Source organism: Coturnix japonica, chromosome 29 (genome assembly GCF_054131305.1).
Source record: "Coturnix japonica strain WE chromosome 29, WE-NBRP24, whole genome shotgun sequence".
In the NCBI taxonomy this organism is placed as follows: domain Eukaryota; kingdom Metazoa; phylum Chordata; class Aves; order Galliformes; family Phasianidae; genus Coturnix; species Coturnix japonica.
The window spans coordinates 1-136,419 of record NC_140691.1 but is presented as its reverse complement, the minus strand read 5'-3'; the positions used below and the strand labels follow the sequence as shown (position 1 = coordinate 136,419).

The window sequence follows — 136,419 nt, the reverse complement described above, 5'->3', positions numbered from 1 at the left end:
ATGTTCTTTGAAACTTAATTTATTGATTTCTTGTTATAGAATATATGCATTATACAACCAAGTAAGGGCCTGGTACTTCTACGCAATGTGGTATGATGTGAATTTTGACACTTGCATCCCAGATGAAATAGTTAATTTTACAATGACTAATTTCACAATTGCTAATTTCACAGCAGCTAGTTTTACAAACACCACGATGTTCAATCCGGTTTCCAGGCTGCCTTATCAGATTGCCGCACAGTTTTTGAAAACCGAGTTAGTGTTCATCCTTGTGTTCATACTCATGTTCATGTTATCAGTATCAATATATATGAATGTACTCCTCTCCATTCGTTCTATGCGGAAGTCCCCTCCAAAACCAGAAAATGCTGACTGGCAGGGAATATGGAAAGGTTTAGGAAAAATCTTAGAAGCATGGGGACCCGCAGTGTCATGGGATTTCACTCTTGAACACCTGAGGGACCCTGAGAAATTGAGTATTTGAGTCAGAGATCTAAGGAGGTAAACCACACTTGGGGTTTGGCTTATGCTTACCGTGCTCTATATACTACTACCCTGGAGAGGGAGAGTTTCCGATCTGAGGTTCAAGCCTCAAAAAAAAAAAAAAATCCCCAAGTCAACTCTGATCAGTCACAGGAGGCACCAGTAACAATATCAGTTGCCCCTGTGGAAGGAAGAAATGGAAACAGGTGTCCTTGTGTCTAGGATGAGAAGAAGGAGAAGCAGAGGAGGAGGCAGCAGAAGATCCAGGTAGGGGGTCTGGATTGGCACTGAGAAATGCAAAAAAAACAAACAAAAAAAAAACAAAAAAAAAACTAAGAGGCATGAAGAAGAGAGTGATGAGGAGGAAATCTCTATTACCATTCATCAATCTCTGAAGATGGATGAATTCCAAGGCTCAAGAAAGGAGTTTACATGGCATCAAAATGAAGGTCTCTTGCCTGATTGATTTGCTGCTGGGACAACGGGGCCAACAGCCTGTCTCTAGCTGGTAATGAATCTCACCAACTAGGAAGCATTGCCAGAGACCCAGCTATCGACAGAGAGATTAGCAGATGTTTGGATGGAGCTGGCACCCTCTGGACTGTTAACAGCCATGAGGGAAATGTAACCCTTCAAGGATGCTTTGAAGCCTCAGACTATTAAGTGGGATACCATCGAAAAAGGTATCCAGTACCTGAGGGAAATGACCGTGGTGGAAATGTTGTATGACCCTGATCCACAAGACCGTGATCCTGAGAGAGTGAGGACCAAGCCTAGCATGTGGCAGAAACTCACAAGTACAGCACCAGAAAGATATGCACACACACTGGCAACGACATTTGGAAGATCTGAGGAACAAGAGAGAAGACCCCGAGTTTTTGAACTGATTATGACACTTCAAAACTATGAAGAGCAGCTCCCCCCAGTACGCACCGCAGTTTCTGCCATCTCACGAATAGAAGACTGATAGATGAAATGCACAAGAAACTATTTCCATCGACTAATTGTGATGGTCGAGTAGTAGTATCAGAAACGACTGATGAAGGTCAGTCTCCATACGGGTCACCAGGTCTAGTGAAGGACCTGATCAAAATATTCCAATCCTACTCTTCACCTGTATCATGAAAAGTTTCAGCTATTAGACACACGTGCTTTCCAGCTCAAGCAAGGAACAACAGTAAGATTGCACAGCGTGTTTCCATGTGGTGCTACCTACGGGACCACAGAGAAGACATGAGGAAGTGGCACGACCAGCCTACTCCTGTACTGCGAGCACGGGTGAGAGAACTACAAAACAGACCAACCACCAGTGGAGTTGCTCCATTCATCACAGGTAACCCATAGAGGGGCCCTGCCCTCAGTCTTGGCGGGGAGAGGGATAATAAGAGTTTATTGGACTGTGTGGATTAAATGGTCTGGCCCAACAGAACCACAGAACCACTGCTGGATACCGGTGCAAAGTGCACTCTAATGCCCTCGAATCACAAAGGGACAGAATCAATCAAACAGAATCAATGGAGTGACTGGGGGCTCTCAAGAATTGACTGTGTTGGAGGCCGAAATAAGCCTCACTGGTAAAGACTGGCAAAAACATCCTATTGTGACTGGCCCAGTGGCTCCGTGTGTCCACAAGTGCCACCTCCCGCCCCACAAGTGCCAAATTCTGCCCTTCAACTTCCACCTCCTGCTCCACAAGTGCCACCTCCTCCCCACAATGACCACCTCCTGCCCCACATCATCCACCCCCTGCGCCACAAGTGCCAATTCCTGCCCTACAAGTGCCAGCTCATTCCCCTGAAGTGCCAGCTCCTACCCCACAAGTGTCACTGACCGCCCAACTTCCTCCTCCTGACACATAAGTGCAACCTCCTGCCCCACAAGTGCCACCTCCCGCCCTACAACTTCCACCTCCCGCTCCACAACTTCCACCTCCTGCCCCACAAGTGCCACCTCCCGCCCTACAACTTCCATCTCCTGCCCCACAAGTGCCACCACCCTCCCCAAAATGCCAACTCCCGCCCCACAAGTGCCACGTCCAGCCCCACAACTTCCACCTCCTGCCCCAAAAGTGTCAACTCCTGCCCCATAAGTTCCATATCCCACCCCACAAGTGCCACTACCTGCCCCACTAGTGCCATCTCCATTTCCACAAGTGCCACCTCCTGCCTAAAAACTTCCAACTCCCACCACAACAATTTCCACCTCCTGTCTTACAAGTTCCACTTCCGCCCCACAAGTGCCACCTCCAGCCCCATAAGTGCCTAATCATGCCCCACAACATCCACCTGTGCCCTACAAATTTCCGGCTCCACATCATCCAACTCCAGCCCCACAAGCGCCACCTCCTGCACAAAAAGATCCACCTCAAGCCCCACAGGTGCCACCTCCCGCCCCACAACTTCCACCTCCCGCCCCACAATCGTCACCTCCTGCCCCATAAGTGCCACCTCCCGCCCAACAATTGTGGCCACATGACAAACAAGTTCCACTTCCGCCCCACAAGTGCCACCTCCTGCCCAACAAGTGCCATTTCTTACCCCACAGTTTCCAAATCCTACCCCACTGGTGCCATTTCCTGCCCCACAAGTGCCATTTCCCCCCCCACATGTGCCAACTCCTGCCTTACAAGTTTCACCTCCCACCCCACAAATTCCACCTCCCACCCCACAAGTTCCACCTCCTGCCCCAAAAGTGCCGATTCCTGCTTCACAAGTGCCAGCTCATGCTTCACAAATGCCAGCTCATGCCCCACATCATCAACTTCCTGCCCCACAAGTGCCACCTCTAACCCCACAAAGACAGCCTCCTGCCCCACATCATCCACCTCCTGCCCCACAAGTGCCAATTCCTGCCCCACAACTGCCAGCTCATGCCCCACAAGTGCCACCTCTTGCCCCACAAGTGCCACCTCCCACCCAACAAGTGCCACCACCTGCCCAACAAGTGCCAATTCCTGCCCCACATCTGCCAGCTCATGCTTCACAAGTGCCAGCTCCAGCACTACGTCATCCACTTCCTGCTCACAAGTGCCACCTCCTGACCGACAAAGACATCCTCCTGCCCCATAAGTGCCAATTTCTGCCCCACAAGTGCCAGCTCATTCCCCTGAAGTGCCACATTTGTCCACACCACTGCCTCCTCCCCCCCAAATAATCCACCTCCTGCCCCACAAGTGTCACTGACTGACCAACTTCTTCCTCCTGACCCACAAGTGCAACCTCCTGCCCCACAAGTGCCAGCTCCTGCCCCACAAGAGCCACTTCCTGCCCCACAAGTACCTCTTCCCTCCCAACAAGTTCCAATTTCCGCCCAACAAGTACCACCTCCTTCTGCACAAGTTCCACCTCCTGCCCTAAAAGCTCCATTTCCTGCCCCAGAAGTGCCACCTCCTGCCCCACAAGTGCCACCTCCCGCCCTACAACTGCCAAACCCTGCCCCAAAACTTCCACCTCCTGCCCAACAATTTCCAACTCGTGCCCCACAATTGCCACCTCCTACCACACAAATGCCACCTTCTGCCTCAAAATGCCACCTCCTGCCCAACAACTCCAACCTCCCGCCCCACAAGTACCACCTCCTGCTCCAGAAGTTCCACCTCCTGCCCCATAAGTTCCACCTTACGCCCCACAAGTGCCATCTCCTGCCCCAAAAGCTCAATTTCCTGCCCAATGTATTCCTATGGGTACCTATGGGTTTCAATGTGGTCCCTATGTGCCTCTATGGGGTCTCTTATGGGTCTCAGCGAGGTCCCTATGTGTCTCTATGGGTCTCACTGTCCCCCACTGAAATCCATGGGGTCCCTCTGTGTCCCAATGTCCCCCTATTGGTCCCAGTGTCAGCCTATGGGTCACAATGTGTCCCTATGTGTCCCAGTGTCCCTCCTATGTGTTGCTAAGTGTCTCCATGGGGTCTCTTATGAGTATCTCTGGGCCAAAATATCTACCTATTGGTATCCATAGGTTACATTACGTCCCTATGTGCCTCTATGGGGTCTCTTAAGGGTTACAGCGAAGTCCCTATGTGTCTCTATGGGTCTCACTGTCCCCCACTATGTTCCATGGGGTCCCTATGTGTCCCAATATACCCCTATGGGTCCCAGTGTCTCCCTATGGGTCACTATTTGTTCCTAAGTGCCGAATGTCCCCCCTATGTGTCCCAATGGCCCACTTTGGGGTTTCTATGGGGACTCTTATTGGTATCTCTGGGCCCAAATGTCTTCCTATGGGTATCTATGGGTTTCAATGAGGTCCCTATGTGCCTCTATGGGGTCTCTTATGGGTATCAGTGGAGCCCCTATGTGTCTCTACGGGTCTCACTGTTCCCCACTGTAATCCATGGGGTCACTCTGTGTCCCAATGTCCACACTATGGGTTGCTATGTACCTCTATGGGGTCTCTATGTGGTCTCTTATGGGTATTTCTGGGCCCAAATGTCTTCCTATGGGTATCTATGGGTTTCAATGTGGTCCCTATGTGCCTCTATGGGTCTCACTGTCCCCCACCTTAATCCATGGGGTCTCTATGTGTCCCAATGTCCCCCTATGGGTCCCAGTGTCTCCCTATGGGTCACTTTGTGTCCCTATGTGTCCCAATGTCCCCCCTATGGGTTGCTATGTGCCTCTTTGGGTTCTCTATGGGGCTCTATGGGGTGCCTATGGAGCTCTATGGAGTACTATGGGGCGTTCTGAGGTTTCTATGGGGTGTCTATGGAACGCTATGGTGTGTCTATGTGGCAAAATGAGTTTCTATGGGTGGTTATGGGAGATCTATGGGGCACAATGGGTTACCTATGGGGCTCTATGGGATGTCTATGGTGATCTATGGCGCGGCTATATGTCCTTATGTGGTGTCTATGTGGCACTATGTTGTGCTATGGGGTGCTGTGAGGCACTATGGGGTGCTATGGGGCTCTATGGAGCAGTATAGGGTGTCTATGGCTCCCTATGGGGTGCAATGGGGCGCTGTGGGGCACAAGGGAGTGTCTATGAGGCTCCATGGGCTGCTATGGGGCACTGTGGAGTAGCTATGGGATGATTTGGGGTCTCTTTGTGCCCCTATGGGGCGCTATGGGTCACTATGTGGTGTCTATGGGGCACTATGGGGTGGCTATGCGGTGCTGTAGGGTGGCTATGGGTTGCTTTGCGGTATCCTTGGGTTGCTATGGGGCACTATGGGTGACTATGGGGTGCTATGGTTTGCTATGGGGCTCTATGCGGCAGAATGGGGTCTCTATGGGGCGCTATGAGGTCCCTATGGGGCTCTATGCGGAGTCTATGTGGTGTCTTTGGGGATCTATGGGTTGTCTGTGGGGCTCTATGGGGTCTGCATGGGGTCTGTATGTGGTTCAGTGGGTCTCTATGGGTTGCTATGGGGTGTCTACAGGCACTATGGGGCGATATGGGGTGTCTATGTGGTTCAATTGGGCTCTATGGTGTGGCTGTAGGGCCTTATGTGGTGTCTATGGGGCACTGTGGGCTGCTATGGGGTGCTGTGGGGAACTATGGGGTGTCTATGGGGCTCTATGGAGCAGTATGCTGTGTCTATGGGTCCCTATGGGGTGCAATGGGGTGCTGTGGGGCACAATGGAGTGTCTATGAGGCTCCATGGGCTGCTATGGGGCACTATGGAGTAGCTATGGGGTGCTATGGGGTCTCTTTGGGCCCCTATGGGTCACTATGGGGCTCTATGGGGTATCTTTGTGTTCCTATGGGGCGCTATGGGTGACTATGGGGTCGCTATGGGTTTCTTTGAGGCACTATGGGTCTCAATGGGGTCTCTATGGGTCTCAATTTATCCTTATGGCTCCCAATGACTGTCTATGGGTCTCTATGTGTCCCTATGGGTCCCAGTGTCTCTCTATGTGTCCCTATGGGTCCCAGTGTCTCTCTATGGGTCCCAATGTCTTCCTCTGGATCTCTATGTGTCCCTATGGGTCCCAGTGGCTCTCTATGTCCCCCTGTCTAGGTGGTAACTATACAGATGGTAACAAAGATGGTAACAAATGTACAGAGGTTCTAAGCGAGAGAGAAACTCACCAGTGGTGATGCCTTCGCTGAGGAAGCTGGGGCGGTCTTCACTGCAGAGCGATGTTCAAGAGATGCTGCCTCACAGAATCACAGAATTCTCAAGGTTGGAAAAGGGCTGCCAGCTTTTGTAGGAGAATAGCATGGGAGACAGTTGTGAAGGCTTTGCTGAAGTCCAAGTAGAGCACATCAACAGCCTTTCTTTCTTTCCTTCATCCATCAGATGGGTCACAGGATCGTAGAAGGAGATCAGATTGGTCAAGCAGGAGCTGCCCTTCACGAACCCATGCTGGCTAGGTCTGATCTCCTGCTCATCCCACACCTGCCGCATCTGTCATCTCCCTCAAGACAATTCATTCCATTCCCTTCCCTGGCACCGAGGTCAGGCTAACAGGCCTGGAGTTGCCCGGATCCTCCTGACAACCTTGCTTGGAAATGGGAGTCACGTTGGCAAGCCTCCAGTCTTCTGGGACCTCACCCGGTAACAGGGAGCTCGGAAAGATAATGGAAAGCGGCTCGAGTGAGGGTCAGCCCTTAAATGAGGTCTCAGAGGAGGTGGAGTCGAGCTCCAGCCCTCCCGGGAGCACAGCTCCATGACTCTCACCTGTGCTCCCGCAGCTGACCCCACACTTGCCTCAGCTGATTAATCAGAGGTTCAGGCTGTGATTACCAATCTCCCATACAGCCCCTATGCGTCCCAATGTTTCCCTATGGGTCTCTAGCTGTCCCTATAGGTCTCTATGGGGTTATTATGCCTCTAAATGGGTCCCTATGTGTCTCTATGTCTCTCTATGGGGTCCCTATGTGTCCCAATGTCCCCCTATGGATCTCTATGTATCCCTATGGGTCCCAGTGACTCCCTTTGGGTCACTAATGAGTCACTATGTGTCCCAACGTCTCCCCTATGGGTTGCTATGTGTCTCTGTGGGGTCTCTTATGGGTATCTCTGGACCCAAATGTATTCCTATGGGTACCAATGGGTTTCAATGTGGTCCCTATGTGCCTCTATGGGGTCTCTTATGGGACTCAGCAGTGTCCCTATGTGTCTCTATGGGTCTCACTGTCCCCCACTGTAATCCATGGGATCCCTATGTGTCCCAATGTCCCCCTATGGGTCCCAGTGTCTCCCTATGGGTCACTATGTGTCCCTATGTGTCCCAATATCCCCCCTATAGGTAGCTATGTGCCTCTATGGGGTCTCTTATTTGTATCTATGTGCTTAAATGTCCTCCTATGGGTATCTATGGGTTTCAATGTGGTCCCTATGTGCCTCTATGGGGTCTCTTATGGGTCTCAGCAGAGTCTCTATGTGTCTCTACGGGTATCACTGTCCCCCACTGTAATCCATGGTGTCCCTATGTGTCCCAATGTCACCCTATGGGTCCCAGTGTCTCCCTATGGGTCACTATGTGTCCCTATGTGTCCCAATGTCCCCCCTATGGGTTGCTATGTGCTTCTATGGGTTCTCTATGGTGCTCTATGGGGTGCCTATGGAGCTCTATGGGGTTCTATGGGGCGTTCTGAGGTTTCTATGGGGTGTCTATGGAACGCTATGGTGTGTCTATGTGGCAAAATGAGTTTCTATGGGTGGCTATGGGAGCTCTATGGGGCACAATGGGTTGCCTACGGGGCTCTATGGGATGTCTATGGGGCTCTGTGGTGCGGCTATATGTCCTTATGTGGTGTCTATGTGGCACTATGTTGTGCTATGGGGTGCTGTGAGGCACTATGGGGTGCTATGGGGCTCTATGGAGCAGTATAGGGTGTCTATGGGTCCCTATGGGGTGCAATGGGGTGCTGTGGGGCACAAGGGAGTGTCTATGAGGCTCCATGTGCTGCTCTGGGGCACTGTGGAGTAGCTATGGGATGATTTGGGGTCTCTTTGTGCCCCTATGGGGCGCTATGGGTCACTATGTGGTGTCTATGGGGCTCTATGGGGTGGCTATGCGGTGATGTAGGGTGGCTATGGGGTGCTTTGGGGTATCCTTGTGTTCCTATGGGGCGCTATGGGTGACTATGGGGTGCTATGGTTTGCTATGGGGCTCTATGCGGAAGAATGGGGTCTCTATGGGGCGCTATGAGGTCCCTATGGGGCTCTACGAGGAGTCTATGGGGTGTCTTTGGGGATCTATGTGTTGTCTGTGGGGCTCTATGGGGTCTGCATGGGGTCTGTATGGGGTTCAGTGGGTCTCTATGGGGCTCTATGGGGTGTCTACAGGCACTATGGGGCGATATGGGGTGTCTATGTGGTTCAATTGGGCTCTATGGTGTGGCTGTAGGGCCTTATGTGGTGTCTATGGGGCACTGTGGGCTGCTATGGGGTGCTGTGGGGAACTATGGGGTGTCTATGGGGCTCTATGGAGCAGTATGCTGTGTCTATGGGTCCTTATGGGGTGCAAAGGGGTGCTGTGGGGCACAATGGAGTTTCTATGAGGCTCCATGGGCTGCTATGGGGCACTATGGAGTAGCTATGGGGTGCTATGGGGTCTCTTTGGGCCCCTATGGGTCACTATGTGGTGTCTATGGGGCTCTATGGGGTGGCTATGCGGTGCTGTAGGGTGTAGAAACAAGATGCAGCCAGGCTAAATCTGATGTTAGTTCTGGGATGGGGTGCTTTCTGACGTGTCTTTACTATCATATACTGAACAAAATGAATAATAGTGATTAGCTAGAGATCTCTGTGCAGGTAACAGGATCTTGTTTGGATCAAAGAGTCATGGTGGGTTGGCTTCCATGGCTGTAGAACAAGAGGGATACAGATTCTTTCAGATACACTGGCAAGGAAGATGAGCAGTGGATGTCACCATCTATTGGAAAGTGCACTGAGCTCTGACAGTGATGGCAGAGAAGACAGCTGAGAGCTAATGGAAATGGATTAAAGAGGAGGGTGTCAGTGTCTGTTTCAGCCTTCCTGATCGGGAAGAAAAAATGCCCTCTGCAGATAGACACAAGCCTCATGGTTTCAGGCTCTTAATCCCATATGGGATGTCATTCACTCCAATACATGCTAGAAAGAAAATGCAGCAGGACATAAGCCATCCAGAAGATTCCTGCAAAGCACAGGTGACAGCTGTCTGACTTAAACCATAGAGGAACCAGAGAGGAGAGGTGCTTTTCTGGATCTCCTACTCATCAGCAAGAAGGAACTTGTAGAGAATGTGAACATCAGGGAGACCCTGGACTGCAGAGACTGTGAAATTGTGGAGCTGAAGCTCCTGAAAGGAGGGCAGAAGACGTGCTCATGGCCTTGGGCTTCAGAACAGCAGGCCTTGGCTTCTTCAAGTGTCTGCAAGGTGTGGCCCTGCAAAGAACTGGAGATCACTGAGGTGATGCTGAGGGATTCAACAATATGCTGAATACCCAAGGATCACCTCCTCCAAGAAAAAGTAGTCCTTCCCATGGAAGAAAAAGACAGGCAAAACATCACAAGTCCTGCATGAATGGAAAAAATCGACCTGATCAACCCAAAACACAGAAAGAAAGCATGCAACCAGAGGAAAATGGAAGAGCTACATTGGCAGCAATATGGAGGCTTTGTTCGAGTACATGTGCAGAGATGAGTTTAGGAAAGCTAGAGCTCAGCCTCAATTAAACCTTCCCAATAACAGAGCAAAGAAAAGCAAAGCACTGAAGGAAAAATGAAAACATGAAGGATTCAAGGAAATATCTTTTACCACTTCATCCGGAAAACAAAACTGAAAAGCAAGTGAAAAAGTCAATTGGGAAGGATCCATTGTGATGTGATATGGAACCTCCATCAATGGAAAGAAACCCTTGGCAGCAACAGCCTTGGAGGACTCAAAGGCAGCAGCTGCAGAGCTTGGTTCCCATCCCAGAAGGTCTGCACCATGCAGGAGGTGCTAAGGAATAGGTCGGTCCCTGGCTGCCACAGCAGCTCAGCAGAAGGAGAAAAGTCTTGGTGAAAAGGCAAAATGGACTACTTTGGGGGATTTCACAGAATCACAGAATCACAGAATGACCAGGGTTGGAAGGGACCTCAAGGATCATGAAGCACCAACCCCCCTGCCTAGCAGGGCCACCAAACATACACATTTACTAGATCAGGTTGCCCAGGGCCCTGTCCAACCTGGTCTTGAACACCTCCAAGGACGGGGCATCCACAACCTCCCTGGGCATCCTGTTCCAGGACCTAACTGCTCTCCTAGTAAAGAACTTCCCCCTAACATCCAACCTAAATTTCCCTCTTTTAACTTAAAACCATTTCCCCTAGTCCTGCTATTGTCAGCCCTTTCAAAGAGTTTACTCCCCTCCTGGGAGTAAGTTCCCTTCAGATACTGAAAGGCTGCAATGAGGTCACTCCGTAACCTTCTCTTCTCCAGGCTGAGCAAGCCCAGCTCCCTCAGCCTGTCTTCACAGGGGAGGTGCTCCAGCCCCCTGATCATCTTCCTGTCCCTCCTCTGGACCCTTTCCAAAATCTCTCTGTCTTTTTTGTACTGAGGGTTCCACACCTGGACACAGTACAACAGATGGGGCCTCACAAGAGCCGAGTAGAGAAAGACAATCACCTCCCTATCCCTGCTGACCACCCCTCTCCTGATGGAGCCCAGGATCCCATTTGCTTTCCGAGCTGCCAGAGCGAACTGCTGGCTCATGTTGAGTTTTTCGTCCATCAGGACCCCCAGGTCCTTCTCTGCCGAGCTGCTCTCAAGGACAACTCCTCCCAGCCTGTACAGGTGCCTGGGGTTCTTCCGGCCCAAGTGCAAAACCTTGCACTTTGCCGTGTTGAACCTCATTAGGTTCACCCGAGCCCAGCTTTCCAGCCTGTCAAGGTCCCTCTGAATGGCATCCGTTCCCTCCACCGTATCAACTGCACCACTCAGCTTGGTGTCGTCAGCAAACTTGCTGAGGGTGCACTCCATTCCCTCATCGATGTCATTAATAAAGATGTTAAAGAGCACCGGTCCCAAGACAGACCCTTGAGGGACACCACTCGTTACCGGCCTCCACCTGGACATAGAGCCATTGACCACCACCCTCTGTCTGCGGCCTTTCAACCAATTGCTTATCCATCGAGTTGTCCACCCATCAAATCCACTTCCCTCCAATTTGGAGATGAGGATGTGGTGGGGGACCATGTCAAAGGCCTTGCTCAGGTCCAGGTAAATGACATCGGTCGCCTTCCCTTCGTCCACCAACGCCGTCACTCTATCATAGAAGGCCACAAGATTAGTTAAGCATGACCTTCCCCAAATTTCCCCTGATTTCTTCAATTTCAGATCCTCATAGAGAAAACTAAAAGACAACACAACGTGTAGGAATAATGACTAATGGGAAATGCAGTAACAATTCAAGGGGGAAAAAAATCAAATATCATTTGAGCAAATATCAAAAAAGAGAGGGCATACTGCCTCAGTAACATGCTATTGCTCTGCCGTAGCTTCGGACTCATGGGGTTTGAACAGAAGGAACCTGCTCAGCAGCCTTTGCCCTCACAGCTAACATGAAATGCCACTGTCAGAGGCTCTCCCTGGTGTGCTGTACCATGCTGTAGGCTGCCATGCACAAGGACACAGCTCTGTTGTAAAAGCTCTGTTATCTAGCATCCTGATGCAGAAGACATCTAAATGCTAATAAGATGGAAGTGCTGCTGTATGTATGCAGCTGCAGTGACACTTCTGTATACCTGGCAAGAAAGGGAGTGCTAAGAACTTCTTCAAGTATGTGAAAATTGAGAGTTCTGCACCTTGAACCTGGATTCCTGTGCTCTCAGCAGCATCCAGAATCATGTGGGGAAACATCTGGGTTCACATATCCTCAGAGGTGCAAGCACGGGGCAGCTGAGGCCGAGACTGATGGATACACCAGCTGTCCTCTATGCTGTATGCCCCTCCCTTTGTCTCTCAGCACTTTTATTTTGTTTTTTGTTTGTTTGTCTGTTTTGCTTGATGGGCACTACAGATTTCACAGATTTCTGCTTTAAAAACACTTCTCAGTGGTGGTGGAGCAAGTAGAACTACATAAAATCATATCCACAGAGCACTGTTCTTTGGTCAGGTGAATTGGGAGTACCCATACTGAGGAGCATTTTATCGTGAGTGATTTGAGCCTGAGTTCACACTGAAATTTTGTTTACCTGTTGGCATAGTGCAGAAAGACTCCTTCAGAGTCCACACCAGAGTCTCCTGATCCTTACTGCACCCTCAGTTTGCACCAACAAGAGCTCAGGTAAGGGACTTGCAAAGGTCTCCATGAAAATGAGGTAGGTTTTTCTTCAGAGAATTACACTCTTGCATTTTACCATTTTTCCTTCCATTAATAGGTCATTGTGTCCAGAGACAGCAAAGGTCCAACAGCAGCTCCATCACCGAGTTCTCCCTCCTGATACTTGCAGACATGCAAGATCTGCAGCTCCTACACTTCCAGCTCTTCCTGAGTATCTGCCAGGCTTCCCTCCTGGGCTACAGCCTCTTCTTCACAGCCATAGATTGCAGCCACCGCCTGCACACCCCCATGGACCTTTCCTCGACCTGGGCTGCATCTCCTCCACTTTCTGCAAAGCCATGGCCAGTGCTCTTGGGACACCAGGAACATTTCTTATGTTTCTGATGCAGGATGTGTTGCCCAGGTCATTTACAGTTTCTTCTTGGTTACTGTCATGTCATATGAACACTGTGGCCACCTGCAAGCCTCCACACTGTGGGACTTTCCTGGGCAGCAGAGCTTGTGGCAATAAGCACAAACTCCTGCCTTACGGGAGTTTGGGCTATTATGACTGATGTTTGTGTAGCATTTGGGTGCTCTCTTTTTATTCTTTTCTCCTCTGTGCAGATCTTCAGGGATGTGCCAGAGATGCCCTCTGAGTATGGAGGGCACAAAGCCTCCCTCACCAGGCCATGGTCTCCCTCATCATCAGCACTGCTGTGTTTGCCTACCTTAAGCCCCCCACCATCTCCATTCCATCTCTGTACCTGCTGTTGGTAGTTCTGTACTTGGTGGTGCCTCCAGCAATAAAACCCGTCATCAACAGCATGAGGAACCAGAAGCTCGAATGTGCTCTTCAGAATGTGTTTTTATAGATGTTTCTTAATAGAGATAAATTTATCCTCTCTCCACAAATGATTTTGTGCTTATCCCCTGGCAGACCTCATCCTTAATTCATCATCTTTACTACAATCTTTACTGTCTATCTTTATTGCCACTAGCATTTACTATGTTATTAGAGAAATCTTTGCATTCCTCCTGCTTCTATGGAGGAATGAAACAGCTCTGCTAACTCCTGATACTATGACAAACTTCAGGACAGTGCTCTTAGTATCTGTTTTATTAAATTAAATCTCCACAATGTGCTGACTGAAGATTTGGTTCTCTTTTCAGAGCTGGTGCCAAGTACAAGACTGAGCTTTTGTTCCACAGAAAGGTTGCTTGCTCCACATATTTGGAAGAGAAAAAGGTCATCACAGTACTGTGTGCTGTGAGACACTGAAGGTAGGATTTAGAAGTAACCCGTTGTTGTCTGATAATGTCAGAGATGGTGAATGGCCACTGAGGTACGTCCTCATGGCAGTACCACATGTGGCAGAACAGAGGACATCCTCCAGAGAGGGACTATGAAGTTGTCTGGAGCTTTGAGGAGTTATCCACGGGCATCATCTGCCAAGGGTGGGCAGTGACTGGGGGCCCACAAAGTGGAAGATCAGTCCAGGTGGTTTCACTCAAAGGATAGTGCTATATTAAGATATCTACAGGGAAAGAAGAACACTTATTTCTCTGGGATTCAGTGGAACGGAGAGAGATTATCATCATAGTCGCATAGTCTCGTGCGGGTTGGAAGGGACCTTAGAGATCATCGAGTCCAACCCCCAGGATTTGAGGCTCTTATGTAGCAGAGTGGCACTTCTACCACTTGCACCACATAGGGATTCGAACCTGGGCCCTGGTGTTGCAAAGCGGCACTTCTACCACTGCACCACCGGGGCACACAGATTACTGACATTTACAGGGAAAGAGACCTCTGGCTGCAACTAAAAAGATACCTGGAAACTTGCAGTTGCTGTTACTGCGTTCCAACTTTTTCTGCACTCTCACCATCTCCACCACAGGCTTAACTGTGCTGTCCTACACCAGCCCCAGTTTCCTTTCAAGCTGTAGACACACATCTTGCTTATCCACCTTGCTCTCACCTTCACCAATACCTTCACCTTCACGATACCATTACCAATGTCTTTTCAACCTCACCGTTTGTTCCTTGAATCCTGATTCCACAGGCTGATCACAGACTCCTTCTGGGTGACCACTGATAGCACAACACTGCCCTTTGAGTGACATTTCTTTCTTCCCATGCCCAGCCTTAAAGCCATGAGTCCTGGACTGACCTGCCAGCTACTGCTGGAAAAACTGTTCTCACAGTCCCTTTCCCAGCCGTGTTCATACTGCTGCTCTATGAGATCCTGAGACAGAGCCGACTTTGTCACAGCATTCCCACCCATTTCCTCCTTGTGGCCTCTGAGCAGATGTGTTGCCTCACATTCCTTTTTCAACACTCAGTGAGTACTCTGGAATTTCAAGATCATTACCCAGCCCCAAGAAAACAAACAGCATAGTGGATGGCTAGGAGAGACCATGATATTGAGGAGATCAGAGTATGGAAATCACAGAATAATAGAATGGCTTGGATTACAAGGGACTCAAAGGCCACCCCCTGTGCTGTGGGCAGGGTTGCCAACCACTAGTTCGGACTGCCCAGGAGCCCATCAAGCCTGGCCTCGAATGCCTCTTGTGATGGGGCATCCACAACTTCTCTGGACAGCCTGTTGCAGTGTGTCACCACCCTCCAAGTGAAGAATTTCTTCCTAACATCTAACCTAAACCTATCCTCTCTCAGTTTAAATCCATTCCCCCTTATCCTATCACTATCTACTTGCATAAAAATTTGGTCCCTATCTGGCCTGTAAACTGCTTTCAAGGAGTGGAAGATCACAATGATATCTCTGCAGAGCCTTCTCCAAGCTAAACAATCCAACAATCTTTCATTGTAGGATAGGTGCTCTAACCATCTGATCATCTTCGTGGCCCTCCCCTGCACCCACTCCAACAGCTCCACATCCTTCATGTACTGGGGAACCCAGGCTTTGACACAGGATGTGGCCTCACAAGGGCAAAGTAGAGGGGGACTATCACCTCCCTCTCCCTGCTGGCCACCCCTCTTCCAATGGAATCCAGGATACTACTGGCTTTCCAGGTTGCAAGAACACACTGCTGGTTCATATCTAGCTTTTCATCCACCAAGATCCCCAAGTCTTTCTTGGCAGGGCTGCCTTCAAGGAGTTCATCTCCCAGTTTGTAATACCTAGGATTGTCCCAACCCAAGTGTAACACCTTGCACTTGGCCTTGTTAAAATTTTATCAGGTTTATGGGCCCACTTTTTGAGCCTGTCCTGATCCCTCTGGATGGCTTCCTTTACCTCCCTTCTGATCTATCAGCTGCACCACTCAGTTTGGTGTCACCAGCAAACCTGCTGAGGGTACGCTATGTCACTGATAAAGATGTTGGAGAATAGAACAATAGACCCCTGGGGGATGCCACTCATGATTGGCCTCCACAAGGACATGGAGATATAGACGACCACCCTCTGGCTATGACCACCTAACCAATTATTTATCCTCTGAGCAGTCCACCCTTCAAATCCATGTCTCACCAATTTAGATATCGGGATATGATTCAGGACCATGTCAAAAGCCTTGCACAAGTCCAGGAAAATGTCATCAGTTGCCCTTCCTTGTTCCGCTGTCACCACATCATAAAAGGCCACCAGATTGGTGAGGCACAGTCTGCACTTGGTAAATAAAGGATTAAAGGGCTTTGGAGGTGAAATGCTCAGGTCAGGCATTTCAGGATTAGAGGTGGTCTTTCAACGTTAGGAGAAGGCATATTTTTAGGGGTGGGTTTCATGAGCTGTCTTGGGTATCTGGTTAAGGTCACAAACTTGCTTTGTGGGTTGGTTTTGTTGAGGGCTGGGCCATAGGCTAGAGCTGAGGCTAGCATTTCAGTTGTCAGGATGAGGGTGAGCAATAGCTCTGTCACTCTTGCAGTAAATAAGTTTTTCTTCGTTTTGTATGGAACTTATTGTGTTGCAGTTTGTGTCCATTGCCCCTTGTTCTGCTGCTGTACACCACTAAAAAGAGCCTGGTCACATCTATTTCAGTTCCACAGTTCAGATACTTATAAACAGTGATGAGATCCCCTCTCAGCCTTCTCCTCTCCAAGCTGAACAGTACCAGGTCTCCCAACCTTTCCTCATATGGGAGATGTTCCAGACTCATTCCTCTCTGTAAACCTTTGCTGGACTTTCTCCAGCAGACCCATGTCTTTTCTGAACAGAGAAGCCTGAAATTGTAGTAAACCAGATGTAGCCTCACCAGGGCAGAGTAGAGGGGAAGGATCACCTCCCTCAAGCCTGCTGGCTATGATGCCTTGACTGACTCTGTTGAATTCCTTCTCTAAGCAGGGGAGATCCCTCACTGATGCTGGCTGGGTGTCTTGTCTAAAAACGGGACAAGGAAAGGCCAACTCAATAAATTTCAGTTACGGGCAAAATGACATTCCTGGAAAGAAGTGTGTGTGCCCAGCTGAGGGAGAGCACACCAGGGATTGCCTCAGTCTATTTCACAGCAGTTGCCCTGGAGCCCTAGGAGACATGGCCTGCAGCTGGCTCAGACAAAGGAGAGAAAGCAGAGGGAAAATGACATGCTGAGCAGACTGTGTGTTTACTGGAGGAGCAGCGCTCTCAGACCTTCATGCAGTAAGCTTCTGGCTGCATGGCAATGTGCAATAATAACCTGGAGGGATCTCCTGAATGTGAAACTTCTCATACCATATCAGACTGGATGCACTCTGTTTATTGCAGGGGACTGACTGCTGTTGAGGGCTTCCTTGCCCTCAGTGCAAGAGGACAGGGCATGTGACCTATCTTTCCCAGGGAATATTTGTACAAGTTTATTAGGCAGAAATAGGAAGAGGTTCATATAAACACAGTTAAGGAGTTGACTAAAAAATTCATTAGACTTTTGAGAGTTAGGCAAGTTTCTAACTCCCTGAATTACATATAGCAACCAGGTATTTGGGAGGTAGCAGAATGAACAAAGAGTAAATCTGTGAGGAATTCTAGAGAGCAGTGGGAAGGGCACTCGTCCAGATCATTGGCTGAAAAGATATGCTTAGTCATGTTCACTGATGGAGATCAAATATACAGGAGGGTAGAGCACAGGTGGAGGCTGGGAAGGGATTGCAGGGTACCGGTGTCAGTGTCTCTGTACTTTTTTGTCCTCCAAACCTAGTTCTGAAAAATGCTATAATTTGAAAGAGAAAACAATACACACACAAAATAAGAAAGAAATTAGATCCCAAAGTATTTAAGAAGCTGATAAGGGTATTGAAATGTTTTCTTTGACTTAGATCACTGTCATCATTTCTTTGTTCCTGCTTTTAAAAAACATCAATTTCTGTCTTGAATAAAGTTTGGTACCCCTAAAAGTTTCCCTGGCCAGAACTGTCCTCAGCCTTGCAAAGGGTGAGTCACAGTGAAGTGCTGACCTCTCTTCACTGACCTAGATCTTGTTTTAGATGGTGACGTGCAGCACAGAAAGCTTAATGCCTTGTAAACATCCCTTTGCATCAGCAATAGGCCCTCAGGACATAGGATCATGAGGTAACCCAGGAACTTGGCAGGTCTGCAGTCCAATCTGTCATAAATAAGGCCAGACCACATTCTTCAAGTCTTGATCCTGCTGATTTTGAAGACCTCCAAGGGTGAAAACTGCAGAGCATTGATGGGTGACCCATCCCAATTCTTAGCTCATGTTATTTCTTCATAAGAACTAACAAGATAAATATTTTACTAATAGTTCTTTTCGGGAGAGTTTTTACTTCATCAGGGGTCTCTGATAGTCTTTGCATGCTCAGCAGATAGGTGAAGTAATTTATAGTCAAAGAGATTAGGTAGATGGAGTAATTTGTGGGTACAAAGACTGAAGCTCTTGTCTGTCCAGCCATATGGAATACCTCTGAGCCTTGAGTTAAAGACAAATTAGACATCCCACACTTAAACAGTGTGACAAGGATATCAATAGGCTCATAATGTTGAAAGACTACTTATTTTTATTGCTGGACAGACAAGACCTGCATGATAGAAAACTTACAGAGGAGAAATTAAACAATTATCAATATACATGTTTAGATAGCAACGATTTGTGTTTAGCAGGTATCCATATGTTAGGTTAAATGTCGGGAAGATTTGTGAATCTGAAGTACTCAGCCAAAGTGCTGAAGTACTCAGCCAAATGAGGGGACAAAGTGATAAGCGGGCATCAAAGGGCATAAAAGATGTAATGCTGTTTCCTGTGTGTGCTCCTGCTTGTGGGATGCCCACAATTGCAATTGAGAATAAAATCTGCTTTTATTAGAGATACCATCCTGATAAATTATTTGGATATTTCCAACACTTCTGTGTAGGCTGCATCATTCTCTTTTATCTCCCAGCATGCATCATGGTGAAAGGCCTGACTCTGTACTCTCCATCACCTCTTCATAGGTTCTGGCAGGCTGCAATTAGATCCCTTTCAGCTTTCCCTTCTCCAGGCTGGACAAGTCCATCTCCCTCTGCCTCTTCTCAGGAGAGATGAAGAGCTCCAGCCCTGACTATCTTGAGTGATCCTCCTCACACCCACTCTGTCCTGCTGACATCATTCCTGTGCTGGGCATATGAAATCTGGAGGGAGCATTCTAGAAAATGCCTTCCTTTCATCTTCTGGCTATGGTCTTCACTCATGGTTTGAGACAAGGATGTGGAGATCTCCATAATTACTATCACAAGTAAGACAGACACAGTCTGGGGAAGATTCATGTAATTACTGCCGATTAATAACCATGCAGAGCAATGGGGCACACTGCTGGCCTCGCTGGCAGCCTCCTTCCTAGCTTACTGCCCACCAAGACCTTCTCCACAGGGCAGCTCCCAGCTTGGCAGCCCCAGCCTATGCCAAGGTCAGAGATAGAGCCTTGCTGGAGAAAACATTCGCATTTGTCCTCATGGCCTTTCATGAAATGCCTGTCGGTGCATTCTGTCATCTTCCTTAAACCCTCTTCCCAAGCAGTGAGCCCTGGAATCCTTTTCAGTAAAGACTCAGGCAACAAAAACATCTAGTGCTTCAGCTCCATCTGTACCTGCTGTCATTAAACCAGACTCTCCATTCAGCGTCAGCACAGCGTGTCTTTAATTCAGCCCTGGTCTCCACTGCAGCAACCGAAGCTGTTCTTTTTGCTCTTGATTTTCTTGCAAAGACCAGCTGCAGGTAAGATTTGCCTTTGCTAACACCATGCATCCACCACAAAGGCAACTGAAATAAATTTAATTTTTGGAGCCTGTCCTTGCTGACACCTCCTGGCAACTGTTTTGTGAGTCTGTCAGAGCCCTGCCCCTGCAATAGCCCTACTGCTGCCCACATTGCACCACAGCCATGCACATGGCAGCACGTATTCAGTGGCAGGAAATATTCTCCTGTGACAAGACTGATGTGACATCCATAGTGTTGATACCCCATTATCTTTACTGATAATCTGGAAAGGGGGATTGAGTGCTCCCTCCCTAAGTTTACAGATGAAACCAAGTTGGGAGGAAGTGTTGATCTGCTTGAAGGTAGAAAGGCCCTACAGAGAGATCTGGACAGGCTAGATCAGTGGACTGAGACTCGCTGTATGACCTTTATCAAGATCAAGTATTGGGTTCTGCACTGCAGTCACAACAATTCCATGCATCGCTACAGGCCTGGAGCAGAGGAATGCTGCAGGGAGGAAAAGGATCTAGAAATGTTAATTGACAGCTGACTGAACATGAGCCAGCACTGTGCCCAGGTGGCCAAGAAGGCCAGTGGCATCCTGGCTTGTATCAGATAACAGCATAGACAGCAGGACCAAGGAGATGATGGTCCTCCTGTACTCAGCACCAGCACAGCCACACCATGAGTGTGGCAGTTGAATTTTGGGCCCCTCACTACAAGAAAGACATTGAGGCCCTGGATCCTGTCCAGAGAACAGCAACAAAGCTGTAAAGTGTCTGGAACACGAATTTTGCAGGGAATGGATGAGGGAACTGGGGTAGGCGCGGGGGGATGGCGAAGATGCCTTTCCGGCCGCGCTCCGATGTCTTTTGACCCCGCGGAGCCGCCGTGGTCGGTGGCAGTGCGCATGCCCGAGGCCTTCTGGCCTCTGTCCGATACTTTTTGGTCCTGCGGAGTCGCCGTCGTCGGTTGCGGTGCGCGTGCGCGGAGTCGTCATGGAGTCGGAGGGTCCGTCCGAGCCGGGCTTCGTGGGGATCCGCTTCTGCCAGGAGTGGTGAGGGAGGCGGCGCGGTGGGAGCGGGGCCGGGACCCATCCCGAGCCCTGCCACGGCCCGGCCCGGCGCTGATTTTGCGTCTCTTTAGCAACAACATGCTGTACCCCAAGGAGGACAAGGAGAGCCGTGTGCTGCTTTACGCGGTGAGCCCCCGCGGCTCGGGCACTTCCCACGGGCACAGCGCGTTCCCGAGCCGCGTTCCTCAGAGCTGGGCCCGGGCTGTGACCCTTCCCGCTCCCATCTCTGCCCACAGTGCCGCAACTGCGATTACCAGCAGGAGGCCGACAGCAGCTGCATCTACGTCAACAAGATCACGCACGAAGTGGAGTGAGTGCGGCCCCCCGTGGGACCCCCCGACAGCCCTTCCTCGGGATTCCTACCCCCAGAGCCGCCCACCTCCACCCGTGCCGCCCCTCCTCCATCCAGCGGGCCCTCCCCCCAGATAAGACAGCCCCTAATGTCTTCCCCTACCCCGATTCTCCCACCTCGGCATATTGGCCGTCCCTCTTCTGGCAGTGGAAGCTGGTGAATGAGGCGGTGGAGGGGGAAGCTGCGATTTCAAAAAGACTGGTGCTAGTTGTTAGGAGGTAATTAGTGAGGAAAGTGCTTGGCAGGTGGCTCAGTAATGAGAGGTAATAAGGCAGGCTGGCTGGAGGGAAGTTAACAAAGTGGATCGATTCATAGGTAATAAGAATGACAACAGAATGGTTGGGTTAATAACAGTGAGGTGTAAATGAGGAGTGATTAATAGGCAATGAGGGAAGCTGACTGGAGGGCAACTAATGGGGACAATTAATAGGAGGTATATATTCATAGGCAGTTAATAAGAATCATAAAGGGACTGTTGGAATTGTTAATAAGATTGACTGAGGAATAAATAGAGAATAATTGATAAGGAGAAGGCAGTAGGATGGAACAAGTCAAGAGCAGTTAATAAGGATACAATTAATAAGGGAGATGACAGAGTCATTAACTAGCTTGGGGCTTGTTAGAAGGGTTGATTAACAATCTGGGTGTCTTCTCACAGTGAACTCACGCAGATCATTGCTGATGTCTCCCAGGACCCTACGCTGCCACGCACTGAGGACCACCCCTGCCAGAAGTGAGGACTTGGGGAGCCCTGTGTGGACCAGAACCCCCTGCAGGGATGTGAGGGGCTCCTTTGGGGCCAAGGGGTGTCCCCAGCCCTGCTGCTTTCCCTCTGGGCTCCAACCCTACCAGTGTCGAGGGCATGGTATCCCTGCCATGTTCCTGCTGCAGGGCTCTGCTATATCCTGTACATCACCTGTACCCCTGACAGCTCCATTACTTCCCTGTGGGATTATTTAACATCCCCTTTTGTGGTTCCTGTGCTCTATACGTGCTCCAAGTCCTTGCTGTGTCACTGCTTTTCTTTCTCTCCCCCAGGTGTGGGCACAAGGAGGCTGTTTTTTTCCAGTCGCACAGTGCAAGAGCTGAGGTGAGGCACCACCCCAAAATCCCACAGCCTGATCTCTGCTGCTGCCACCCCTTCATGTCCCCCTCCTGTGACTATCACCTCCTTCTACTCTGCAGGATGCCATGAGGCTCTACTATGTCTGCACAGCCCCTCATTGTGGCCACCGCTGGACTGAGTGATAGCTATGTCTCCGAGTCTGGCTGTTAGCACCAAACTGCTGTTGACTCCTGTACAACCTCTTCCACCTGCCAAATTCCTTCTCTGTATCTGCCAGGATGGCATTTTCACACAAAAAATGGTTGACTTTTGGCAGTGGGTCATGTTGATGGATCTGTGGGATAGCATTGGATGGGAGGCAGCTCTGTGGGGCACTGGGCAGTGGGGAGGCTTTGGGATGTGAATGTCTTTCATGTGGCTGGGTCCCTGCAGAAATATTGCACCCATCACTTCCAGTTATGGAGTCTCGGATCCCCTGTGGTGTCCCCACGTGGCATCCCTTGTACCCCCAGTGTCCCAGTGGACCCTGAATTGCAGCCCTAGGATCTCCGAATGGCATCCCAGAGGAGCTTCAGGTGCCCTCAACCAAGCTCTTGTCACCTCACTGGGCCCCAGATTCAGTTCCCAGATGTGTCCTGAGCTTCATGTTTCCCACTGTGGGTCCCATGCTGCAGTCCTGGTGCCTTAAATGGCCCCACAGGTGCCATAACTGTCTTCTGAGTACTCCAACCCCTAGTGTACCACATTATACAGTCGGCATTCCTAGACTGCCTCTTTGGGTGCCAAATCTCCTTTGCTCTATCTCAAATTACAGCATCAAAACATAAATTTCCCCAAGAGGTATCAAATCTCCTTCACTGAATAGCCCATTTGGATCCCAAATTGGCCCCTGGGTACTGCAGATATCTCCAGAGGGCCTCACGTTGCAGCCTGGTGCAGCTGCAGCTGGTGAATGGTGCCAGCACAGGCCCCAGGCCTGTGCACTGGCATCTGGAAGCCTGTGGATGGTATAAGTCTTGGTCCCAGTAATGCTGTTTTGGGCCAAACCCAACAAGCCCAAAGCCAGTGGCTTTGAAACAGACTTTAAAGAATCTTTAGAATTGGCAGAGATGGCAATTGCAATGGTGGGCTTCCTGCAATCAGGAGAGCATACAGAAAACAATGTTACATCGTTTATGCCCTATTGCTCTACGCTTATCTCTTTCTCCCCTGATTCCCCATTGACTAAGTACTTAAGGCTCACAATCTTCCCAATACTCAACTAAACATATGGATACTGGATAAACATAAATTTTTGCTAGCTAAGCATGTATTAGTTAACTTCTCACATTTGCTCATTCAACACTCAGTCATTGTTTCTGGACATCTGCTTGTCCCTGCATAAAGACAAGTTTGGAAGGAGGATAGGGAGGAGTATCTTGATGCCTGCCTGTTGCATCCCAACCTGCCCAAAGAGCAAAGTAATCCAGCCTTGTGCTGAGGCCCTGGCTTCTTTGATGTCTGTTAAGTCTGTTTTACTTTTGCTGAGCGTCTCTTATCCAAACAGAATAACCCTACATTATGCTTTCTAGTCCATAATACTATACCTATACCATTTGGAACATTTAAAAACTATTGCAGTTTTGCAAGCAAGAATCAATCATATACTTCAACAACTAAATTTCTAAAATATGCTAGTAAAATATATGGTATTTCTACTTTTTCACGTCAGCTATTTCTAAGGACAAGTTACAAAATACAAATACATTGTGCTTTACTTCAGATCAATTCCCCCTTTTCAATATCTAATGCAGAAACAACATTCCATTCCTACAATACCAGACAGTGAACAGGGAGCACCACACTGCAATTATGTGGTTCTTTGAGGATGTGATATATACAAAGGTGTTACTCTGAGATACAACAAGGAGCAACCACCTGACACCACTACAGCAGCGCTGGGAAGTAGCATCTGAGGGGTTCCTCCTGCAAGAGCACTGGCATGCAATTGGTGGTGACGGGGTCTCATTCTGAGTGTGACTTTTGCTTCCAGAGGATGTGCTGCAGTTCCAGTGTTTGTGTAGGTAGCACAAGGATGAGCTGATCCTGTCCCCATTCAGGTAAGCACATTGACCTCCACCTTGCAGCTTGAACCTGTGCTCAAGAGGGAGGAGAATGGGAAAGGTGCCCTGATGCGCTGAGAAAAGCTGGGAGTGCCTCTAATGGGGAAGGGCAGAATGACTTGGTGCAGCACCCAGCCTGAGCCCAGCAGCCCATAGAAAACCACAGCTGCAGGCCCAGGAGACGATCCCAGTTATAAACACAGCCTGTGGGAAATCTTGTCCAGGACAGATGGACAGACAGGCTGACCAGTTGGTGAAGGCTGTGCCATTGCTCATGACCACTGGGCACCCTTCCTTGTGTGGCCCAACCCAAGTTTAGGATCATGCTAGATATGATGTTATCTGAAAAAAGGTGCGTGTGTGGAATGCTAGCTACCCATTGCTTTCATCCCCAGAACAGAGCTCCAGATGGCAGAATAACTAAGGCACAGCAAAGGCTTACCACCCTTGCTGATGAATTGACAGAAACTTCAGGAAGATACTTCTATCAATGGATGGTTGGAATTCTGGTTTGGTAAATGGAAAGGGCTGGCTGTAACCATACTTGCTTCTTTGATTATAGTAGCAAGAACCTTGATGGCCATCAGTTGCTGTGCTATCCCCTGTGTGAGGGAACTGGTACAGTGACTGATCAAGACAGCACTGCTGAAGTAAATGCCAACTGAGCCACTACCGTATTCGGGTATAATGATGATATTACAGGAGATGGGGAATTCAGAAAGTCAAGAAGGGGAATATGTCTATAAAATCATACTTAGAAAAGAATTGCAGAAATCAACAATGTATAAAAAGGGGGGGAACTGTAGGAGTGGGGTGCTGTTTCTGCATTAGAACTAACAAGAGAAATATTTTACTAATAGTTATTTTCAGAAGAGCCTTTTCACTTCATCAGGGGTCTCTGATAGTCTTTGCATGCTCAGCAGATAGGTGCGGAACCACGGGAGGAAGAGATCAGCATTGGGTAACGGCATCAAAGACGTAACGCTGTTCTCTGCACGCACTCCGGCTGGCGGGCCCCACGCCCTCCAATCCCCTCCTCCGTCCGCACTCTGCTTCCGCTCCAGGCCGGATGTGGTGTCATCATCACGCGCCGGGGCGGCACCGGGGCCCATCTTGCTTAATATCTTTATTGATGACCTGGATCAGGGCATTGAGTGCACCCGCAGTAAGTTTGCAGATGACACCAAGCTGGGAGGTGGTGTGGGCCTGCCTGAGGGTAGGGAGGCACTTCAGAGGGATCTGGATTAGCTGGATCGCTGGGCTGAGGTGAATAGGGTGAGGTTCAACAAGGCCAAGTGCCGGGTCCTGCATTTTGGTCACAGTAACCCCATGTAGCGCTATAGGCTTGGGGCAAAGTGCCTGGATGACTGAGAAGATGAAAGGGACCTGGGGGTGTTTTTTGATGCTCGGTTGAACACGATCCAACAGTGTGCCCAGGTGGCCAAGGAGGCCAACGGCATCCTGGCCTATGTTCGAAATAGCGTGGCCAGCAAGAGCAAGGAGGTGATCATCCCCCGTACTCAGCATTGGTGAGGCTGCACCTCGAGTGCTGTGTTCAGTTTTGGGCCCCTCACTACAAGAAAGACATTGAGACCCTGGAATGTGCCCAGAGAAGGGCAACAAAGCTGGTGAGGGGTCTGGAGCACAAGTCTTATGAGGAGCAGCTGAGGAAGATGGAATTGTCCAGTCTGGAGAAAAGGAGACTCAGGGGAGACCTCACTGTATTCTACAACTTCCTGAAGGGAGGTTGTGATGAGGTTGGGTTTTGCCTTCTCCCAGGTGTCTCACTCCAATTTATAGGAGGGAGGCAAGGTTCATTGATATATGTATACCCAGCGTGTGATTAAGAAACAACGGTTCAAATGTTGGTCTGACTAGTTTATTATAAGTCCTAGCCGTTTAGGGAGATGGGGAAGGGAAGATGGGCGATGGGAAATATAAGCAAGGAGTATCTGTAGAGAGCAAAAGAGATAGCCACCACCGTGGGTCCAGCCAAGGTATGTAGTAGGTCCGTTGATCTCAGGAACTCGTCTGATCACTGTGGGGGATGGGAGGAGACCATGAAGCTCCACAGCAAGCTGGTCGAGAGGTTCTTCTGAAGAGGTTTTCCCCTCAGAGAATTCTGTGTCAAAAGTGTCTTTGGGAGTTTGTCTCCAAAGTCTCTAGTTTAATGGGGGCCTTTTATCCCCCATTTCTCTGTTCTTTTTTCTTCTTTTCACTCCTGGCCCAACAGATAAACGAGCAGGAAGTGGTGCCTTCTTTGATATCCACAATTATTATCACCTTTTGCAGTGGTCAGCTCCTTCAAACAGCACCCCTGAAAAAGCCTGCTTGTCTTGCTTCTGCTTATCTTTACAATCAAAAGCAGAGAAACCCTCCAGGAGAGATTGTGAGGATCTCCCTGGACTCCAGCACAGGTCAAAAGCAGACTGAAGATGCAGGGAGCAAGGAAATGTGTCAGGAGAAAAGGCAGAACCCAAGTGCTGAGAATGAAAAAATCCTTGAAAGGAATTCCAGCCTTGTTAGCCACCACTGTGTATACTCGGTGAAGAGACTGTACAAGTGTTCAGATTGTACAAAAAGCTTCAAATGGAAATCCCATCTCACCTGCCATCAGCGCATTCACTCAGAGGAGAGACCCTTTAAGTCCCCTGATTGTCCAAAGAGCTTCAAAACCAATTCCCACCTCATGGGCCACCAGCGCATACACAAAGGAGAGAGACCCATTAAGTACTGAGTGTGGGAAGGGCTTCAAATATAGTTCTGTACTGCAGCACCATCAGCGCTTTCAGTACATGACAGCAGTTTACAGAGTGGTTCAGCCTGGTTCCATGACTGATGCAGCAGGAGGACCCACGAACCCACACGCCAGAAAAGGGAAAATGGGGAAAGGAAAAAGGGCAAAGGGGAAAAGGGGAAGAAGAAAAAGGGGTAAAGGGAAAAGGGTAGGGAGACAGGCCTAACATCAAAACAGTGGCAACAGTCTGAGAAGGAAAGCAAAGTTACTAAAAAAATATATCAGAATGCGAGGTAACACAATATAATACAATGTAATTGGAATTGAAGTTAATAAATAAAAATGAGAGAGTGTTTAAAAGCTGAAGGTCTTACTCTAATTCTGAAGGCCAGCACACATGCTGCCAGGATGAGCAGAAAGGGAAAAACAATATAAACTGTATAAAACAGTATAAACAGTATAAAACTGAATACAGGCTGCAGTTGGAAGCCAGTCAGCAGATAGTTCACTGGATTTTCTAGGTAGATCTCATAAGCCCATATATGATCCTGAGCAGACCTTATAATTAGTTCTAGTTAATCATGAGTCCCTTCCCTTTGCACTCATTTGTCAGTGGCAAAAACAAAAAGGGGGAAAAATGGCCCTAGGTTTGGGAAGTGCCACTGACGACAGGATTGGATTTCAAGCAAGGAAGCAGTTTCCTAGTTCTCCAGGTTTCTTTCTAGGGTTTTCAGGTTTTGGCCCTGCGGCAGGTATCGTGGTTGCCCCCAACGCTCCAGCAGAGCACCTTCTGGCTGTTTTGGAATGGGTTTTCCCACAGATTCAGCCTCGTAGTATTGTGCAAACCCAAATGGAGACATCAGGAGAGTTGATATGCAAAGGCATGACCAGAATAGTGGATGTTAGTGGCAGGGAGCCCAACTCCATTAGTATACCGATAGCATAGGAGGACTTTGAGTGGTGCCTTCGAAATTCTACCCCTTTGCAGATGAGCTTATTAGGCTGTACAGGACAAGTGAACTTGCAGCAGGTGAAGGGTACACTGTGGCAGGTTTCCTCACGACTCACGTGGGTGGCCAGGCTGAAGGTCAGGGAGAAACCAGTAAAAGGGAGCACAGTATTCATGGGTGCAGGCAGATGGTCTCATAGGGGCACTTGCCCTTGGCAAGAAGGGGGTTGCTGGTATCATAGTATCATCATAGTCATCATAGTCTCGTGCGGGTTGGAAGGGACCTTAGAGATCATCGAGTCCAGCCCCCGGCATTCGAGCCTCTGTGTAGCAAAGCGGCACTTCTACCACTTGCGCCACAGGGGGGATTCGAACTCCGGGCCCCAGTGTTGCAAGGCGGCATCCTTAACCACTGCGCCACCGGGGCACACACCACAAATGTGGTGTTTGCACATGATTAGGGGGCAGCTGGGGACTCACTGCAGGTACAGGAATTGGCTGCTGTTCATTGGACATTGCTGACTTGGCTTGAATACCCGGTCAACACAGTCACAGATTTGCTATATGTAGCCGGGGTTGTGCAATGAATTGAAAGCGCCTTCCTTAATCAGGAGAAAAGCACGTGGCTTCAAGAGTTATTTTGCGCTTCTCACTCAGCAATTAACTGTCATACAGTGGAGTGTTTCATGATCCATATCCGAAGTCACCAATGGAATAGAGGGTTAGGTGAAGGAAATGCATGAGCTGATGCATTGGTCAGTGCTGTAGTACAGCCCCCTGTTAAAAGGCGTGACATTCCCACGAGATGTTTCACCAGAATGATCGAGCGCTTTGGCGGCAATTCATCCTCACACAGGCAGGGGTTGTGGGGATAATTAAGGCATGTGGTCAATGTAGTCATCACGATCCCAGGATTGGTATCAGGATAAAACCACGGGGGCTAAAGGCTTTAGAAGTATGGCAGACAGATGTCACACCTGTACCATCTTTTGGTTGCCTGAAGTATGTGCATGTCTCTATAGACACATATTCAGGGCTTCTGTGGGCCATTGCTCTTTCTGGAGAAAGAGGGCTGCACGTGTGCAAACATCTCACAGCATGCTTTGCTGTAATGGGGGTGCCACAACAAATAAAGACCGATAACAGTCCTGGGTACACTCCAGTTCCTTATATCATGGGGGGTGGAGCATGTTACAGGGATACCCCACTCTCCACCTGGGAAAGCTATCATAGAAGAGCCCATCAACTCCTGTAGGGGCAGACAGAGAAATATCTGGAAATACAGGACTCACGGGAGAAACTCATTATTATTATTATTATTATTATCATCATCATCATCATCATCATCACCACTCAATTTCCTGAGTATTCAGGACAACAGCGCAGATTCTGGTATCGTTATTATTCATGGGACAGGGTTATGCCTGTGTTTCCATCAATCATGGGCCACAGTGGGTCCCAGCGTGATGGACAAAAGCACATCCCTGGCACCATGCTGGTCCTGTTGGGCCTCCTGATAGGAGTGTCAGCGATTCATAGGATTGACCCTTGGGCCAATCTCTGGGTAATTTGGGCTGATGTGAATAATATGCTGGAATTCTGTTCAGCCATGGCATCAGCCACTGATCTGTTCTGGACATGTTTAATTGGCATACTTTTTCTTAATTCAGATGTGCTTCTAATACGTGGAAGTAGAGTTTGGCAGGGAATTTCGGCTAATGTGGAAGGAGGTCCTTGCTATTTAGGGAAGTTAACCAGTGATCACAGTGAATCAATTTATAAGTCAGTTAGTTACCTTAAGAAGTGCATGAGGAAAATTAAAGGAATATTAGTCCTATAGACCAGTGGTTGACTTCAATGTTTATAGACATTCCGGCTTGAATCAGAGGCATAATCAAGGAGAGTTTGCATATGCTGTTGATTCTGTTATTGATAATTGTTGTTTGTTGTATTGTGATCAATATTGTGGGTTGCTCAAAAAGAAAAAGGGGGACCTGTGGAGATGTTTTTTGATGGAATGGGGCCACATGATTTGATGCAGCTGGAGCTGAGCAACACAGTATACCAAGAGGCTACTTGAACTGACCCATATGATGGTTAATGAGGAAGTCTGGCAACAGCCAGTCTGAACTGGATGCCTAGGGGAGTAATCAGGTCTCAGCTGTGTTTGATTAGCACAGTAAGAATGTACACCTTGTTGTAGGGAATGTGGGTTTTTTATTTTCTTTTATTTTGCATAATAAAGCTGGAAGATGGTTATCGCTATATTAGTGCCAGTCCATTATTCTGTCCACCTAGTTGTAGGCACTTTGAGAGCATCTCCCCATCCATTCACCCTGACTGTCATTGCTGGCAGCAACACAGTCCACTGATGTACAAGGATAAGGAGAACAGTAAAATGTCTCTTGGAGATTTACTAAAAATGACCTGCAAGCAGAAGAGGTCACCCTATCTGCAAGTTTTCACAGGACTGGCTAATCCCTTCATCCTTGTGTTAGACCTCAGAGAAGCCACATGGAAGAGACAAGCCTTGGAAGTTAAGCTTCGTTTGCTTAGCTCCTCATACACCTGATCATTGCATCCCTTGTGTGGCAAATGGCCTTTTTGTGGGGTGGAAAAGGGGAAAAGGGAAGGAGGAGTATAAAGTAGTTGAGTTGTCCTGGAGCTTTTGTTTTCATTGTGCCCTGGCCCTACTTTCTCCAAATAAAAGACAAAGTGTGGTAGAAGGACAGGGAAAGGTGCAAGAAGGTCTGACTCCAGGTCCCTGCATGCTTCCGGGGGAAGGCTGTTTGGCACACAGCCCCATCTCCCTTCCTAACGCAGACTTACACAGGAGGGTATGCAGGGAGGGCTCTGTCACTCAGCCAGTTCAACCAGCAGTTGTATCCACCCAGAAGATATGTTTGCCCTCTGCGTAGTACACAAGATCTTCACAGCCCGGAGCTGGTGCAGCCTCACAGACAGAGCTCAACAGAGAATGAGCAGCTCTCCAGGTCTCCATCTGCATGGTTGTTATGCGTTTTGTTTGTTTGTTTGTTTGTCTTGGTATCAATCAAAAGTTGGAGGCACGGTGTGCTGACAAAGCATTTGGATCTGCTCCACATGGAGTTGGGCGCACTGGAGCACACTGAAAAACATTTCTATAGCAATGCACACAGTATGAGGTGTAAGCAGGAAGAGCTAGAAGCTTCTAGCTTGGTCCTGGAGCTACAACATCATTAGCATAAGCAAGGTGTGGTGGGAAGGTTTCTGTGATATGTGTGCTGTGTGTACAGGATGGCTCTCCAGGACAGATAGGCAAGGCAAGCGAGATAGTATGGTGTTGCTGTTGGTAATGGTGGGCTGAAATGCATGGCACTTGCTGTTCCTAATGATGTGGCTGAGAGCCCTCAAGTAAGGTTTAAGGGGCAAGGCAATAAAGTGAGAGTCTACTGCAGGCCACCCAGCCTGAATTATCCCAATTAATCATTCCTAGGAAGAGTAAGAGAACAGTGAGGTGGATTGTGATCTGGCTGACTGGCAGAGCTCAGAGGGTTGGGATTATTGCTTCAGAGTCTGCTTGAAGGCCTGTAACTAGCAGTGTTTCCCAGGGGGTGATTCTGGGTCCAATCTTGTTCAACATCTTCATCAGTGACCTGAATGAAGGGATAGAGTGCACACTCAGCAAGTACAACACTGGGAGGAGTGGCTGACATACCAGAAGTCTGTGCTGCCATTCAACAAGATATGAACCGACAGTTCATATCTGACAGTTTGGCAGACAAGAACATGATGAATTTCAACAGAAGCAAGTATGAAAAATTGCCTTCATCTATCCATACAGGTTAGCATTGACCTACTGGAAAGGAGCTTCCCAGCATGCTTGGGAGCAAGGGGCAGGGAACAGCAGAGCCAAGTGGCGGCATTTGTCTGCAGACAGCATGGCTTTGCAGGACTCCTTCTGACATTTGGTCCCCACTGTGGCCCCATCCCACTGCCAAGCTCCATGGATTCTTGAGTCACCAAGCAGTATCCGAGCTGGAACCAGGACACTGTGACAGGAACACTTATCATGAGGTGTCACAGCCAAAACATAACGCAACCATGAGGTGACTGTGGGTGAGAATGGGGTGTCAAACAGGTGTCCATAGGATGACCATGGAATATTCTTGGTGAGGCCATGGGTGGACTATGCTGAGAAATGGTGGCACCACTGGATGACCATGAGGTTAGTAGGAAAAACACACGGAAAAATAGCTTGAGAATGAAGTGATCAGAAGGGGAAAGTTTGGCCATCGTAGAGTAACCATTGGAAATAGTGTGGGTCATGTGGGGCAAAGATGGTGTTGTGATGGGGTGACAAAGAGATGACCACTAGGCGATCACAGTGGGAACACGGAGGTATCATTGGGTGATCACAGTAAAGAAGCAGAACTGTGGAGTCAACATCTTCGTGATAGGCTTGGCAGTGGCAGCAGGGAACATGGTAATAACCCAAAGGGAAACTCAAGCTCTGGGTTGGGGAGTGCAGGGCATGCTGGTGGAACAGCAGTGTGGGGCAGCTAGCTCAGTACCCCTGTATGGAAAGGAATTGAAATGAGGACCACAGTGGGCTTGGGGTTCCTCCTAGTACAGTAATGTCACTGGGAGGATGAGACATTACCTGGCGTGGTTGGATCACATTGCCCTGAAACTGAGCCAGACAAGATCAGCATGTTCACAGCTCACTGCCACCATCACCACCACCCCTCTCCCCGCACCACCACCACCACCACTGCTCACCTTTCTTACTGTGCAGGAAGAGGAAGAGACCAAGCACCAGGCAGATGAGCCCCAGCACAATGCCCCCGACACCCATCAGCAGCTTGCTCCTGCCCTCATCCACCAGGGGCTCTGCAGGGACAGGAAGGGGGACTCAGGTTATGAAGGTCAAGCTCCCCCCACATCTGGACAGGGGCTGGGGGCCTTACCCCAGAGCTGGGTGATGGGCAGCCACAGGCTGGCGTGCTCCACCTGGCACACATAGCTGTCCCCATGTCTTGGGCTGGTCTCCAGCACCACCAGCACCTGGTAGGTCCAGTCCCCATTCTGGATCACATCTGTGGACACCACACTCTCTGTCTCCTCCTGCCCGTTCTGGAACCACTTCACCTCAATCTCAGGCGGGTAGAAGCCTGTCACATAGCAAGCCAGCCGGTCGGTTTGGGGAAGGGAGCCCGACTGCAGTGCAGAGATCCTCACTTTGGGCTCTGCCGGGGGAGAGAGAGGAGAGTGTTGGGGACAGGCTGTGAGAGCACTGCATGTGCTCAACAGTGCTGCACCTATAACAAGCTCTGGGGACGCATGAACTCGCCTCTCTTCTTCAACATCAAAGGGGCCACTATCTCGTAGTTGTAGTTGCAGAGCATTTCCACCGCAGCCCTGTTCTTCTCCAGCACGTCCTGCTGGCTGTTGAAGAATTTAGCAGAAGACTCTCCCAGGACTGCATCGGCCACAAAGAGACCAACATCGCTGTCAAAGTGCACGTACTGCTGCCGGTTGTAGACGTGCCTGACCAGAAACCTCACCCGTTCGGTGCCATTGAGGAAGTGGCACTCAATTGTAGCACTCCACTGGAAAAATGCTGCGGGGAGAGGGCACTGTCAGGGAGCCCAGATGCCCCTCGAAAGACCCAAAAGCCCCGTCCCATCCTCTCTCCGTCCCGGCCCCCCCACGCTCACCACAGCAGCGGTGCCGTTGGCGCCGGCGTCCTGAGCGTCGGAGCTCCGAGCGCTGCGCACGGGGCTGACACCGGGAGGGACCACCCCGCAGCATCCCCACACCGTGACTCACCCGAGGGCCGCGTGCTAGCGGCCAGCCGTGCTCTCAGCGCCACCAGTGCCACCAGCACGGCCCCAGCCACCAGGACTCGGCCGCTCCCCATGGCTGCGGTCGGAGGATGAAGGGCGCCGGCAGCCCGCGCCGCTGCTCTGGAGCAGTGAGTGCCTGGGCCGGGCGGCATCAGCCGTTTCCAGGCAGATCTCCATTGAGGGTACTTCGATCAGCCCTGGCACGACAGCGCTATCCTGTGTTGGCATCCGTGTGTCTGTCTTCTCCGAGGAATGCTCAGTGCTGCTGCTCTGCCTGGGAACAGCCGTGTCACTCGCAGGGCTCCACCCACTGGCTGAGCCCCACGGATGGCCCCACGGTCCCTCCATGGCATTGCCGTGGTCATCCAGTGGTCACCCCGTGGTTTCACCATACTCACGCCACAGTCACTTCTTCATCATCCCATTCTCACACTATGTTCTCCTCATATCTCTCCTGTCATCTCCACATGGTCACCTGAAAGAAATGCCACTGTCTGCCCATTGTCTTCTCAGTGTCACCCACTATTTGCTCCAGTGCCCTCTTGCTCACACCACTCTCCCCTGACTGATCCACAGTTCCCACAGTCCATTCATAGTGAACTCATGATCATCCAGTGCTCTCACCATGCTCATCTTTTTTGCCACCCCATGTCTGCTCCAGCACTCAAGGGCAGCTGCCCATTAAGGAGATGTGGAGGGCAGCATTGGGATGCAGACAGCATTTCATTTCATTTCATTTCATTTCATTTCATTTCATTTCATTTCATTTCATTTCATTATTTCATTCAATTTCTCCACCCCCTTCTGTACTTCATGGTGGCCAAGTATAAGAGGGAGCCCTGTGAGGCAGCGCTCTCACTATAGACCAGTGATACCACCCAGCCCTCCTGCTCACTGCTCCCCATCATTTTTCTGTGGGACACTCAGTTGCTTCCTGTACCACTCCCCAGGCTCTTCCCATCCTTTCCAGTCTGTGGTCACTCTATGGTCATACATGTATCATTGCATGGTTAATTCATGGCCACACAGTATTCTGCCCATGGTCTCTTCATGGTCACCCCATAGTTCACAGTATCACAGTCTCGTGCAGGTTGGAAGGGACCTTGGAGATCATCGAGTCCAGCCCCCGGGATTCGAGCCTCTGTGCTGCAGAGCGACGCTTCTACCACTTGCACCACAGGGGGATTCAAACACCCGGGCCCCAGTGTTGCAACGCAGCATTCCTACCACTGCACCACCGGTTCCTTCATTGTAACTTCATGGTCACCCAACAGTCGCACTGGTGTCACTTGGGAGTATCCCAAGATACTCCCATAATCACCTCTTTGTCACCCCATTCTTACCCCATTTTCCCTCATCTTGAGATCCCACTGTAAACACTTCACATTCTCCCATGGTCCCTTTTGGTCATCAGCAGTTGCCCTCATGGACCTCCCAGACCTCCTAGCACCGTTGCACAGGGCCACAAACACTGCAGTGAAACAGGTCAGCAGTGGGGCCAGGCTGTCTCCAAGCACCTTTCCTCTGACCAAGCACCCCAAGGACAGGTCCCACAGAAGGGGATGTGTGGGTCAGGATGGGGATGTGGGGCTATGAGGGCACATGGGATGCTGCCCTCTCATTGCAGCAGGCTCCTCTGGCTATGGGCACCATTCATCTGCGTGACCTTGACACTGAGAACGGTGCCTGTGATGATGCCAACCATGGCCATGGCCAGGCCCAAGGTACACACCAGAGTGTCAGTGCTTTTGGAGGTGAGCAGGAGCAGCTGGGTCTTTGAAGTGCAATAAGGGATCACAAGGTGACCACTGAGTTATAACATGGGGGGAGATGGGGTTTGATTGACTGACAAAGAGGAGATTATGGGATGGGTAGTTGTGGAGAGACCCTTAAGTCCCCCAGTCTTCCCTTCACAGTGACCTCACTAGTGTGGGCAAAGCCAAAAGCGACAGGATTCTTCATCTCTGACACTGTGGTGGTGAGCACTCACATGAGGGCCAGATGCAGTGCCCATACAGGGAAATGCCCGGACATGGCTGCATACACCCAGACATGCCTGCACATAACTTCAGTAAAGACAAGGATGGACTGGCCACTCAAACTTTCCTCCAAGAATGGGGTGTTAAACATATTACAGGCACTGCTCAGTCTCCCACTGGACAAACTATCATTGAGCACACTCATCAAACATTGAAATCCATTCTTACTAAACAAAAAAGGGGGAATATGGGAGGCACACCACAACAAAAATTATGTAAGGCTTTGCTTGTGCTGAATTTTTTGAATTGTGATCGTGCATATACAGCTAATGTGGATTGTCATTTTGAGGCTTCCCTAATGCTAAAGGAACAGCCTATGGTTAATGCTTGGAATATGGCCACAGGACTTTGGGACAGTCCCCTACCACTGATAACTTGGGGTCGTGGATATGCTCGTATTTCCACAGGGACTGGCCCTACGTGGTTTCCAGCATGATATGTTTGGTCTCATTTGAAGGCAGAAAATAGCATCCAGCCTTTATAATAACTGTGATTGTGTGCCTCTTACTTAGTGGTACTGCTTTGTAATTTGTTGTGTTATAGATAATATTAGTAATGGTTTGACATAGTGTGTGATTTTCTGTGTTACCAATGTAGTCTCAAGAATTAGAGTTTTAGGCATTATCCAGGTTGTTGTGAGCTTCTTCTATTTTAGTAATAGATCAAATGTGTATTCAACAGGACTTGATGTAATCAGTGCTAGAATCTATGGGAATAGCTTTTTTAATGTATTAGTACTGCTTGGTTATGATGTTATCAGCCTATTAATTAGCTTTTCTTAATTTGCAAAGACAAAACCTGGAAAGGAATCCCAGGCAAAGGGATGACCCTGTATCATAGAATGAATACCTCTCTTACATCCAACTAATTGGGATTTTTAAAATATGACTATGCATCACTTGAGACAAAAGTGCATGCAAATAGAACTAAATTTGATAGTTTATTTCATTTTCCAAGCGGGTGTTCCACTTGGGCTCTGTATCACGCACTGGCCACACGGATATGGTGCACAACTGGAAGAAATCCTTCAGACCCTGAATGCAGGAGAGAATCTGTGGTGAGTGAGAGAGGAAAGGTGCCCTTTGAAGCAGGGGACGCCCTGTTGGCACTACCTGTCGCATCCACCACCAACACGGTTTGCTGTTTCTCAAGGGTCAGTAAGTAATAATGCCCCTAGTGATACTCTAGTACATTTGTTCCTCTAAAACTGGTTCTATTTGATGTGCTACCTCATAAAATTGTGTGATCATTAATCAATTATTAGCTCAAAAGCATGGTTATGAGCATCCTAAAAGCATTTGCTGCACAAATTTTAGTGGTCATTAAAAATCAATATATCAGAGTATATGAAAGTTGAAGACTTTTCCTAACTAGTTACAGAATAACACAATGGGACCCTCAGGGATTTATTTCCAGGTTGCAGAAACTTAGGTTGCAGAGCAAACATGTCTGTTCTTTTTAGTAGTCTTAACAGTAATGTTGTTATGCTGTGTTTGACTTGTCTCTTTTTTCACTTTTAGAGCATTGTTAATCGAGGTCTTGATTGAGTTATAGTGGTTATGTTATTAATATAAGTAGTGTTGTTATTCTATAGGTACTAGCTTGGTAATTAATAAAAAGGGGGGAAATGTGGTAATACAAGAAGAATTTTACAGAGCAGCAGCCATGGATCAAGATAAGGACTTCACAGAGCAGCAGCTGCGGAGTAGGATAAACAGTATGAGAAACAAGGACACCTCTAGGATAAGAATGAATGGCTCAAGACTTTGAAGGGGGGTTTTAGGGTTGTTATTGCAGTAGCTTTCCTCCAATTAGGGTGTGTGATTTTTTGGACGCCCTCGTCTGTCTGCTATAAAAGTATGGCTTTTCGTGCAATAAATGGACGCAGCTATATTTAACCAGATTGGTGTGTGGCTGTTTGTCCCAGCACGCTGACCTTTTGCCTTCAGGTCCGACAACACTAAATGTATAGCAGAGGCAATTTCACCTACTCAGACTGTATTAAGTGACAAATCCTTTCTACTGGGAAATCCTCTGAGGTGCCAGTCATGCTGTAGCATACAAGCAGCTCATCTGAGCTTTTTAATGATTTATTAATGGAGTCAATTTGGTAGTTTTAGCACTGGTTATCAGAAAGGCACAGTTAGCAGTGTTGATGGTGCAGTATAACATCATAACACATCCTTGCATTGTACAGCATGTTAGACTAGGTCTTCCTTGACTAGACCTAAGTCTTGTTTTAACAAGCAGATGACTGCAGTGAAAGGAGATTCGTCCTCTGCCCAATACAGACGTTATCATAGGATGCCCTTAAGGTTCTTGATCCCATTTAATGCAATGTCATGTCACTATCTTCCTTCAGGTAATGCCATTAATCAGCATGATGTGATTTGTCACTTCTGTTGATGACACGCAGCTCTGTGACTTTCCAAAGCCTAGCGTTGCATACACTGTTACGCTACTTCAAACACAGTGAATTATAATGAAAAACTGCTTCCACTCGAAGTCAGGTCAAAGAGATGGTCTGTTAACAGGTCAAGGCAATTCAGAACAAACTGCTCTTCTCCAAGCTAAATGACTGACTGAGACAGCACTAACAAAGCAAATGCCAATATGGCCATCACCATACTTGGACAAAATGATGGTACTAGAAGAACTGGAGAATGAAGAGAGTGAGGAAGATATGTACATAGGATTGTACCTTAGAAAAGAATTGCAGAAATCAACAGAGTATAAAGAAGAAAAGGGGGGAATTATGACAGCTGTGCCATGGGGAAGATTCCAAAATGGCACCTGTGCTGCTGGGAGTGGCATTCTGCATAGGATGGAGGGGGCTGGAGGACAGGCCCAACACATCCCTTGTCAAACTGGTACCATTTGCATGCTGTTGCACAGCCATCCCAGCTGTGTCTCCTGACCTTCCTGCCAAACCTCCACTTCAAAGTGGGAACAAGCTGCAAAACCATCAAGGATTGGCCCCATTGTCTCTGCATACCACCAAGCAAGGACCTGCAATGCCCAGGCAAGACAATGTGCCTGGCAGTGCAAAGCCAGCCCATATGTGGGCAGATGGCAAAGAGCCTGTGGCACTGTGCACCGACAGCCCTTGCCTGCCCAGGGCTGCGTGTGGAGGGCGTTCCCCACTGCAGCCCTGCCCGACAGTCAGTAGGGGTGTGCGCCCATGATGGCAGTAATGAACAAACTGCTGCTTCACAAAGATCTTGGCCTGATTAGAAATCTTTGAGTAGTGCTGTTACAGCAGACAGAATGTGATAAGTGCAAGTAGTCTCCTACACTTCACATCCTTGCTACTTCATTCTGGGTGTTGTCGCTGAGCAGCATCTAACACAAATTCTGCCCTGGTCAGCTGGCTGCCTGAGCTTGAGCCCTGATGGCAACACCGTGACGTGAGGTTAGTATTGCTGTTTTCTCCTCGTCAGAATACTCTGCCTTTTGAAGGAAGCAGCTTCTTGGTTATTTTGTTTTGTTGTTGAATTTTATTGAATTAATTTACAATATCTATATTCCATATAGTTATAGATGTTTTGAATATGATCATTTGTGGTGCTGAGAATTTTTGTAGAAAAGCTATACTCAGTTCAGAAGGTGTAATAAGGATGTTAAAGAAAGAAGCCCCTGTTGTGTTGACCAGTGATGATGCTCCCACCCCCTGACCAATGGTGGAGAGGGGCATGAAGAGAGAGGTGGTGCTGGGGGGATCTTGGGGCTGCTGGGCCTGTCATACTTCTCATCGGATGATGCCCTCAAACTGACACCCTGCGGGGGCTGCTCCATCCTTCTGAAGGATGGTGAAGGGAAGTGGGAGGTTGGTGACAGTTTCTGGGGGAGGCAGGGGGCTGCTGGGCCAGTTGGCTTCCCCCAGGCAATGGTCGTCTGTCTGTTGGATGATGTTCCCAGGTCTATACTCTGCTGGGGTCACTTCCATCCCCTGATGGATGGTGGAGGGGAGGGTGAGGGCAGAGATGGTACTGGGGGCTGACAGGCCTCTCAAGCTTCCCTGAGGCAGTGGCTGCCCGCGGGTGACGCTCTGAGGGAGCCACTGTCAACCCCTGAAGGATGGTGGTGGGGGACAGGAGGGTGGTGTTGATGCCATGGTGCTGCTGTTTGGGTGCCAGCCGATGACTGCAAGCTTCCAAACCAGCTGGGTCCCTCCTGTCCCCTGAAAGAGGTGTTGATGCCCAGGGTGGATAGGGGCTGCTGGGCCTGATGTACTTCCCGGGGGCCATGGAGCCTGGGCTGGTGGGCTACGGGGGCTGCAGTGGGGGCAGCCGAGCCCTACATCCATCAGGCCTGGCAGGGGCTGCTCTGGTGGTGCTCTGTGGCTGGTGGGCAGATCGTCACTGCACAGGCACCGGTTGTTCGTGCCCCGTCTTTTCTATCTGGCGCCTCGAGGCAAGCATCCTGTTTGTCCAAGCATGAGCAAGACACAGGAATACAGCATCTTCAGCAAGGCGCCTGCAGAGAGAGAAACGTGCTGAGGGCACAGGAGAACCCCCTGCTCTCCTTCCTCACAGTGCATGATAGAGCCACCCTCAGCTCCCGGCCTGTCTCAGGCCCAGCAGTAAGAACATGCAGCAGGAATGGCGAGGCCAGTTAAATGTCTGACAGCATCAATCTCAGACAGTGTTAGGCAACAACTAACTGGCTTCTCTATGCTGCTTTAACTAGAAATGCCTCCTGGCTCACAGGAGCCCTATAGTAAAGAGGGGGGCAGGGTGGGGGTGGGGGTGAACAAGAACTCACTGGTTTATCTGCCTGCGTTGCCGGATAAGACGATAGCACGAAAACATTGCCATCAGCGTGGTAACGAAGATAGCTACACTGAATCCCAGGCAGTACTTCTCGATAAAATTATCTACTGCGGCATTTGCATGTTCCTCACCATCCGCACCTGGAAAAACAATGTGGATCTGTTTCACCAGCTGCTGCTTTGAGTGACATGGACAAGAACAACCACAGGAAGGATCCCGCTCCGGGCTGCTGTTGTGCCTGGTGGCTCAGGGGAAGCACAGCAAGCTCTGGAATGCGGGGACTGTGCACAGGAGGTACTATGGAGGGTCCTGTTTCCTCTCCTTATCTGCTGAATGTGGTTCTGGTGGCCTAGTTCCCAAAAGGACAAAGTTCCTAAGTCCCTGGGAACTGGCTGCAGTGGGAGGGGAGCAACCTCTAACCAGGAAGCCACTATGAGCGGCCCTTACCTGGAGTGACAGTTGCTGTCTGCATGGCCTCTTTTACTCTCAGGGGGACAGTCAGTGTGCGAACTCTGCCGTTCTGAAATGCAAGCCAGCGCATAGGTGCTCCACCTGTCTCTTTAGAAAGGAGGTAAGAGAGTGGGACTGTAAGTAACTGTTTCTCATCAGGAAGATGGTACAGTTTCTCCACATGTATTTCTAGAAATTCAGCTTCACAAGTCTTTCAGGGAACAGATGGAAATACACCTACCACGTGCTTTGTCCTTCATTATTTTCACTAGCAGAGGGGGCAGTGTCTGCAGATGTTTTCCTGTTTCCAGGGCCTCTTTTTGTTTCTCAGGACCTAAACAGAAAGCATTAAGATAACTTTCAGACAAACAAGGTATTAAACTGAATGGTCTTTTCAGTGAAGCCAGGAACGACAACAGCCACCCCTGGGATGCCTGTGGGGGTCCAGCACAACTAAGGATTTAGCACGGCCTTCCCTGGAGGCACTTCTGCAACCAAAGAATGAGAACTTTTCACCACACACCGCAACTTACATAAACGCATAACGGCATCACTGAATGGGACCAGGGCATTGTGCGAGGGCAGGGCACACACACACAGGTGTGCATTCTCACTCACACCTGCAGACATGCCTGGCTGACATTAGGACTGTGAGCTGGCATCTCTCAAAGGAACTAAAATCTCATGACGTACCCATTCGAATCGCTGGGACTTCTGTCCTGGAGCTCAGCTGGGAAACTGGATGCCATTCAACTCCATGAGGAGCTGTCAACAAACACAGACAGAGCAGCTCCTGTCAGACACCTGTTTAGACTGGAATGACAGCACTGCTCCACAGCACTCTCCTCTCCCTGCCACACAGAAGCATCTGGCAAACAGTTGTTGGGTGCCTGCAGTGGCACCGTGACAGTCCAAAAAGAAACCATGTGTAGAACTGCCTGGAGAATGGAAGGGGGTAGAAGAGGAAGGGCAAGATCTAAAGGCCCTTTCCTTTGGGATTGCCCTGAGGCTCACAGGCTGGATTGTGCTGAGGCTTTGGCAAGGCACTGCTTATAGGCACAGCATCGATGAAAAACATCTCCTGGTGTTGATGCCTGGGGGCAGCTGGGCCTGCCACTCATGTGCCAGGGTGCTGCTGTTTGGGTGCCATGGTATGCTGTGATTTCTCTCTTCCTTAGGGACCTGCAGTGACTGGAAGGGGCTCAGGTGATGACATGGCACCCAGACCTGGGTCAAAAGCTGCAAAGCTGCAGAGAGGCCAGGTGGGCAGTTGGCTGGCACTCAGCAGCTTTCCAGATACTCTCTCCAGGCCATGTAAAACAATCTTCAGAGAAGGCATAGAAGAACATTTGGCCCCTCAAGGTTTTCTTAGTGGGGAGATCTCTGATGTACGGAGACAAAGTCAATGGGATGCTGGGAGCATGCAGCACCCAAGAAACAGTGACTACCCAAGCTTCTCATGGAGAAGAAATCACCAGGCAGTGAAAAGATGAACCCCTCCTGAACTTCCACGGCCAAATTTGAGCAAAGATCATGAGATGAAGACTGGTGACTTACCTCTGGCATCCACCCCAGGCTCAGGGACACGACTTTGCTCTGGAAATGCACCAAAGGGGCCTGCAGGCACAAGAGTGATCAGACACAGGTGAGGAGAGCTTCCACTGCGCACTGGGGTCTGCTTTGTTTTTTTTCCTGCAGTGACCTGTGAGGACTGGCTGCAGGTCAGGGAATGACATGGCCCAAACAGCAAAGGTATAGGAGCAAAGATTGGCAAGGGCCGCCTTCCCACTGAAATGTTACAATTCTCCAAGTAAAAAAGTACTAATGACTGATCTGTGTACGACCTTCAAAGCACAAAAAGACTTGAAAGACCTTTGGAGGTCCTTACGTACCCAAATAAGCTATTACAGCACTAATTTTTCGACTTCCAAGGAAACAGACACAACTTACCTTGGAGTTTCCCCTGAGGCACAAAAGCAGTCTCCTTCCAGTCGTCTGGAGGAATACCAATATCATCATCTAGAATAAAGAACAGAAGAGGGATGTTCCCATTGCATGCTCTGATCTTCCTCTCCCTTAGTGACAGGGAAGGGGCCAGGTAACGGGATGGGAGACTCAGGCCTTGATTGCCAAAGCTATGGAGGGGCCAGGGTGACCTGGAGCCTGGCACTCAGCAGCTTTACAAATGCTGCCTCCTGGCCACGTGCAGCACCCCTCCGGGACCGCGTGGAAGAGCATACAAAGAAAAGGTGCCTGAACCCATCTGGGCTACAGCTGGGGGTCTCTGTTGGGAACCGGGATTTTTCTATGGGGAGCATCAGGCAGCTGGAGCATAAATGCTCATGCTTTTCCCAGCACACATCTTCCGAGTTCTCCCCTAGGACACCCCCAGGATGAAGAGCATGCTCCAGAAAGCATTTTAGGCTCCAACAGAAGGCAGCATCTACTCACTGATGATATTAATGAGAGCACAGCAAACCCCTGGTATTTGGAGGAAGAAAAAAATGCAGAGCTGTATTCATCTAATATGTTCCATATTTGTTTCTGTTAATCACGAATCTTTGCTCTGTGGTAAAGAAAAAAAAAACTCCACTCACCATTAAGAAAAGGGAGAAAAGCAGGCAGGAGACCCAAAGAACCTGAACCCAGGGAGAAGCAGATATTATGCTGAATTCAAGCCTAACCTGTCAGGAGAACTGGAATCGAAAGGAGAGAACGCAACACAGGACACAGAGTGTGACAAAAGAACATTGCTTAAGCTGCAATCTGAGCTCTGCCCGGCTTCCTCAAAAGCAGAAGAGAACGGTCTTCTGCAGGTACTCCCTCCTCTCCATCCCAGTGAGTATTTGGCACAACTGCCAATGCCAATACGTTCCTTCTGCAAATGTCACCGTTTCTGTGAAACCTTTCCAGATGACTCGTGACTAAAGCAATTTCTACTCCCTCATTCCTCAAAACCTTCCCACACAAAAGCCTTCACAGATCAGATGGTAAGAAAGAGGGAATTCTACGGCCACAGCAATAAAGCGCGCAGAAAGCCCATCTGTTGCAGACAGAGGAGTGAGCCGTGCTTAACCAACACTGCTTCAGCGCACGCTTACAGTAAGGCACACCTACCTTGCGCTGGCCACGCACGAAGCTCGTGACGCAGCTCCAGGCGGCTCTCCTGGGGCCCAGCTTCATTTCACGGCCACTCACGCTCTGCTGCTGGACATTCTGCAACGGAAAAGCCACCGGATGCAAATCCCATCCCTCGCAGATGGCATCAGACCTCCGCTCTCATGGCAGTCACCACCGCCCTGCCCTGGGCAGCGCTTCCACTGCCCTTGCTCCTGCCACAAGACACCAACGTCTGCTTCTGACGCGGCTCCACCATGGGATCCTGTATGCAATAGAAAAACACACGGAGGCTGCCAGCCACTGCAACACGCGCGCTGTGAAACCCCTGGCACTGCTGAGTCCCAAGAGCAGAGGAGAGAAGCGTTTGCCTGCCATGGACGGGCTGCGGCGGGATTGAATCCTGCCTTCGAATTGGGACACCCCCAGGGAGAGCCTCCCTGCGGACCCAAAGACTTACGGCAGCGTCAACACAGCAGGCAGAAACGAGATGTGCTCCTGACAGCCCGCACTGTTCAAAGCTCCCTCCCTCTCCCTCCCTCCACCCTATGAAGGCAGCCCTTCAAAGCTACCAACACAACCACGCCAAACCGCAGCCCGGACTTGTCCCGCTCACTGCAATCCAGACCCACTCCATCCGTACAAACCTTCATCCACGCCGTTTCTTAACCGGGCCTCGGCACCACCCGGATCTTACAGCCAGTGAGCAGCCGGCAAACGAACGGCCGTCTTCCTCTTTGAAGAGTGAGCAAAGCCCCAAAATGGAGGCAAGGTAACACTTTGCTATAGAAAGGGAAAGGGGAACTTCACAGAAACCAAGACAAAGGGTAACTGTAGATAGTTTACATTTAAAAGTGCAGGGATAGGGGGAATTACAGACACTTAGTCAAAATAAAACCAGAGAAGAGGGCAATAAAGATAAGAAGAAATTGTCCAGAGGCCTCTCACAAGAAGGATTAGATACCCCCGGGCAAGATGATGCTGACATGGGAGAACGATAACAGCAGATAACACCAAGAAGAAAACAGAAGAATTTCACCCCAAAACAACGGCAAGGGTTGCGGGGAATGGGGTCAGGGGAATGAGGGAATGGGGTCATAGGGAATGTAATGAATATGTAATCAAACTGAGGAGGAGACTATTGATTATGTATTAGCTTGACCTATATCTGTAACACACTTTTCTCCTTACGGTGTGCAAGTTTGGTGGAGCTATCCCCCTTGCACCCAGCGCTGCGCAACGCTGGAATAAACATACCTGCTTTATAACCCATCTTTGGATTATAGAGTTTGATTCCGCAAGTCAGTTTGGCACCCCAGATGGGACCCTCTCTGTTCGGCTGCAGGACCAGCTGAGAAGTGGGACGCCTTTGGCGCACCCTGAGATTTCTCGGAAGGACTCCCCTCCCTCATCTGATCACTGCAGGAGGAGACAAGAACCATCTATCGGCGGATAAGGTATGTGAAACTGGGAAACGGGGGACCCATAAGTTGTGAGGAGACGTCCTACGCAGGGCACAGTGGAGTCGACGTGCTCCCCCCAGGGATGTGAGCTCACAGATTTGGTTAGGTTGCCGGCTGGGTTAGGAGGACTCCCTAGGGAGTGCCTACAAAGGGGCCAGTAAGTCGTACGCATGGTAAAAGAGCTATTGCTCACATTCAGGTGATTGCTAATTGGGCAGAGCTTTTCTGCTCTCTTGTACAGGGTGATTTGGGTAATCCTGGGATAATTGGTATCGTACAGCACTGTCTATATAGGTGACCTAAGTCAACAACTAGCACCGGTGTTCTTAACATCTTTGGTTAAGCTTAACAAATGATATATGAAAATGTAATTTTGTTTGAATTTGTTTGTCATGTGAGCGTGGTGTGAGTGAGATGCAGCACAGCTGCGGGGCGAGTGCGGAGTCCTGACCCACGGTTCCCAGGAAAGGACGAAGCGAAAGTTGTCTCCAATACTTGTTTGTCTTTGTTTTAATACGTGTTTATTTTGTATTATTAATTACCGGTTGTTGTAAAGTATGTGGTCATAAGTCATAACAATGCTGTTGTGTCAGAAGTGGTTTTACTTATAAAAGAATACGGTGGTCTATATTAAGTTATGATGGGAAAATCACAGAGCAAAGAGGTCCCTGCGCGCTCACCCCTGGGGTGTATACTGGCACATTGGCGAGATATCGCTGGGGAACCAGGAGGAACCCTGAGCCGAAAAAAATCCTGATTAAATATTGTAATCAGTGGTGGTTGATGTATAAGCTAGAGGATAGGGACAATGAACATATAGAGGGATGGCCGTGTGGAATGAGTATCAACCCATTTATGTGATACTGTGTTCTGCCTGCGAAGAGGTGTAAGGGAGGTGGGTCAGTCAGTGCTGGCTCTGTGGCGAGAGGTTTATAACTGAACGATATGGATTGCTAAGGGAAAGTTATACGGTAGTAAGGGTGTTTATGGAAACTGAAGAACTGTGTTGTTTGATTTGTGGGTTTTGAGGGAATGGGACAAACTGTTTTGCTGGTATAAGAAAGTGTAGTTGTTAATGGCATATGGAAGTATAGTTGAGGGTACGTGGAAGTGTAACTGAGGGTACAAATAGTGGAATAGGGTACAGAGGAAAAAGGGTTAAAGAGAAAGTGAGTTTATCTGTGCTGGCATGAGAACAACCCCCCCGCACCGTTCCCCTGCAATCAGAACTCTCAGAGTGGGAGAGGGAGCCAGGGTCAGAGACTGCTGCTGTAAACAGCAAAGGGGAAGGTGGAGAGGACAGAGCACTGGAAGTGAGAATAGCCTTCATGTGCAGAGATCTGGGAAATCTGAAATCTGGGCAGCACTGGATGGCTCTGGAGAGGAGGTGAAATGTAGTGATTAGAGTTTGGAAAGTGAGAAAGTTTGGGAAGGACACAGGTTGAGGAAGGCAAAAATAAAAACAGGGATGTCAGGTCTGAAGAGAGGTGTACAATAAGAAGAAAACAAACAAACAACAACAACAACAAAAAACAAAACAAACACCTGATTGGGAATCAGAGATGTTCAGGCAATTGAGAATAATAACAGCTGTTACTGCTGTGGTGCTAGAGTAGGGCCATAGGACCCAGGGATCCCCCACGAGGAAGGGGGGGAGGGAGGCTTGAGGAGCCCAGGGAGGGCTCTGCCCCGCTGGAATGAAAGCAGTGTACAAACTGCAATGGGACACTGGTAGAGAAATCCGACCAAGCTGAGTGAGAAGGAATTGTCTCTGATTGCAGAGCTGAACAATGAGAACTTGGGAAGTTTACCCTGGCAGATACACCGATGAAACTGCAGCTAGGGAAGCAGGATAAAGTAGTTCATTTTCTGATGGATATGGGAGCTTCTTACTACCCACAGATGGTTTTGTAACAGTAGTAGGTGCTACTGCCCAACAAGAAAAGGCTTACTTTTGGAATTAATTAAATATAAGCTAAGAAAACAAGTAGGAATACAGGAATCCTTGTACCTGTACCTTACCCTGGCAAGAAAATTAATAAAACTGGAGCTAAGGGTCAAACAATATTGGCTGATTAAGATTTGTAAGTCTGACTATTAACACAAACTGGGAAAAACAATGTTATACCCCCAGGAGCCACAGCAAACTCAAATAAGACACACGTAGGGGTGTGGGCATCAGGGCCAAAAATTAAGCCCTAATACAAGTTAAAAGCAAGAGCTCACCCAGTCAGGGTAAAGTGGTGCCCTTTGAGGATATGTGACTGTAGAAGGATAAAAGAAATAATAGATAATTTTTTTGAGTTTGAATTACTAATTGAATGGGAATCCAAATACAAAACTCCAATTTTGACAATTTGCTAAATTTTCGGATAGCAAGTGCTTTAGTTTGGTAGAAGACATGAGGGCAAGTAATGGAATCGTTGAATGGATACACTCAGTGATGGAAAATCCATGCACTTTATCAACCAAGTTAAGGAATGAATAGGTGGAGTTTACCTTCTGGATTTGAGGGATGTCTCTTCTGCCTGGTTTGGCCAAAGGAAGCCTAAGGTTATTTGCCTTTGAATAGGAAAGCCCTAATAGAGGGAGAAGAGACTCAGTTAACCTGGACAGTGTTACCCAGGGTTGTGAGAACAGCTTAATGATTTTTGAGAACCGGTCAACTCGTGAGCCTGAGACCTGGGATCCTCCATCCTAGGGTGGAACTTCACTGGAGCATGTGGATGCCACAGTGACAAAAGGACTGTGTATAATAGACTGAGAGTTTGCTGAGTCTCTTGGTTTACAGAAAGCACAAATAACTCAGAAATTACAGCTGGACTTAGAACCTTAAGGACTGCCAAGAAAGAAGCCATCTGCTAAGCCCCTGAGCTGCAAACTGTCAAGGAACTCCATACGTTCCCAGGAATGACAGGAGGGTGCTGACCATGGATGGCCAGGGTGCCTGAGGGCAGTGGCTGCACTAGTGCTCAATATTCAAGAAGCCCATAAATCTACACTGGGCCAAAGGATACCAGTTTTAATATCTCATACAGTGTTTACCGTATTGGTGACAAAAGGGGGACACTGGTTCATTGGTTCTCACCCCAAAGACTCCTGAAATACCAGGCCATCCTGGTAAAGCAGGGTGATGTAGAAATAATTGTGACTAATATTGTCAATCCAGTATCTTTCCTTAGTGGAACTCCCGGAGAACCAGTATTACATGACTGCTTTGAAACAACTGAAGCTGCACATTCCAGCCGGTCAGTCGAACTTGAAGGACAAACCCTTAGAAGATGCAGAAGACACCTGGTTTACCAGCAGCCGCAGTTTTATGAGACAAGGAGACTGTAAGGCAGGACATGCAGTAACTGCTACTGACCAGGTAATCGAAGCACAACCACCAGCTGTGGGGACTTCCCCTCAGAAGACTGAAATAACTACCTTGACAAGAGCTTTCATCATATGGACAAATATGTGTTTGGGTGCCACACGCTCATAGTACCATCTGAAAAGAGCAAGGATTGCTCACACACAAGGAAAACAGCCTGATGTAAATCTATCAATGGCTATTATATGTTGTAAAGGACATCAGAAATGTAACACTGTACAGGAAACAGAAAATCAGATGATAGATCAGGTGGCAGAACAGGCAGTTGAAGAGGGCTTCAATTCCAGACGGTAAACTTAAAATCTCTGAAGCCAAGTCAAAACCTGTAAAATATTCTAAAGAGAACAGGAGTCCAATTAATGATTTAGAAAGGAAGAGAGCAAGCTGACAGATGGGTGCATGCCCAAATGGACACACAGTTATGCCCTTTAGTATTTTATGGAAATTGGTTATAAGGGAAGATAAGAGAATATATTGGGCAAACCAACACTACAAAGTACAGTACCAGTACCAGGAACAGAGCACAAGTGCGCATCACGGGAAAGGGCCTTCCAGGGAAACAGTGGCAAATTGATTTCACAGAACTCCCAAGAAAAGGGGGGGTATCGCTGTATGAAAATTTCTGTAACCTTAGAAACAATTCAGGATGCTGCTGCAGATGCCTGATGGACAATACAAGAGGAGGTATCCTGTTTATCCAAAGTTGCATTGCAACATGGAGTAGGCAGGGATAACACCGATTGGGGAATAGTTTTCTCTGGACCATGGGATAAACTTACTAGTTGCGAAATTTAGGATGACTAAAACAGTTTTTCTTAGTCTGCATCACCTTGCTACTCTTGGTGTATTTTACTTGTGTTGTTATAAGATGCTTTTTGTGTCTGTGCCAGGATACCAGAAGAGAATATGGGGTTTGGAAGAGACATGAGCTGAGACAAAAGGTAGAGAGTGGAGCCTATTTTGAGACCCATTAAGAATCTAGCAGGTAAAAGCCTGCCAGAAGAAATTGTCCGGAGACCTCTGACAAGAAGAAGGATTAGATACCCCCGGGCAAGATGATGCTGACATGGGAGAACGATACCAGCAGATAACACCAAGAAGAAAACAGAAGAAGAATTTCACCCCAAAACAACGGCAAGGGTCGCGGGGAATGGGGTCCTAGGGAATGTAATGAATATGTAATCAAACTGAGGAGGAGACTATTGATTACGTATTAGCTTAACCTATATCTGTAACACACTTTTCTCCTTACGGTGTGCAAGTTTGGTGGAGCTCTCCCGCTTGCACCCGGCGCTGCGCAACGCTGGAATAAACATACCTGCTTTAGAACCCATCTTTGGGTTATAGAGTTTGATTCCGCAAGTCATCTTCCTGCCGCACAGCCCAGCACGGCCGGAGCCGCACCACACGATCCGGGCCGGGGCCGGCTCAGGCTCTGCCTCCAGGCTTTTGGGGCCGGCCGGGTGACTCCGCAGCACAGCGAGACCGTGGAGCCGCCCGGGAGCCGCCTCTGGGTGCCGGCAGCGCCGCGAGCTCCTCCCCCGACAGCCCCTCCGTGCCCCCGCCCCGAGGCCCGACCCCGTTCGCAGCACAGAGCCCGCTCCTCCCGGCCCCGCTCATGGCCGCCATGCCGCCATGGCCCGGAAGTGCTCTCCGCCGCCTGCAGGAAGCACTTCCTGTCACTGGCACTGGCACTGTCACGTGGCTCAGGCCGGGCTGGGGCCTGTTGGGGGGGGGCGGCTGCCGGAAAAGGACCCAAAATTCACGTCTCATTTCGTGTCTTTCCTCTCGCTTTCCTTCCTTTACCTTCCCCTTCCCTTCCTTCCTTCCTCGCCCTCGTCCCCTTCCCTTCACCACCTCCCTGTGTCCATTCCAGTGCCTGGCCACCCTTTCTGAGCAGTAATACCTCGTAGTGTCCAGCCTGAATCTCCCCTGTCGCAGCTTGAAGCCATTCCCTCTGGTCCTATCATTAATGACACGAGAGAAGAGGCCGAGCCCCAGCTCACTACAGCCTCCCTTCAGGAAGTTAGAGAGAGCAATGAGGTCTCCCCTGAGCCTCCTCTTCTCCAGGCTGAACAATCCCAGCTCCCTCAGCCGCTCCTCATACGGCCTGTGCTCCAGACCCCTCACCAGCTTTGTTGCCCTCCTCTGAACGCGTTCCAGGGCCTCGATGTCTTTCTTGCACTGAGGGGCCCAAAACTGAACACAGCACTCGAGCTGCGGCCTCATCAGTGCTGAGAACAGGGGGACAATCACCTCTCTGCTCCTGCTGGCAACACTGTTTCCCATGCAGGCCAGGATGCCCTCGGCCTTCTTATTATACAGCAAAGGAATCCCCTGAAAAGGAAACCACAATATCTGGCAACATGAAACAAAGTTCTGATTCGTAAAAGACTGGCAGCAAGGCCTGAATCTCTTGTGTCATCTGCTCTTGATGTATCACATTAGCACTAGGTGGAATGCAGAAGCTTCCTGAGACGTGATAATCAAAACCTGGTCCAATGCCTTTAAAAAAGCCTTTAAGAGATTACTCCTCCTTGTCTGTTTAAAATAAACTTAGGTAATACAAAAGGTTGGAAAATTTTTGGACAACTCCCCAGGGCCGGGCTTTGGAAGGCCGTATTGACGAGAGTCAATCAAGCTCCGGCTGCAGGCGTATATGTGTGTGCCAGTTCTTTAACACAGTAGAAATCACAACTTGCTGCATGATCAAAATTCTACATGTGCTACTCCTGAACCCCAATGACTTCCAACGGTGTTAAATTACCCCTTGATCTCAAAGCAGAACAAAACAACAAAATGCCACACCAATAGTGAATACATAAAAACAAACAACTCCTTGGGCCTCAAGGGGAGGCTGATGCACAGGCCACGGCTGCCAGCGTGCAGCTGGGCTTCCCAGGGCAAACAGCAACACACGGTGCATCCATCAGAAGCTGAAAGGGCCCTCAGGGAAGAGAGGCCAACTCAAGGGGCTGAGCACGGGACACCCTTCTTCCTGCCGGGCTGCTTCCCCTCCTCTGGTTTCTTTCTGTCAGTCCTCAGAGAGCAAGGAGATGCTCACAGCCTGTCACCAGCACTTACGGGTTGGCTGAAAGGCCACAGGTTGGGAAGACCAACAAGGAAACGGGGGAAAACCTGCACTGCACCATGTCAAGGGAGAGACGTGAAGCCGACCGCTTCATCGCCCTGCGATTGCCAGCCCGAGCGAGGGACGTTCTGACCAGCTACTGAAAGAGGCAGCACCAGGTTTAGAAAGTTCGCTTCAATTTTATTGCGTACAAGAAGATTTGGCTTCTATTTATTGCCCCGCCCACACCCCAAAATGAAACCCCAGTGCCCAGGATTGCCGCTTAGCAATCAGTCACTCAGCCTCCAGTCAGACCCAAGGAGAAGCCAAACCCCGGGGCTACGTCACCTCCTCCCTCTCCAGTCCCAGCCAGCCCTATTTCAACCTAACCCTACACCAGGCCTGGACCTCAAGAGACACACCCTGAAGGAACGCAGCGTCTCCAGCTCTTGCCATACACCAAGTCCTGCCTATGTGAAGCCCTCATTGCTTCTAACGCAGCACAAGTCCTTCCTGTCCAGTTCACTTCCATCATCTCCACCGTCCATGACAGGGAAAGCACGGCTATGCCAGTAAACTGGGCTGTTGAGTCAGCAGCTCTTGGTGCCACCTCCGAGGAAGCGTTGCAGGTGGTTCTGCTGTCCTTTGTAGCTTCTTGCTCAAGCCCTCATCGTTGCTTTCTGCTTTCCTTCTCGGCTTTCTTCCTCAGCTGAGTAGCGCTTGCCTTGCCTCGGCAAGCTTGCTGCAAGAGGGAAAAAAGAGGCACTATTTCACTCACGCACGCTGCCAGCACAGTCTGACTTAGAGAGCTGCTCGCAAGATATCCCTGGGCTACAAACCCAAGAACAAGGAAGGACACAAAAGTCACATCTGCATTGTCTGTTACCGCATGCCAAGGAAGAGTCCTCACACTCGAGCACTGCCCCACTTGCAGCTGAGGGGAGGAGGAGCTGGAAAGGACAGGTGGACAGAAAAGAAGGGAAAAGCTGAAGAGGCGAGAATCAACTTCTCCCCGAGGCAGATCACACCTTTGTGGCCACTCTTTTAGGAATGCTCACCATTCCTAATCCTAGCGTTAGCAAGATGAAAATTCACCACCTACCTTTCCACGCTCCTCGCGTACGCACTGAGGGCCGTGCCGTGGCTGTGCTGCACAACACCAGCGACTGAAAGAAAGCACGCAGAGAGCGGATCTGTTGCAGACAGTGCCAGGAGCTGTGCTTGAACAACGCTTTCGGTAAGGCACTCCTACCTTGCAATGGCCACACTTTGGGAGCTCTGGGACACAGCCACGTGTTGCTCTCCTGAGTCCCAGCTCCATTTCTCAGCCCACTCACGCTCTGCTCCTCCATGTTCTGCAAAGGAAAAGTCCCAAGAGGGAAATTCAGTTCATCGCAGATGTCATCAAACTGTCAGGGCAGTCGCACTCATTGCTCGGGGTGAGCAACCAGCTGCATGCTTACCCAAGGAGCAGCGGTTACTTTTACTTGAGTATAACAGCCAATGCCTGACTGCAAGTACGAACACTAACCTATGCCTAACTCTAAAATAACAACAGAAACCTATACCTAACTCTAAAATAACAACAAAAACCTATACCTAACTCTAAAATAACAACAAAAACCTATACCTAACCCTAAAGAACAAACAGGAACCTATGCCTAACTCTAAAAAACGAACAGGAACCTATCCCTAACACTAAAACTAAACTGAACACTAACACTAACCTAACACTACCATCAAAACAAAGAACATAACAAACACCTAACCTAACAGGGGGAAGATGGAACTGGGGGCCCACAGAACCAGAGGAGCAACAAGGTGGAGGAGCAGAAGATGTTAAATAATGCCACCCAGCTAACGCTGGGGGCAGGGGCCGCGCAGCAGGAAAGGAGCCGAGTGCCTGGACCAGCGATGGTGAAGCTGTGACCATGCCAACGCGGGGCCTGGCACGGTGGTGTGGTGCCAGGCCAGCTATGCCGCGGGCGGATCCACGTCCATGGGCTCCTCTGGAGGGGGATCCACCTCCATCGGTTACTCCGGAGGGGGATCCACCTCCATCGGTTCCTCCGGAGGGGGATCCACCTCCATCGGTTCCTCCGGAGGGGGATCCACCTCCATCGCTTCCTCCGGAGGGGGATCCACCTCCATAGGCTCCACATGGGTGGTGGTCACAGGGCTGGTCCAGGCATGATGGATAATGGCTCTCTTACCCCTCCTCTGCCTGATGGTCATGGCGGGCCCCCTCCTCCTTCTGACTCCTAGGGCCCCCAGCTCCATCCTCCCACCAGAAACTTCAACCCTCGCCCTCTTTGCAGCAGGCATGGCTGTTAACTGCCACAACTGTCAGAGGCATGCGGCAACGGTGACCATGGTGACATGGAGAGGGTTCTAAAATGGCGGCCGCACTGCTGGCACTGGAGTTCCACATAGGATGAGGAGGGGGCTGGAGGGCAGGGCATGGTACGGGAGCTACAAGGTGCTCCCTGTGCCCAGCGGGCAGCCCTTCTCTCTGGCCAGCAAGAGGGCACAGACGAGCCGGCCCCAAGTAAAGGGCCCTCGGCCTCCTTCACCCTCCTTCACCCTCCCCCTTCTTCCACAAGGGAATCTTTTTGGGCTGCCATACTGTTGTGGTTTTGTATTTTTTTCTATTGGTATTTCACATCATAACATCATCTGGAGATCATAGATTGATCAGTCAATCATATTGATCTAGATAAGTCCGTGACACAGACGCAGCACGCAGCAGCTCCTGATGGGGCTCCTGAGCTGAGCACCAACAACGGCAGGCTCCAAAGGGGACCTGACTACGCCTGCCTCCTGGGACACACAAGCTCTGCTTTCCATAGTCGCACCCAGCGCCTCTCCTTGTGCGGCACCTCGGCGGATTCAACCCTTACCTACAATTAAGACCTCTGACTGAATTGGAATTCCAGTCACTCTGATTACACCCCACATCCCTGCTGCAGGCCCTCCCACATGCCCACGTGCTGCACCCAGCCACACCGGCTGCCACAGCCCCGCAGCCAGGCGGGGGTTGGTGCTTCATGATCCTTGAGGTCCCTTCCAACCCGGGTCATTCTGTGATTCTGTGATCGGGTTGAAGGGGCTGGCACTGCCCTGAAGGTGAGCGAGAGAAGTTGGCAAAGGAAGGGTGAGTGGCGGGATCCGAGGAGGGCGTTTTGTGTTTGTGTGCGTGTCTGTTGTTTGCCTGATGTGTTTGTGTGCGTTGTTGTTTCAGGTGTCTGAGTGAGGACTCCCTGTGGGAACTGGCAGCAAGCAAAGGAATGGATCGACGGGCCTGGCCGCCGTGTTGGACTGCGGCTGTGGAGCCAACGAAGGTGTGTCCAGTGTCCTTCCTTACATCATTGACTATGTATGAGGTGTACCTATATCTGTGTAACCATTTTACAAGTCAGGGTGCAGGTTTTTGGTGGGGTCCTGACAGTTCCTCAGCTAGAACCCTCTTACCCCTTTGAGACAGGCCGCTTCCGTCTGTAGCTGTCATGCCAGGAGCCAAATAAATTGCCCCATGGTGAAAAACACCAAGACTCCTATGTCTGCACCGACTCTTTAACCATTTGTTTAAGAGGTGGGTTTTTAGGTCCAACTCAGTATCCCTCCCTGCCACTGAAAGTACAGATGCAATAACCACCCGCACACCTGTTCCTTCGATTACCCGCCCCAGTCCCCTGAAATCATCTTTGATAGCCTTCAGGCTTTTTTTACTAACTTCTTCACTGCCAGCCTGAACTATCAGCAGGGGATAGTAGACAGAAGGGCAGATCAGACTGGGAAGTCTCCCAGCAATGTCCCTGACCCGTGCCCAGGGGAGGGAGCACACCTCCCTGCGGGTAGGGTCGGGCCAGCATATAGGGCCTTCCATTCCTCGCCAGTAGGGTTGTGCGCCCATGATGGCAGTAATGAACAAACTGCTGCATCACAAAGATCTTGGCCTGATTAGAAATCTTTGAGTAATGCTGTTACAGCAGACAGAATGTGCTAAGCGCAAGTAGTCTCCTGCACTTCACATCCTTGCTACTTTGTTCTGGGTGTTGTCACTGAGCAGCGTCTAACACAAATTCTGCCCCGGTCAGCTGGCTGCCTGAGCTTGAGCCCTGATGGCAACACTGTGTGCTTACCCAGGAGCAGCGGTTACTTTTACTTGAGTGTAGCAGCCAATGCCTGACTGTAAGTACGAACACTAACCTATGCCTAACTCTAAAATAACAACAGAAACCTATACCTAACCCTAAAGAACAAACAGGAACCTATGCCTAACTCTAAAGAACAAACAGGAACCTATCCCTAACGCTAAAACTAAACTGAACACTAACACTAACCTAACACAACCATCAAAACAAAGAACAGAGCAAACACCTAACTACAACAGGGGGAAGAAGGAACTGGGGGCCCACAGAACCGGAGGAGCAACGAGGTGGAGGAGAAGAAGATGTTAAATAATGCCACCCAGCTCATGCTGGGGGCAGGGGCCACGCAGCAGGAAAGGAGCCGAGTGCCTGGACCAGCGATGGTGAAGCTGTGACCATGCCAACGGTCATGACCATGACCACGGTGGTGTGGTGCCAGGCCAGCTATGCCGCGGGCGGATCCACGTCCATGGGCTCCTCTGGAGGGGGATCCACCTCCATCGGTTCCTCCGGAGGGGGATCCACCTCCATCGGCTCCACATGGGTGGTGGTCACAGGGCTGGTCCAGGCATGATGGAAACGGGCTCCTTTCCCCCTCCTCCATTTGATGGTTATGGCGGGCACCCTCCTCCTCTTCGGTTCTGGGGCCCCCAGCTCCTTCTCCCACTTAAATCCTCACTACATTCCTCTCGCCCTCGCTTCGTGCTGGACATGGCTGCTACCTGCCCAGCACTCTCAGAGGTGAGTGAGTCGGGTGGAGCCGCAGCAACCAAGGTGACAGCTGTGACATGGGGAAGATTCCAAAATGGCACCTGTGCTGCTGGGAGTGGTGTTCCGCATAGGATGAGGAGGGGGCTGGAGGGCAGGGCACGGCACGGGAGCTACAAGGCACTCACTGTGTCCAGCGGGCAGCCCTTCTCTCCGGCCAGCAAGAGGGCACAGAGAGCTGGCCCCGAGAAAAGGGCCCTCGGCCTCCTTCACCCTCCCCCTCCTTTCATAAGGAAATCCCCACTTTGGGCTGGGCACCCACATGGAATCATTGAAACTACAACCTACTACTTTGCTTCTACAGCAAGACTATTGTACTGAAATACTACTGTACTTAAAAGCACCTGCAATCACACTACACTCGTTTTTAATATTAAACTCTCAAACTTTCATAGCAAATAATAACATCCGCTCACAAAGAAAATGTGGAGAGGCCACAAAAGAGAAATACCACTCATGAAAACATTTGTATTTAGACATTCAAACTAACAACGTACTTTGTCTTTACCTAACCGTACCATTCTGTGCTAGAAATACGATGTTTTGCTGTAGAGTATAACTTGGAGAACCCAAAAGCAGCTAAAACCTGCTCCACTCAGTAATTTGACCATCCGCTGATATTTGGTTCTTTGCTCCCTTGCTTTCTAGTTGCTCACTCTTTAGACACACGCAAATCACATTGTCAAGGACTACAAAAACACTGTTAGCCAAAAAATTTATGCTGGCAGAATCTTAACGTTAGAAACGTGTAAATTGGTTGCAAAGAAGAAAGTGAAGACCAACACAGTAACCAAATACTAACTGATACATAAGGCTTCTCTCACACATCCTGAAAACAGAACCGCCAGCCTTAATGAACTTTGCTCTTCAGACACTGACTGAAATGCAAGTATTACCTTGTCATGGTTTAATAATTTTGTAATTTTGCTATCAGTATTCCACATCATAACATCATATAAAGCATGAATAGTTTTACTGAATCTGCAACTTACAGAAGAAGACTACATCTCCCAGAGAACAACACGAGGTCACGGGACCTGGACACTATATTAACTCTGTCGCAGGCTAGACTGACGTCTTTCGAGTTCTGGCGTTCAGGGGAGTGTGTGGGAGCCTTCACCGTTTCGCCTAGATTTACAGTAGGCCTCTCGGTTTCGGGACTCATTCTCTCTCCTATTTTGCTTGATTCGTTAGCTCAATTTTCAATTATATTGTATTATACTGTGTTATCCTGTATTTCGATATAGTAATTTAGTAAATAAGTGTGCCTCCTTAGATTGTTGCTGCTGTTTTCTTTTCCTAATTAACTTTTTTTCCTTTCGGCCTAGGGCCCCTGCTGGGCCCACAGTCCCTGTCACGGACGCAGGTGGATTTTTAGTTTAAACCGTGACATACCTGTAGCAGCCTGGATCTGGCAATAGTCAAAGAATCCTTTACGTCCAGCTCCTTAGCATCAAAAGACCACAGATACTGCTGGGGCAGAATTTCATTGAAGCCTTCAAAAGAAGCTTGTGTCTGTTCCTCAGTGCCTCGGGAAAGTCTCCATTCTGCTACCAGCCTGGAAAAGACACAGAAGGATCATTTAAAACAGGCTACGCTAACCCAAGTTCATCTTTGTTAGTTTGTTTTGAAATGAACCGTAAGCTGTGTTAAGAAAAATGATGGAAAGTGCTGGGGATAGAGCACTGTGTAACTGTATTCTAATTGTATTCCCAACCTTCACCCTGCGCAAACAATTTTAAGTTAAAACCCTATGTTTCCAACCACTCAACTGCAGAAAGCATTTTAGGCTCCAGCAGAAGGCAGCATCTACTCACTGATGATATTAATGAGAGCACAGGAGTCCCTTGCTGTTCGGAGGAAGAAAAAAATGCAGAGCTGTGTTCATCTAATATGTTCCATATTTGTTTCTGTCAATCACGAAACTTTGCTCTGTGGTAGAAACTCCACTCTCCATTAAGAAAAGGGAGAAAAGCAGGCAGGAGACCCAAAGAACCTGAACCCAGGGAGAAGCAGATATTATGCTGAATTCAAGCCTAACCTGTCAGGAGAACTGGAATCGAAAGGAGAGAACGCAACACAGGACACAGAGTGTGACAAAAGAACATTGCTTAAGCTGCAATCTGAGCTCTGCCCGGCTTCCTCAAAACCAGAAGAGAACGGTCTTCTGCAGGTACTCCCTCCTCTCCATCCCAGTGAGTATTTGGCACAACTGCCAATGCCAATACGTTCCTTCTGCAAATGTCACCGTTTCTGTGAAACCTTTCCAGATGACTCGTGACTAAAGCAATTTCTACTCCCTCATTCCTCAAAACCTTCCCACACAAAAGCCTTCACAGATCAGATGGTAAGAAAGAGGGAATTCTACGGCCACAGCAATAAAGCGCGCAGAAAGCCCATCTGTTGCAGACAGAGGAGTGAGCCGTGCTTAACCAACACTGCTTCAGCGCACGCTTACAGTAAGGCACACCTACCTTGCGCTGGCCACGCACGAAGCTCGTGACGCAGCTCCAGGCGGCTCTCCTGGGGCCCAGCTTCATTTCACGGCCACTCACGCTCTGCTGCTGGACATTCTGCAACGGAAAAGCCACCGGATGCAAATCCCATCCCTCGCAGATGGCATCAGACCTCCGCTCTCATGGCAGTCACCACTGCCCTGCCCTGGGCAGCGCTTCCACTGCCCTTGCTCCTGCCACAAGACACCAACGTCTGCTTCTGACGCGGCTCCACCATGGGATCCTGTATGCAATAGAGAAACACACGGAGGCTGCCAGCCACTGCAACACGCGCGCTGTGAAACCCCTGGCACTGCTGAGTCCCAAGAGCAGAGGAGAGAAGCGTTTGCCTGCCATGGACGGGCTGCGGCGGGATTGAATCCTGCCTTCGAATCGGGACACCCCCAGGGAGAGCCTCCCTGGGGACCCAAAGACTGAAATGGAGGCAAGGTAACACTCTGCTATAGAAAGGGAAAGGGGAACTTCACAGAATCCGAGACAAAGGGTAACTGCAGATAGTTTACATTTAAAAGTGCAGGGATAGGGGGAATTACAGACACTTAGTCAAAATAAAACCAGAGAAGAGGGAAATAAAGATAAGAAGAAATTGTCCGGAGACCTCTGACAAGAAGAAGGATTAGATACCCCCGGGCAAGATTATGCTGACATGGGAGAACGATACCAGCAGATAACACCAAGAAGAAAACAGAAGAAGAATTTCACCCCAAAACAACGGCAAGGGTCGCGGGGAACGGGGTCCTAGGGAATGTAATGAATATGTAATCAAACTGAGGAGGAGACTATTGATTACGTATTAGCTTAACCTATATCTGTAACACACTTTTCTCCTTACGGTGTGCAAGTTTGGTGGAGCTCTCCCGCTTGCACCCGGCGCTGCGCAACGCTGGAATAAACATACCTGCTTTAGAACCCATCTTTGGGTTATAGAGTTTGATTCCGCAAGTCATCTTCCTGCCGCACAGCCCAGCACGGCCGGAGCCGCACCACACGATCCGGGCCGGGGCCGGCTCAGGCTCTGCCTCCAGGCTTTTGGGGCCGGCCGGGTGACTCCGCAGCACAGCGAGACCGTGGAGCCGCCCGGGAGCCGCCTCTGGGTGCCGGCAGCGCCGCGAGCTCCTCCCCCGACAGCCCCTCCGTGCCCCCGCCCCGAGGCCCGACCCCGTTCGCAGCACAGAGCCCGCTCCTCCCGGCCCCGCTCATGGCCGCCATGCCGCCATGGCCCGGAAGTGCTCTCCGCCGCCTGCAGGAAGCACTTCCTGTCACTGGCACTGGCACTGTCACGTGGCTCAGGCCGGGCTGGGGCCTGTTGGGGGGGGGCGGCTGCCGGAAAAGGACCCAAAATTCACGTCTCATTTCGTGTCTTTCCTCTCGCTTTCCTTCCTTTACCTTCCCCTTCCCTTCCTTCCTTCCTCGCCCTCGTCCCCTTCCCTTCACCACCTCCCTGTGTCCATTCCAGTGCCTGGCCACCCTTTCTGAGCAGTAATACCTCGTAGTGTCCAGCCTGAATCTCCCCTGTCGCAGCTTGAAGCCATTCCCTCTGGTCCTATCATTAATGACACGAGAGAAGAGGCCGAGCCCCAGCTCACTACAGCCTCCCTTCAGGAAGTTAGAGAGAGCAATGAGGTCTCCCCTGAGCCTCCTCTTCTCCAGGCTGAACAATCCCAGCTCCCTCAGCCGCTCCTCATACGGCCTGTGCTCCAGACCCCTCACCAGCTTTGTTGCCCTCCTCTGAACGCGTTCCAGGGCCTCGATGTCTTTCTTGCACTGAGGGGCCCAAAACTGAACACAGCACTCGAGCTGCGGCCTCATCAGTGCTGAGAACAGGGGGACAATCACCTCTCTGCTCCTGCTGGCAACACTGTTTCCCATGCAGGCCAGGATGCCCTCGGCCTTCTTATTATACAGCAAAGGAATCCCCTGAAAAGGAAACCACAATATCTGGCAACATGAAACAAAGTTCTGATTCGTAAAAGACTGGCAGCAAGGCCTGAATCTCTTGTGTCATCTGCTCTTGATGTATCACATTAGCACTAGGTGGAATGCAGAAGCTTCCTGAGACGTGATAATCAAAACCTGGTCCAATGCCTTTAAAAAAGCCTTTAAGAGATTACTCCTCCTTGTCTGTTTAAAATAAACTTAGGTAATACAAAAGGTTGGAAAATTTTTGGACAACTCCCCAGGGCCGGGCTTTGGAAGGCCGTATTGACGAGAGTCAATCAAGCTCCGGCTGCAGGCGTATATGTGTGTGCCAGTTCTTTAACACAGTAGAAATCACAACTTGCTGCATGATCAAAATTCTACATGTGCTACTCCTGAACCCCAATGACTTCCAACGGTGTTAAATTACCCCTTGATCTCTAAGCAGAACAAAACAACAAAATGCCACACCAATAGTGAATACATAAAAACAAACAACTCCTTGGGCCTCAAGGGGAGGCTGATGCACAGGCCACGGCTGCCAGCGTGCAGCTGGGCTTCCCAGGGCAAACAGCAACACACGGTGCATCCATCAGAAGCTGAAAGGGCCCTCAGGGAAGAGAGGCCAACTCAAGGGGCTGAGCACGGGACACCCTTCTTCCTGCCGGGCTGCTTCCCCTCCTCTGGTTTCTTTCTGTCAGTCCTCAGAGAGCAAGGAGATGCTCACAGCCTGTCACCAGCACTTACGGGTTGGCTGAAAGGCCACAGGTTGGGAAGACCAACAAGGAAACGGGGGAAAACCTGCACTGCACCATGTCAAGGGAGAGACGTGAAGCCGACCGCTTCATCGCCCTGCGATTGCCAGCCCGAGCGAGGGACGTTCTGACCAGCTACTGAAAGAGGCAGCACCAGGTTTAGAAAGTTCGCTTCAATTTTATTGCGTACAAGAAGATTTGGCTTCTATTTATTGCCCCGCCCACACCCCAAAATGAAACCCCAGTGCCCAGGATTGCCGCTTAGCAATCAGTCACTCAGCCTCCAGTCAGACCCAAGGAGAAGCCAAACCCCGGGGCTACGTCACCTCCTCCCTCTCCAGTCCCAGCCAGCCCTATTTCAACCTAACCCTACACCAGGCCTGGACCTCAAGAGACACACCCTGAAGGAACGCAGCGTCTCCAGCTCTTGCCATACACCAAGTCCTGCCTATGTGAAGCCCTCATTGCTTCTAACGCAGCACAAGTCCTTCCTGTCCAGTTCACTTCCATCATCTCCACCGTCCATGACAGGGAAAGCACGGCTGTGCCAGTAAACTGGGCTGTTGAGTCAGCAGCTCTTGGTGCCACCTCCGAGGAAGCGTTGCAGGTGGTTCTGCTGTCCTTTGTAGCTTCTTGCTCAAGCCCTCATCGTTGCTTTCTGCTTTCCTTCTCGGCTTTCTTCCTCAGCTGAGTAGCGCTTGCCTTGCCTCGGCAAGCTTGCTGCAAGAGGGAAAAAAGAGGCACTATTTCACTCACGCACGCTGCCAGCACAGTCTGACTTAGAGAGCTGCTCGCAAGATATCCCTGGGCTACAAACCCAAGAACAAGGAAGGACACAAAAGTCACATCTGCATTGTCTGTTACCGCATGCCAAGGAAGAGTCCTCACACTCGAGCACTGCCCCACTTGCAGCTGAGGGGAGGAGGAGCTGGAAAGGACAGGTGGACAGAAAAGAAGGGAAAAGCTGAAGAGGCGAGAATCAACTTCTCCCCGAGGCAGATCACACCTTTGTGGCCACTCTTTTAGGAATGCTCACCATTCCTAATCCTAGCGTTAGCAAGATGAAAATTCACCACCTACCTTTCCACGCTCCTCGCGTACGCACTGAGGGCCGTGCCGTGGCTGTGCTGCACAACACCAGCGACTTAAAGAAAGCACGCAGAGAGCGGATCTGTTGCAGACAGTGCCAGGAGCTGTGCTTGAACAACGCTTTCGGTAAGGCACTCCTACCTTGCAATGGCCACACTTTGGGAGCTCTGGGACACAGCCACGTGTTGCTCTCCTGAGTCCCAGCTCCATTTCTCAGCCCACTCACGCTCTGCTCCTCCATGTTCTGCAAAGGAAAAGTCCCAAGAGGGAAATTCAGTTCATCGCAGATGTCATCAAACTGTCAGGGCAGTCGCACTCATTGCTCGGGGTGAGCAACCAGCTGCATGCTTACCCAAGGAGCAGCGGTTACTTTTACTTGAGTGTAACAGCCAATGCCTGACTGCAAGTACGAACACTAACCTATGCCTAACTCTAAAATAACAACAGAAACCTATACCTAACTCTAAAATAACAACAAAAACCTATACCTAACTCTAAAATAACAACAAAAACCTATACCTAACCCTAAAGAACAAACAGGAACCTATGCCTAACTCTAAAAAACGAACAGGAACCTATCCCTAACACTAAAACTAAACTGAACACTAACACTAACCTAACACTACCATCAAAACAAAGAACATAACAAACACCTAACCTAACAGGGGGAAGATGGAACTGGGGGCCCACAGAACCAGAGGAGCAACAAGGTGGAGGAGCAGAAGATGTTAAATAATGCCACCCAGCTAATGCTGGGGGCAGGGGCCGCGCAGCAGGAAAGGAGCCGAGTGCCTGGACCAGCGATGGTGAAGCTGTGACCATGCCAACGCGGGGCCTGGCACGGTGGTGTGGTGCCAGGCCAGCTATGCCGCGGGCGGATCCACGTCCATGGGCTCCTCTGGAGGGGGATCCACCTCCATCGGTTCCTCCGGAGGGGGATCCACCTCCATCGGTTCCTCCGGAGGGGGATCCACCTCCATCGGTTCCTCCGGAGGGGGATCCACCTCCATAGGCTCCACATGGGTGGTGGTCACAGGGCTGGTCCAGGCATGATGGATAATGGCTCTCTTACCCCTCCTCTGCCTGATGGTCATGGCGGGCCCCCTCCTCCTTCTGACTCCTAGGGCCCCCAGCTCCATCCTCCCACCAGAAACTTCAACCCTCGCCCTCTTTGCAGCAGGCATGGCTGTTAACTGCCACAACTGTCAGAGGCATGCGGCAACGGTGACCATGGTGACATGGAGAGGGTTCTAAAATGGCGGCCGCACTGCTGGCACTGGAGTTCCACATAGGATGAGGAGGGGGCTGGAGGGCAGGGCATGGTACGGGAGCTACAAGGTGCTCCCTGTGCCCAGCGGGCAGCCCTTCTCTCTGGCCAGCAAGAGGGCACAGACGAGCCGGCCCCAAGTAAAGGGCCCTCGGCCTCCTTCACCCTCCTTCACCCTCCCCCTTCTTCCACAAGGGAATCTTTTTGGGCTGCCATACTGTTGTGGTTTTGTATTTTTTTCTATTGGTATTTCACATCATAACATCATCTGGAGATCATAGATTGATCAGTCAATCATATTGATCTAGATAAGTCCGTGACACAGACGCAGCACGCAGCAGCTCCTGATGGGGCTCCTGAGCTGAGCACCAACAACGGCAGGCTCCAAAGGGGACCTGACTACGCCTGCCTCCTGGGACACACAAGCTCTGCTTTCCATAGTCGCACCCAGCGCCTCTCCTTGTGCGGCACCTCGGCGGATTCAACCCTTACCTACAATTAAGACCTCTGACTGAATTGGAATTCCAGTCACTCTGATTACACCCCACATCCCTGCTGCAGGCCCTCCCACATGCCCACGTGCTGCACCCAGCCACACCGGCTGCCACAGCCCCGCAGCCAGGCGGGGGTTGGTGCTTCATGATCCTTGAGGTCCCTTCCAACCCGGGTCATTCTGTGATTCTGTGATCGGGTTGAAGGGGCTGGCACTGCCCTGAAGGTGAGCGAGAGAAGTTGGCAAAGGAAGGGTGAGTGGCGGGATCCGAGGAGGGCGTTTTGTGTTTGTGTGCGTGTCTGTTGTTTGCCTGATGTGTTTGTGTGCGTTGTTGTTTCAGGTGTCTGAGTGAGGACTCCCTGTGGGAACTGGCAGCAAGCAAAGGAATGGATCGACGGGCCTGGCCGCCGTGTTGGACTGCGGCTGTGGAGCCAACGAAGGTGTGTCCAGTGTCCTTCCTTACATCATTGACTATGTATGAGGTGTACCTATATCTGTGTAACCATTTTACAAGTCAGGGTGCAGGTTTTTGGTGGGGTCCTGACAGTTCCTCAGCTAGAACCCTCTTACCCCTTTGAGACAGGCCGCTTCCGTCTGTAGCTGTCATGCCAGGAGCCAAATAAATTGCCCCATGGTGAAAAACACCAAGACTCCTATGTCTGCACCGACTCTTTAACCATTTGTTTAAGAGGTGGGTTTTTAGGTCCAACTCAGTATCCCTCCCTGCCACTGAAAGTACAGATGCAATAACCACCCGCACACCTGTTCCTTCGATTACCCGCCCCAGTCCCCTGAAATCATCTTTGATAGCCTTCAGGCTTTTTTTACTAACTTCTTCACTGCCAGCCTGAACTATCAGCAGGGGATAGTAGACAGAAGGGCAGATCAGACTGGGAAGTCTCCCAGCAATGTCCCTGACCCGTGCCCAGGGGAGGGAGCACACCTCCCTGCGGGTAGGGTCGGGCCAGCATATAGGGCCTTCCATTCCTCGCCAGTAGGATTGTGCGCCCATGATGGCAGTAATGAACAAACTGCTGCATCACAAAGATCTTGGCCTGATTAGAAATCTTTGAGTAATGCTGTTACAGCAGACAGAATGTGCTAAGCGCAAGTAGTCTCCTGCACTTCACATCCTTGCTACTTTGTTCTGGGTGTTGTCACTGAGCAGCGTCTAACACAAATTCTGCCCCGGTCAGCTGGCTGCCTGAGCTTGAGCCCTGATGGCAACACTGTGTGCTTACCCAGGAGCAGCGGTTACTTTTACTTGAGTGTAGCAGCCAATGCCTGACTGTAAGTACGAACACTAACCTATGCCTAACTCTAAAATAACAACAGAAACCTATACCTAACCCTAAAGAACAAACAGGAACCTATGCCTAACTCTAAAGAACAAACAGGAACCTATCCCTAACGCTAAAACTAAACTGAACACTAACACTAACCTAACACAACCATCAAAACAAAGAACAGAGCAAACACCTAACTACAACAGGGGGAAGAAGGAACTGGGGGCCCACAGAACCGGAGGAGCAACGAGGTGGAGGAGAAGAAGATGTTAAATAATGCCACCCAGCTCATGCTGGGGGCAGGGGCCACGCAGCAGGAAAGGAGCCGAGTGCCTGGACCAGCGATGGTGAAGCTGTGACCATGCCAACGGTCATGACCATGACCACGGTGGTGTGGTGCCAGGCCAGCTATGCCGCGGGCGGATCCACGTCCATGGGCTCCTCTGGAGGGGGATCCACCTCCATCGGTTCCTCCGGAGGGGGATCCACCTCCATCGGCTCCACATGGGTGGTGGTCACAGGGCTGGTCCAGGCATGATGGAAACGGGCTCCTTTCCCCCTCCTCCATTTGATGGTTATGGCGGGCACCCTCCTCCTCTTCGGTTCTGGGGCCCCCAGCTCCTTCTCCCACTTAAATCCTCACTACATTCCTCTCGCCCTCGCTTCGTGCTGGACATGGCTGCTACCTGCCCAGCACTCTCAGAGGTGAGTGAGTCGGGTGGAGCCGCAGCAACCAAGGTGACAGCTGTGACATGGGGAAGATTCCAAAATGGCACCTGTGCTGCTGGGAGTGGTGTTCCGCATAGGATGAGGAGGGGGCTGGAGGGCAGGGCACGGCACGGGAGCTACAAGGCACTCCCTGTGTCCAGCGGGCAGCCCTTCTCTCCGGCCAGCAAGAGGGCACAGAGAGCTGGCCCCGAGAAAAGGGCCCTCGGCCTCCTTCACCCTCCCCCTCCTTTCATAAGGGAATCCCCACTTTGGGCTGGGCACCCACATGGAATCATTGAAACTACAACCTACTACTTTGCTTCTACAGCAAGACTATTGTACTGAAATACTACTGTACTTAAAAGCACCTGCAATCACACTACACTCGTTTTTAATATTAAACTCTCAAACTTTCATAGCAAATAATAACATCCGCTCACAAAGAAAATGTGGAGAGGCCACAAAAGAGAAATACCACTCATGAAAACATTTGTATTTAGACATTCAAACTAACAACGTACTTTGTCTTTACCTAACCGTACCATTCTGTGCTAGAAATACGATGTTTTGCTGTAGAGTATAACTTGGAGAACCCAAAAGCAGCTAAAACCTGCTCCACTCAGTAATTTGACCATCCGCTGATATTTGGTTCTTTGCTCCCTTGCTTTCTAGTTGCTCACTCTTTAGACACACGCAAATCACATTGTCAAGGACTACAAAAACACTGTTAGCCAAAAAATTTATGCTGGCAGAATCTTAACGTTAGAAACGTGTAAATTGGTTGCAAAGAAGAAAGTGAAGACCAACACAGTAACCAAATACTAACTGATACATAAGGCTTCTCTCACACATCCTGAAAACAGAACCGCCAGCCTTAATGAACTTTGCTCTTCAGACACTGACTGAAATGCAAGTATTACCTTGTCATGGTTTAATAATTTTGTAATTTTGCTATCAGTATTCCACATCATAACATCATATAAAGCATGAATAGTTTTACTGAATCTGCAACTTACAGAAGAAGACTACATCTCCCAGAGAACAACACGAGGTCACGGGACCTGGACACTATATTAACTCTGTCGCAGGCTAGACTGACGTCTTTCGAGTTCTGGCGTTCAGGGGAGTGTGTGGGAGCCTTCACCGTTTCGCCTAGATTTACAGTAGGCCTCTCGGTTTCGGGACTCATTCTCTCTCCTATTTTGCTTGATTCGTTAGCTCAATTTTCAATTATATTGTATTATACTGTGTTATCCTGTATTTCGATATAGTAATTTAGTAAATAAGTGTGCCTCCTTAGATTGTTGCTGCTGTTTTCTTTTCCTAATTAACTTTTTTTCCTTTCGGCCTAGGGCCCCTGCTGGGCCCACAGTCCCTGTCACGGACGCAGGTGGATTTTTAGTTTAAACCGTGACATACCTGTAGCAGCCTGGATCTGGCAATAGTCAAAGAATCCTTTACGTCCAGCTCCTTAGCATCAAAAGACCACAGATACTGCTGGGGCAGAATTTCATTGAAGCCTTCAAAAGAAGCTTGTGTCTGTTCCTCAGTGCCTCGGGAAAGTCTCCATTCTGCTACCAGCCTGGAAAAGACACAGAAGGATCATTTAAAACAGGCTACGCTAACCCAAGTTCATCTTTGTTAGTTTGTTTTGAAATGAACCGTAAGCTGTGTTAAGAAAAATGATGGAAAGTGCTGGGGATAGAGCACTGTGTAACTGTATTCTAATTGTATTCCCAACCTTCACCCTGCGCAAACAATTTTAAGTTAAAACCCTATGTTTCCAACCACTCAACTGCAGAAAGCATTTTAGGCTCCAGCAGAAGGCAGCATCTACTCACTGATGATATTAATGAGAGCACAGGAGTCCCTTGCTGTTCGGAGGAAGAAAAAAATGCAGAGCTGTGTTCATCTAATATGTTCCATATTTGTTTCTGTCAATCACGAAACTTTGCTCTGTGGTAGAAACTCCACTCTCCATTAAGAAAAGGGAGAAAAGCAGGCAGGAGACCCAAAGAACCTGAACCCAGGGAGAAGCAGATATTATGCTGAATTCAAGCCTAACCTGTCAGGAGAACTGGAATCGAAAGGAGAGAACGCAACACAGGACACAGAGTGTGACAAAAGAACATTGCTTAAGCTGCAATCTGAGCTCTGCCCGGCTTCCTCAAAACCAGAAGAGAACGGTCTTCTGCAGGTACTCCCTCCTCTCCATCCCAGTGAGTATTTGGCACAACTGCCAATGCCAATACGTTCCTTCTGCAAATGTCACCGTTTCTGTGAAACCTTTCCAGATGACTCGTGACTAAAGCAATTTCTACTCCCTCATTCCTCAAAACCTTCCCACACAAAAGCCTTCACAGATCAGATGGTAAGAAAGAGGGAATTCTACGGCCACAGCAATAAAGCGCGCAGAAAGCCCATCTGTTGCAGACAGAGGAGTGAGCCGTGCTTAACCAACACTGCTTCAGCGCACGCTTACAGTAAGGCACACCTACCTTGCGCTGGCCACGCACGAAGCTCGTGACGCAGCTCCAGGCGGCTCTCCTGGGGCCCAGCTTCATTTCACGGCCACTCACGCTCTGCTGCTGGACATTCTGCAACGGAAAAGCCACCGGATGCAAATCCCATCCCTCGCAGATGGCATCAGACCTCCGCTCTCATGGCAGTCACCACTGCCCTGCCCTGGGCAGCGCTTCCACTGCCCTTGCTCCTGCCACAAGACACCAACGTCTGCTTCTGACGCGGCTCCACCATGGGATCCTGTATGCAATAGAGAAACACACGGAGGCTGCCAGCCACTGCAACACGCGCGCTGTGAAACCCCTGGCACTGCTGAGTCCCAAGAGCAGAGGAGAGAAGCGTTTGCCTGCCATGGACGGGCTGCGGCGGGATTGAATCCTGCCTTCGAATCGGGACACCCCCAGGGAGAGCCTCCCTGGGGACCCAAAGACTGAAATGGAGGCAAGGTAACACTCTGCTATAGAAAGGGAAAGGGGAACTTCACAGAATCCGAGACAAAGGGTAACTGCAGATAGTTTACATTTAAAAGTGCAGGGATAGGGGGAATTACAGACACTTAGTCAAAATAAAACCAGAGAAGAGGGCAATAAAGATAAGAAGAAATTGTCCGGAGACCTCTGACAAGAAGAAGGATTAGATACCCCCGGGCAAGATGATGCTGACATGGGAGAACGATACCAGCAGATAACACCAAGAAGAAAACAGAAGAAGAATTTCACCCCAAAACAACGGCAAGGGTCGCGGGGAACGGGGTCCTAGGGAATGTAATGAATATGTAATCAAACTGAGGAGGAGACTATTGATTACGTATTAGCTTAACCTATATCTGTAACACACTTTTCTCCTTACGGTGTGCAAGTTTGGTGGAGCTCTCCCGCTTGCACCCGGCGCTGCGCAACGCTGGAATAAACATACCTGCTTTAGAACCCATCTTTGGGTTATAGAGTTTGATTCCGCAAGTCATCTTCCTGCCGCACAGCCCAGCACGGCCGGAGCCGCACCACACGATCCGGGCCGGGGCCGGCTCAGGCTCTGCCTCCAGGCTTTTGGGGCCGGCCGGGTGACTCCGCAGCACAGCGAGACCGTGGAGCCGCCCGGGAGCCGCCTCTGGGTGCCGGCAGCGCCGCGAGCTCCTCCCCCGACAGCCCCTCCGTGCCCCCGCCCCGAGGCCCGACCCCGTTCGCAGCACAGAGCCCGCTCCTCCCGGCCCCGCTCATGGCCGCCATGCCGCCATGGCCCGGAAGTGCTCTCCGCCGCCTGCAGGAAGCACTTCCTGTCACTGGCACTGGCACTGTCACGTGGCTCAGGCCGGGCTGGGGCCTGTTGGGGGGGGGCGGCTGCCGGAAAAGGACCCAAAATTCACGTCTCATTTCGTGTCTTTCCTCTCGCTTTCCTTCCTTTACCTTCCCCTTCCCTTCCTTCCTTCCTCGCCCTCGTCCCCTTCCCTTCACCACCTCCCTGTGTCCATTCCAGTGCCTGGCCACCCTTTCTGAGCAGTAATACCTCGTAGTGTCCAGCCTGAATCTCCCCTGTCGCAGCTTGAAGCCATTCCCTCTGGTCCTATCATTAATGACACGAGAGAAGAGGCCGAGCCCCAGCTCACTACAGCCTCCCTTCAGGAAGTTAGAGAGAGCAATGAGGTCTCCCCTGAGCCTCCTCTTCTCCAGGCTGAACAATCCCAGCTCCCTCAGCCGCTCCTCATACGGCCTGTGCTCCAGACCCCTCACCAGCTTTGTTGCCCTCCTCTGAACGCGTTCCAGGGCCTCGATGTCTTTCTTGCACTGAGGGGCCCAAAACTGAACACAGCACTCGAGCTGCGGCCTCATCAGTGCTGAGAACAGGGGGACAATCACCTCTCTGCTCCTGCTGGCAACACTGTTTCCCATGCAGGCCAGGATGCCCTCGGCCTTCTTATTATACAGCAAAGGAATCCCCTGAAAAGGAAACCACAATATCTGGCAACATGAAACAAAGTTCTGATTCGTAAAAGACTGGCAGCAAGGCCTGAATCTCTTGTGTCATCTGCTCTTGATGTATCACATTAGCACTAGGTGGAATGCAGAAGCTTCCTGAGACGTGATAATCAAAACCTAGTCCAATGCCTTTAAAAAAGCCTTTAAGAGATTACTCCTCCTTGTCTGCTTAAAATAAACTTAGGTAATACAAAAGGTTGGAAAATTTTTGGACAACTCCCCAGGGCCGGGCTTTGGAAGGCCGTATTGACGAGAGTCAATCAAGCTCCGGCTGCAGGCGTATATGTGTGTGCCAGTTCTTTAACACAGTAGAAATCACAACTTGCTGCATGATCAAAATTCTACATGTGCTACTCCTGAACCCCAATGACTTCCAACGGTGTTAAATTACCCCTTGATCTCAAAGCAGAACAAAACAACAAAATGCCACACCAATAGTGAATACATAAAAACAAACAACTCCTTGGGCCTCAAGGGGAGGCTGATGCACAGGCCACGGCTGCCAGCGTGCAGCTGGGCTTCCCAGGGCAAACAGCAACACACGGTGCATCCATCAGAAGCTGAAAGAGCCCTCAGGGAAGAGAGGCCAACTCAAGGGGCTGAGCACGGGACACCCTTCTTCCTGCCGGGCTGCTTCCCCTCCTCTGGTTTCTTTCTGTCAGTCCTCAGAGAGCAAGGAGATGCTCACAGCCTGTCACCAGCACTTACGGGTTGGCTGAAAGGCCACAGGTTGGGAAGACCAACAAGGAAACGGGGGAAAACCTGCACTGCACCATGTCAAGGGAGAGACGTGAAGCCGACCGCTTCATCGCCCTGCGATTGCCAGCCCGAGCGAGGGACGTTCTGACCAGCTACTGAAAGAGGCAGCACCAGGTTTAGAAAGTTCGCTTCAATTTTATTGCGTACAAGAAGATTTGGCTTCTATTTATTGCCCCGCCCACACCCCAAAATGAAACCCCAGTGCCCAGGATTGCCGCTTAGCAATCAGTCACTCAGCCTCCAGTCAGACCCAAGGAGAAGCCAAACCCCGGGGCTACGTCACCTCCTCCCTCTCCAGTCCCAGCCAGCCCTATTTCAACCTAACCCTACACCAGGCCTGGACCTCAAGAGACACACCCTGAAGGAACGCAGCGTCTCCAGCTCTTGCCATACACCAAGTCCTGCCTATGTGAAGCCCTCATTGCTTCTAACGCAGCACAAGTCCTTCCTGTCCAGTTCACTTCCATCATCTCCACCGTCCATGACAGGGAAAGCACGGCTGTGCCAGTAAACTGGGCTGTTGAGTCAGCAGCTCTTGGTGCCACCTCCGAGGAAGCGTTGCAGGTGGTTCTGCTGTCCTTTGTAGCTTCTTGCTCAAGCCCTCATCGTTGCTTTCTGCTTTCCTTCTCGGCTTTCTTCCTCAGCTGAGTAGCGCTTGCCTTGCCTCGGCAAGCTTGCTGCAAGAGGGAAAAAAGAGGCACTATTTCACTCACGCACGCTGCCAGCACAGTCTGACTTAGAGAGCTGCTCGCAAGATATCCCTGGGCTACGAACCCAAGAACAAGGAAGGACACAAAAGTCACATCTGCATTGTCTGTTACCGCATGCCAAGGAAGAGTCCTCACACTCGAGCACTGCCCCACTTGCAGCTGAGGGGAGGAGGAGCTGGAAAGGACAGGTGGACAGAAAAGAAGGGAAAAGCTGAAGAGGCGAGAATCAACTTCTCCCCGAGGCAGATCACACCTTTGTGGCCACTCTTTTAGGAATGCTCACCATTCCTAATCCTAGCGTTAGCAAGATGAAAATTCACCACCTACCTTTCCACGCTCCTCGCGTACGCACTGAGGGCCGTGCCGTGGCTGTGCTGCACAACACCAGCGACTGAAAGAAAGCACGCAGAGAGCGGATCTGTTGCAGACAGTGCCAGGAGCTGTGCTTGAACAACGCTTTCGGTAAGGCACTCCTACCTTGCAATGGCCACACTTTGGGAGCTCTGGGACACAGCCACGTGTTGCTCTCCTGAGTCCCAGCTCCATTTCTCAGCCACTCACGCTCTGCTCCTCCATGTTCTGCAAAGGAAAAGTCCCAAGAGGGAAATTCAGTTCATCGCAGATGTCATCAAACTGTCAGGGCAGTCGCACTCATTGCTCGGGGTGAGCAACCAGCTGCATGCTTACCCAAGGAGCAGCGGTTACTTTTACTTGAGTGTAACAGCCAATGCCTGACTGCAAGTACGAACACTAACCTATGCCTAACTCTAAAATAACAACAGAAACCTATACCTAACTCTAAAATAACAACAAAAACCTATACCTAACTCTAAAATAACAACAAAAACCTATAACTAACCCTAAAGAACAAACAGGAACCTATGCCTAACTCTAAAAAACGAACAGGAACCTATCCCTAACACTAAAACTAAACTGAACACTAACACTAACACTAACTTAACACTACCATCAACAAAAAAGAACATAACAAACACCTAACCTAACAGGGGGAAGATGGAACTGGGGGCCCACAGAACCAGAGGAGCAACAAGGTGGAGGAGCAGAAGATGTTAAATAATGCCACCCAGCTAATGCTGGGGGCAGGGGCCGCGCAGCAGGAAAGGAGCCGAGTGCCTGGACCAGTGATGGTGAAGCTGTGACCATGCCAACGCGGGGCCTGGCACGGTGGTGTGGTGCCAGGCCAGCTATGCCGCGGGCGGATCCACGTCCATGGGCTCCTCTGGAGGGGGATCCACCTCCATCGGTTCCTCCGGAGGGGGATCCACCTCCATCGGTTCCTCCGGAGGGGGATCCACCTCCATAGGCTCCACATGGGTGGTGGTCACAGGGCTGGTCCAGGCATGATGGATAATGGCTCTCTTACCCCTCCTCTGCCTGATGGTCATGGCGGGCCCCCTCCTCCTTCTGACTCCTAGGGCCCCCAGCTCCATCCTCCCACCAGAAACTTCAACCCTCGCCCTCTTTGCAGCAGGCATGGCTGTTAACTGCCACAACTGTCAGAGGCATGCGGCAACGGTGACCATGGTGACATGGAGAGGGTTCTAAAATGGCGGCCGCACTGCTGGCACTGGAGTTCCACATAGGATGAGGAGGGGGCTGGAGGGCAGGGCATGGTACGGGAGCTACAAGGTGCTCCCTGTGCCCAGCGGGCAGCCCTTCTCTCTGGCCAGCAAGAGGGCACAGACGAGCCGGCCCCAAGTAAAGGGCCCTCGGCCTCCTTCACCCTCCTTCACCCTCCCCCTTCTTCCAGAAGGGAATCTTTTTGGGCTGCCATACTGTTGTGGTTTTGTATTTTTTTCTATTGGTATTTCACATCATAACATCATCTGGAGATCATAGATTGATCAGTCAATCATATTGATCTAGATAAGTCCGTGACACAGACGCAGCACGCAGCAGCTCCTGATGGGGCTCCTGAGCTGAGCACCAACAACGGCAGGCTCCAAAGGGGACCTGACTACGCCTGCCTCCTGGGACACACAAGCTCTGCTTTCCATAGTCGCACCCAGCGCCTCTCCTTGTGCGGCACCTTGGCGGATTCAACCCTTACCTACAATTAAGACCTCTGACTGAATTGGAATTCCAGTCACTCTGACTACACCCCACATCCCTGCTGCAGGCCCTCCCACATGCCCACGTGCTGCACCCAGCCACACCGGCTGCCACAGCCCCGCAGCCAGGCGGGGGTTGGTGCTTCATGATCCTTGAGGTCCCTTCCAACCCGGGTCATTCTGTGATTCTGTGATCGGGTTGAAGGGGCTGGCACTGCCCTGAAGGTGAGCAAGAGAAGTTGGCAAAGGAAGGGTGAGTGGCGGGATCCGAGGAGGGCGTTTTGTGTTTGTGTGCGTGTCTGTTGTTTGCCTGATGTGTTTGTGTGCGTTGTTGTTTCAGGTGTCTGAGTGAGGACTCCCTGTGGGAACTGGCAGCAAGCAAAGGAATGGATCGACGGGCCTGGCCGCCGTGTTGGACTGCGGCTGTGGAGCCAACGAAGGTGTGTCCAGTGTCCTTCCTTACATCATTGACTATGTATGAGGTGTACCTATATCTGTGTAACCATTTTACAAGTCAGGGTGCAGGTTTTTGGTGGGGTCCTGACAGTTCCTCAGCTAGAACCCTCTTACCCCTTTGAGACAGGCCGCTTCCGTCTGTAGCTGTCATGCCAGGAGCCAAATAAATTGCCCCATGGTGAAAAACACCAAGACTCCTATGTCTGCACCGACTCTTTAACCATTTGTTTAAGAGGTGGGTTTTTAGGTCCAACTCAGTATCCCTCCCTGCCACTGAAAGTACAGATGCAATAACCACCCGCACACCTGTTCCTTCGATTACCCGCCCCAGTCCCCTGAAATCATCTTTGATAGCCTTCAGGCTTTTTTTACTAACTTCTTCACTGCCAGCCTGAACTATCAGCAGGGGATAGTAGACAGAAGGGCAGATCAGACTGGGAAGTCTCCCAGCAATGTCCCTGACCCGTGCCCAGGGGAGGGAGCACACCTCCCTGCGGGTAGGGTCGGGCCAGCATATAGGGCCTTCCATTCCTCGCCAGTAGGGTTGTGCGCCCATGATGGCAGTAATGAACAAACTGCTGCATCACAAAGATCTTGGCCTGATTAGAAATCTTTGAGTAATGCTGTTACAGCAGACAGAATGTGCTAAGCGCAAGTAGTCTCCTGCACTTCACATCCTTGCTACTTTGTTCTGGGTGTTGTCACTGAGCAGCGTCTAACACAAATTCTGCCCCGGTCAGCTGGCTGCCTGAGCTTGAGCCCTGATGGCAACACTGTGTGCTTACCCAGGAGCAGCGGTTACTTTTACTTGAGTGTAGCAGCCAATGCCTGACTGTAAGTACGAACACTAACCTATGCCTAACTCTAAAATAACAACAGAAACCTATACCTAACCCTAAAGAACAAACAGGAACCTATGCCTAACTCTAAAGAACAAACAGGAACCTATCCCTAACGCTAAAACTAAACTGAACACTAACACTAACCTAACACAACCATCAAAACAAAGAACAGAGCAAACACCTAACTACAACAGGGGGAAGAAGGAACTGGGGGCCCACAGAACCGGAGGAGCAACGAGGTGGAGGAGAAGAAGATGTTAAATAATGCCACCCAGCTCATGCTGGGGGCAGGGGCCACGCAGCAGGAAAGGAGCCGAGTGCCTGGACCAGCGATGGTGAAGCTGTGACCATGCCAACGCGGGGCCTGGCACGGTGGTGTGGTGCCAGGCCAGCTATGCCGCAGGCGGATCCACGTCCATGGGCTCCTCTGGAGGGGGATCCACCTCCATCGGTTCCTCCGGAGGGGGATCCACCTCCATCGGCTCCACATGGGTGGTGGTCACAGGGCTGGTCCAGGCATGATGGAAACGGGCTCCTTTCCCCCTCCTCCATTTGATGGTTATGGCGGGCACCCTCCTCCTCTTCGGTTCTGGGGCCCCCAGCTCCTTCTCCCACTTAAATCCTCACTACATTCCTCTCGCCCTCGCTTCGTGCTGGACATGGCTGCTACCTGCCCAGCACTCTCAGAGGTGAGTGAGTCGGGTGGAGCCGCAGCAACCAAGGTGACAGCTGTGACATGGGGAAGATTCCAAAATGGCACCTGTGCTGCTGGGAGTGGTGTTCCGCATAGGATGAGGAGGGGGCTGGAGGGCAGGGCACGGCACGGGAGCTACAAGGCACTCCCTGTGTCCAGCGGGCAGCCCTTCTCTCCGGCCAGCAAGAGGGCACAGAGAGCTGGCCCCGAGAAAAGGGCCCTCGGCCTCCTTCACCCTCCCCCTCCTTTCATAAGGGAATCCCCACTTTGGGCTGGGCACCCACATGGAATCATTGAAACTACAACCTACTACTTTGCTTCTACAGCAAGACTATTGTACTGAAATACTACTGTACTTAAAAGCACCTGCAATCACACTACACTCGTTTTTAATATTAAACTCTCAAACTTTCATAGCAAATAATAACATCCGCTCACAAAGAAAATGTGGAGAGGCCACAAAAGAGAAATACCACTCATGAAAACATTTGTATTTAGACATTCAAACTAACAACGTACTTTGTCTTTACCTAACCGTACCATTCTGTGCTAGAAATACGATGTTTTGCTGTAGAGTATAACTTGGAGAACCCAAAAGCAGCTAAAACCTGCTCCACTCAGTAATTTGACCATCCGCTGATATTTGGTTCTTTGCTCCCTTGCTTTCTAGTTGCTCACTCTTTAGACACACGCAAATCACATTGTCAAGGACTACAAAAACACTGTTAGCCAAAAAATTTATGCTGGCAGAATCTTAACGTTAGAAACGTGTAAATTGGTTGCAAAGAAGAAAGTGAAGACCAACACAGTAACCAAATACTAACTGATACATAAGGCTTCTCTCACACATCCTGAAAACAGAACCGCCAGCCTTAATGAACTTTGCTCTTCAGACACTGACTGAAATGCAAGTATTACCTTGTCATGGTTTAATAATTTTGTAATTTTGCTATCAGTATTCCACATCATAACATCATATAAAGCATGAATAGTTTTACTGAATCTGCAACTTACAGAAGAAGACTACATCTCCCAGAGAACAACACGAGGTCACGGGACCTGGACACTATATTAACTCTGTCGCAGGCTAGACTGACGTCTTTCGAGTTCTGGCGTTCAGGGGAGTGTGTGGGAGCCTTCACCGTTTCGCCTAGATTTACAGTAGGCCTCTCGGTTTCGGGACTCATTCTCTCTCCTATTTTGCTTGATTCGTTAGCTCAATTTTCAATTATATTGTATTATACTGTGTTATCCTGTATTTCGATATAGTAATTTAGTAAATAAGTGTGCCTCCTTAGATTGTTGCTGCTGTTTTCTTTTCCTAATTAACTTTTTTTCCTTTCGGCCTAGGGCCCCTGCTGGGCCCACAGTCCCTGTCACGGACGCAGGTGGATTTTTAGTTTAAACCGTGACATACCTGTAGCAGCCTGGATCTGGCAATAGTCAAAGAATCCTTTACGTCCAGCTCCTTAGCATCAAAAGACCACAGATACTGCTGGGGCAGAATTTCATTGAAGCCTTCAAAAGAAGCTTGTGTCTGTTCCTCAGTGCCTCGGGAAAGTCTCCATTCTGCTACCAGCCTGGAAAAGACACAGAAGGATCATTTAAAACAGGCTACGCTAACCCAAGTTCATCTTTGTTAGTTTGTTTTGAAATGAACCGTAAGCTGTGTTAAGAAAAATGATGGAAAGTGCTGGGGATAGAGCACTGTGTAACTGTATTCTAATTGTATTCCCAACCTTCACCCTGCGCAAACAATTTTAAGTTAAAACCCTATGTTTCCAACCACTCAACTGCAGAAAGCATTTTAGGCTCCAGCAGAAGGCAGCATCTACTCACTGATGATATTAATGAGAGCACAGGAGTCCCTTGCTGTTCGGAGGAAGAAAAAAATGCAGAGCTGTGTTCATCTAATATGTTCCATATTTGTTTCTGTCAATCACGAAACTTTGCTCTGTGGTAGAAACTCCACTCTCCATTAAGAAAAGGGAGAAAAGCAGGCAGGAGACCCAAAGAACCTGAACCCAGGGAGAAGCAGATATTATGCTGAATTCAAGCCTAACCTGTCAGGAGAACTGGAATCGAAAGGAGAGAACGCAACACAGGACACAGAGTGTGACAAAAGAACATTGCTTAAGCTGCAATCTGAGCTCTGCCCGGCTTCCTCAAAACCAGAAGAGAACGGTCTTCTGCAGGTACTCCCTCCTCTCCATCCCAGTGAGTATTTGGCACAACTGCCAATGCCAATACGTTCCTTCTGCAAATGTCACCGTTTCTGTGAAACCTTTCCAGATGACTCGTGACTAAAGCAATTTCTACTCCCTCATTCCTCAAAACCTTCCCACACAAAAGCCTTCACAGATCAGATGGTAAGAAAGAGGGAATTCTACGGCCACAGCAATAAAGCGCGCAGAAAGCCCATCTGTTGCAGACAGAGGAGTGAGCCGTGCTTAACCAACACTGCTTCAGCGCACGCTTACAGTAAGGCACACCTACCTTGCGCTGGCCACGCACGAAGCTCGTGACGCAGCTCCAGGCGGCTCTCCTGGGGCCCAGCTTCATTTCACGGCCACTCACGCTCTGCTGCTGGACATTCTGCAACGGAAAAGCCACCGGATGCAAATCCCATCCCTCGCAGATGGCATCAGACCTCCGCTCTCATGGCAGTCACCACCGCCCTGCCCTGGGCAGCGCTTCCACTGCCCTTGCTCCTGCCACAAGACACCAACGTCTGCTTCTGACGCGGCTCCACCATGGGATCCTGTATGCAATAGAGAAACACACGGAGGCTGCCAGCCACTGCAACACGCGCGCTGTGAAACCCCTGGCACTGCTGAGTCCCAAGAGCAGAGGAGAGAAGCGTTTGCCTGCCATGGACGGGCTGCGGCGGGATTGAATCCTGCCTTCGAATCGGGACACCCCCAGGGAGAGCCTCCCTGGGGACCCAAAGACTGAAATGGAGGCAAGGTAACACTCTGCTATAGAAAGGGAAAGGGGAACTTCACAGAATCCGAGACAAAGGGTAACTGCAGATAGTTTACATTTAAAAGTGCAGGGATAGGGGGAATTACAGACACTTAGTCAAAATAAAACCAGAGAAGAGGGCAATAAAGATAAGAAGAAATTGTCCGGAGACCTCTGACAAGAAGAAGGATTAGATACCCCCGGGCAAGATGATGCTGACATGGGAGAACGATACCAGCAGATAACACCAAGAAGAAAACAGAAGAAGAATTTCACCCCAAAACAACGGCAAGGGTCGCGGGGAACGGGGTCCTAGGGAATGTAATGAATATGTAATCAAACTGAGGAGGAGACTATTGATTACGTATTAGCTTAACCTATATCTGTAACACACTTTTCTCCTTACGGTGTGCAAGTTTGGTGGAGCTCTCCCGCTTGCACCCGGCGCTGCGCAACGCTGGAATAAACATACCTGCTTTAGAACCCATCTTTGGGTTATAGAGTTTGATTCCGCAAGTCATCTTCATGCCGCACAGCCCAGCACGGCCGGAGCCGCACCACACGATCCGGGCCGGGGCCGGCTCAGGCTCTGCCTCCAGGCTTTTGGGGCCGGCCGGGTGACTCCGCAGCACAGCGAGACCGTGGAGCCGCCCGGGAGCCGCCTCTGGGTGCCGGCAGCGCCGCGAGCTCCTCCCCCGACAGCCCCTCCGTGCCCCCGCCCCGAGGCCCGACCCCGTTCGCAGCACAGAGCCCGCTCCTCCCGGCCCCGCTCATGGCCGCCATGCCGCCATGGCCCGGAAGTGCTCTCCGCCGCCTGCAGGAAGCACTTCCTGTCACTGGCACTGGCACTGTCACGTGGCTCAGGCCGGGCTGGGGCCTGTTGGGGGGGGGCGGCTGCCGGAAAAGGACCCAAAATTCACGTCTCATTTCGTGTCTTTCCTCTCGCTTTCCTTCCTTTACCTTCCCCTTCCCTTCCTTCCTTCCTCGCCCTCGTCCCCTTCCCTTCACCACCTCCCTGTGTCCATTCCAGTGCCTGGCCACCCTTTCTGAGCAGTAATACCTCGTAGTGTCCAGCCTGAATCTCCCCTGTCGCAGCTTGAAGCCATTCCCTCTGGTCCTATCATTAATGACACGAGAGAAGAGGCCGAGCCCCAGCTCACTACAGCCTCCCTTCAGGAAGTTAGAGAGAGCAATGAGGTCTCCCCTGAGCCTCCTCTTCTCCAGGCTGAACAATCCCAGCTCCCTCAGCCGCTCCTCATACGGCCTGTGCTCCAGACCCCTCACCAGCTTTGTTGCCCTCCTCTGAACGCGTTCCAGGGCCTCGATGTCTTTCTTGCACTGAGGGGCCCAAAACTGAACACAGCACTCGAGCTGCGGCCTCATCAGTGCTGAGAACAGGGGGACAATCACCTCTCTGCTCCTGCTGGCAACACTGTTTCCCATGCAGGCCAGGATGCCCTCGGCCTTCTTATTATACAGCAAAGGAATCCCCTGAAAAGGAAACCACAATATCTGGCAACATGAAACAAAGTTCTGATTCGTAAAAGACTGGCAGCAAGGCCTGAATCTCTTGTGTCATCTGCTCTTGATGTATCACATTAGCACTAGGTGGAATGCAGAAGCTTCCTGAGACGTGATAATCAAAACCTGGTCCAATGCCTTTAAAAAAGCCTTTAAGAGATTACTCCTCCTTGTCTGTTTAAAATAAACTTAGGTAATACAAAAGGTTGGAAAATTTTTGGACAACTCCCCAGGGCCGGGCTTTGGAAGGCCGTATTGACGAGAGTCAATCAAGCTCCGGCTGCAGGCGTATATGTGTGTGCCAGTTCTTTAACACAGTAGAAATCACAACTTGCTGCATGATCAAAATTCTACATGTGCTACTCCTGAACCCCAATGACTTCCAACGGTGTTAAATTACCCCTTGATCTCTAAGCAGAACAAAACAACAAAATGCCACACCAATAGTGAATACATAAAAACAAACAACTCCTTGGGCCTCAAGGGGAGGCTGATGCACAGGCCACGGCTGCCAGCGTGCAGCTGGGCTTCCCAGGGCAAACAGCAACACACGGTGCATCCATCAGAAGCTGAAAGGGCCCTCAGGGAAGAGAGGCCAACTCAAGGGGCTGAGCACGGGACACCCTTCTTCCTGCCGGGCTGCTTCCCCTCCTCTGGTTTCTTTCTGTCAGTCCTCAGAGAGCAAGGAGATGCTCACAGCCTGTCACCAGCACTTACGGGTTGGCTGAAAGGCCACAGGTTGGGAAGACCAACAAGGAAACGGGGGAAAACCTGCACTGCACCATGTCAAGGGAGAGACGTGAAGCCGACCGCTTCATCGCCCTGCGATTGCCAGCCCGAGCGAGGGACGTTCTGACCAGCTACTGAAAGAGGCAGCACCAGGTTTAGAAAGTTCGCTTCAATTTTATTGCGTACAAGAAGATTTGGCTTCTATTTATTGCCCCGCCCACACCCCAAAATGAAACCCCAGTGCCCAGGATTGCCGCTTAGCAATCAGTCACTCAGCCTCCAGTCAGACCCAAGGAGAAGCCAAACCCCGGGGCTACGTCACCTCCTCCCTCTCCAGTCCCAGCCAGCCCTATTTCAACCTAACCCTACACCAGGCCTGGACCTCAAGAGACACACCCTGAAGGAACGCAGCGTCTCCAGCTCTTGCCATACACCAAGTCCTGCCTATGTGAAGCCCTCATTGCTTCTAACGCAGCACAAGTCCTTCCTGTCCAGTTCACTTCCATCATCTCCACCGTCCATGACAGGGAAAGCACGGCTGTGCCAGTAAACTGGGCTGTTGAGTCAGCAGCTCTTGGTGCCACCTCCGAGGAAGCGTTGCAGGTGGTTCTGCTGTCCTTTGTAGCTTCTTGCTCAAGCCCTCATCGTTGCTTTCTGCTTTCCTTCTCGGCTTTCTTCCTCAGCTGAGTAGCGCTTGCCTTGCCTCGGCAAGCTTGCTGCAAGAGGGAAAAAAGAGGCACTATTTCACTCACGCACGCTGCCAGCACAGTCTGACTTAGAGAGCTGCTCGCAAGATATCCCTGGGCTACGAACCCAAGAACAAGGAAGGACACAAAAGTCACATCTGCATTGTCTGTTACCGCATGCCAAGGAAGAGTCCTCACACTCGAGCACTGCCCCACTTGCAGCTGAGGGGAGGAGGAGCTGGAAAGGACAGGTGGACAGAAAAGAAGGGAAAAGCTGAAGAGGCGAGAATCAACTTCTCCCCGAGGCAGATCACACCTTTGTGGCCACTCTTTTAGGAATGCTCACCATTCCTAATCCTAGCGTTAGCAAGATGAAAATTCACCACCTACCTTTCCACGCTCCTCGCGTACGCACTGAGGGCCGTGCCGTGGCTGTGCTGCACAACACCAGCGACTGAAAGAAAGCACGCAGAGAGCGGATCTGTTGCAGACAGTGCCAGGAGCTGTGCTTGAACAACGCTTTCGGTAAGGCACTCCTACCTTGCAATGGCCACACTTTGGGAGCTCTGGGACACAGCCACGTGTTGCTCTCCTGAGTCCCAGCTCCATTTCTCAGCCCACTCACGCTCTGCTCCTCCATGTTCTGCAAAGGAAAAGTCCCAAGAGGGAAATTCAGTTCATCGCAGATGTCATCAAACTGTCAGGGCAGTCGCACTCATTGCTCGGGGTGAGCAACCAGCTGCATGCTTACCCAAGGAGCAGCGGTTACTTTTACTTGAGTGTAACAGCCAATGCCTGACTGCAAGTACGAACACTAACCTATGCCTAACTCTAAAATAACAACAGAAACCTATACCTAACTCTAAAATAACAACAAAAACCTATACCTAACTCTAAAATAACAACAAAAACCTATAACTAACCCTAAAGAACAAACAGGAACCTATGCCTAACTCTAAAAAACGAACAGGAACCTATCCCTAACACTAAAACTAAACTGAACACTAACACTAACACTAACTTAACACTACCATCAACAAAAAAGAACATAACAAACACCTAACCTAACAGGGGGAAGATGGAACTGGGGGCCCACAGAACCAGAGGAGCAACAAGGTGGAGGAGCAGAAGATGTTAAATAATGCCACCCAGCTAATGCTGGGGGCAGGGGCCGCGCAGCAGGAAAGGAGCCGAGTGCCTGGACCAGTGATGGTGAAGCTGTGACCATGCCAACGCGGGGCCTGGCACGGTGGTGTGGTGCCAGGCCAGCTATGCCGCGGGCGGATCCACGTCCATGGGCTCCTCTGGAGGGGGATCCACCTCCATCGGTTCCTCCGGAGGGGGATCCACCTCCATCGGTTCCTCCGGAGGGGGATCCACCTCCATCGGTTCCTCCGGAGGGGGATCCACCTCCATAGGCTCCACATGGGTGGTGGTCACAGGGCTGGTCCAGGCATGATGGATAATGGCTCTCTTACCCCTCCTCTGCCTGATGGTCATGGCGGGCCCCCTCCTCCTTCTGACTCCTAGGGCCCCCAGCTCCATCCTCCCACCAGAAACTTCAACCCTCGCCCTCTTTGCAGCAGGCATGGCTGTTAACTGCCACAACTGTCAGAGGCATGCGGCAACGGTGACCATGGTGACATGGAGAGGGTTCTAAAATGGCGGCCGCACTGCTGGCACTGGAGTTCCACATAGGATGAGGAGGGGGCTGGAGGGCAGGGCATGGTACGGGAGCTACAAGGTGCTCCCTGTGCCCAGCGGGCAGCCCTTCTCTCTGGCCAGCAAGAGGGCACAGACGAGCCGGCCCCAAGTAAAGGGCCCTCGGCCTCCTTCACCCTCCTTCACCCTCCCCCTTCTTCCACAAGGGAATCTTTTTGGGCTGCCATACTGTTGTGGTTTTGTATTTTTTTCTATTGGTATTTCACATCATAACATCATCTGGAGATCATAGATTGATCAGTCAATCATATTGATCTAGATAAGTCCGTGACACAGACGCAGCACGCAGCAGCTCCTGATGGGGCTCCTGAGCTGAGCACCAACAACGGCAGGCTCCAAAGGGGACCTGACTACGCCTGCCTCCTGGGACACACAAGCTCTGCTTTCCATAGTCGCACCCAGCGCCTCTCCTTGTGCGGCACCTCGGCGGATTCAACCCTTACCTACAATTAAGACCTCTGACTGAATTGGAATTCCAGTCACTCTGATTACACCCCACATCCCTGCTGCAGGCCCTCCCACATGCCCACGTGCTGCACCCAGCCACACCGGCTGCCACAGCCCCGCAGCCAGGCGGGGGTTGGTGCTTCATGATCCTTGAGGTCCCTTCCAACCCGGGTCATTCTGTGATTCTGTGATCGGGTTGAAGGGGCTGGCACTGCCCTGAAGGTGAGCGAGAGAAGTTGGCAAAGGAAGGGTGAGTGGCGGGATCCGAGGAGGGCGTTTTGTGTTTGTGTGCGTGTCTGTTGTTTGCCTGATGTGTTTGTGTGCGTTGTTGTTTCAGGTGTCTGAGTGAGGACTCCCTGTGGGAACTGGCAGCAAGCAAAGGAATGGATCGACGGGCCTGGCCGCCGTGTTGGACTGCGGCTGTGGAGCCAACGAAGGTGTGTCCAGTGTCCTTCCTTACATCATTGACTATGTATGAGGTGTACCTATATCTGTGTAACCATTTTACAAGTCAGGGTGCAGGTTTTTGGTGGGGTCCTGACAGTTCCTCAGCTAGAACCCTCTTACCCCTTTGAGACAGGCCGCTTCCGTCTGTAGCTGTCATGCCAGGAGCCAAATAAATTGCCCCATGGTGAAAAACACCAAGACTCCTATGTCTGCACCGACTCTTTAACCATTTGTTTAAGAGGTGGGTTTTTAGGTCCAACTCAGTATCCCTCCCTGCCACTGAAAGTACAGATGCAATAACCACCCGCACACCTGTTCCTTCGATTACCCGCCCCAGTCCCCTGAAATCATCTTTGATAGCCTTCAGGCTTTTTTTACTAACTTCTTCACTGCCAGCCTGAACTATCAGCAGGGGATAGTAGACAGAAGGGCAGATCAGACTGGGAAGTCTCCCAGCAATGTCCCTGACCCGTGCCCAGGGGAGGGAGCACACCTCCCTGCGGGTAGGGTCGGGCCAGCATATAGGGCCTTCCATTCCTCGCCAGTAGGGTTGTGCGCCCATGATGGCAGTAATGAACAAACTGCTGCATCACAAAGATCTTGGCCTGATTAGAAATCTTTGAGTAATGCTGTTACAGCAGACAGAATGTGCTAAGCGCAAGTAGTCTCCTGCACTTCACATCCTTGCTACTTTGTTCTGGGTGTTGTCACTGAGCAGCGTCTAACACAAATTCTGCCCCGGTCAGCTGGCTGCCTGAGCTTGAGCCCTGATGGCAACACTGTGTGCTTACCCAGGAGCAGCGGTTACTTTTACTTGAGTGTAGCAGCCAATGCCTGACTGTAAGTACGAACACTAACCTATGCCTAACTCTAAAATAACAACAGAAACCTATACCTAACCCTAAAGAACAAACAGGAACCTATGCCTAACTCTAAAGAACAAACAGGAACCTATCCCTAACGCTAAAACTAAACTGAACACTAACACTAACCTAACACAACCATCAAAACAAAGAACAGAGCAAACACCTAACTACAACAGGGGGAAGAAGGAACTGGGGGCCCACAGAACCGGAGGAGCAACGAGGTGGAGGAGAAGAAGATGTTAAATAATGCCACCCAGCTCATGCTGGGGGCAGGGGCCACGCAGCAGGAAAGGAGCCGAGTGCCTGGACCAGCGATGGTGAAGCTGTGACCATGCCAACGGTCATGACCATGACCACGGTGGTGTGGTGCCAGGCCAGCTATGCCGCGGGCGGATCCACGTCCATGGGCTCCTCTGGAGGGGGATCCACCTCCATCGGTTCCTCCGGAGGGGGATCCACCTCCATCGGCTCCACATGGGTGGTGGTCACAGGGCTGGTCCAGGCATGATGGAAACGGGCTCCTTTCCCCCTCCTCCATTTGATGGTTATGGCGGGCACCCTCCTCCTCTTCGGTTCTGGGGCCCCCAGCTCCTTCTCCCACTTAAATCCTCACTACATTCCTCTCGCCCTCGCTTCGTGCTGGACATGGCTGCTACCTGCCCAGCACTCTCAGAGGTGAGTGAGTCGGGTGGAGCCGCAGCAACCAAGGTGACAGCTGTGACATGGGGAAGATTCCAAAATGGCACCTGTGCTGCTGGGAGTGGTGTTCCGCATAGGATGAGGAGGGGGCTGGAGGGCAGGGCACGGCACGGGAGCTACAAGGCACTCCCTGTGTCCAGCGGGCAGCCCTTCTCTCCGGCCAGCAAGAGGGCACAGAGAGCTGGCCCCGAGAAAAGGGCCCTCGGCCTCCTTCACCCTCCCCCTCCTTTCATAAGGGAATCCCCACTTTGGGCTGGGCACCCACATGGAATCATTGAAACTACAACCTACTACTTTGCTTCTACAGCAAGACTATTGTACTGAAATACTACTGTACTTAAAAGCACCTGCAATCACACTACACTCGTTTTTAATATTAAACTCTCAAACTTTCATAGCAAATAATAACATCCGCTCACAAAGAAAATGTGGAGAGGCCACAAAAGAGAAATACCACTCATGAAAACATTTGTATTTAGACATTCAAACTAACAACGTACTTTGTCTTTACCTAACCGTACCATTCTGTGCTAGAAATACGATGTTTTGCTGTAGAGTATAACTTGGAGAACCCAAAAGCAGCTAAAACCTGCTCCACTCAGTAATTTGACCATCCGCTGATATTTGGTTCTTTGCTCCCTTGCTTTCTAGTTGCTCACTCTTTAGACACACGCAAATCACATTGTCAAGGACTACAAAAACACTGTTAGCCAAAAAATTTATGCTGGCAGAATCTTAACGTTAGAAACGTGTAAATTGGTTGCAAAGAAGAAAGTGAAGACCAACACAGTAACCAAATACTAACTGATACATAAGGCTTCTCTCACACATCCTGAAAACAGAACCGCCAGCCTTAATGAACTTTGCTCTTCAGACACTGACTGAAATGCAAGTATTACCTTGTCATGGTTTAATAATTTTGTAATTTTGCTATCAGTATTCCACATCATAACATCATATAAAGCATGAATAGTTTTACTGAATCTGCAACTTACAGAAGAAGACTACATCTCCCAGAGAACAACACGAGGTCACGGGACCTGGACACTATATTAACTCTGTCGCAGGCTAGACTGACGTCTTTCGAGTTCTGGCGTTCAGGGGAGTGTGTGGGAGCCTTCACCGTTTCGCCTAGATTTACAGTAGGCCTCTCGGTTTCGGGACTCATTCTCTCTCCTATTTTGCTTGATTCGTTAGCTCAATTTTCAATTATATTGTATTATACTGTGTTATCCTGTATTTCGATATAGTAATTTAGTAAATAAGTGTGCCTCCTTAGATTGTTGCTGCTGTTTTCTTTTCCTAATTAACTTTTTTTCCTTTCGGCCTAGGGCCCCTGCTGGGCCCACAGTCCCTGTCACGGACGCAGGTGGATTTTTAGTTTAAACCGTGACATACCTGTAGCAGCCTGGATCTGGCAATAGTCAAAGAATCCTTTACGTCCAGCTCCTTAGCATCAAAAGACCACAGATACTGCTGGGGCAGAATTTCATTGAAGCCTTCAAAAGAAGCTTGTGTCTGTTCCTCAGTGCCTCGGGAAAGTCTCCATTCTGCTACCAGCCTGGAAAAGACACAGAAGGATCATTTAAAACAGGCTACGCTAACCCAAGTTCATCTTTGTTAGTTTGTTTTGAAATGAACCGTAAGCTGTGTTAAGAAAAATGATGGAAAGTGCTGGGGATAGAGCACTGTGTAACTGTATTCTAATTGTATTCCCAACCTTCACCCTGCGCAAACAATTTTAAGTTAAAACCCTATGTTTCCAACCACTCAACTGCAGAAAGCATTTTAGGCTCCAGCAGAAGGCAGCATCTACTCACTGATGATATTAATGAGAGCACAGGAGTCCCTTGCTGTTCGGAGGAAGAAAAAAATGCAGAGCTGTGTTCATCTAATATGTTCCATATTTGTTTCTGTCAATCACGAAACTTTGCTCTGTGGTAGAAACTCCACTCTCCATTAAGAAAAGGGAGAAAAGCAGGCAGGAGACCCAAAGAACCTGAACCCAGGGAGAAGCAGATATTATGCTGAATTCAAGCCTAACCTGTCAGGAGAACTGGAATCGAAAGGAGAGAACGCAACACAGGACACAGAGTGTGACAAAAGAACATTGCTTAAGCTGCAATCTGAGCTCTGCCCGGCTTCCTCAAAACCAGAAGAGAACGGTCTTCTGCAGGTACTCCCTCCTCTCCATCCCAGTGAGTATTTGGCACAACTGCCAATGCCAATACGTTCCTTCTGCAAATGTCACCGTTTCTGTGAAACCTTTCCAGATGACTCGTGACTAAAGCAATTTCTACTCCCTCATTCCTCAAAACCTTCCCACACAAAAGCCTTCACAGATCAGATGGTAAGAAAGAGGGAATTCTACGGCCACAGCAATAAAGCGCGCAGAAAGCCCATCTGTTGCAGACAGAGGAGTGAGCCGTGCTTAACCAACACTGCTTCAGCGCACGCTTACAGTAAGGCACACCTACCTTGCGCTGGCCACGCACGAAGCTCGTGACGCAGCTCCAGGCGGCTCTCCTGGGGCCCAGCTTCATTTCACGGCCACTCACGCTCTGCTGCTGGACATTCTGCAACGGAAAAGCCACCGGATGCAAATCCCATCCCTCGCAGATGGCATCAGACCTCCGCTCTCATGGCAGTCACCACCGCCCTGCCCTGGGCAGCGCTTCCACTGCCCTTGCTCCTGCCACAAGACACCAACGTCTGCTTCTGACGCGGCTCCACCATGGGATCCTGTATGCAATAGAGAAACACACGGAGGCTGCCAGCCACTGCAACACGCGCGCTGTGAAACCCCTGGCACTGCTGAGTCCCAAGAGCAGAGGAGAGAAGCGTTTGCCTGCCATGGACGGGCTGCGGCGGGATTGAATCCTGCCTTCGAATCGGGACACCCCCAGGGAGAGCCTCCCTGGGGACCCAAAGACTGAAATGGAGGCAAGGTAACACTTTGCTATAGAAAGGGAAAGGGGAACTTCACAGAATCCGAGACAAAGGGTAACTGCAGATATTTACATTTAAAAGTGCAGGGATAGGGGGAATTACAGACACTTAGTCAAAATAAAACCAGAGAAGAGGGCAATAAAGATAAGAAGAAATTGTCCGGAGACCTCTGACAAGAAGAAGGATTAGATACCCCCGGGCAAGATGATGCTGACATGGGAGAACGATACCAGCAGATAACACCAAGAAGAAAACAGAAGAAGAATTTCACCCCAAAACAACGGCAAGGGTCGCGGGGAACGGGGTCCTAGGGAATGTAATGAATATGTAATCAAACTGAGGAGGAGACTATTGATTACGTATTAGCTTAACCTATATCTGTAACACACTTTTCTCCTTACGGTGTGCAAGTTTGGTGGAGCTCTCCCGCTTGCACCCGGCGCTGCGCAACGCTGGAATAAACATACCTGCTTTAGAACCCATCTTTGGGTTATAGAGTTTGATTCCGCAAGTCATCTTCCTGCCGCACAGCCCAGCACGGCCGGAGCCGCACCACACGATCCGGGCCGGGGCCGGCTCAGGCTCTGCCTCCAGGCTTTTGGGGCCGGCCGGGTGACTCCGCAGCACAGCGAGACCGTGGAGCCGCCCGGGAGCCGCCTCTGGGTGCCGGCAGCGCCGCGAGCTCCTCCCCCGACAGCCCCTCCGTGCCCCCGCCCCGAGGCCCGACCCCGTTCGCAGCACAGAGCCCGCTCCTCCCGGCCCCGCTCATGGCCGCCATGCCGCCATGGCCCGGAAGTGCTCTCCGCCGCCTGCAGGAAGCACTTCCTGTCACTGGCACTGGCACTGTCACGTGGCTCAGGCCGGGCTGGGGCCTGTTGGGGGGGGGCGGCTGCCGGAAAAGGACCCAAAATTCACGTCTCATTTCGTGTCTTTCCTCTCGCTTTCCTTCCTTTACCTTCCCCTTCCCTTCCTTCCTTCCTCGCCCTCGTCCCCTTCCCTTCACCACCTCCCTGTGTCCATTCCAGTGCCTGGCCACCCTTTCTGAGCAGTAATACCTCGTAGTGTCCAGCCTGAATCTCCCCTGTCGCAGCTTGAAGCCATTCCCTCTGGTCCTATCATTAATGACACGAGAGAAGAGGCCGAGCCCCAGCTCACTACAGCCTCCCTTCAGGAAGTTAGAGAGAGCAATGAGGTCTCCCCTGAGCCTCCTCTTCTCCAGGCTGAACAATCCCAGCTCCCTCAGCCGCTCCTCATACGGCCTGTGCTCCAGACCCCTCACCAGCTTTGTTGCCCTCCTCTGAACGCGTTCCAGGGCCTCGATGTCTTTCTTGCACTGAGGGGCCCAAAACTGAACACAGCACTCGAGCTGCGGCCTCATCAGTGCTGAGAACAGGGGGACAATCACCTCTCTGCTCCTGCTGGCAACACTGTTTCCCATGCAGGCCAGGATGCCCTCGGCCTTCTTATTATACAGCAAAGGAATCCCCTGAAAAGGAAACCACAATATCTGGCAACATGAAACAAAGTTCTGATTCGTAAAAGACTGGCAGCAAGGCCTGAATCTCTTGTGTCATCTGCTCTTGATGTATCACATTAGCACTAGGTGGAATGCAGAAGCTTCCTGAGACGTGATAATCAAAACCTAGTCCAATGCCTTTAAAAAAGCCTTTAAGAGATTACTCCTCCTTGTCTGCTTAAAATAAACTTAGGTAATACAAAAGGTTGGAAAATTTTTGGACAACTCCCCAGGGCCGGGCTTTGGAAGGCCGTATTGACGAGAGTCAATCAAGCTCCGGCTGCAGGCGTATATGTGTGTGCCAGTTCTTTAACACAGTAGAAATCACAACTTGCTGCATGATCAAAATTCTACATGTGCTACTCCTGAACCCCAATGACTTCCAACGGTGTTAAATTACCCCTTGATCTCAAAGCAGAACAAAACAACAAAATGCCACACCAATAGTGAATACATAAAAACAAACAACTCCTTGGGCCTCAAGGGGAGGCTGATGCACAGGCCACGGCTGCCAGCGTGCAGCTGGGCTTCCCAGGGCAAACAGCAACACACGGTGCATCCATCAGAAGCTGAAAGAGCCCTCAGGGAAGAGAGGCCAACTCAAGGGGCTGAGCACGGGACACCCTTCTTCCTGCCGGGCTGCTTCCCCTCCTCTGGTTTCTTTCTGTCAGTCCTCAGAGAGCAAGGAGATGCTCACAGCCTGTCACCAGCACTTACGGGTTGGCTGAAAGGCCACAGGTTGGGAAGACCAACAAGGAAACGGGGGAAAACCTGCACTGCACCATGTCAAGGGAGAGACGTGAAGCCGACCGCTTCATCGCCCTGCGATTGCCAGCCCGAGCGAGGGACGTTCTGACCAGCTACTGAAAGAGGCAGCACCAGGTTTAGAAAGTTCGCTTCAATTTTATTGCGTACAAGAAGATTTGGCTTCTATTTATTGCCCCGCCCACACCCCAAAATGAAAACCCAGTGCCCAGGATTGCCGCTTAGCAATCAGTCACTCAGCCTCCAGTCAGACCCAAGGAGAAGCCAAACCCCGGGGCTACGTCACCTCCTCCCTCTCCAGTCCCAGCCAGCCCTATTTCAACCTAACCCTACACCAGGCCTGGACCTCAAGAGACACACCCTGAAGGAACGCAGCGTCTCCAGCTCTTGCCATACACCAAGTCCTGCCTATGTGAAGCCCTCATTGCTTCTAACGCAGCACAAGTCCTTCCTGTCCAGTTCACTTCCATCATCTCCACCGTCCATGACAGGGAAAGCACGGCTGTGCCAGTAAACTGGGCTGTTGAGTCAGCAGCTCTTGGTGCCACCTCCGAGGAAGCGTTGCAGGTGGTTCTGCTGTCCTTTGTAGCTTCTTGCTCAAGCCCTCATCGTTGCTTTCTGCTTTCCTTCTCGGCTTTCTTCCTCAGCTGAGTAGCGCTTGCCTTGCCTCGGCAAGCTTGCTGCAAGAGGGAAAAAAGAGGCACTATTTCACTCACGCACGCTGCCAGCACAGTCTGACTTAGAGAGCTGCTCGCAAGATATCCCTGGGCTACGAACCCAAGAACAAGGAAGGACACAAAAGTCACATCTGCATTGTCTGTTACCGCATGCCAAGGAAGAGTCCTCACACTCGAGCACTGCCCCACTTGCAGCTGAGGGGAGGAGGAGCTGGAAAGGACAGGTGGACAGAAAAGAAGGGAAAAGCTGAAGAGGCGAGAATCAACTTCTCCCCGAGGCAGATCACACCTTTGTGGCCACTCTTTTAGGAATGCTCACCATTCCTAATCCTAGCGTTAGCAAGATGAAAATTCACCACCTACCTTTTCACGCTCCTCGCGTACGCACTGAGGGCCGTGCCGTGGCTGTGCTGCACAACACCAGCGACTGAAAGAAAGCACGCAGAGAGCGGATCTGTTGCAGACAGTGCCAGGAGCTGTGCTTGAACAACGCTTTCGGTAAGGCACTCCTACCTTGCAATGGCCACACTTTGGGAGCTCTGGGACACAGCCACGTGTTGCTCTCCTGAGTCCCAGCTCCATTTCTCAGCCACTCACGCTCTGCTCCTCCATGTTCTGCAAAGGAAAAGTCCCAAGAGGGAAATTCAGTTCATCGCAGATGTCATCAAACTGTCAGGGCAGTCGCACTCATTGCTCGGGGTGAGCAACCAGCTGCATGCTTACCCAAGGAGCAGCGGTTACTTTTACTTGAGTGTAACAGCCAATGCCTGACTGCAAGTACGAACACTAACCTATGCCTAACTCTAAAATAACAACAGAAACCTATACCTAACTCTAAAATAACAACAAAAACCTATACCTAACTCTAAAATAACAACAAAAACCTATACCTAACCCTAAAGAACAAACAGGAACCTATGCCTAACTCTAAAAAACGAACAGGAACCTATCCCTAACACTAAAACTAAACTGAACACTAACACTAACACTAACTTAACACTACCATCAACAAAAAAGAACATAACAAACACCTAACCTAACAGGGGGAAGATGGAACTGGGGGCCCACAGAACCAGAGGAGCAACAAGGTGGAGGAGCAGAAGATGTTAAATAATGCCACCCAGCTAATGCTGGGGGCAGGGGCCGCGCAGCAGGAAAGGAGCCGAGTGCCTGGACCAGCGATGGTGAAGCTGTGACCATGCCAACGCGGGGCCTGGCACGGTGGTGTGGTGCCAGGCCAGCTATGCCGCGGGCGGATCCACGTCCATGGGCTCCTCTGGAGGGGGATCCACCTCCATCGGTTCCTCCGGAGGGGGATCCACCTCCATCGGTTCCTCCGGAGGGGGATCCACCTCCATCGGTTCCTCCGGAGGGGGATCCACCTCCATAGGCTCCACATGGGTGGTGGTCACAGGGCTGGTCCAGGCATGATGGATAATGGCTCTCTTACCCCTCCTCTGCCTGATGGTCATGGCGGGCCCCCTCCTCCTTCTGACTCCTAGGGCCCCCAGCTCCATCCTCCCACCAGAAACTTCAACCCTCGCCCTCTTTGCAGCAGGCATGGCTGTTAACTGCCACAACTGTCAGAGGCATGCGGCAACGGTGACCATGGTGACATGGAGAGGGTTCTAAAATGGCAGCCGCACTGCTGGCACTGGAGTTCCACATAGGATGAGGAGGGGGCTGGAGGGCAGGGCATGGTACGGGAGCTACAAGGTGCTCCCTGTGCCCAGCGGGCAGCCCTTCTCTCTGGCCAGCAAGAGGGCACAGACGAGCCGGCCCCAAGTAAAGGGCCCTCGGCCTCCTTCACCCTCCTTCACCCTCCCCCTTCTTCCACAAGGGAATCTTTTTGGGCTGCCATACTGTTGTGGTTTTGTATTTTTTTCTATTGGTATTTCACATCATAACATCATCTGGAGATCATAGATTGATCAGTCAATCATATTGATCTAGATAAGTCCGTGACACAGACGCAGCACGCAGCAGCTCCTGATGGGGCTCCTGAGCTGAGCACCAACAACGGCAGGCTCCAAAGGGGACCTGACTACGCCTGCCTCCTGGGACACACAAGCTCTGCTTTCCATAGTCGCACCCAGCGCCTCTCCTTGTGCGGCACCTCGGCGGATTCAACCCTTACCTACAATTAAGACCTCTGACTGAATTGGAATTCCAGTCACTCTGATTACACCCCACATCCCTGCTGCAGGCCCTCCCACATGCCCACGTGCTGCACCCAGCCACACCGGCTGCCACAGCCCCGCAGCCAGGCGGGGGTTGGTGCTTCATGATCCTTGAGGTCCCTTCCAACCCGGGTCATTCTGTGATTCTGTGATCGGGTTGAAGGGGCTGGCACTGCCCTGAAGGTGAGCGAGAGAAGTTGGCAAAGGAAGGGTGAGTGGCGGGATCCGAGGAGGGCGTTTTGTGTTTGTGTGCGTGTCTGTTGTTTGCCTGATGTGTTTGTGTGCGTTGTTGTTTCAGGTGTCTGAGTGAGGACTCCCTGTGGGAACTGGCAGCAAGCAAAGGAATGGATCGACGGGCCTGGCCGCCGTGTTGGACTGCGGCTGTGGAGCCAACGAAGGTGTGTCCAGTGTCCTTCCTTACATCATTGACTATGTATGAGGTGTACCTATATCTGTGTAACCATTTTACAAGTCAGGGTGCAGGTTTTTGGTGGGGTCCTGACAGTTCCTCAGCTAGAACCCTCTTACCCCTTTGAGACAGGCCGCTTCCGTCTGTAGCTGTCATGCCAGGAGCCAAATAAATTGCCCCATGGTGAAAAACACCAAGACTCCTATGTCTGCACCGACTCTTTAACCATTTGTTTAAGAGGTGGGTTTTTAGGTCCAACTCAGTATCCCTCCCTGCCACTGAAAGTACAGATGCAATAACCACCCGCACACCTGTTCCTTCGATTACCCGCCCCAGTCCCCTGAAATCATCTTTGATAGCCTTCAGGCTTTTTTTACTAACTTCTTCACTGCCAGCCTGAACTATCAGCAGGGGATAGTAGACAGAAGGGCAGATCAGACTGGGAAGTCTCCCAGCAATGTCCCTGACCCGTGCCCAGGGGAGGGAGCACACCTCCCTGCGGGTAGGGTCGGGCCAGCATATAGGGCCTTCCATTCCTCGCCAGTAGGGTTGTGCGCCCATGATGGCAGTAATGAACAAACTGCTGCATCACAAAGATCTTGGCCTGATTAGAAATCTTTGAGTAATGCTGTTACAGCAGACAGAATGTGCTAAGCGCAAGTAGTCTCCTGCACTTCACATCCTTGCTACTTTGTTCTGGGTGTTGTCACTGAGCAGCGTCTAACACAAATTCTGCCCCGGTCAGCTGGCTGCCTGAGCTTGAGCCCTGATGGCAACACTGTGTGCTTACCCAGGAGCAGCGGTTACTTTTACTTGAGTGTAGCAGCCAATGCCTGACTGTAAGTACGAACACTAACCTATGCCTAACTCTAAAATAACAACAGAAACCTATACCTAACCCTAAAGAACAAACAGGAACCTATGCCTAACTCTAAAGAACAAACAGGAACCTATCCCTAACGCTAAAACTAAACTGAACACTAACACTAACCTAACACAACCATCAAAACAAAGAACAGAGCAAACACCTAACTACAACAGGGGGAAGAAGGAACTGGGGGCCCACAGAACCGGAGGAGCAACGAGGTGGAGGAGAAGAAGATGTTAAATAATGCCACCCAGCTCATGCTGGGGGCAGGGGCCACGCAGCAGGAAAGGAGCCGAGTGCCTGGACCAGCGATGGTGAAGCTGTGACCATGCCAACGGTCATGACCATGACCACGGTGGTGTGGTGCCAGGCCAGCTATGCCGCGGGCGGATCCACGTCCATGGGCTCCTCTGGAGGGGGATCCACCTCCATCGGTTCCTCCGGAGGGGGATCCACCTCCATCGGCTCCACATGGGTGGTGGTCACAGGGCTGGTCCAGGCATGATGGAAACGGGCTCCTTTCCCCCTCCTCCATTTGATGGTTATGGCGGGCACCCTCCTCCTCTTCGGTTCTGGGGCCCCCAGCTCCTTCTCCCACTTAAATCCTCACTACATTCCTCTCGCCCTCGCTTCGTGCTGGACATGGCTGCTACCTGCCCAGCACTCTCAGAGGTGAGTGAGTCGGGTGGAGCCGCAGCAACCAAGGTGACAGCTGTGACATGGGGAAGATTCCAAAATGGCACCTGTGCTGCTGGGAGTGGTGTTCCGCATAGGATGAGGAGGGGGCTGGAGGGCAGGGCACGGCACAGGAGCTACAAGGCACTCCCTGTGTCCAGCGGGCAGCCCTTCTCTCCGGCCAGCAAGAGGGCACAGAGAGCTGGCCCCGAGAAAAGGGCCCTCGGCCTCCTTCACCCTCCCCCTCCTTTCATAAGGGAATCCCCACTTTGGGCTGGGCACCCACATGGAATCATTGAAACTACAACCTACTACTTTGCTTCTACAGCAAGACTATTGTACTGAAATACTACTGTACTTAAAAGCACCTGCAATCACACTACACTCGTTTTTAATATTAAACTCTCAAACTTTCATAGCAAATAATAACATCCGCTCACAAAGAAAATGTGGAGAGGCCACAAAAGAGAAATACCACTCATGAAAACATTTGTATTTAGACATTCAAACTAACAACGTACTTTGTCTTTACCTAACCGTACCATTCTGTGCTAGAAATACGATGTTTTGCTGTAGAGTATAACTTGGAGAACCCAAAAGCAGCTAAAACCTGCTCCACTCAGTAATTTGACCATCCGCTGATATTTGGTTCTTTGCTCCCTTGCTTTCTAGTTGCTCACTCTTTAGACACACGCAAATCACATTGTCAAGGACTACAAAAACACTGTTAGCCAAAAAATTTATGCTGGCAGAATCTTAACGTTAGAAACGTGTAAATTGGTTGCAAAGAAGAAAGTGAAGACCAACACAGTAACCAAATACTAACTGATACATAAGGCTTCTCTCACACATCCTGAAAACAGAACCGCCAGCCTTAATGAACTTTGCTCTTCAGACACTGACTGAAATGCAAGTATTACCTTGTCATGGTTTAATAATTTTGTAATTTTGCTATCAGTATTCCACATCATAACATCATATAAAGCATGAATAGTTTTACTGAATCTGCAACTTACAGAAGAAGACTACATCTCCCAGAGAACAACACGAGGTCACGGGACCTGGACACTATATTAACTCTGTCGCAGGCTAGACTGACGTCTTTCGAGTTCTGGCGTTCAGGGGAGTGTGTGGGAGCCTTCACCGTTTCGCCTAGATTTACAGTAGGCCTCTCGGTTTCGGGACTCATTCTCTCTCCTATTTTGCTTGATTCGTTAGCTCAATTTTCAATTATATTGTATTATACTGTGTTATCCTGTATTTCGATATAGTAATTTAGTAAATAAGTGTGCCTCCTTAGATTGTTGCTGCTGTTTTCTTTTCCTAATTAACTTTTTTTCCTTTCGGCCTAGGGCCCCTGCTGGGCCCACAGTCCCTGTCACGGACGCAGGTGGATTTTTAGTTTAAACCGTGACATACCTGTAGCAGCCTGGATCTGGCAATAGTCAAAGAATCCTTTACGTCCAGCTCCTTAGCATCAAAAGACCACAGATACTGCTGGGGCAGAATTTCATTGAAGCCTTCAAAAGAAGCTTGTGTCTGTTCCTCAGTGCCTCGGGAAAGTCTCCATTCTGCTACCAGCCTGGAAAAGACACAGAAGGATCATTTAAAACAGGCTACGCTAACCCAAGTTCATCTTTGTTAGTTTGTTTTGAAATGAACCGTAAGCTGTGTTAAGAAAAATGATGGAAAGTGCTGGGGATAGAGCACTGTGTAACTGTATTCTAATTGTATTCCCAACCTTCACCCTGCGCAAACAATTTTAAGTTAAAACCCTATGTTTCCAACCACTCAACTGCAGAAAGCATTTTAGGCTCCAGCAGAAGGCAGCATCTACTCACTGATGATATTAATGAGAGCACAGGAGTCCCTTGCTGTTCGGAGGAAGAAAAAAATGCAGAGCTGTGTTCATCTAATATGTTCCATATTTGTTTCTGTCAATCACGAAACTTTGCTCTGTGGTAGAAACTCCACTCTCCATTAAGAAAAGGGAGAAAAGCAGGCAGGAGACCCAAAGAACCTGAACCCAGGGAGAAGCAGATATTATGCTGAATTCAAGCCTAACCTGTCAGGAGAACTGGAATCGAAAGGAGAGAACGCAACACAGGACACAGAGTGTGACAAAAGAACATTGCTTAAGCTGCAATCTGAGCTCTGCCCGGCTTCCTCAAAACCAGAAGAGAACGGTCTTCTGCAGGTACTCCCTCCTCTCCATCCCAGTGAGTATTTGGCACAACTGCCAATGCCAATACGTTCCTTCTGCAAATGTCACCGTTTCTGTGAAACCTTTCCAGATGACTCGTGACTAAAGCAATTTCTACTCCCTCATTCCTCAAAACCTTCCCACACAAAAGCCTTCACAGATCAGATGGTAAGAAAGAGGGAATTCTACGGCCACAGCAATAAAGCGCGCAGAAAGCCCATCTGTTGCAGACAGAGGAGTGAGCCGTGCTTAACCAACACTGCTTCAGCGCACGCTTACAGTAAGGCACACCTACCTTGCGCTGGCCACGCACGAAGCTCGTGACGCAGCTCCAGGCGGCTCTCCTGGGGCCCAGCTTCATTTCACGGCCACTCACGCTCTGCTGCTGGACATTCTGCAACGGAAAAGCCACCGGATGCAAATCCCATCCCTCGCAGATGGCATCAGACCTCCGCTCTCATGGCAGTCACCACCGCCCTGCCCTGGGCAGCGCTTCCACTGCCCTTGCTCCTGCCACAAGACACCAACGTCTGCTTCTGACGCGGCTCCACCATGGGATCCTGTATGCAATAGAGAAACACACGGAGGCTGCCAGCCACTGCAACACGCGCGCTGTGAAACCCCTGGCACTGCTGAGTCCCAAGAGCAGAGGAGAGAAGCGTTTGCCTGCCATGGACGGGCTGCGGCGGGATTGAATCCTGCCTTCGAATCGGGACACCCCCAGGGAGAGCCTCCCTGGGGACCCAAAGACTGAAATGGAGGCAAGGTAACACTTTGCTATAGAAAGGGAAAGGGGAACTTCACAGAATCCGAGACAAAGGGTAACTGCAGATAGTTTACATTTAAAAGTGCAGGGATAGGGGGAATTACAGACACTTAGTCAAAATAAAACCAGAGAAGAGGGCAATAAAGATAAGAAGAAATTGTCCGGAGACCTCTGACAAGAAGAAGGATTAGATACCCCCGGGCAAGATGATGCTGACATGGGAGAACGATACCAGCAGATAACACCAAGAAGAAAACAGAAGAAGAATTTCACCCCAAAACAACGGCAAGGGTCGCGGGGAACGGGGTCCTAGGGAATGTAATGAATATGTAATCAAACTGAGGAGGAGACTATTGATTACGTATTAGCTTAACCTATATCTGTAACACACTTTTCTCCTTACGGTGTGCAAGTTTGGTGGAGCTCTCCCGCTTGCACCCGGCGCTGCGCAACGCTGGAATAAACATACCTGCTTTAGAACCCATCTTTGGGTTATAGAGTTTGATTCCGCAAGTCATCTTCCTGCCGCACAGCCCAGCACGGCCGGAGCCGCACCACACGATCCGGGCCGGGGCCGGCTCAGGCTCTGCCTCCAGGCTTTTGGGGCCGGCCGGGTGACTCCGCAGCACAGCGAGACCGTGGAGCCGCCCGGGAGCCGCCTCTGGGTGCCGGCAGCGCCGCGAGCTCCTCCCCCGACAGCCCCTCCGTGCCCCCGCCCCGAGGCCCGACCCCGTTCGCAGCACAGAGCCCGCTCCTCCCGGCCCCGCTCATGGCCGCCATGCCGCCATGGCCCGGAAGTGCTCTCCGCCGCCTGCAGGAAGCACTTCCTGTCACTGGCACTGGCACTGTCACGTGGCTCAGGCCGGGCTGGGGCCTGTTGGGGGGGGGCGGCTGCCGGAAAAGGACCCAAAATTCACGTCTCATTTCGTGTCTTTCCTCTCGCTTTCCTTCCTTTACCTTCCCCTTCCCTTCCTTCCTTCCTCGCCCTCGTCCCCTTCCCTTCACCACCTCCCTGTGTCCATTCCAGTGCCTGGCCACCCTTTCTGAGCAGTAATACCTCGTAGTGTCCAGCCTGAATCTCCCCTGTCGCAGCTTGAAGCCATTCCCTCTGGTCCTATCATTAATGACACGAGAGAAGAGGCCGAGCCCCAGCTCACTACAGCCTCCCTTCAGGAAGTTAGAGAGAGCAATGAGGTCTCCCCTGAGCCTCCTCTTCTCCAGGCTGAACAATCCCAGCTCCCTCAGCCGCTCCTCATACGGCCTGTGCTCCAGACCCCTCACCAGCTTTGTTGCCCTCCTCTGAACGCGTTCCAGGGCCTCGATGTCTTTCTTGCACTGAGGGGCCCAAAACTGAACACAGCACTCGAGCTGCGGCCTCATCAGTGCTGAGAACAGGGGGACAATCACCTCTCTGCTCCTGCTGGCAACACTGTTTCCCATGCAGGCCAGGATGCCCTCGGCCTTCTTATTATACAGCAAAGGAATCCCCTGAAAAGGAAACCACAATATCTGGCAACATGAAACAAAGTTCTGATTCGTAAAAGACTGGCAGCAAGGCCTGAATCTCTTGTGTCATCTGCTCTTGATGTATCACATTAGCACTAGGTGGAATGCAGAAGCTTCCTGAGACGTGATAATCAAAACCTAGTCCAATGCCTTTAAAAAAGCCTTTAAGAGATTACTCCTCCTTGTCTGTTTAAAATAAACTTAGGTAATACAAAAGGTTGGAAAATTTTTGGACAACTCCCCAGGGCCGGGCTTTGGAAGGCCGTATTGACGAGAGTCAATCAAGCTCCGGCTGCAGGCGTATATGTGTGTGCCAGTTCTTTAACACAGTAGAAATCACAACTTGCTGCATGATCAAAATTCTACATGTGCTACTCCTGAACCCCAATGACTTCCAACGGTGTTAAATTACCCCTTGATCTCAAAGCAGAACAAAACAACAAAATGCCACACCAATAGTGAATACATAAAAACAAACAATTCCTTGGGCCTCAAGGGGAGGCTGATGCACAGGCCACGGCTGCCAGCGTGCAGCTGGGCTTCCCAGGGCAAACAGCAACACACGGTGCATCCATCAGAAGCTGAAAGAGCCCTCAGGGAAGAGAGGCCAACTCAAGGGGCTGAGCACGGGACACCCTTCTTCCTGCCGGGCTGCTTCCCCTCCTCTGGTTTCTTTCTGTCAGTCCTCAGAGAGCAAGGAGATGCTCACAGCCTGTCACCAGCACTTACGGGTTGGCTGAAAGGCCACAGGTTGGGAAGACCAACAAGGAAACGGGGGAAAACCTGCACTGCACCATGTCAAGGGAGAGACGTGAAGCCGACCGCTTCATCGCCCTGCGATTGCCAGCCCGAGCGAGGGACGTTCTGACCAGCTACTGAAAGAGGCAGCACCAGGTTTAGAAAGTTCGCTTCAATTTTATTGCGTACAAGAAGATTTGGCTTCTATTTATTGCCCCGCCCACACCCCAAAATGAAACCCCAGTGCCCAGGATTGCCGCTTAGCAATCAGTCACTCAGCCTCCAGTCAGACCCAAGGAGAAGCCAAACCCCGGGGCTACGTCACCTCCTCCCTCTCCAGTCCCAGCCAGCCCTATTTCAACCTAACCCTACACCAGGCCTGGACCTCAAGAGACACACCCTGAAGGAACGCAGCGTCTCCAGCTCTTGCCATACACCAAGTCCTGCCTATGTGAAGCCCTCATTGCTTCTAACGCAGCACAAGTCCTTCCTGTCCAGTTCACTTCCATCATCTCCACCGTCCATGACAGGGAAAGCACGGCTGTGCCAGTAAACTGGGCTGTTGAGTCAGCAGCTCTTGGTGCCACCTCCGAGGAAGCGTTGCAGGTGGTTCTGCTGTCCTTTGTAGCTTCTTGCTCAAGCCCTCATCGTTGCTTTCTGCTTTCCTTCTCGGCTTTCTTCCTCAGCTGAGTAGCGCTTGCCTTGCCTCGGCAAGCTTGCTGCAAGAGGGAAAAAAGAGGCACTATTTCACTCACGCACGCTGCCAGCACAGTCTGACTTAGAGAGCTGCTCGCAAGATATCCCTGGGCTACAAACCCAAGAACAAGGAAGGACACAAAAGTCACATCTGCATTGTCTGTTACCGCATGCCAAGGAAGAGTCCTCACACTCGAGCACTGCCCCACTTGCAGCTGAGGGGAGGAGGAGCTGGAAAGGACAGGTGGACAGAAAAGAAGGGAAAAGCTGAAGAGGCGAGAATCAACTTCTCCCCGAGGCAGATCACACCTTTGTGGCCACTCTTTTAGGAATGCTCACCATTCCTAATCCTAGCGTTAGCAAGATGAAAATTCACCACCTACCTTTTCACGCTCCTCGCGTACGCACTGAGGGCCGTGCCGTGGCTGTGCTGCACAACACCAGCGACTGAAAGAAAGCACGCAGAGAGCGGATCTGTTGCAGACAGTGCCAGGAGCTGTGCTTGAACAACGCTTTCGGTAAGGCACTCCTACCTTGCAATGGCCACACTTTGGGAGCTCTGGGACACAGCCACGTGTTGCTCTCCTGAGTCCCAGCTCCATTTCTCAGCCACTCACGCTCTGCTCCTCCATGTTCTGCAAAGGAAAAGTCCCAAGAGGGAAATTCAGTTCATCGCAGATGTCATCAAACTGTCAGGGCAGTCGCACTCATTGCTCGGGGTGAGCAACCAGCTGCATGCTTACCCAAGGAGCAGCGGTTACTTTTACTTGAGTGTAACAGCCAATGCCTGACTGCAAGTACGAACACTAACCTATGCCTAACTCTAAAATAACAACAGAAACCTATACCTAACTCTAAAATAACAACAAAAACCTATACCTAACCCTAAAGAACAAACAGGAACCTATGCCTAACTCTAAAAAACGAACAGGAACCTATCCCTAACACTAAAACTAAACTGAACACTAACACTAACACTAACTTAACACTACCATCAACAAAAAAGAACATAACAAACACCTAACCTAACAGGGGGAAGATGGAACTGGGGGCCCACAGAACCAGAGGAGCAACAAGGTGGAGGAGCAGAAGATGTTAAATAATGCCACCCAGCTAATGCTGGGGGCAGGGGCCGCGCAGCAGGAAAGGAGCCGAGTGCCTGGACCAGCGATGGTGAAGCTGTGACCATGCCAACGCGGGGCCTGGCACGGTGGTGTGGTGCCAGGCCAGCTATGCCGCGGGCGGATCCACGTCCATGGGCTCCTCTGGAGGGGGATCCACCTCCATCGGTTCCTCCGGAGGGGGATCCACCTCCATCGGTTCCTCCGGAGGGGGATCCACCTCCATAGGCTCCACATGGGTGGTGGTCACAGGGCTGGTCCAGGCATGATGGATAATGGCTCTCTTACCCCTCCTCTGCCTGATGGTCATGGCGGGCCCCCTCCTCCTTCTGACTCCTAGGGCCCCCAGCTCCATCCTCCCACCAGAAACTTCAACCCTCGCCCTCTTTGCAGCAGGCATGGCTGTTAACTGCCACAACTGTCAGAGGCATGCGGCAACGGTGACCATGGTGACATGGAGAGGGTTCTAAAATGGCGGCCGCACTGCTGGCACTGGAGTTCCACATAGGATGAGGAGGGGGCTGGAGGGCAGGGCATGGTACGGGAGCTACAAGGTGCTCCCTGTGCCCAGCGGGCAGCCCTTCTCTCTGGCCAGCAAGAGGGCACAGACGAGCCGGCCCCAAGTAAAGGGCCCTCGGCCTCCTTCACCCTCCTTCACCCTCCCCCTTCTTCCACAAGGGAATCTTTTTGGGCTGCCATACTGTTGTGGTTTTGTATTTTTTTCTATTGGTATTTCACATCATAACATCATCTGGAGATCATAGATTGATCAGTCAATCATATTGATCTAGATAAGTCCGTGACACAGACGCAGCACGCAGCAGCTCCTGATGGGGCTCCTGAGCTGAGCACCAACAACGGCAGGCTCCAAAGGGGACCTGACTACGCCTGCCTCCTGGGACACACAAGCTCTGCTTTCCATAGTCGCACCCAGCGCCTCTCCTTGTGCGGCACCTCGGCGGATTCAACCCTTACCTACAATTAAGACCTCTGACTGAATTGGAATTCCAGTCACTCTGATTACACCCCACATCCCTGCTGCAGGCCCTCCCACATGCCCACGTGCTGCACCCAGCCACACCGGCTGCCACAGCCCCGCAGCCAGGCGGGGGTTGGTGCTTCATGATCCTTGAGGTCCCTTCCAACCCGGGTCATTCTGTGATTCTGTGATCGGGTTGAAGGGGCTGGCACTGCCCTGAAGGTGAGCGAGAGAAGTTGGCAAAGGAAGGGTGAGTGGCGGGATCCGAGGAGGGCGTTTTGTGTTTGTGTGCATGTCTGTTGTTTGCCTGATGTGTTTGTGTGCGTTGTTGTTTCAGGTGTCTGAGTGAGGACTCCCTGTGGGAACTGGCAGCAAGCAAAGGAATGGATCGACGGGCCTGGCCGCCGTGTTGGACTGCGGCTGTGGAGCCAACGAAGGTGTGTCCAGTGTCCTTCCTTACATCATTGACTATGTATGAGGTGTACCTATATCTGTGTAACCATTTTACAAGTCAGGGTGCAGGTTTTTGGTGGGGTCCTGACAGTTCCTCAGCTAGAACCCTCTTACCCCTTTGAGACAGGCCGCTTCCGTCTGTAGCTGTCATGCCAGGAGCCAAATAAATTGCCCCATGGTGAAAAACACCAAGACTCCTATGTCTGCACCGACTCTTTAACCATTTGTTTAAGAGGTGGGTTTTTAGGTCCAACTCAGTATCCCTCCCTGCCACTGAAAGTACAGATGCAATAACCACCCGCACACCTGTTCCTTCGATTACCCGCCCCAGTCCCCTGAAATCATCTTTGATAGCCTTCAGGCTTTTTTTACTAACTTCTTCACTGCCAGCCTGAACTATCAGCAGGGGATAGTAGACAGAAGGGCAGATCAGACTGGGAAGTCTCCCAGCAATGTCCCTGACCCGTGCCCAGGGGAGGGAGCACACCTCCCTGCGGGTAGGGTCGGGCCAGCATATAGGGCCTTCCATTCCTCGCCAGTAGGGTTGTGCGCCCATGATGGCAGTAATGAACAAACTGCTGCATCACAAAGATCTTGGCCTGATTAGAAATCTTTGAGTAATGCTGTTACAGCAGACAGAATGTGCTAAGCGCAAGTAGTCTCCTGCACTTCACATCCTTGCTACTTTGTTCTGGGTGTTGTCACTGAGCAGCGTCTAACACAAATTCTGCCCCGGTCAGCTGGCTGCCTGAGCTTGAGCCCTGATGGCAACACTGTGTGCTTACCCAGGAGCAGCGGTTACTTTTACTTGAGTGTAGCAGCCAATGCCTGACTGTAAGTACGAACACTAACCTATGCCTAACTCTAAAATAACAACAGAAACCTATACCTAACCCTAAAGAACAAACAGGAACCTATGCCTAACTCTAAAGAACAAACAGGAACCTATCCCTAACGCTAAAACTAAACTGAACACTAACACTAACCTAACACAACCATCAAAACAAAGAACAGAGCAAACACCTAACTACAACAGGGGGAAGAAGGAACTGGGGGCCCACAGAACCGGAGGAGCAACGAGGTGGAGGAGAAGAAGATGTTAAATAATGCCACCCAGCTCATGCTGGGGGCAGGGGCCACGCAGCAGGAAAGGAGCCGAGTGCCTGGACCAGCGATGGTGAAGCTGTGACCATGCCAACGGTCATGACCATGACCACGGTGGTGTGGTGCCAGGCCAGCTATGCCGCGGGCGGATCCACGTCCATGGGCTCCTCTGGAGGGGGATCCACCTCCATCGGTTCCTCCGGAGGGGGATCCACCTCCATCGGCTCCACATGGGTGGTGGTCACAGGGCTGGTCCAGGCATGATGGAAACGGGCTCCTTTCCCCCTCCTCCATTTGATGGTTATGGCGGGCACCCTCCTCCTCTTCGGTTCTGGGGCCCCCAGCTCCTTCTCCCACTTAAATCCTCACTACATTCCTCTCGCCCTCGCTTCGTGCTGGACATGGCTGCTACCTGCCCAGCACTCTCAGAGGTGAGTGAGTCGGGTGGAGCCGCAGCAACCAAGGTGACAGCTGTGACATGGGGAAGATTCCAAAATGGCACCTGTGCTGCTGGGAGTGGTGTTCCGCATAGGATGAGGAGGGGGCTGGAGGGCAGGGCACGGCACGGGAGCTACAAGGCACTCCCTGTGTCCAGCGGGCAGCCCTTCTCTCCGGCCAGCAAGAGGGCACAGAGAGCTGGCCCCGAGAAAAGGGCCCTCGGCCTCCTTCACCCTCCCCCTCCTTTCATAAGGGAATCCCCACTTTGGGCTGGGCACCCACATGGAATCATTGAAACTACAACCTACTACTTTGCTTCTACAGCAAGACTATTGTACTGAAATACTACTGTACTTAAAAGCACCTGCAATCACACTACACTCGTTTTTAATATTAAACTCTCAAACTTTCATAGCAAATAATAACATCCGCTCACAAAGAAAATGTGGAGAGGCCACAAAAGAGAAATACCACTCATGAAAACATTTGTATTTAGACATTCAAACTAACAACGTACTTTGTCTTTACCTAACCGTACCATTCTGTGCTAGAAATACGATGTTTTGCTGTAGAGTATAACTTGGAGAACCCAAAAGCAGCTAAAACCTGCTCCACTCAGTAATTTGACCATCCGCTGATATTTGGTTCTTTGCTCCCTTGCTTTCTAGTTGCTCACTCTTTAGACACACGCAAATCACATTGTCAAGGACTACAAAAACACTGTTAGCCAAAAAATTTATGCTGGCAGAATCTTAACGTTAGAAACGTGTAAATTGGTTGCAAAGAAGAAAGTGAAGACCAACACAGTAACCAAATACTAACTGATACATAAGGCTTCTCTCACACATCCTGAAAACAGAACCGCCAGCCTTAATGAACTTTGCTCTTCAGACACTGACTGAAATGCAAGTATTACCTTGTCATGGTTTAATAATTTTGTAATTTTGCTATCAGTATTCCACATCATAACATCATATAAAGCATGAATAGTTTTACTGAATCTGCAACTTACAGAAGAAGACTACATCTCCCAGAGAACAACACGAGGTCACGGGACCTGGACACTATATTAACTCTGTCGCAGGCTAGACTGACGTCTTTCGAGTTCTGGCGTTCAGGGGAGTGTGTGGGAGCCTTCACCGTTTCGCCTAGATTTACAGTAGGCCTCTCGGTTTCGGGACTCATTCTCTCTCCTATTTTGCTTGATTCGTTAGCTCAATTTTCAATTATATTGTATTATACTGTGTTATCCTGTATTTCGATATAGTAATTTAGTAAATAAGTGTGCCTCCTTAGATTGTTGCTGCTGTTTTCTTTTCCTAATTAACTTTTTTTCCTTTCGGCCTAGGGCCCCTGCTGGGCCCACAGTCCCTGTCACGGACGCAGGTGGATTTTTAGTTTAAACCGTGACATACCTGTAGCAGCCTGGATCTGGCAATAGTCAAAGAATCCTTTACGTCCAGCTCCTTAGCATCAAAAGACCACAGATACTGCTGGGGCAGAATTTCATTGAAGCCTTCAAAAGAAGCTTGTGTCTGTTCCTCAGTGCCTCGGGAAAGTCTCCATTCTGCTACCAGCCTGGAAAAGACACAGAAGGATCATTTAAAACAGGCTACGCTAACCCAAGTTCATCTTTGTTAGTTTGTTTTGAAATGAACCGTAAGCTGTGTTAAGAAAAATGATGGAAAGTGCTGGGGATAGAGCACTGTGTAACTGTATTCTAATTGTATTCCCAACCTTCACCCTGCGCAAACAATTTTAAGTTAAAACCCTATGTTTCCAACCACTCAACTGCAGAAAGCATTTTAGGCTCCAGCAGAAGGCAGCATCTACTCACTGATGATATTAATGAGAGCACAGGAGTCCCTTGCTGTTCGGAGGAAGAAAAAAATGCAGAGCTGTGTTCATCTAATATGTTCCATATTTGTTTCTGTCAATCACGAAACTTTGCTCTGTGGTAGAAACTCCACTCTCCATTAAGAAAAGGGAGAAAAGCAGGCAGGAGACCCAAAGAACCTGAACCCAGGGAGAAGCAGATATTATGCTGAATTCAAGCCTAACCTGTCAGGAGAACTGGAATCGAAAGGAGAGAACGCAACACAGGACACAGAGTGTGACAAAAGAACATTGCTTAAGCTGCAATCTGAGCTCTGCCCGGCTTCCTCAAAACCAGAAGAGAACGGTCTTCTGCAGGTACTCCCTCCTCTCCATCCCAGTGAGTATTTGGCACAACTGCCAATGCCAATACGTTCCTTCTGCAAATGTCACCGTTTCTGTGAAACCTTTCCAGATGACTCGTGACTAAAGCAATTTCTACTCCCTCATTCCTCAAAACCTTCCCACACAAAAGCCTTCACAGATCAGATGGTAAGAAAGAGGGAATTCTACGGCCACAGCAATAAAGCGCGCAGAAAGCCCATCTGTTGCAGACAGAGGAGTGAGCCGTGCTTAACCAACACTGCTTCAGCGCACGCTTACAGTAAGGCACACCTACCTTGCGCTGGCCACGCACGAAGCTCGTGACGCAGCTCCAGGCGGCTCTCCTGGGGCCCAGCTTCATTTCACGGCCACTCACGCTCTGCTGCTGGACATTCTGCAACGGAAAAGCCACCGGATGCAAATCCCATCCCTCGCAGATGGCATCAGACCTCCGCTCTCATGGCAGTCACCACCGCCCTGCCCTGGGCAGCGCTTCCACTGCCCTTGCTCCTGCCACAAGACACCAACGTCTGCTTCTGACGCGGCTCCACCATGGGATCCTGTATGCAATAGAGAAACACACGGAGGCTGCCAGCCACTGCAACACGCGCGCTGTGAAACCCCTGGCACTGCTGAGTCCCAAGAGCAGAGGAGAGAAGCGTTTGCCTGCCATGGACGGGCTGCGGCGGGATTGAATCCTGCCTTCGAATCGGGACACCCCCAGGGAGAGCCTCCCTGGGGACCCAAAGACTGAAATGGAGGCAAGGTAACACTTTGCTATAGAAAGGGAAAGGGGAACTTCACAGAATCCGAGACAAAGGGTAACTGCAGATAGTTTACATTTAAAAGTGCAGGGATAGGGGGAATTACAGACACTTAGTCAAAATAAAACCAGAGAAGAGGGCAATAAAGATAAGAAGAAATTGTCCGGAGACCTCTGACAAGAAGAAGGATTAGATACCCCCGGGCAAGATGATGCTGACATGGGAGAACGATACCAGCAGATAACACCAAGAAGAAAACAGAAGAAGAATTTCACCCCAAAACAACGGCAAGGGTCGCGGGGAACGGGGTCCTAGGGAATGTAATGAATATGTAATCAAACTGAGGAGGAGACTATTGATTACGTATTAGCTTAACCTATATCTGTAACACACTTTTCTCCTTACGGTGTGCAAGTTTGGTGGAGCTCTCCCGCTTGCACCCGGCGCTGCGCAACGCTGGAATAAACATACCTGCTTTAGAACCCATCTTTGGGTTATAGAGTTTGATTCCGCAAGTCATCTTCCTGCCGCACAGCCCAGCACGGCCGGAGCCGCACCACACGATCCGGGCCGGGGCCGGCTCAGGCTCTGCCTCCAGGCTTTTGGGGCCGGCCGGGTGACTCCGCAGCACAGCGAGACCGTGGAGCCGCCCGGGAGCCGCCTCTGGGTGCCGGCAGCGCCGCGAGCTCCTCCCCCGACAGCCCCTCCGTGCCCCCGCCCCGAGGCCCGACCCCGTTCGCAGCACAGAGCCCGCTCCTCCCGGCCCCGCTCATGGCCGCCATGCCGCCATGGCCCGGAAGTGCTCTCCGCCGCCTGCAGGAAGCACTTCCTGTCACTGGCACTGGCACTGTCACGTGGCTCAGGCCGGGCTGGGGCCTGTTGGGGGGGGGCGGCTGCCGGAAAAGGACCCAAAATTCACGTCTCATTTCGTGTCTTTCCTCTCGCTTTCCTTCCTTTACCTTCCCCTTCCCTTCCTTCCTTCCTCGCCCTCGTCCCCTTCCCTTCACCACCTCCCTGTGTCCATTCCAGTGCCTGGCCACCCTTTCTGAGCAGTAATACCTCGTAGTGTCCAGCCTGAATCTCCCCTGTCGCAGCTTGAAGCCATTCCCTCTGGTCCTATCATTAATGACACGAGAGAAGAGGCCGAGCCCCAGCTCACTACAGCCTCCCTTCAGGAAGTTAGAGAGAGCAATGAGGTCTCCCCTGAGCCTCCTCTTCTCCAGGCTGAACAATCCCAGCTCCCTCAGCCGCTCCTCATACGGCCTGTGCTCCAGACCCCTCACCAGCTTTGTTGCCCTCCTCTGAACGCGTTCCAGGGCCTCGATGTCTTTCTTGCACTGAGGGGCCCAAAACTGAACACAGCACTCGAGCTGCGGCCTCATCAGTGCTGAGAACAGGGGGACAATCACCTCTCTGCTCCTGCTGGCAACACTGTTTCCCATGCAGGCCAGGATGCCCTCGGCCTTCTTATTATACAGCAAAGGAATCCCCTGAAAAGGAAACCACAATATCTGGCAACATGAAACAAAGTTCTGATTCGTAAAAGACTGGCAGCAAGGCCTGAATCTCTTGTGTCATCTGCTCTTGATGTATCACATTAGCACTAGGTGGAATGCAGAAGCTTCCTGAGACGTGATAATCAAAACCTAGTCCAATGCCTTTAAAAAAGCCTTTAAGAGATTACTCCTCCTTGTCTGTTTAAAATAAACTTAGGTAATACAAAAGGTTGGAAAATTTTTGGACAACTCCCCAGGGCCGGGCTTTGGAAGGCCGTATTGACGAGAGTCAATCAAGCTCCGGCTGCAGGCGTATATGTGTGTGCCAGTTCTTTAACACAGTAGAAATCACAACTTGCTGCATGATCAAAATTCTACATGTGCTACTCCTGAACCCCAATGACTTCCAACGGTGTTAAATTACCCCTTGATCTCTAAGCAGAACAAAACAACAAAATGCCACACCAATAGTGAATACATAAAAACAAACAACTCCTTGGGCCTCAAGGGGAGGCTGATGCACAGGCCACGGCTGCCAGCGTGCAGCTGGGCTTCCCAGGGCAAACAGCAACACACGGTGCATCCATCAGAAGCTGAAAGAGCCCTCAGGGAAGAGAGGCCAACTCAAGGGGCTGAGCACGGGACACCCTTCTTCCTGCCGGGCTGCTTCCCCTCCTCTGGTTTCTTTCTGTCAGTCCTCAGAGAGCAAGGAGATGCTCACAGCCTGTCACCAGCACTTACGGGTTGGCTGAAAGGCCACAGGTTGGGAAGACCAACAAGGAAACGGGGGAAAACCTGCACTGCACCATGTCAAGGGAGAGACGTGAAGCCGACCGCTTCATCGCCCTGCGATTGCCAGCCCGAGCGAGGGACGTTCTGACCAGCTACTGAAAGAGGCAGCACCAGGTTTAGAAAGTTCGCTTCAATTTTATTGCGTACAAGAAGATTTGGCTTCTATTTATTGCCCCGCCCACACCCCAAAATGAAACCCCAGTGCCCAGGATTGCCGCTTAGCAATCAGTCACTCAGCCTCCAGTCAGACCCAAGGAGAAGCCAAACCCCGGGGCTACGTCACCTCCTCCCTCTCCAGTCCCAGCCAGCCCTATTTCAACCTAACCCTACACCAGGCCTGGACCTCAAGAGACACACCCTGAAGGAACGCAGCGTCTCCAGCTCTTGCCATACACCAAGTCCTGCCTATGTGAAGCCCTCATTGCTTCTAACGCAGCACAAGTCCTTCCTGTCCAGTTCACTTCCATCATCTCCACCGTCCATGACAGGGAAAGCACGGCTGTGCCAGTAAACTGGACTGTTGAGTCAGCAGCTCTTGGTGCCACCTCCGAGGAAGCGTTGCAGGTGGTTCTGCTGTCCTTTGTAGCTTCTTGCTCAAGCCCTCATCGTTGCTTTCTGCTTTCCTTCTCGGCTTTCTTCCTCAGCTGAGTAGCGCTTGCCTTGCCTCGGCAAGCTTGCTGCAAGAGGGAAAAAAGAGGCACTATTTCACTCACGCACGCTGCCAGCACAGTCTGACTTAGAGAGCTGCTCGCAAGATATCCCTGGGCTACAAACCCAAGAACAAGGAAGGACACAAAAGTCACATCTGCATTGTCTGTTACCGCATGCCAAGGAAGAGTCCTCACACTCGAGCACTGCCCCACTTGCAGCTGAGGGGAGGAGGAGCTGGAAAGGACAGGTGGACAGAAAAGAAGGGAAAAGCTGAAGAGGCGAGAATCAACTTCTCCCCGAGGCAGATCACACCTTTGTGGCCACTCTTTTAGGAATGCTCACCATTCCTAATCCTAGCGTTAGCAAGATGAAAATTCACCACCTACCTTTCCACGCTCCTCGCGTACGCACTGAGGGCCGTGCCGTGGCTGTGCTGCACAACACCAGCGACTGAAAGAAAGCACGCAGAGAGCGGATCTGTTGCAGACAGTGCCAGGAGCTGTGCTTGAACAACGCTTTCGGTAAGGCACTCCTACCTTGCAATGGCCACACTTTGGGAGCTCTGGGACACAGCCACGTGTTGCTCTCCTGAGTCCCAGCTCCATTTCTCAGCCCACTCACGCTCTGCTCCTCCATGTTCTGCAAAGGAAAAGTCCCAAGAGGGAAATTCAGTTCATCGCAGATGTCATCAAACTGTCAGGGCAGTCGCACTCATTGCTCGGGGTGAGCAACCAGCTGCATGCTTACCCAAGGAGCAGCGGTTACTTTTACTTGAGTGTAACAGCCAATGCCTGACTGCAAGTACGAACACTAACCTATGCCTAACTCTAAAATAACAACAGAAACCTATACCTAACTCTAAAATAACAACAAAAACCTATACCTAACTCTAAAATAACAACAAAAACCTATACCTAACCCTAAAGAACAAACAGGAACCTATGCCTAACTCTAAAAAACGAACAGGAACCTATCCCTAACACTAAAACTAAACTGAACACTAACACTAACACTAACTTAACACTACCATCAACAAAAAAGAACATAACAAACACCTAACCTAACAGGGGGAAGATGGAACTGGGGGCCCACAGAACCAGAGGAGCAACAAGGTGGAGGAGCAGAAGATGTTAAATAATGCCACCCAGCTAATGCTGGGGGCAGGGGCCGCGCAGCAGGAAAGGAGCCGAGTGCCTGGACCAGCGATGGTGAAGCTGTGACCATGCCAACGCGGGGCCTGGCACGGTGGTGTGGTGCCAGGCCAGCTATGCCGCGGGCGGATCCACGTCCATGGGCTCCTCTGGAGGGGGATCCACCTCCATCGGTTCCTCCGGAGGGGGATCCACCTCCATCGGTTCCTCCGGAGGGGGATCCACCTCCATAGGCTCCACATGGGTGGTGGTCACAGGGCTGGTCCAGGCATGATGGATAATGGCTCTCTTACCCCTCCTCTGCCTGATGGTCATGGCGGGCCCCCTCCTCCTTCTGACTCCTAGGGCCCCCAGCTCCATCCTCCCACCAGAAACTTCAACCCTCGCCCTCTTTGCAGCAGGCATGGCTGTTAACTGCCACAACTGTCAGAGGCATGCGGCAACGGTGACCATGGTGACATGGAGAGGGTTCTAAAATGGCGGCCGCACTGCTGGCACTGGAGTTCCACATAGGATGAGGAGGGGGCTGGAGGGCAGGGCATGGTACGGGAGCTACAAGGTGCTCCCTGTGCCCAGCGGGCAGCCCTTCTCTCTGGCCAGCAAGAGGGCACAGACGAGCCGGCCCCAAGTAAAGGGCCCTCGGCCTCCTTCACCCTCCTTCACCCTCCCCCTTCTTCCACAAGGGAATCTTTTTGGGCTGCCATACTGTTGTGGTTTTGTATTTTTTTCTATTGGTATTTCACATCATAACATCATCTGGAGATCATAGATTGATCAGTCAATCTATATTGATCTAGATAAGTCCGTGACACAGACGCAGCACGCAGCAGCTCCTGATGGGGCTCCTGAGCTGAGCACCAACAACGGCAGGCTCCAAAGGGGACCTGACTACGCCTGCCTCCTGGGACACACAAGCTCTGCTTTCCATAGTCGCACCCAGCGCCTCTCCTTGTGCGGCACCTCGGCGGATTCAACCCTTACCTACAATTAAGACCTCTGACTGAATTGGAATTCCAGTCACTCTGATTACACCCCACATCCCTGCTGCAGGCCCTCCCACATGCCCACGTGCTGCACCCAGCCACACCGGCTGCCACAGCCCCGCAGCCAGGCGGGGGTTGGTGCTTCATGATCCTTGAGGTCCCTTCCAACCCGGGTCATTCTGTGATTCTGTGATCGGGTTGAAGGGGCTGGCACTGCCCTGAAGGTGAGCGAGAGAAGTTGGCAAAGGAAGGGTGAGTGGCGGGATCCGAGGAGGGCGTTTTGTGTTTGTGTGCGTGTCTGTTGTTTGCCTGATGTGTTTGTGTGCGTTGTTGTTTCAGGTGTCTGAGTGAGGACTCCCTGTGGGAACTGGCAGCAAGCAAAGGAATGGATCGACGGGCCTGGCCGCCGTGTTGGACTGCGGCTGTGGAGCCAACGAAGGTGTGTCCAGTGTCCTTCCTTACATCATTGACTATGTATGAGGTGTACCTATATCTGTGTAACCATTTTACAAGTCAGGGTGCAGGTTTTTGGTGGGGTCCTGACAGTTCCTCAGCTAGAACCCTCTTACCCCTTTGAGACAGGCCGCTTCCGTCTGTAGCTGTCATGCCAGGAGCCAAATAAATTGCCCCATGGTGAAAAACACCAAGACTCCTATGTCTGCACCGACTCTTTAACCATTTGTTTAAGAGGTGGGTTTTTAGGTCCAACTCAGTATCCCTCCCTGCCACTGAAAGTACAGATGCAATAACCACCCGCACACCTGTTCCTTCGATTACCCGCCCCAGTCCCCTGAAATCATCTTTGATAGCCTTCAGGCTTTTTTTACTAACTTCTTCACTGCCAGCCTGAACTATCAGCAGGGGATAGTAGACAGAAGGGCAGATCAGACTGGGAAGTCTCCCAGCAACGTCCCTGACCCGTGCCCAGGGGAGGGAGCACACCTCCCTGCGGGTAGGGTCGGGCCAGCATATAGGGCCTTCCATTCCTCGCCAGTAGGGTTGTGCGCCCATGATGGCAGTAATGAACAAACTGCTGCATCACAAAGATCTTGGCCTGATTAGAAATCTTTGAGTAATGCTGTTACAGCAGACAGAATGTGCTAAGCGCAAGTAGTCTCCTGCACTTCGCATCCTTGCTACTTTGTTCTGGGTGTTGTCACTGAGCAGCGTCTAACACAAATTCTGCCCCGGTCAGCTGGCTGCCTGAGCTTGAGCCCTGATGGCAACACTGTGTGCTTACCCAGGAGCAGCGGTTACTTTTACTTGAGTGTAGCAGCCAATGCCTGACTGTAAGTACGAACACTAACCTATGCCTAACTCTAAAATAACAACAGAAACCTATACCTAACCCTAAAGAACAAACAGGAACCTATGCCTAACTCTAAAGAACAAACAGGAACCTATCCCTAACGCTAAAACTAAACTGAACACTAACACTAACCTAACACAACCATCAAAACAAAGAACAGAGCAAACACCTAACTACAACAGGGGGAAGAAGGAACTGGGGGCCCACAGAACCGGAGGAGCAACGAGGTGGAGGAGAAGAAGATGTTAAATAATGCCACCCAGCTCATGCTGGGGGCAGGGGCCACGCAGCAGGAAAGGAGCCGAGTGCCTGGACCAGCGATGGTGAAGCTGTGACCATGCCAACGGTCATGACCATGACCACGGTGGTGTGGTGCCAGGCCAGCTATGCCGCGGGCGGATCCACGTCCATGGGCTCCTCTGGAGGGGGATCCACCTCCATCGGTTCCTCCGGAGGGGGATCCACCTCCATCGGCTCCACATGGGTGGTGGTCACAGGGCTGGTCCAGGCATGATGGAAACGGGCTCCTTTCCCCCTCCTCCATTTGATGGTTATGGCGGGCACCCTCCTCCTCTTCGGTTCTGGGGCCCCCAGCTCCTTCTCCCACTTAAATCCTCACTACATTCCTCTCGCCCTCGCTTCGTGCTGGACATGGCTGCTACCTGCCCAGCACTCTCAGAGGTGAGTGAGTCGGGTGGAGCCGCAGCAACCAAGGTGACAGCTGTGACATGGGGAAGATTCCAAAATGGCACCTGTGCTGCTGGGAGTGGTGTTCCGCATAGGATGAGGAGGGGGCTGGAGGGCAGGGCACGGCACGGGAGCTACAAGGCACTCCCTGTGTCCAGCGGGCAGCCCTTCTCTCCGGCCAGCAAGAGGGCACAGAGAGCTGGCCCCGAGAAAAGGGCCCTCGGCCTCCTTCACCCTCCCCCTCCTTTCATAAGGGAATCCCCACTTTGGGCTGGGCACCCACATGGAATCATTGAAACTACAACCTACTACTTTGCTTCTACAGCAAGACTATTGTACTGAAATACTACTGTACTTAAAAGCACCTGCAATCACACTACACTCGTTTTTAATATTAAACTCTCAAACTTTCATAGCAAATAATAACATCCGCTCACAAAGAAAATGTGGAGAGGCCACAAAAGAGAAATACCACTCATGAAAACATTTGTATTTAGACATTCAAACTAACAACGTACTTTGTCTTTACCTAACCGTACCATTCTGTGCTAGAAATACGATGTTTTGCTGTAGAGTATAACTTGGAGAACCCAAAAGCAGCTAAAACCTGCTCCACTCAGTAATTTGACCATCCGCTGATATTTGGTTCTTTGCTCCCTTGCTTTCTAGTTGCTCACTCTTTAGACACACGCAAATCACATTGTCAAGGACTACAAAAACACTGTTAGCCAAAAAATTTATGCTGGCAGAATCTTAACGTTAGAAACGTGTAAATTGGTTGCAAAGAAGAAAGTGAAGACCAACACAGTAACCAAATACTAACTGATACATAAGGCTTCTCTCACACATCCTGAAAACAGAACCGCCAGCCTTAATGAACTTTGCTCTTCAGACACTGACTGAAATGCAAGTATTACCTTGTCATGGTTTAATAATTTTGTAATTTTGCTATCAGTATTCCACATCATAACATCATATAAAGCATGAATAGTTTTACTGAATCTGCAACTTACAGAAGAAGACTACATCTCCCAGAGAACAACACGAGGTCACGGGACCTGGACACTATATTAACTCTGTCGCAGGCTAGACTGACGTCTTTCGAGTTCTGGCGTTCAGGGGAGTGTGTGGGAGCCTTCACCGTTTCGCCTAGATTTACAGTAGGCCTCTCGGTTTCGGGACTCATTCTCTCTCCTATTTTGCTTGATTCGTTAGCTCAATTTTCAATTATATTGTATTATACTGTGTTATCCTGTATTTCGATATAGTAATTTAGTAAATAAGTGTGCCTCCTTAGATTGTTGCTGCTGTTTTCTTTTCCTAATTAACTTTTTTTCCTTTCGGCCTAGGGCCCCTGCTGGGCCCACAGTCCCTGTCACGGACGCAGGTGGATTTTTAGTTTAAACCGTGACATACCTGTAGCAGCCTGGATCTGGCAATAGTCAAAGAATCCTTTACGTCCAGCTCCTTAGCATCAAAAGACCACAGATACTGCTGGGGCAGAATTTCATTGAAGCCTTCAAAAGAAGCTTGTGTCTGTTCCTCAGTGCCTCGGGAAAGTCTCCATTCTGCTACCAGCCTGGAAAAGACACAGAAGGATCATTTAAAAGAGGCTACGCTAACCCAAGTTCATCTTTGTTAGTTTGTTTTGAAATGAACCGTAAGCTGTGTTAAGAAAAATGATGGAAAGTGCTGGGGATAGAGCACTGTGTAACTGTATTCTAATTGTATTCCCAACCTTCACCCTGCGCAAACAATTTTAAGTTAAAACCCTATGTTTCCAACCACTCAACTGCAGAAAGCATTTTAGGCTCCAGCAGAAGGCAGCATCTACTCACTGATGATATTAATGAGAGCACAGGAGTCCCTTGCTGTTCGGAGGAAGAAAAAAATGCAGAGCTGTGTTCATCTAATATGTTCCATATTTGTTTCTGTCAATCACGAAACTTTGCTCTGTGGTAGAAACTCCACTCTCCATTAAGAAAAGGGAGAAAAGCAGGCAGGAGACCCAAAGAACCTGAACCCAGGGAGAAGCAGATATTATGCTGAATTCAAGCCTAACCTGTCAGGAGAACTGGAATCGAAAGGAGAGAACGCAACACAGGACACAGAGTGTGACAAAAGAACATTGCTTAAGCTGCAATCTGAGCTCTGCCCGGCTTCCTCAAAACCAGAAGAGAACGGTCTTCTGCAGGTACTCCCTCCTCTCCATCCCAGTGAGTATTTGGCACAACTGCCAATGCCAATACGTTCCTTCTGCAAATGTCACCGTTTCTGTGAAACCTTTCCAGATGACTCGTGACTAAAGCAATTTCTACTCCCTCATTCCTCAAAACCTTCCCACACAAAAGCCTTCACAGATCAGATGGTAAGAAAGAGGGAATTCTACGGCCACAGCAATAAAGCGCGCAGAAAGCCCATCTGTTGCAGACAGAGGAGTGAGCCGTGCTTAACCAACACTGCTTCAGCGCACGCTTACAGTAAGGCACACCTACCTTGCGCTGGCCACGCACGAAGCTCGTGACGCAGCTCCAGGCGGCTCTCCTGGGGCCCAGCTTCATTTCACGGCCACTCACGCTCTGCTGCTGGACATTCTGCAACGGAAAAGCCACCGGATGCAAATCCCATCCCTCGCAGATGGCATCAGACCTCCGCTCTCATGGCAGTCACCACCGCCCTGCCCTGGGCAGCGCTTCCACTGCCCTTGCTCCTGCCACAAGACACCAACGTCTGCTTCTGACGCGGCTCCACCATGGGATCCTGTATGCAATAGAGAAACACACGGAGGCTGCCAGCCACTGCAACACGCGCGCTGTGAAACCCCTGGCACTGCTGAGTCCCAAGAGCAGAGGAGAGAAGCGTTTGCCTGCCATGGACGGGCTGCGGCGGGATTGAATCCTGCCTTCGAATCGGGACACCCCCAGGGAGAGCCTCCCTGGGGACCCAAAGACTGAAATGGAGGCAAGGTAACACTTTGCTATAGAAAGGGAAAGGGGAACTTCACAGAATCCGAGACAAAGGGTAACTGCAGATAGTTTACATTTAAAAGTGCAGGGATAGGGGGAATTACAGACACTTAGTCAAAATAAAACCAGAGAAGAGGGCAATAAAGATAAGAAGAAATTGTCCGGAGACCTCTGACAAGAAGAAGGATTAGATACCCCCGGGCAAGATGATGCTGACATGGGAGAACGATACCAGCAGATAACACCAAGAAGAAAACAGAAGAAGAATTTCACCCCAAAACAACGGCAAGGGTCGCGGGGAACGGGGTCCTAGGGAATGTAATGAATATGTAATCAAACTGAGGAGGAGACTATTGATTACGTATTAGCTTAACCTATATCTGTAACACACTTTTCTCCTTACGGTGTGCAAGTTTGGTGGAGCTCTCCCGCTTGCACCCGGCGCTGCGCAACGCTGGAATAAACATACCTGCTTTAGAACCCATCTTTGGGTTATAGAGTTTGATTCCGCAAGTCATCTTCCTGCCGCACAGCCCAGCACGGCCGGAGCCGCACCACACGATCCGGGCCGGGGCCGGCTCAGGCTCTGCCTCCAGGCTTTTGGGGCCGGCCGGGTGACTCCGCAGCACAGCGAGACCGTGGAGCCGCCCGGGAGCCGCCTCTGGGTGCCGGCAGCGCCGCGAGCTCCTCCCCCGACAGCCCCTCCGTGCCCCCGCCCCGAGGCCCGACCCCGTTCGCAGCACAGAGCCCGCTCCTCCCGGCCCCGCTCATGGCCGCCATGCCGCCATGGCCCGGAAGTGCTCTCCGCCGCCTGCAGGAAGCACTTCCTGTCACTGGCACTGGCACTGTCACGTGGCTCAGGCCGGGCTGGGGCCTGTTGGGGGGGGGCGGCTGCCGGAAAAGGACCCAAAATTCACGTCTCATTTCGTGTCTTTCCTCTCGCTTTCCTTCCTTTACCTTCCCCTTCCCTTCCTTCCTTCCTCGCCCTCGTCCCCTTCCCTTCACCACCTCCCTGTGTCCATTCCAGTGCCTGGCCACCCTTTCTGAGCAGTAATACCTCGTAGTGTCCAGCCTGAATCTCCCCTGTCGCAGCTTGAAGCCATTCCCTCTGGTCCTATCATTAATGACACGAGAGAAGAGGCCGAGCCCCAGCTCACTACAGCCTCCCTTCAGGAAGTTAGAGAGAGCAATGAGGTCTCCCCTGAGCCTCCTCTTCTCCAGGCTGAACAATCCCAGCTCCCTCAGCCGCTCCTCATACGGCCTGTGCTCCAGACCCCTCACCAGCTTTGTTGCCCTCCTCTGAACGCGTTCCAGGGCCTCGATGTCTTTCTTGCACTGAGGGGCCCAAAACTGAACACAGCACTCGAGCTGCGGCCTCATCAGTGCTGAGAACAGGGGGACAATCACCTCTCTGCTCCTGCTGGCAACACTGTTTCCCATGCAGGCCAGGATGCCCTCGGCCTTCTTATTATACAGCAAAGGAATCCCCTGAAAAGGAAACCACAATATCTGGCAACATGAAACAAAGTTCTGATTCGTAAAAGACTGGCAGCAAGGCCTGAATCTCTTGTGTCATCTGCTCTTGATGTATCACATTAGCACTAGGTGGAATGCAGAAGCTTCCTGAGACGTGATAATCAAAACCTAGTCCAATGCCTTTAAAAAAGCCTTTAAGAGATTACTCCTCCTTGTCTGTTTAAAATAAACTTAGGTAATACAAAAGGTTGGAAAATTTTTGGACAACTCCCCAGGGCCGGGCTTTGGAAGGCCGTATTGACGAGAGTCAATCAAGCTCCGGCTGCAGGCGTATATGTGTGTGCCAGTTCTTTAACACAGTAGAAATCACAACTTGCTGCATGATCAAAATTCTACATGTGCTACTCCTGAACCCCAATGACTTCCAACGGTGTTAAATTACCCCTTGATCTCTAAGCAGAACAAAACAACAAAATGCCACACCAATAGTGAATACATAAAAACAAACAACTCCTTGGGCCTCAAGGGGAGGCTGATGCACAGGCCACGGCTGCCAGCGTGCAGCTGGGCTTCCCAGGGCAAACAGCAACACACGGTGCATCCATCAGAAGCTGAAAGAGCCCTCAGGGAAGAGAGGCCAACTCAAGGGGCTGAGCACGGGACACCCTTCTTCCTGCCGGGCTGCTTCCCCTCCTCTGGTTTCTTTCTGTCAGTCCTCAGAGAGCAAGGAGATGCTCACAGCCTGTCACCAGCACTTACGGGTTGGCTGAAAGGCCACAGGTTGGGAAGACCAACAAGGAAACGGGGGAAAACCTGCACTGCACCATGTCAAGGGAGAGACGTGAAGCCGACCGCTTCATCGCCCTGCGATTGCCAGCCCGAGCGAGGGACGTTCTGACCAGCTACTGAAAGAGGCAGCACCAGGTTTAGAAAGTTCGCTTCAATTTTATTGCGTACAAGAAGATTTGGCTTCTATTTATTGCCCCGCCCACACCCCAAAATGAAACCCCAGTGCCCAGGATTGCCGCTTAGCAATCAGTCACTCAGCCTCCAGTCAGACCCAAGGAGAAGCCAAACCCCGGGGCTACGTCACCTCCTCCCTCTCCAGTCCCAGCCAGCCCTATTTCAACCTAACCCTACACCAGGCCTGGACCTCAAGAGACACACCCTGAAGGAACGCAGCGTCTCCAGCTCTTGCCATACACCAAGTCCTGCCTATGTGAAGCCCTCATTGCTTCTAACGCAGCACAAGTCCTTCCTGTCCAGTTCACTTCCATCATCTCCACCGTCCATGACAGGGAAAGCACGGCTGTGCCAGTAAACTGGGCTGTTGAGTCAGCAGCTCTTGGTGCCACCTCCGAGGAAGCGTTGCAGGTGGTTCTGCTGTCCTTTGTAGCTTCTTGCTCAAGCCCTCATCGTTGCTTTCTGCTTTCCTTCTCGGCTTTCTTCCTCAGCTGAGTAGCGCTTGCCTTGCCTCGGCAAGCTTGCTGCAAGAGGGAAAAAAGAGGCACTATTTCACTCACGCACGCTGCCAGCACAGTCTGACTTAGAGAGCTGCTCGCAAGATATCCCTGGGCTACAAACCCAAGAACAAGGAAGGACACAAAAGTCACATCTGCATTGTCTGTTACCGCATGCCAAGGAAGAGTCCTCACACTCGAGCACTGCCCCACTTGCAGCTGAGGGGAGGAGGAGCTGGAAAGGACAGGTGGACAGAAAAGAAGGGAAAAGCTGAAGAGGCGAGAATCAACTTCTCCCCGAGGCAGATCACACCTTTGTGGCCACTCTTTTAGGAATGCTCACCATTCCTAATCCTAGCGTTAGCAAGATGAAAATTCACCACCTACCTTTCCACGCTCCTCGTGTACGCACTGAGGGCCGTGCCGTGGCTGTGCTGCACAACACCAGCGACTGAAAGAAAGCACGCAGAGAGCGGATCTGTTGCAGACAGTGCCAGGAGCTGTGCTTGAACAACGCTTTCGGTAAGGCACTCCTACCTTGCAATGGCCACACTTTGGGAGCTCTGGGACACAGCCACGTGTTGCTCTCCTGAGTCCCAGCTCCATTTCTCAGCCCACTCACGCTCTGCTCCTCCATGTTCTGCAAAGGAAAAGTCCCAAGAGGGAAATTCAGTTCATCGCAGATGTCATCAAACTGTCAGGGCAGTCGCACTCATTGCTCGGGGTGAGCAACCAGCTGCATGCTTACCCAAGGAGCAGCGGTTACTTTTACTTGAGTGTAACAGCCAATGCCTGACTGCAAGTACGAACACTAACCTATGCCTAACTCTAAAATAACAACAGAAACCTATACCTAACTCTAAAATAACAACAAAAACCTATACCTAACTCTAAAATAACAACAAAAACCTATACCTAACCCTAAAGAACAAACAGGAACCTATGCCTAACTCTAAAAAACGAACAGGAACCTATCCCTAACACTAAAACTAAACTGAACACTAACACTAACACTAACTTAACACTACCATCAACAAAAAAGAACATAACAAACACCTAACCTAACAGGGGGAAGATGGAACTGGGGGCCCACAGAACCAGAGGAGCAACAAGGTGGAGGAGCAGAAGATGTTAAATAATGCCACCCAGCTAATGCTGGGGGCAGGGGCCGCGCAGCAGGAAAGGAGCCGAGTGCCTGGACCAGCGATGGTGAAGCTGTGACCATGCCAACGCGGGGCCTGGCACGGTGGTGTGGTGCCAGGCCAGCTATGCCGCGGGCGGATCCACGTCCATGGGCTCCTCTGGAGGGGGATCCACCTCCATCGGTTCCTCCGGAGGGGGATCCACCTCCATCGGTTCCTCCGGAGGGGGATCCACCTCCATCGGTTCCTCCGGAGGGGGATCCACCTCCATAGGCTCCACATGGGTGGTGGTCACAGGGCTGGTCCAGGCATGATGGATAATGGCTCTCTTACCCCTCCTCTGCCTGATGGTCATGGCGGGCCCCCTCCTCCTTCTGACTCCTAGGGCCCCCAGCTCCATCCTCCCACCAGAAACTTCAACCCTCGCCCTCTTTGCAGCAGGCATGGCTGTTAACTGCCACAACTGTCAGAGGCATGCGGCAACGGTGACCATGGTGACATGGAGAGGGTTCTAAAATGGCGGCCGCACTGCTGGCACTGGAGTTCCACATAGGATGAGGAGGGGGCTGGAGGGCAGGGCATGGTACGGGAGCTACAAGGTGCTCCCTGTGCCCAGCGGGCAGCCCTTCTCTCTGGCCAGCAAGAGGGCACAGACGAGCCGGCCCCAAGTAAAGGGCCCTCGGCCTCCTTCACCCTCCTTCACCCTCCCCCTTCTTCCACAAGGGAATCTTTTTGGGCTGCCATACTGTTGTGGTTTTGTATTTTTTTCTATTGGTATTTCACATCATAACATCATCTGGAGATCATAGATTGATCAGTCAATCATATTGATCTAGATAAGTCCGTGACACAGACGCAGCACGCAGCAGCTCCTGATGGGGCTCCTGAGCTGAGCACCAACAACGGCAGGCTCCAAAGGGGACCTGACTACGCCTGCCTCCTGGGACACACAAGCTCTGCTTTCCATAGTCGCACCCAGCGCCTCTCCTTGTGCGGCACCTCGGCGGATTCAACCCTTACCTACAATTAAGACCTCTGACTGAATTGGAATTCCAGTCACTCTGATTACACCCCACATCCCTGCTGCAGGCCCTCCCACATGCCCACGTGCTGCACCCAGCCACACCGGCTGCCACAGCCCCGCAGCCAGGCGGGGGTTGGTGCTTCATGATCCTTGAGGTCCCTTCCAACCCGGGTCATTCTGTGATTCTGTGATCGGGTTGAAGGGGCTGGCACTGCCCTGAAGGTGAGCGAGAGAAGTTGGCAAAGGAAGGGTGAGTGGCGGGATCCGAGGAGGGCGTTTTGTGTTTGTGTGCGTGTCTGTTGTTTGCCTGATGTGTTTGTGTGCGTTGTTGTTTCAGGTGTCTGAGTGAGGACTCCCTGTGGGAACTGGCAGCAAGCAAAGGAATGGATCGACGGGCCTGGCCGCCGTGTTGGACTGCGGCTGTGGAGCCAACGAAGGTGTGTCCAGTGTCCTTCCTTACATCATTGACTATGTATGAGGTGTACCTATATCTGTGTAACCATTTTACAAGTCAGGGTGCAGGTTTTTGGTGGGGTCCTGACAGTTCCTCAGCTAGAACCCTCTTACCCCTTTGAGACAGGCCGCTTCCGTCTGTAGCTGTCATGCCAGGAGCCAAATAAATTGCCCCATGGTGAAAAACACCAAGACTCCTATGTCTGCACCGACTCTTTAACCATTTGTTTAAGAGGTGGGTTTTTAGGTCCAACTCAGTATCCCTCCCTGCCACTGAAAGTACAGATGCAATAACCACCCGCACACCTGTTCCTTCGATTACCCGCCCCAGTCCCCTGAAATCATCTTTGATAGCCTTCAGGCTTTTTTTACTAACTTCTTCACTGCCAGCCTGAACTATCAGCAGGGGATAGTAGACAGAAGGGCAGATCAGACTGGGAAGTCTCCCAGCAATGTCCCTGACCCGTGCCCAGGGGAGGGAGCACACCTCCCTGCGGGTAGGGTCGGGCCAGCATATAGGGCCTTCCATTCCTCGCCAGTAGGGTTGTGCGCCCATGATGGCAGTAATGAACAAACTGCTGCATCACAAAGATCTTGGCCTGATTAGAAATCTTTGAGTAATGCTGTTACAGCAGACAGAATGTGCTAAGCGCAAGTAGTCTCCTGCACTTCACATCCTTGCTACTTTGTTCTGGGTGTTGTCACTGAGCAGCGTCTAACACAAATTCTGCCCCGGTCAGCTGGCTGCCTGAGCTTGAGCCCTGATGGCAACACTGTGTGCTTACCCAGGAGCAGCGGTTACTTTTACTTGAGTGTAGCAGCCAATGCCTGACTGTAAGTACGAACACTAACCTATGCCTAACTCTAAAATAACAACAGAAACCTATACCTAACCCTAAAGAACAAACAGGAACCTATGCCTAACTCTAAAGAACAAACAGGAACCTATCCCTAACGCTAAAACTAAACTGAACACTAACACTAACCTAACACAACCATCAAAACAAAGAACAGAGCAAACACCTAACTACAACAGGGGGAAGAAGGAACTGGGGGCCCACAGAACCGGAGGAGCAACGAGGTGGAGGAGAAGAAGATGTTAAATAATGCCACCCAGCTCATGCTGGGGGCAGGGGCCACGCAGCAGGAAAGGAGCCGAGTGCCTGGACCAGCGATGGTGAAGCTGTGACCATGCCAACGGTCATGACCATGACCACGGTGGTGTGGTGCCAGGCCAGCTATGCCGCGGGCGGATCCACGTCCATGGGCTCCTCTGGAGGGGGATCCACCTCCATCGGTTCCTCCGGAGGGGGATCCACCTCCATCGGCTCCACATGGGTGGTGGTCACAGGGCTGGTCCAGGCATGATGGAAACGGGCTCCTTTCCCCCTCCTCCATTTGATGGTTATGGCGGGCACCCTCCTCCTCTTCGGTTCTGGGGCCCCCAGCTCCTTCTCCCACTTAAATCCTTACTACATTCCTCTCGCCCTCGCTTCGTGCTGGACATGGCTGCTACCTGCCCAGCACTCTCAGAGGTGAGTGAGTCGGGTGGAGCCGCAGCAACCAAGGTGACAGCTGTGACATGGGGAAGATTCCAAAATGGCACCTGTGCTGCTGGGAGTGGTGTTCCGCATAGGATGAGGAGGGGGCTGGAGGGCAGGGCACGGCACGGGAGCTACAAGGCACTCCCTGTGTCCAGCGGGCAGCCCTTCTCTCCAGCCAGCAAGAGGGCACAGAGAGCTGGCCCCGAGAAAAGGGCCCTCGGCCTCCTTCACCCTCCCCCTCCTTTCATAAGGGAATCCCCACTTTGGGCTGGGCACCCACATGGAATCATTGAAACTACAACCTACTACTTTGCTTCTACAGCAAGACTATTGTACTGAAATACTACTGTACTTAAAAGCACCTGCAATCACACTACACTCGTTTTTAATATTAAACTCTCAAACTTTCATAGCAAATAATAACATCCGCTCACAAAGAAAATGTGGAGAGGCCACAAAAGAGAAATACCACTCATGAAAACATTTGTATTTAGACATTCAAACTAACAACGTACTTTGTCTTTACCTAACCGTACCATTCTGTGCTAGAAATACGATGTTTTGCTGTAGAGTATAACTTGGAGAACCCAAAAGCAGCTAAAACCTGCTCCACTCAGTAATTTGACCATCCGCTGATATTTGGTTCTTTGCTCCCTTGCTTTCTAGTTGCTCACTCTTTAGACACACGCAAATCACATTGTCAAGGACTACAAAAACACTGTTAGCCAAAAAATTTATGCTGGCAGAATCTTAACGTTAGAAACGTGTAAATTGGTTGCAAAGAAGAAAGTGAAGACCAACACAGTAACCAAATACTAACTGATACATAAGGCTTCTCTCACACATCCTGAAAACAGAACCGCCAGCCTTAATGAACTTTGCTCTTCAGACACTGACTGAAATGCAAGTATTACCTTGTCATGGTTTAATAATTTTGTAATTTTGCTATCAGTATTCCACATCATAACATCATATAAAGCATGAATAGTTTTACTGAATCTGCAACTTACAGAAGAAGACTACATCTCCCAGAGAACAACACGAGGTCACGGGACCTGGACACTATATTAACTCTGTCGCAGACTAGACTGACGTCTTTCGAGTTCTGGCGTTCAGGGGAGTGTGTGGGAGCCTTCACCGTTTCGCCTAGATTTACAGTAGGCCTCTCGGTTTCGGGACTCATTCTCTCTCCCTATTTTGCTTGATTCGTTAGCTCAATTTTCAATTATATTGTATTATACTGTGTTATCCTGTATTTCGATATAGTAATTTAGTAAATAAGTGTGCCTCCTTAGATTGTTGCTGCTGTTTTCTTTTCCTAATTAACTTTTTTTCCTTTCGGCCTAGGGCCCCTGCTGGGCCCACAGTCCCTGTCACGGACGCAGGTGGATTTTTAGTTTAAACCGTGACATACCTGTAGCAGCCTGGATCTGGCAATAGTCAAAGAATCCTTTACGTCCAGCTCCTTAGCATCAAAAGACCACAGATACTGCTGGGGCAGAATTTCATTGAAGCCTTCAAAAGAAGCTTGTGTCTGTTCCTCAGTGCCTCGGGAAAGTCTCCATTCTGCTACCAGCCTGGAAAAGACACAGAAGGATCATTTAAAACAGGCTACGCTAACCCAAGTTCATCTTTGTTAGTTTGTTTTGAAATGAACCGTAAGCTGTGTTAAGAAAAATGATGGAAAGTGCTGGGGATAGAGCACTGTGTAACTGTATTCTAATTGTATTCCCAACCTTCACCCTGCGCAAACAATTTTAAGTTAAAACCCTATGTTTCCAACCACTCAACTGCAGAAAGCATTTTAGGCTCCAGCAGAAGGCAGCATCTACTCACTGATGATATTAATGAGAGCACAGGAGTCCCTTGCTGTTCGGAGGAAGAAAAAAATGCAGAGCTGTGTTCATCTAATATGTTCCATATTTGTTTCTGTCAATCACGAAACTTTGCTCTGTGGTAGAAACTCCACTCTCCATTAAGAAAAGGGAGAAAAGCAGGCAGGAGACCCAAAGAACCTGAACCCAGGGAGAAGCAGATATTATGCTGAATTCAAGCCTAACCTGTCAGGAGAACTGGAATCGAAAGGAGAGAACGCAACACAGGACACAGAGTGTGACAAAAGAACATTGCTTAAGCTGCAATCTGAGCTCTGCCCGGCTTCCTCAAAAGCAGAAGAGAACGGTCTTCTGCAGGTACTCCCTCCTCTCCATCCCAGTGAGTATTTGGCACAACTGCCAATGCCAATACGTTCCTTCTGCAAATGTCACCGTTTCTGTGAAACCTTTCCAGATGACTCGTGACTAAAGCAATTTCTACTCCCTCATTCCTCAAAACCTTCCCACACAAAAGCCTTCACAGATCAGATGGTAAGAAAGAGGGAATTCTACGGCCACAGCAATAAAGCGCGCAGAAAGCCCATCTGTTGCAGACAGAGGAGTGAGCCGTGCTTAACCAACACTGCTTCAGCGCACGCTTACAGTAAGGCACACCTACCTTGCGCTGGCCACGCACGAAGCTCGTGACGCAGCTCCAGGCGGCTCTCCTGGGGCCCAGCTTCATTTCACGGCCACTCACGCTCTGCTGCTGGACATTCTGCAACGGAAAAGCCACCGGATGCAAATCCCATCCCTCGCAGATGGCATCAGACCTCCGCTCTCATGGCAGTCACCACCGCCCTGCCCTGGGCAGCGCTTCCACTGCCCTTGCTCCTGCCACAAGACACCAACGTCTGCTTCTAACGCGGCTCCACCATGGGATCCTGTATGCAACAGAAAAACACACGGAGGCTGCCAGCCACTGCAACACGCGCGCTGTGAAACCCCTGGCACTGCTGAGTCCCAAGAGCAGAGGAGAGAAGCGTTTGCCTGCCATGGACGGGCTGCGGCGGGATTGAATCCTGCCTTCGAATCGGGACACCCCCAGGGAGAGCCTCCCTGGGGACCCAAAGACTGAAATGGAGGCAAGGTAACACTTTGCTATAGAAAGGGAAAGGGGAACTTCACAGAATCCGAGACAAAGGGTAACTGCAGATAGTTTACATTTAAAAGTGCAGGGATAGGGGGAATTACAGACACTTAGTCAAAATAAAACCAGAGAAGAGGGCAATAAAGATAAGAAGAAATTGTCCGGAGACCTCTGACAAGAAGAAGGATTAGATACCCCGGGGCAAGATGATGCTGACATGGGAGAACGATACCAGCAGATAACACCAAGAAGAAAACAGAAGAAGAATTTCACCCCAAAACAACGGCAAGGGTCGCGGGGAACGGGGTCCTAGGGAATGTAATGAATATGTAATCAAACTGAGGAGGAGACTATTGATTACGTATTAGCTTAACCTATATCTGTAACACACTTTTCTCCTTACGGTGTGCAAGTTTGGTGGAGCTCTCCCGCTTGCACCCGGCGCTGCGCAACGCTGGAATAAACATACCTGCTTTAGAACCCATCTTTGGATTATAGAGTTTGATTCCGCAAGTCATCTTCCTGCCGCACAGCCCAGCACGGCCGGAGCCGCACCACACGATCCGGGCCGGGGCCGGCTCAGGCTCTGCCTCCAGGCTTTTGGGGCCGGCCGGGTGACTCCGCAGCACAGCGAGACCGTGGAGCCGCCCGGGAGCCGCCTCTGGGTGCCGGCAGCGCCGCGAGCTCCTCCCCCGACAGCCCCTCCGTGCCCCCGCCCCGAGGCCCGACCCCGTTCGCAGCACAGAGCCCGCTCCTCCCGGCCCCGCTCATGGCCGCCATGCCGCCATGGCCCGGAAGTGCTCTCCGCCGCCTGCAGGAAGCACTTCCTGTCACTGGCACTGGCACTGTCACGTGGCTCAGGCCGGGCTGGGGCCTGTTGGGGGGGGGCGGCTGCCGGAAAAGGACCCAAAATTCACGTCTCATTTCGTGTCTTTCCTCTCGCTTTCCTTCCTTTACCTTCCCCTTCCCTTCCTTCCTTCCTCGCCCTCGTCCCCTTCCCTTCACCACCTCCCTGTGTCCATTCCAGTGCCTGGCCACCCTTTCTGAGCAGTAATACCTCGTAGTGTCCAGCCTGAATCTCCCCTGTCGCAGCTTGAAGCCATTCCCTCTGGTCCTATCATTAATGACACGAGAGAAGAGGCCGAGCCCCAGCTCACTACAGCCTCCCTTCAGGAAGTTAGAGAGAGCAATGAGGTCTCCCCTGAGCCTCCTCTTCTCCAGGCTGAACAATCCCAGCTCCCTCAGCCGCTCCTCATACGGCCTGTGCTCCAGACCCCTCACCAGCTTTGTTGCCCTCCTCTGAACGCGTTCCAGGGCCTCGATGTCTTTCTTGCACTGAGGGGCCCAAAACTGAACACAGCACTCGAGCTGCGGCCTCATCAGTGCTGAGAACAGGGGGACAATCACCTCTCTGCTCCTGCTGGCAACACTGTTTCCCATGCAGGCCAGGATGCCCTCGGCCTTCTTATTATACAGCAAAGGAATCCCCTGAAAAGGAAACCACAATATCTGGCAACATGAAACAAAGTTCTGATTCGTAAAAGACTGGCAGCAAGGCCTGAATCTCTTGTGTCATCTGCTCTTGATGTATCACATTAGCACTAGGTGGAATGCAGAAGCTTCCTGAGACGTGATAATCAAAACCTAGTCCAATGCCTTTAAAAAAGCCTTTAAGAGATTACTCCTCCTTGTCTGTTTAAAATAAACTTAGGTAATACAAAAGGTTGGAAAATTTTTGGACAACTCCCCAGGGCCGGGCTTTGGAAGGCCGTATTGACGAGAGTCAATCAAGCTCCGGCTGCAGGCGTATATGTGTGTGCCAGTTCTTTAACACAGTAGAAATCACAACTTGCTGCATGATCAAAATTCTACATGTGCTACTCCTGAACCCCAATGACTTCCAACGGTGTTAAATTACCCCTTGATCTCTAAGCAGAACAAAACAACAAAATGCCACACCAATAGTGAATACATAAAAACAAACAACTCCTTGGGCCTCAAGGGGAGGCTGATGCACAGGCCACGGCTGCCAGCGTGCAGCTGGGCTTCCCAGGGCAAACAGCAACACACGGTGCATCCATCAGAAGCTGAAAGAGCCCTCAGGGAAGAGAGGCCAACTCAAGGGGCTGAGCACGGGACACCCTTCTTCCTGCCGGGCTGCTTCCCCTCCTCTGGTTTCTTTCTGTCAGTCCTCAGAGAGCAAGGAGATGCTCACAGCCTGTCACCAGCACTTACGGGTTGGCTGAAAGGCCACAGGTTGGGAAGACCAACAAGGAAACGGGGGAAAACCTGCACTGCACCATGTCAAGGGAGAGACGTGAAGCCGACCGCTTCATCGCCCTGCGATTGCCAGCCCGAGCGAGGGACGTTCTGACCAGCTACTGAAAGAGGCAGCACCAGGTTTAGAAAGTTCGCTTCAATTTTATTGCGTACAAGAAGATTTGGCTTCTATTTATTGCCCCGCCCACACCCCAAAATGAAACCCCAGTGCCCAGGATTGCCGCTTAGCAATCAGTCACTCAGCCTCCAGTCAGACCCAAGGAGAAGCCAAACCCCGGGGCTACGTCACCTCCTCCCTCTCCAGTCCCAGCCAGCCCTATTTCAACCTAACCCTACACCAGGCCTGGACCTCAAGAGACACACCCTGAAGGAACGCAGCGTCTCCAGCTCTTGCCATACACCAAGTCCTGCCTATGTGAAGCCCTCATTGCTTCTAACGCAGCACAAGTCCTTCCTGTCCAGTTCACTTCCATCATCTCCACCGTCCATGACAGGGAAAGCACGGCTGTGCCAGTAAACTGGGCTGTTGAGTCAGCAGCTCTTGGTGCCACCTCCGAGGAAGCGTTGCAGGTGGTTCTGCTGTCCTTTGTAGCTTCTTGCTCAAGCCCTCATCGTTGCTTTCTGCTTTCCTTCTCGGCTTTCTTCCTCAGCTGAGTAGCGCTTGCCTTGCCTCGGCAAGCTTGCTGCAAGAGGGAAAAAAGAGGCACTATTTCACTCACGCACGCTGCCAGCACAGTCTGACTTAGAGAGCTGCTCGCAAGATATCCCTGGGCTACAAACCCAAGAACAAGGAAGGACACAAAAGTCACATCTGCATTGTCTGTTACCGCATGCCAAGGAAGAGTCCTCACACTCGAGCACTGCCCCACTTGCAGCTGAGGGGAGGAGGAGCTGGAAAGGACAGGTGGACAGAAAAGAAGGGAAAAGCTGAAGAGGCGAGAATCAACTTCTCCCCGAGGCAGATCACACCTTTGTGGCCACTCTTTTAGGAATGCTCACCATTCCTAATCCTAGCGTTAGCAAGATGAAAATTCACCACCTACCTTTCCACGCTCCTCGTGTACGCACTGAGGGCCGTGCCGTGGCTGTGCTGCACAACACCAGCGACTGAAAGAAAGCACGCAGAGAGCGGATCTGTTGCAGACAGTGCCAGGAGCTGTGCTTGAACAACGCTTTCGGTAAGGCACTCCTACCTTGCAATGGCCACACTTTGGGAGCTCTGGGACACAGCCACGTGTTGCTCTCCTGAGTCCCAGCTCCATTTCTCAGCCCACTCACGCTCTGCTCCTCCATGTTCTGCAAAGGAAAAGTCCCAAGAGGGAAATTCAGTTCATCGCAGATGTCATCAAACTGTCAGGGCAGTCGCACTCATTGCTCGGGGTGAGCAACCAGCTGCATGCTTACCCAAGGAGCAGCGGTTACTTTTACTTGAGTGTAACAGCCAATGCCTGACTGCAAGTACGAACACTAACCTATGCCTAACTCTAAAATAACAACAGAAACCTATACCTAACTCTAAAATAACAACAAAAACCTATACCTAACTCTAAAATAACAACAAAAACCTATACCTAACCCTAAAGAACAAACAGGAACCTATGCCTAACTCTAAAAAACGAACAGGAACCTATCCCTAACACTAAAACTAAACTGAACACTAACACTAACACTAACTTAACACTACCATCAACAAAAAAGAACATAACAAACACCTAACCTAACAGGGGGAAGATGGAACTGGGGGCCCACAGAACCAGAGGAGCAACAAGGTGGAGGAGCAGAAGATGTTAAATAATGCCACCCAGCTAATGCTGGGGGCAGGGGCCGCGCAGCAGGAAAGGAGCCGAGTGCCTGGACCAGCGATGGTGAAGCTGTGACCATGCCAACGCGGGGCCTGGCACGGTGGTGTGGTGCCAGGCCAGCTATGCCGCGGGCAGATCCACGTCCATGGGCTCCTCTGGAGGGGGATCCACCTCCATCGGTTCCTCCGGAGGGGGATCCACCTCCATCGGTTCCTCCGGAGGGGGATCCACCTCCATCGGTTCCTCCGGAGGGGGATCCACCTCCATAGGCTCCACATGGGTGGTGGTCACAGGGCTGGTCCAGGCATGATGGATAATGGCTCTCTTACCCCTCCTCTGCCTGATGGTCATGGCGGGCCCCCTCCTCCTTCTGACTCCTAGGGCCCCCAGCTCCATCCTCCCACCAGAAACTTCAACCCTCGCCCTCTTTGCAGCAGGCATGGCTGTTAACTGCCACAACTGTCAGAGGCATGCGGCAACGGTGACCATGGTGACATGGAGAGGGTTCTAAAATGGCGGCCGCACTGCTGGCACTGGAGTTCCACATAGGATGAGGAGGGGGCTGGAGGGCAGGGCATGGTACGGGAGCTACAAGGTGCTCCCTGTGCCCAGCGGGCAGCCCTTCTCTCTGGCCAGCAAGAGGGCACAGACGAGCCGGCCCCAAGTAAAGGGCCCTCGGCCTCCTTCACCCTCCTTCACCCTCCCCCTTCTTCCACAAGGGAATCTTTTTGGGCTGCCATACTGTTGTGGTTTTGTATTTTTTTCTATTGGTATTTCACATCATAACATCATCTGGAGATCATAGATTGATCAGTCAATCATATTGATCTAGATAAGTCCGTGACACAGACGCAGCACGCAGCAGCTCCTGATGGGGCTCCTGAGCTGAGCACCAACAACGGCAGGCTCCAAAGGGGACCTGACTACGCCTGCCTCCTGGGACACACAAGCTCTGCTTTCCATAGTCGCACCCAGCGCCTCTCCTTGTGCGGCACCTCGGCGGATTCAACCCTTACCTACAATTAAGACCTCTGACTGAATTGGAATTCCAGTCACTCTGATTACACCCCACATCCCTGCTGCAGGCCCTCCCACATGCCCACGTGCTGCACCCAGCCACACCGGCTGCCACAGCCCCGCAGCCAGGCGGGGGTTGGTGCTTCATGATCCTTGAGGTCCCTTCCAACCCGGGTCATTCTGTGATTCTGTGATCGGGTTGAAGGGGCTGGCACTGCCCTGAAGGTGAGCGAGAGAAGTTGGCAAAGGAAGGGTGAGTGGCGGGATCCGAGGAGGGCGTTTTGTGTTTGTGTGCGTGTCTGTTGTTTGCCTGATGTGTTTGTGTGCGTTGTTGTTTCAGGTGTCTGAGTGAGGACTCCCTGTGGGAACTGGCAGCAAGCAAAGGAATGGATCGACGGGCCTGGGCGCCGTGTTGGACTGCGGCTGTGGAGCCAACGAAGGTGTGTCCAGTGTCCTTCCTTACATCATTGACTATGTATGAGGTGTACCTATATCTGTGTAACCATTTTACAAGTCAGGGTGCAGGTTTTTGGTGGGGTCCTGACAGTTCCTCAGCTAGAACCCTCTTACCCCTTTGAGACAGGCCGCTTCCGTCTGTAGCTGTCATGCCAGGAGCCAAATAAATTGCCCCATGGTGAAAAACACCAAGACTCCTATGTCTGCACCGACTCTTTAACCATTTGTTTAAGAGGTGGGTTTTTAGGTCCAACTCAGTATCCCTCCCTGCCACTGAAAGTACAGATGCAATAACCACCCGCACACCTGTTCCTTCGATTACCCGCCCCAGTCCCCTGAAATCATCTTTGATAGCCTTCAGGCTTTTTTTACTAACTTCTTCACTGCCAGCCTGAACTATCAGCAGGGGATAGTAGACAGAAGGGCAGATCAGACTGGGAAGTCTCCCAGCAATGTCCCTGACCCGTGCCCAGGGGAGGGAGCACACCTCCCTGCGGGTAGGGTCGGGC

The 136,419-nt window shown here is 50.9% G+C and overlaps 10 protein-coding genes and 3 long non-coding RNA genes across 86 annotated transcripts; 3 read left to right on the top strand and 10 right to left on the bottom strand.

Annotated features, from left to right (window-relative positions):
- The first annotated feature begins 20,774 nt into the window (after positions 1-20,774).
- LOC107317828 (RNA polymerase II subunit I) lies at positions 20,775-22,603 on the top strand. The gene is made up of 6 exons (XM_015870943.3): positions 20,775-20,852; positions 20,942-20,996; positions 21,107-21,180; positions 21,881-21,955; positions 22,261-22,312; positions 22,408-22,603. The coding sequence occupies exons 1-6, from the start codon at positions 20,794-20,796 to the stop codon at positions 22,468-22,470; spliced, it is 378 nt and encodes a 125-aa protein (XP_015726429.1). The 5' UTR covers positions 20,775-20,793; the 3' UTR covers positions 22,471-22,603.
- A 1,644-nt stretch (positions 22,604-24,247) lies between these two features.
- On the top strand, positions 24,248-24,928 carry LOC146755852 (uncharacterized). Its single transcript, XR_014937881.1, has 2 exons — positions 24,248-24,387; positions 24,786-24,928. It is a non-coding gene; the product is annotated as an uncharacterized LOC146755852 (long non-coding RNA).
- Positions 24,929-29,103: 4,175 nt separating this feature from the next.
- Positions 29,104-52,440, bottom strand: LOC107317826 (class II histocompatibility antigen, B-L beta chain-like). 22 transcript variants are annotated; one of them, XM_085525145.1, is made up of 10 exons: positions 50,440-50,761; positions 44,283-44,381; positions 43,617-43,731; positions 43,116-43,184; positions 42,723-42,782; positions 41,859-41,930; positions 41,407-41,499; positions 41,163-41,273; positions 40,708-40,855; positions 39,421-40,419 (listed from the first exon to the last, which is right to left on the bottom strand). In XM_085525145.1, exons 6-10 carry the CDS (start codon positions 41,860-41,862, stop codon positions 40,302-40,304), a joined length of 474 nt encoding a protein of 157 aa, XP_085381271.1. In that variant the 5' UTR covers positions 41,863-41,930; positions 42,723-42,782; positions 43,116-43,184; positions 43,617-43,731; positions 44,283-44,381; positions 50,440-50,761; the 3' UTR covers positions 39,421-40,301. The 22 variants fall into 22 exon arrangements, 15 of the variants coding, with proteins under 15 accessions (XP_032302375.2, XP_085381268.1, XP_032302378.2 ...); XM_032446486.2 differs by lacking the exons at positions 39,421-40,419; positions 40,708-40,855; positions 41,859-41,930; ... (3 more) ...; positions 44,283-44,381; positions 50,440-50,761 and adding exons at positions 31,869-32,631; positions 32,719-32,748; positions 32,838-32,948; ... (2 more) ...; positions 33,888-34,178; positions 34,303-34,379 and having other exon boundaries at positions 41,407-41,433; XM_085525144.1 differs by lacking the exon at positions 43,617-43,731 and having other exon boundaries at positions 50,440-50,769.
- Positions 45,601-50,454, top strand: LOC146755851 (uncharacterized). The gene is made up of 2 exons (XR_014937880.1): positions 45,601-45,739; positions 50,012-50,454. It is a non-coding gene; the product is annotated as an uncharacterized LOC146755851 (long non-coding RNA).
- LOC146755850 (uncharacterized) lies at positions 52,372-61,855 on the bottom strand. 8 transcript variants are annotated; one of them, XR_014937867.1, is made up of 7 exons: positions 60,525-61,855; positions 59,585-59,849; positions 58,506-58,668; positions 53,444-53,546; positions 53,294-53,357; positions 53,031-53,141; positions 52,372-52,933 (listed from the first exon to the last, which is right to left on the bottom strand). XR_014937867.1 is itself a non-coding variant. In XM_085525176.1 (7 exons), exons 4-7 carry the CDS (start codon positions 53,541-53,543, stop codon positions 52,897-52,899), a joined length of 312 nt encoding a protein of 103 aa, XP_085381302.1. In that variant the 5' UTR covers positions 53,544-53,546; positions 58,506-58,668; positions 59,585-59,683; positions 60,525-60,864; the 3' UTR covers positions 52,372-52,896. The 8 variants fall into 8 exon arrangements, 3 of the variants coding, with proteins under 3 accessions (XP_085381302.1, XP_085381301.1, XP_085381303.1); XR_014937868.1 differs by having other exon boundaries at positions 53,078-53,141; XR_014937869.1 differs by having other exon boundaries at positions 59,585-59,683.
- Positions 61,856-62,456: 601 nt separating this feature from the next.
- On the bottom strand, positions 62,457-71,822 carry LOC146755849 (uncharacterized). 10 transcript variants are annotated; one of them, XR_014937851.1, is made up of 7 exons: positions 70,580-71,822; positions 69,640-69,904; positions 68,561-68,723; positions 63,529-63,631; positions 63,379-63,442; positions 63,116-63,226; positions 62,457-63,018 (listed from the first exon to the last, which is right to left on the bottom strand). XR_014937851.1 is itself a non-coding variant. In XM_085525158.1 (7 exons), the coding sequence occupies exons 4-7, from the start codon at positions 63,626-63,628 to the stop codon at positions 62,982-62,984; spliced, it is 312 nt and encodes a 103-aa protein (XP_085381284.1). In that variant the 5' UTR covers positions 63,629-63,631; positions 68,561-68,723; positions 69,640-69,904; positions 70,580-70,913; the 3' UTR covers positions 62,457-62,981. The 10 variants fall into 10 exon arrangements, 4 of the variants coding, with proteins under 4 accessions (XP_085381284.1, XP_085381286.1, XP_085381285.1 ...); XR_014937849.1 differs by having other exon boundaries at positions 63,163-63,226; XR_014937852.1 differs by having other exon boundaries at positions 69,640-69,738.
- A 689-nt stretch (positions 71,823-72,511) lies between these two features.
- On the bottom strand, positions 72,512-80,955 carry LOC146755848 (uncharacterized). 4 transcript variants are annotated; one of them, XR_014937879.1, is made up of 7 exons: positions 80,607-80,955; positions 79,667-79,765; positions 78,588-78,750; positions 73,584-73,685; positions 73,434-73,497; positions 73,171-73,281; positions 72,512-73,073 (listed from the first exon to the last, which is right to left on the bottom strand). It is a non-coding gene; the product is annotated as an uncharacterized LOC146755848 (long non-coding RNA). The 4 variants fall into 4 exon arrangements; XR_014937878.1 differs by having other exon boundaries at positions 73,218-73,281; positions 80,607-80,940; XR_014937876.1 differs by lacking the exon at positions 73,171-73,281 and having other exon boundaries at positions 80,607-80,946.
- A 1,583-nt stretch (positions 80,956-82,538) lies between these two features.
- LOC146755847 (uncharacterized) lies at positions 82,539-91,910 on the bottom strand. 10 transcript variants are annotated; one of them, XR_014937863.1, is made up of 7 exons: positions 90,668-91,910; positions 89,729-89,993; positions 88,650-88,812; positions 83,611-83,713; positions 83,461-83,524; positions 83,198-83,308; positions 82,539-83,100 (listed from the first exon to the last, which is right to left on the bottom strand). XR_014937863.1 is itself a non-coding variant. In XM_085525171.1 (7 exons), the coding sequence occupies exons 4-7, from the start codon at positions 83,708-83,710 to the stop codon at positions 83,064-83,066; spliced, it is 312 nt and encodes a 103-aa protein (XP_085381297.1). In that variant the 5' UTR covers positions 83,711-83,713; positions 88,650-88,812; positions 89,729-89,993; positions 90,668-91,001; the 3' UTR covers positions 82,539-83,063. The 10 variants fall into 10 exon arrangements, 4 of the variants coding, with proteins under 4 accessions (XP_085381297.1, XP_085381299.1, XP_085381298.1 ...); XR_014937861.1 differs by having other exon boundaries at positions 83,245-83,308; XR_014937864.1 differs by having other exon boundaries at positions 89,729-89,827.
- Positions 91,911-92,599: 689 nt separating this feature from the next.
- Positions 92,600-101,964, bottom strand: LOC146755846 (uncharacterized). Of its 4 annotated transcripts, none has more exons than XM_085525165.1 (7): positions 100,729-101,964; positions 99,789-100,053; positions 98,710-98,872; positions 93,672-93,773; positions 93,522-93,585; positions 93,259-93,369; positions 92,600-93,161 (listed from the first exon to the last, which is right to left on the bottom strand). In XM_085525165.1, exon 1 carries the CDS (start codon positions 101,697-101,699, stop codon positions 100,839-100,841), a length of 861 nt encoding a protein of 286 aa, XP_085381291.1. In that variant the 5' UTR covers positions 101,700-101,964; the 3' UTR covers positions 92,600-93,161; positions 93,259-93,369; positions 93,522-93,585; positions 93,672-93,773; positions 98,710-98,872; positions 99,789-100,053; positions 100,729-100,838. The 4 variants fall into 4 exon arrangements, with proteins under 4 accessions (XP_085381291.1, XP_085381292.1, XP_085381289.1 ...); XM_085525166.1 differs by having other exon boundaries at positions 93,306-93,369; XM_085525163.1 differs by lacking the exon at positions 93,259-93,369.
- Positions 101,965-102,660: 696 nt separating this feature from the next.
- Positions 102,661-111,838, bottom strand: LOC146755845 (uncharacterized). Of its 5 annotated transcripts, none has more exons than XM_085525155.1 (7): positions 110,729-111,838; positions 109,789-110,053; positions 108,710-108,872; positions 103,733-103,834; positions 103,583-103,646; positions 103,320-103,430; positions 102,661-103,222 (listed from the first exon to the last, which is right to left on the bottom strand). In XM_085525155.1, the coding sequence occupies exon 1, from the start codon at positions 111,697-111,699 to the stop codon at positions 110,839-110,841; it is 861 nt and encodes a 286-aa protein (XP_085381281.1). In that variant the 5' UTR covers positions 111,700-111,838; the 3' UTR covers positions 102,661-103,222; positions 103,320-103,430; positions 103,583-103,646; positions 103,733-103,834; positions 108,710-108,872; positions 109,789-110,053; positions 110,729-110,838. The 5 variants fall into 5 exon arrangements, with proteins under 5 accessions (XP_085381281.1, XP_085381283.1, XP_085381282.1 ...); XM_085525157.1 differs by having other exon boundaries at positions 103,367-103,430; XM_085525156.1 differs by having other exon boundaries at positions 109,789-109,887.
- Positions 111,839-112,660: 822 nt separating this feature from the next.
- On the bottom strand, positions 112,661-122,222 carry LOC146755844 (uncharacterized). 10 transcript variants are annotated; one of them, XR_014937855.1, is made up of 7 exons: positions 120,762-122,222; positions 119,822-120,086; positions 118,743-118,905; positions 113,733-113,835; positions 113,583-113,646; positions 113,320-113,430; positions 112,661-113,222 (listed from the first exon to the last, which is right to left on the bottom strand). XR_014937855.1 is itself a non-coding variant. In XM_085525167.1 (7 exons), the coding sequence occupies exons 4-7, from the start codon at positions 113,830-113,832 to the stop codon at positions 113,186-113,188; spliced, it is 312 nt and encodes a 103-aa protein (XP_085381293.1). In that variant the 5' UTR covers positions 113,833-113,835; positions 118,743-118,905; positions 119,822-120,086; positions 120,762-121,101; the 3' UTR covers positions 112,661-113,185. The 10 variants fall into 10 exon arrangements, 4 of the variants coding, with proteins under 4 accessions (XP_085381293.1, XP_085381295.1, XP_085381294.1 ...); XR_014937857.1 differs by having other exon boundaries at positions 113,367-113,430; XR_014937856.1 differs by having other exon boundaries at positions 119,822-119,920.
- A 471-nt stretch (positions 122,223-122,693) lies between these two features.
- On the bottom strand, positions 122,694-132,085 carry LOC146755843 (uncharacterized). Of its 7 annotated transcripts, none has more exons than XR_014937872.1 (7): positions 130,825-132,085; positions 129,885-129,983; positions 128,806-128,968; positions 123,766-123,868; positions 123,616-123,679; positions 123,353-123,463; positions 122,694-123,255 (listed from the first exon to the last, which is right to left on the bottom strand). XR_014937872.1 is itself a non-coding variant. In XM_085525178.1 (7 exons), exons 4-7 carry the CDS (start codon positions 123,863-123,865, stop codon positions 123,219-123,221), a joined length of 312 nt encoding a protein of 103 aa, XP_085381304.1. In that variant the 5' UTR covers positions 123,866-123,868; positions 128,806-128,968; positions 129,885-129,983; positions 130,825-131,164; the 3' UTR covers positions 122,694-123,218. The 7 variants fall into 7 exon arrangements, 3 of the variants coding, with proteins under 3 accessions (XP_085381304.1, XP_085381306.1, XP_085381305.1); XR_014937873.1 differs by having other exon boundaries at positions 123,400-123,463; XM_085525178.1 differs by having other exon boundaries at positions 130,825-131,164.
- Positions 132,086-132,756: 671 nt separating this feature from the next.
- Positions 132,757-133,985, bottom strand: LOC146755842 (uncharacterized). Of its 3 annotated transcripts, none has more exons than XM_085525181.1 (4): positions 133,829-133,985; positions 133,679-133,742; positions 133,416-133,526; positions 132,757-133,318 (listed from the first exon to the last, which is right to left on the bottom strand). In XM_085525181.1, exons 1-4 carry the CDS (start codon positions 133,926-133,928, stop codon positions 133,282-133,284), a joined length of 312 nt encoding a protein of 103 aa, XP_085381307.1. In that variant the 5' UTR covers positions 133,929-133,985; the 3' UTR covers positions 132,757-133,281. The 3 variants fall into 3 exon arrangements, 2 of the variants coding, with proteins under 2 accessions (XP_085381307.1, XP_085381308.1); XM_085525182.1 differs by having other exon boundaries at positions 133,463-133,526; XR_014937875.1 differs by lacking the exon at positions 133,416-133,526 and having other exon boundaries at positions 133,829-133,966.
- Between the last annotated feature and the right edge of the window lie 2,434 nt (positions 133,986-136,419).

Bases quoted from the DNA above. Each gene is read 5' to 3' on its own strand.
- LOC146755843 (XM_085525178.1), bottom strand. From the start codon at position 123,865: ATGGAGGAGCAGAGCGTGAGTGGGCTGAGAAATGGAGCTGGGACTCAG. The intron at 123,680-123,765 runs GTAGGAGTGCCT...GCTTTCTTTCAG, and splicing joins CAAAGTGTGGCCATTGCAAG to TCGCTGGTGTTGTGCAGCAC. The intron at 123,256-123,352 runs GTTTGTAGCCCA...TCCCTCTTGCAG, and splicing joins GTGTCCTTCCTTGTTCTTGG to CAAGCTTGCCGAGGCAAGGC.
- LOC107317826 (XM_085525138.1), bottom strand. From the start codon at position 34,056: ATGCCGCCCGGCCCAGGCACTCACTGCTCCAGAGCAGCGGCGCGGGCT. The intron at 33,679-33,887 runs GTGAGTCACGGT...CTCTCCCCGCAG, and splicing joins CGCTAGCACGCGGCCCTCGG to CATTTTTCCAGTGGAGTGCT. The intron at 32,949-33,025 runs GTAAGGCCCCCA...CTGTCCCTGCAG, and splicing joins GCCCATCACCCAGCTCTGGG to AGCCCCTGGTGGATGAGGGC.
- LOC146755850 (XM_085525176.1), bottom strand. From the start codon at position 53,543: ATGGAGGAGCAGAGCGTGAGTGGGCTGAGAAATGGAGCTGGGACTCAG. The intron at 53,142-53,293 runs GTAGGTGGTGAA...TGTCCTTTCCAG, and splicing joins TACGCGAGGAGCGTGGAAAG to CTCCTCCTCCCCTCAGCTGC. The intron at 52,934-53,030 runs GTTTGTAGCCCA...TCCCTCTTGCAG, and splicing joins GTGTCCTTCCTTGTTCTTGG to CAAGCTTGCCGAGGCAAGGC.
- LOC146755844 (XM_085525167.1), bottom strand. From the start codon at position 113,832: ATGGAGGAGCAGAGCGTGAGTGGGCTGAGAAATGGAGCTGGGACTCAG. The intron at 113,431-113,582 runs GTAGGTGGTGAA...TGTCCTTTCCAG, and splicing joins TACGCGAGGAGCGTGGAAAG to CTCCTCCTCCCCTCAGCTGC. The intron at 113,223-113,319 runs GTTTGTAGCCCA...TCCCTCTTGCAG, and splicing joins GTGTCCTTCCTTGTTCTTGG to CAAGCTTGCCGAGGCAAGGC.
- LOC146755847 (XM_085525171.1), bottom strand. From the start codon at position 83,710: ATGGAGGAGCAGAGCGTGAGTGGGCTGAGAAATGGAGCTGGGACTCAG. The intron at 83,309-83,460 runs GTAGGTGGTGAA...TGTCCTTTCCAG, and splicing joins TACGCGAGGAGCGTGGAAAG to CTCCTCCTCCCCTCAGCTGC. The intron at 83,101-83,197 runs GTTCGTAGCCCA...TCCCTCTTGCAG, and splicing joins GTGTCCTTCCTTGTTCTTGG to CAAGCTTGCCGAGGCAAGGC.
- LOC146755846 (XM_085525165.1), bottom strand. From the start codon at position 101,699: ATGGGAAACAGTGTTGCCAGCAGGAGCAGAGAGGTGATTGTCCCCCTG.
- LOC107317828 (XM_015870943.3), top strand. From the start codon at position 20,794: ATGGAGTCGGAGGGTCCGTCCGAGCCGGGCTTCGTGGGGATCCGCTTC. The intron at 21,956-22,260 runs GTGAGGACTTGG...TCTCTCCCCCAG, and splicing joins GAGGACCACCCCTGCCAGAA to GTGTGGGCACAAGGAGGCTG. The intron at 22,313-22,407 runs GTGAGGCACCAC...TCTACTCTGCAG, and splicing joins CGCACAGTGCAAGAGCTGAG to GATGCCATGAGGCTCTACTA.
- LOC146755849 (XM_085525158.1), bottom strand. From the start codon at position 63,628: ATGGAGGAGCAGAGCGTGAGTGGGCTGAGAAATGGAGCTGGGACTCAG. The intron at 63,443-63,528 runs GTAGGAGTGCCT...GCTTTCTTTAAG, and splicing joins CAAAGTGTGGCCATTGCAAG to TCGCTGGTGTTGTGCAGCAC. The intron at 63,227-63,378 runs GTAGGTGGTGAA...TGTCCTTTCCAG, and splicing joins TACGCGAGGAGCGTGGAAAG to CTCCTCCTCCCCTCAGCTGC.
- LOC146755842 (XM_085525181.1), bottom strand. From the start codon at position 133,928: ATGGAGGAGCAGAGCGTGAGTGGGCTGAGAAATGGAGCTGGGACTCAG. The intron at 133,743-133,828 runs GTAGGAGTGCCT...GCTTTCTTTCAG, and splicing joins CAAAGTGTGGCCATTGCAAG to TCGCTGGTGTTGTGCAGCAC. The intron at 133,319-133,415 runs GTTTGTAGCCCA...TCCCTCTTGCAG, and splicing joins GTGTCCTTCCTTGTTCTTGG to CAAGCTTGCCGAGGCAAGGC.
- LOC146755845 (XM_085525155.1), bottom strand. From the start codon at position 111,699: ATGGGAAACAGTGTTGCCAGCAGGAGCAGAGAGGTGATTGTCCCCCTG.